Below are 132,866 nucleotides of genomic sequence, written 5' to 3'. Positions count from 1 at the left end.
AGAAAGAATCTCAAGCAGACCCCTAGCTGAGCTGGCTGTGGGGCTGGATCCCCGGACCCTGGGATCATGACCTGAGCCCAGAAGTTGGACGCTTAACCCACTGCACCACCCAGGCACCTCTAGTTTCTTTTTAAACACACTGTGAAATCTCTATACTTGTGGATAGTTATAAATTATTTTAACACAAAGTTTATTTTTTTTTGAAGATTTTATTTATTTGAGAGAGAGTGTACACAGGCGGGAGCAGGGGGCACAGGGAGGAGGAGAAGCAGACTCCCCGGTGAGCGGGGAGCCCTGATGCAGGACTTGATCCCAAAACCCTGAGATCATGACCTGAGCCAAAAGCTGTCAAAGTTTCTTACTTTTGAAAAGAAATGAAATTTCTTATAATCATCATCACTTATTGCTGCTTTTACATTTCCAACTTGTAAAATTGTCTTGCATTTAAACTGGTGCAGCCACTCTGGCAAAGAGTGTGGGGGTTCCTCAAAAAGTTAAAAATAGGGGTGCCTGGGTGGCTTAGTCGGATGAGCGTCTGACTCTTGGTTACAGCTCAGGTCGTGGTCTCAGGTCCTGAGAACGAGCCCTGCATTGGGCTCTGCACTCAGCTTGGGATCTGCTTGAGATTCTCTTTCCCTCTGCCCCTTCCCCAGCTTGCGCTTTCTCTCTCCAAACCAATAAATCTTTAAAAAAAAAAAAAAGTTAAGAATAGAACTACCCTTGGGGCGCCTGGGTGGCTCAGTTGGTTAAGCGACTGCCTTCGGCTCAGGTCATGATCCCAGGGTCCTGGGATCAAGCCCCACATCGGGCTCCCTGCTCCGCGGGAAGCCTGCTTCTCCCTCTCCCACTCCCCCTGCTTGTGTTCCCTCTCTCACTGTCTCTCTCTGTCAGTTAAATATATAAATAAAAAAAAAATCTAAAAAAAAAAAAAAAAAAAAGAATAGAACTACCCTACAATCCAGCAATTGCACTAGGTGTTTACGCAAAGGATAAAAAAAAGATTCGAAGGGGTACACACACCCCAATGTTTATAGCAGCATTATCAACAATAGCCAAGCTATGGGAACAGCCCAAGTGTCCATCACCTGATGGATAAAGAAGATGTGGTATATATACACAATGGAATATTACTCAGCCATCAAAAAGAACGAAATCTTGGATTTGCAACGATGTGGATGGAACTAGAGTACTATGCTAAGTGTAATGTCAGTCAGAGAAAGACAAATACCATATGATTTCATGTATTTGTGGAATTTAAGAAACAAAAGAACATGGTGGGGGAGGGGGGAGAGAAAAGCCAAGAAATAGACTCTTAACTACAGAGAACAAACTGATGGCTGCCAGAGGGGTAGTGGGTGGGGGATGGTCTAGATGGGTGATGGGTATTAAGGAGGGCACTTGTGTTGAGCATTGGGTATTGTATGTTAACTGATGAATCACTAAATTCTATGCCTAAAACCAGTATTACACCACTGTATGTTAACTAGCTGCAATTTATTTTTTTAAAGATTTATTTTAGAGAGAGCAAGCATGTGAGGTGAGTGAGGTGAGTGGTGGGGGGCGGGAGGGGGCAGAGGGAGAGGGAAAGAATCCTCAAGATGACTCCTCACAGAGCACAGAGCCTGATGCAGGGCTAGATCCCAGACACTGAGATCATGACCTGAGCCAAAATCAAGAGCCAGCCACTTAACTGACTGAGCCACCCAGGCGCTCCTAACTAGCTGGAATTTAAGTAAAAAACTTGGGAGGAAAAAAAAACTTCCTGCATTTAGATGCTTCTTAATTATGTTTATATTTTGTCTCTAGGTCAACTCCTCTTTATTTTTCCTTCTCCAACTGGAGAATGGTAAAACTACCAATGTGTCTTTTAGAACTAAATGTTTTGGGGCACCAGGGTAGCTCAGTCAGGTGTGGCCAACTCTTGATTTTGGCTCAGGTCATGATCTGGGGGTCATGGGCTCGAGCCCCATGTCGGGATCCACACTCAGCAAGGTGTCTGCTTGTCTTTCTCCCTCTGCTCTCCCACCTCTCTAAAATAAATAAATAAAATCTTTAAAAAAAAATAAATGTTCTCTGGATATCATGGAATTGCTACAACCTGTAATTTGCTTCATCTTATAAAAGGATTAATAATAGAATGAACCGAATTGTTTAGTACTTCAAATTTTAACTCACTTGAAACTATTTTGAGAGCTCCTTTTAGTTTTCTAAACACAGGCTAAAAGAACAAATACTGAAAAATCCTAAGAGAAATTTTAAAAAGGGATGTAGGGGTGGCGCCTGGGGGGCTCAGTTGTGTCTGCCTTCAGCTCAGGTCATGATCCCAGCGTCCTGGGATCAGTCCCCCCTCGGGCTCCCTGCTTCAGAGGGGAGCCTGCTACTCCCCCTGCTTGTGATCCCTCAGTCAAAAAAATAAAATCTTAAAAAATAAATAAAAATAGCGATATAGTATCAGAGAAAAAGTACCTTTGAATCTTGATGAAATAGGCCTTTCCAGGAGATCCTGAGTTCTTGAATCTTAAAAATCCTCAAGGAGCAGATAATCCTCAGATGAAGTCTGTGAACTCAAGACCCTCAGATCCAAGTGATAATCTTGGAGCAGACAACTTCCACCCAGCACCACAGAACAAGATGAATTTTCTGATATTCAGTTTTTTTGTTTTGTTTTGTTTTGCTTTGCTTTACTGCCAATCACACTTACTACTGTACTTTGGTGCCCTCTAGCAATCGCCTAATGGTTTCACAGAATGCTTTTACATTCTCTCACTGTTGTACTCTCATTATCCCATCTTCCCTGTGACATAAGAAAAGGCAAAACTCCTGTGTTTTTCCTCTGTCCACAGCTACTGTTCTAATGGACTGCCAGATTATTTTCATTCCCCGATCTGAACTCACTGATGAAAAAAATGAACAGCTGTTACTTTTTATATACCGCAGATCCTTTCTGATATTTTAATTTTTCTCGTATTTATTAACCCCAACCTCCAGCCTTTTAAAAACAGGAATCTAATCTCAAGTCAACAAAATACTTTTGCTGAAACTATTATAGTACACACATTATAAGTTCATTAGAAGTGGGAACAAATCCTGGGTCTATCCTTGGGGCAATGGTCAGTGTGTTCTCCTCAGACACTTTCCAGCTTGATTTGGAAGAACTCTTACTTTCATTCAGTGAATCTGCCTGCCTTAGGGGACAAGCAGTTGTCCCTAATGTGATAAATTTTATTTACCTAACATGATAAATTTTATTTACACTCCCAGTATGGTCTACCCTCAATCCTTAAGCCAATCATGTTTCCACCGTTCTTTTCAACCAACATAGCACAATGTTGGATACAGCTAAAGCAGAGCATAGAGGAAAATTTATAGCTTTTATACAAAGTCTTTCAGAAAATAAAGAGGAAGGACCACTTCCGAACTCTTAAAATGAGCCCTTCACTACCCTGATACCAAAACCAAAGATACTGCAAGAAAACTACAGACCAATATCCCTCATGAATATAGATGCAAACAATTCTTTAACTAAACATTAGCAAATCGAATCCAGAAATATACAGAAGTGTGGTTTTAACATTCAGAAATCAATGAAATTCATTTTATCAGTAGATTTAAAAAAGAAAACCCATATGATTTCATTTTTTTTAAAGATTTTATTTATTTATATGAGAGAGAGAGAGAGAGCACATGAGCGGGGGGAGGGGCAGAGGGAGAAGCAGACTCCCCACCGAGCAAGGAGCCTGATGCCGGACTCAATCCTGGGACTCCAGGATCATGACCTGAGCTGAAGGCAGTCGCTTAACCAACTGAGCCACCCACCATATGATCATTTCAATAGATAAAAAGCATTTTACAAAATTCAATATACATTTGTGATAAATCCTCTTGGGAAATAGGAACAGAAGACAACTTCCTCATTATTATAAAGGGTATCTACAAAAACCCCACAGCTAACATAAACTTAAGAGTGAAAGACTGAATACTTTTCCTTTCAAGTTCAAGAACAAGCAAGGTTTTCAGCTTTTAGGGCTTCCACTCAAATCCTACTGGAGACCCCGGCCAATGTAATAAGAGAAAAGCAAAGAAGGGAAGAGGAAGGGAAAGAAGAGCAAACAATAAAAACAAACAAAAACCCCAGGAAGTAAATAAAAGACACACAGGTTACAAAGGAAGAAATAAGTATTTTCTATTTTTGGACAGTAGGATTGTATATACAGAAAACTACAAAGAATCCACAAAAAAGCTACTACAGTGAGTTTAAGATCACAGCATACAAAGTCAATGTACAAAAACAAACTGTTTTTACATAATAGCAGTAAACTGGAAATTAAAACTTTCTAAGAACCGTATCATTTTTAGTTAACACTAAAAAACATGAAATACTTAGGTATAAATCTATCAAATTATATGCAAGATCTGTATGCTGAAAACTATAAATTACTGAAGACATCTTAATAAACTGAACTAAACAGATACTGTGTTCAGTTGTTAGAAGAGTCAATACTATTAAAGACTGTAACAACTGATAATGCAATCCCAATGAAAATAGCAGTCAGAGTTTTTGTGTAATTGACAGGCTGATTCTAAAATTTATATAAAATAGCAAAGGAACTAGAAAAACTAAAATTTTTTTGTCGGGGGTAGAAGTTTGGAGGCCTTGCACTATCCAACCTCAGGACTTACTATTAGCAGTAATCAGCACAGTGTTAGTGAAGGGCAGAAACAGAGAGAATAGACAATCCAGAAACAAACCCACCCATGTATGGATAATGGATTTTTGACAAAGTATAAAGATAATTGGAGAAATAATAGTCTTTATAACCGAGCAGTGCTAGAATAATTGGACATACATAGACAAAAAAAAGAAAAAAGGACCTCAACCCATACTTGGCACATTAAAAATTAACTGGAGATGGAGCATAGACTAAATGTAACACCTAAATTTTCTACATTGGTCAGCAAACTAAGGCTCCTGGGCCAAATCTGACCTGTTACCTGTTATTGTAACTAAAGTTTTACTGGAACACCCATTCATGTATGCATTGTTCATGGCTGCTCTCATGCTACAACACAGACTCTATGGCCTCCAAAGCCTAAAATAATTACTATCTAGCTCTTTACAGGAAAAGTTTGCTCACATCTGTTCTAGAAGAGATAGAAGAAAATCTTTATTACTCTGAGTTAGCCAAGGATTTCTTAAGATTCAACACCAAAAGCATGATCTGTAAAAGAAAAAAAAAATGGACTGCCATCAAAATATAAAATTTCCGCTCTTTGAAAGATGTTTACAAAATAAAAAGATAAGCCACAGACCAGAAGAAAATATTTGCAAATCAAGTTTTTGATAAATGATTTGTATTTAGAATATAAAAAGAATTCTAAAGACTCAATAACTAAAAAAACAAAAAACCCAGTTTAAAAAAAAATGTATATGAGTTTAATCCTTTGCTTTTAAAGAAGATACAGACAACAAATAAGAATGTGAAAAAATAATTCAACATCATTTGTTATTAGGGAAATGGAAATAAAAAACAATGAGATAAACCATACACCCAGTGTAACAAAAATAAACAAAAAAAGCAAAGTAAAACCATCACCACCACCACCACCACCACCACCACCCACCACCACCCACCCCCATCAATACTGAGTTCCAGTGAGGCCGTGAATCCCCTGGAATTCCTGTACACTGTGGTGGGAATGCAAAATGGTACTACTGCTTCAAAAAACTGTTTGGCAAATTTATCATATAGTTATCATACAACCCAGCAATCCCACTTCTAGAAAGGCACCCAAGAGAAATGAAATCTGTTCACACACAAAAACCTTTAGGTGAATGTTAACAGCAGCTTTATTTGTCATCAGTAAAAATTGGAAACAACCCAAATCTCCTTCAACTTGTAAATGATGAACAAAACATGGTACATTCACAATGGATTACTATTCAGCAATTAAAAGGACCAAACTACTGATACATACAACAACATGATGAATCTCAAGTGATTTTTTTTTTATTTTTTTAAAGATTTTATTTCTTTGACAGAGAAAGACATAGCGAGAGCAGGAACACAAGCAGGGGGAGTGGGAGAGGGAGAAGCAGGCTTCCCGCTGAGCAGGGAGACCAATGTAGGGCTCCATCCCAGGACCCAGGGATCATGACCTGAGCCAAAGGCAGATGCTTAACGACTGAGCCACCCAGGCGCCCTCAAGTGATTTAGCTAAGTGAAAGAAGCAGGCTCAAAATCTACATACCATATGCGATTTCATTTACAGGCCATTCTTTAAAACAGAACTACAGGGAAGAAAACAGAGCAGTAGTTGCTGGAGGCTTGAGCTGGGGGAGGTAGGGGAGCATAGGGAACATTCTGTGGGTAATGAACTGATTTCTATCTTGTGTTGATGGGTATGTGAGCACACACATTTATCAAAATTCATACAACAGTACACTAAAAAGGGTGAATTTTACTTTATGTAAATTATCTCAGTAAACTTTAAAAAATGACAATTACAGTAACCAGTCTATGTAATCTCTGATTTCTGTTGATTCTCATTCACATTCAGGTTGTTTGCATAACTTGCAAGAATCTTTGTTTGCTGCATATTAACCTTGAAAAAGCATTAAGGGCTTGGGATGAGCCTTTGTCCAAAGATTGTTGTGCTTCTGTCAAACTGAGATTCTGAGAATCTTGGCCCATCCAACTATGCGTACTTAAGGAGCTAATCTTCAGGAAAGCAAATCTACACAAAACTCCCAGAGAAACTGCCTTTTCTATTTCTTTTCCTCACCTGCTCCAATAACACCAACACAGCCCTCTTTTACAGATCACAACTCTTGTAGCTTTGTCGTTCCAATGTTCCATTTCCCCACTTGGTCACAGACTTCCCTCCAAAAACTGACCTGGGAGTTTCTATTTTTTCATTTATTTTTTTAATCAACATTTTATTAGCCATCACCAGAAATTGAAGTCCAAAAATGCTTTTATTACTTAAGTAACTGATGTATGACAAAAAAATCAAATCTTACAGAAGAGTACAAGAAAAAAGGAAGCCGCTCCACTACCCCATCCACCTGACTCCAGTCCCCGTCAAGCCTACTCCTTAGAAGTCCTAACGAACTCAACGGTCTGATTTGAGTTCTGATGGTCATAACCTCCATCCCTCCAGTGAATATCCTTATATCTCTGCTTCTTGGTTCATAAACTCCAATGTAAAAAGATAATATTCCTTACACTAGTTTGCCTCCTTGTCACACTTCCCCAGTATGTTAGTCTTATTACTCAGCTTACTGAGAGCCAACTATATGCCAGGTAGTGTTTTAGACCCCATGGATGCAACAGTGAACAAAACTAACGGACTAATCTGACTTCGCAGCACTTACATTCTGGAAGGAGAAAGAGTGACAATAAATAAAGTCTGTCAGGTAGTTGTTCTAGAGCAGGGTAAGGAAAATAGGGAACTTGGGGATGAGGGCAGATCAGTGAGCTTTGCCTTTATAATGCTCTACAAACTCCTGCTAGTATACTTTCACATTTCTGGAGCCAGGAATCCTGATATTTGTATTCATAATTTCAAGTTCAGTTACGTACCACTGGTTTGCTCTGGGGCAAATCACTTAGTCTCCTCAAGTTTCCTCATCTGTGAAGATGAGGATGAAAATCCCTTTTTGATAGGGTTGTTGTAAGGATTAAATGAGATAGTTGTGCTGAGCACAATGGCAGGCGCTCAGAGAATGCTCCCAAATACAAGCTATCACTTTCATTAGAATATCCTAACACAAAACCTTGAACAAGATCAAAAGGCTGATGTGACTGACTTAGGTGTGGTCAATCTATGCCCCCAGCATTAGATGACTGCACAGTTTCATTTTATAGTGAATTATATTCCTCTATTAATTTTTAATTTCTAATTTCAGATATTGGTGGATAATTTTCTTTCACACATCTCAACAAAAGTTAACACATCAAAAAATTACCACAATGATATACTTTAAAACACTGTCACCGACTTAAAATATTTATTGAGTGGCTACTATGCACCAGAATCAGTTCTAGGTTCTGGGGATATAGCAATGAACAAAACAGAAAAGATCCCTGCTTTCATGGAACCCACACTCCGGTGGGAGAGTAGTAAGCAAATATGATGAGGTCAGACAGTGCTAAGTGCTATGAAGAAAATTAAACAGGGAAGAAGATACAGAGCAATGAGTGTAGTCTTCATTAGACAGAATAATCAGAGAGTATACTTTAATAAGACAGGGTAGGCAGAGACAGCCTATCTGAGGAAGTGACACTTAGGCAGAGTTGGAATATTGAGAAAGGGCATAAATATTATGTATAAAAACTGTATCTCACCATTAATTCTTATTCCAGCATTGGCACAATGGGCCTTTAAAAGCTTACGTAGGTGATTTTCCAAAAATAAAGCAAAATCTACCTACTAAGACACTTAATTGTGCCAAACAAAAAGTTCTATGATTTTTAAAAGTTGTGTTATAATAGATGGATTATAAATTTAAATGTACTAAAAAATAAAAAGTACCAGGAGAAAATACAAGCAAATATCTATGTAAACTTAAGATGGGTAAAATCCTTTTAAGCATGCCCACAAAAGAAAAAAACATAAAGGCAAAAATTCATACATGTGATTATTTTTACGAAAAGGTAAAAATGTTGAACAGAAAAAAAGCAAAACAAACCAAAGGAAAGGAACACTATCATAAATAAAACTCAAAGTGAAATAAACTGAAAAGCACATTTGTAATGTATATTAAAAAGTAATAGTCTTAACATTTAAAAATATCTTAAACCATTAAGGGGAAAAAAAAACAAAAAGAGGCAATGGTCATAAACAAATAATTTGCAAGGAAATACAAATGGCCAGGACACCAATGAAAAGATGTTCAACTACAGCCAAAATTAAAGAAATGTAATGAAAACTGATTTTGCACTTATCAGAATAGCAAAGATGGAAAAATAGTGAGAAAATTCAGTTTTGCCCAGAGTTCAGGCAAACTGAACTCCTGTGTCCTGTTAAGAGAGTAACATAGAAACAGCTTAAATTTTCAACAATAGCACTGTAAATGAAATTATAAATATTTCAACAGTACTATGATGTTATCAAAATTATAAGATTTGTATTTAATGACACAAATATTTATGACATACTATTGAATGCACAGGCTGAAAGATAATGTTTGGTGTGACACTATGCATGTAAAATTATGTTTATACAGATTGATAAGTATAGTCACCAAATATTAAGGGCGATTATCTATCTACAATGGGACTTGAGGTAATAGTACATTTAGAACTTGACTGTGTAAGTACCTACATATTTATTTTTGGAACTGTCTCAAAGAAGGATTTTTACAAAACTATACACTAACTTGACAGTCAAATACTTAACAGCAACCATCATCATGGTTTCAGTTGTCACCCCGCTATACAAGGGAAGGACAGGAGGGCATTCGTAAAGATACTATAAAGCCAAGATTATGATCAACTCAAATAAGGGAAAAATGCCCAGTTGAGAACTTTCCCGTTATTTGTATTGACACCATCATTTAGTTTATGCAAAAATGTAAAGCTACCCTAATGTTTTACAAACTGGCATTCCCTAATTTTTAGTTCAAGTGACATGAAAAACTTCCATTTCTAAGCCAAAAACACCTCCCCATTCCAAAACATATTACAAATATATAGTTATCAAGATTATAGTTTGGTACTGGCATAAAGATAGACAAAGATCAATGGAAGAAAACTAAGAGTTGTGAAATAAATCCACACATTTATAGTCAGTTGATTTTCAACAAGGGAGGCAAGATACTTCAATGGGGGAAAGAATAGTCTTTTCAACAAATGGTGCTGGAACTGGACATCCACATGGAAAAGAATGAAGTCGGACCCCCACACCTCACATTTTACATAAAAATTAATTCCAAATGGATCAAAGATCTAATGTAAGGGCTAACATTATAAAACTCTTAGAAGAAAACAGGTGTAAATCTTCATAACTTTGGATGAGGCGATGGTTTCTTAGAGACACCTAAAGCACAAGCAGTCAAAGAAAAAAATTTAGATAAATTGGACTTCATCGAGATGAAAACTTTTGTGCTGCAAAGGTCCCTATCAAGAAAAAAAAAAAGTGAAAAGACAGTGCACAGAACGGGAGAAAATATTTTCAAATCATGTATCTGACAAAAGTCTAGAGTTCAGAACATAGTAAAAAAATTCTTAAGGGGCACCTGGGTGGCTCAGTCAGTTGAGCATCTGACTCTTGGTTTCCGCTCAGGTCATGATCTGAGGGTCATGAGATGGAGCCCCGACGTCAGGCTCTGTGATCGGCAGGGAATCTGCCTCTCTCCCTTTCCCTCTGTCCCTCCCCCGGCTCCCATCCATGTGAGCACACTCGTTCTCTCTCTCTGGAATAAAGAAATCTTTAAAAAAATTCTTAAAACTCAATAATAAAAAAATAATTTTAAAGTGGGGAAAGAATTTGAACCAACATTTCTCCGAAGATAAGACAAATGGCCAATAAACACATGAAAAGATGCTGAACATAATTAGTCAGAGAAATGCAAATCAAAGCCACAATGAGATACTACTTCATAGCCACTAGGATAGTTATGTTAAAAAAGATGGACAATACCAAGTGTCAGGTGAGGATGGGGGGAAATTAAAACCTTTACCCACTGGTGGTGGGAATGTAAAATGGTGCAGCCACTTTGGAAAAAGTTTGTCAGCTTCCGTGATGTTAAACACAAAGTCGCCATACATCCCACGCAGCAATTCTAACCCAAGGTAATTGAAGACATTTGTTCACAAGAAGACTTGTGCACAAATAAATGCTCATAGCAATATTATTCAAGATAGCCAAAAAGTGTTAACAACCCAAATGTCCATCAACAAAATCTGATGTATCCATACAGTGGAATAGTATTCAGCCATTTAAAAAAATGAAGTACTGATATGTGGTATAGCATGGATGAACCTTGAGAATATTACACTAAGTGAAAGAAACCAGACACAAAAGGACACGTATCATATGATTCCTTTTTAATGAAATGTCCAGAATAGGCAGATCCAAAGAGAGACAAACTAGATTAGTGATTCCCAAGAGCAAGGGGAGAAGGGGAGAACTGAGCATGACTACTGATGGGTATGGGGTTTCCTTTTGGAGTGATGTAAATGTTCTAAAACTAGACTGATGACTGCAGAGCCTTGTGAACATTCTAAAAACACTGAATTGTACACTTCAAAATGGCAGATTTTATGGCATGTAAATTAAAAAAAAATTTTTTTAAAAGAATGATGGCAAACTTTTTGCCTAGCAATTCTACTTCTAGGTACTTACCCAAGACAACCTATGTCCACACAAAGACTTGAAGTGGATGTTCATAGCAGTATTATTCATAATAGCCAAAAAGTGGAAACAATCCAAATTTCCATCAACTGATGAATGAAAAAATGTGGTATATCCATATAATAGAAAACTATGCAGCCAAAATAAGTAAAGAATTACAAATGCATGCTAAGCATGGGTAAACTCAGAACACTTTAAATGACTGGATTTTATGGTGTGTAAATTATACCCCCACAAAATTTAAACATAATGGGATAAAGATTTCAAGAGACCTTCCACCAAAAGAATGACAGGAATGACAAATGTTAAGATGTTAATATCGGGTGCCTGGGTGGCTCAGTTGGTTAGGCGACTGCCTTCGGCTCAGGTCATGATCCTGGAGTCCTGGGATCGAGTCCCACATCGGGCTTCCGGCTTGGCGGGAAGTCTGCTTCTACCTCTGACCCTCTCCCCTCTCATGCTGTTTCTCTCTCTCTCTCTCAAATAAATAAATAAATAAAATCTTTAAAAAAAAGATGTTAATATCATTAATGGTTAGGTAAATTCAAACTAAATCACGAGATACCACTACCTACCCATGAGAATGGCCAAAATTCAAAATACTGACAACAGCAAGTATTGGCAATAATGTGGGAAAACCCTCACACAGCACTGGGGAGAATGGAAAATGGTACGGTCACTTTGGAAAACAGGCAGTATCTTAGGAAGTGAAACAAATATTTACCAGATGATTCAATTATTCCACTCCATGTCTATTTATTCAAGAGACATGAAATCACCTGTTCACATAAAGATTTATGTATCACTGTTCACAGCCACTTTATTCATAATAGCCCAAACTGGAAAGAGCCCAGTGTCCACCAATAGGGGAGTGGCTAACAAACTGTAGGACAGTCATACAACGGGATACTACTCAGCAATAAAAAAGAACTGATTCAAACAATAACACCGATGCCGCTCACAGATATGCTGAGCAAAACAAGCCTTACACAAATAAAGGACATACTGAATGTTTTCAGCTAATCTACAGTGACACAAGCAGATCAATGGCTGCCTAGGGGTGGATGGTGGATGGGTGGGAACGGGATGTAAAGGGGCTTCGGGTACCTTTTGAGGGGTGACGGAAGTGTTCTCCATCTCGATTGTGGTGATAGCTGCACAGGTGTTATCTATGTAACCAAACTCACCAGACTGTACACTTACATGTTTTTGTTGTGTGTAAATTATAACTTACTGGAGCTGCTTTTAAAAAAAGCTGTTAAGAAGAAAGTCTGATTAGAAATATATCACCATTCTGATTGAGGAACCAGGCCTCTGAAAAATGGAAATGAGCTAACAAATCTGTCTGTCTGCCTCTCCTGCAATCCTAGTGTTTGCAGAACTTTCATCTGTTTTCACCTGTTGGAGCAGCACTGACACATACCAAGGCTGGCACGAGCATGCAACTGTTAACAGACGCACAGTCACATAAAGTGTTTTCCAATGACTTTAGTAATCTTACGCCTTGACAGATCTGACACAAATGCTTATTCAAGAGCTAGGTTTCACACACCATGTTATTTATATATTTGCTATGCCATGCCTCATCACCAGCCTTTGCTAAAAATACTGAAATCATAAGCAACCTAAGGGTAGAAACTTTTTCCACATCAGCGTCCATGTGGTGTCTCACAGTATTGTACTTCTATCCAATGTTCAATAAATATGTGCTAAATGAATGAACCCACACTTCAGTTCACCCTGCATTCCAGTTCAAGTAACTCCCACACATTCTTCTTCAGGCTGAGAAGACTTCAAGATTACCAACAGAGCTCCGAGAATGAAAATCACACAACAGCTACTCACATACTCAGTTACCTCTAGTGGCTTTCTGGTGATTGCTGTAGGTGTAACAGAATGCTATTTCTGAACTAGTAACTGCCGCATTTCTCAGGCCTTTCGTTGCTGGTGCTTATGGCTACTCACTCAGTGACTCACAGGCAGCTGCTACTTCAGGAAGGACAGACAAGAATCAAAAGTAAGACATCATTGCTCAACTTTGATGTCAAAGTTTTTTTTTTTAAAGCCAAAGGAAGAAACATGTACCTGGAAGCTAAAAGGCTTTTGATTTATCAGAGCCAAGTTCTGGAGGCAGAAAGGGCTTTTAGCAATCTACAAACTTTGGTGTGCAAAATGGAGAAAAAAAAAATTCAAGGACCCCAGCCTGGCTGACACAGGCAGTTTATTCTATGAACCACAGAGTTGGAAGAACAGGTAATGAAATAGGAAAGGTTTTCGCAGTCAAAAAGAGCCGTTAAGTTTGAGGAAAGAGACCTGGAGGGGATGTAGCAAGATGTTAGCGGTAAAGGTCTATGACATGCTTGGCGCTCCCCACCCCCCCCGCCCCCAGCCAAGGGCTGACACTCCATTTGGGGTGTGAGAAAACCCCAGATCAAGTTGTAGACTGGCTGTATACACACCACACACACCACAACAATTAACTCAGAATCTCTGGTGTGGGGTAAAGGGCTTAACAGTTTTTAAAAAACTGTCTTCCCTTCCTACCTCCCAAGTTGATCTAATCTTCAGTCAAGTTTTAAGGATTACTGACTTGCAGGGATCCCAAAGTTGGAGAGTGCAATATACCTGTTTTCCCATGGTGTAGCCATCCTTGTGGACAAACATGCTGGCAATTCTACCCCTGACTCCTTTTAACAGGGAACAGGGTGCTTGAGCACAGAACTCCCACACAAACCAGGGAGCAGCTTACTGAAGACAGCTCAGACTTCACCACTGGTGACTCTCAACGCCAGATTTGGAAGAGTCTCGGTTTTGTGAATGAGGGTCTGGTGGACAAGTTTTAGCAGTCTAAGCACGGATGTGGTACAAAGTTAACTACTGCTAGAAGGCCTGAAACTCCCGCAACTGTCCCCACAGGGCTCTACACAGGGGACAACTCAGACAAGAGCTATTCATCAGCACTGCTTACAAGTCCTGTTGGTCACCACAAACAAACCAACTCCTAACTGTAACACTGACTCAGTTATTCAGAGCTTGTGCATCTTTACCAAAACGCTGTAGTCATAACAAAAGCCAGTGACATTTGTGAAAGCAAATAAAGAGGATTCCTTAAATCAACCTTTTCAAGGTATTTCCAGTCTCACTGAAAAAATTAGGGAACTCTGACTCAGTTTAGTAACAAAAGAGGATTAGCTCTGCTCATGCATAGTACCTAATTAACTTTCAGAGACCAAGTTTGAATTATAAGACCTTCAAAAATATTTAGGTGAGGATAGATTAGAGTGGAAAACCAACCTCCCAGAGTCATCTAGACCTATCAGCCCCTGGTCACATTGGCTCTTGAGCACTTAAAATGTGGCTATTTCCAAATACAGATGTGCTATAATATACATCAGATTTCAAAAATTGAAAAAACATCTAAAAATATCTCACTGACAATTTTTATACCAATTACATGCTAAAATGACAATAATTTGGATATTTAAAGACCTAGGAAGGCCTTTAGCCTTTGCAATGTTTGAACTCCAACAGTGGATGAACTGTATGCTGTTTGACTCCCTTGATGGATATCCTCTATTTGGATAACAAATATCCTTAACATTTACAGATTTAATAACACTTTTAATTTATAAATGAGCTACTTTAAAAGGTTCAGGACATCCAGTTATTTGATATTTTTCTGAAATATAAATCTGCATTGCTAACAGTACACAGTTTGTTTTCAGTTACCCAGCTACTAAATTATCAAGCCAATCAGAAAGAATTTAAGTCTTATACTGACTTTGTTGGGGAGTTAGTTTTTGGTCAGGTACTTTTTAACGCTCATAAAATAATGAACACTGAATTCATAAGTTCATGGAAAAGAACCAGACGAGTAAGGCACTATATGGCAGAATTTAACAACGGTCTTATAATTACGGCATCATTAAGGTGTTGCAGAAAAAGCATTTTCACTTTATTTTACATGAGAGGTCAAATCTTAAATCATGCAATTATATTTTTGAATATAAGGTTTTTTGTTTTTTTTTTTCACATTTTAGGACAATTCCCTCTAAGGTGTTAAGTTTCTATTATTCTAACAGGCCTTGCTTTGTAGGAATTCCTGGTCTAGAAAGTTCCAAGTTACCTACTGGTGCATCTTCGAACCAATTCGGAGAAACCTGTCAAAGTTTGGTGTCCCCACAGATATGCCGTATTAGATTAGGGAATCTCTGAGGAGAACGGACTACCTGACCTAATATAATACAAGGATATCCCAGGGTTTCTGCTGCTTCTCCAGGAACTAAATATAAGCTTATCAGTCCTCTTTTTCTGTCCTTCACTAAACAAAGATAATCATGAAGCACTCACTGGCAACGTACAGCCTTCCAGAAACTAATAAACCTCTAATGGTCCCCCTCTTGCTCAGCCTAACTCACCTATCGCAAAGTAGCATCCACCTTTCCTGTATACCAACTTCTACAAATACTCTACTTCCAATAATACCTTCCTTCTGTTGTGAGTGGCCAAGAAGACAAGCATAACTCAAAGGGTCTGGGACAAAAGGACCAGAGAGAAAACCTCATATTCCAGAATGCATCTTAGCATTTCACCACGCAAACCTGAGAAAACATGGCCCTATTCCAACAGGCATCTGAAGTTAAGGGGGGAATGCGAGGGTGGGGTTTTGGGAGAGGTCCAACTCAACAAACCTAGATGTCATTGTACTGGTGCAGTGTACCCCACTTATCAAGCGCTTACTGACTCTAATAGTGTTGGCAACATTTGTGGCTAGACAACTCCTGAACCTTTACAGCACCCCTCCCCCCCCCCCCCCCGCCCCGCCCCGCCGCTACCACGTATATTCTTCTGCCTTCTCACAACCTGCCAACTATTCCTGTCTGGCTTCTTTCTCAAGGCTCTGCCTCCCATTTCAGATCCAGTTTATGTTAGAGTTGGTGTTCTTTATCTCAGGTTCTCCAGGAATATTTGAGATACTCAGCTTTCCCCAAGTGGAGATATTCTGTCCTTAAGACTCACCCCTTCACGATGTGGAGAAAGTACAGATGGAGTTGTCCTGGTCTGGTTTCTCATCCCCCACATGTAAATGATTACCAAGATGAGTCCACTTTCCTCTCTAAATTTTCAAGTTCTTCATCCTTCCTTTCCCTATAGTCATTCCTTTAGTTTTGCCTCTATTTTGCCCGAACTGCTAACCATTTTCTAACAAGGTCTCTCTGCCTCTAGTTTCATTCTTCTCCAATCTGATGAGTAAATCTGTCTTTTTCCTGCTTAAGATCCTCCAATTGTGGGGCGCCTGGGTGGCTCAGTCATTAAGCATCTGCCTTCGGCTCAGGTCATGATCCCAAGGTCCTGGGATTGAGCCCCACATTGGGCTCCCTGCTTTGTGGGAAGCCTGCTTCTCCCTCTCCCACTCCCCCTGCTTGCGTTCCCTCTCTCACTGTGTCTCTCTCTGTCAAATAAATAAAACCTTAAAAAAAAAAAAAAGATCCTCCAATTTTAGTTTGGCACATATATCCCTTCGTGCTCTGATTATCTGCTTGCCTCTCTAGACAGAGCAACTCTCCTAGAATGTCCTGCTTGTATGTGCTATGCTCTCTGCCTTAGGAATACCCTTCCCAAACCTCCCACTGCACATGTCCTTTTATCCATATCCCCTGGAGTTATGTATGACCTATTTGTTCTTAAAAACTTTGTTTCATCATTCCCTTGCCTAATCCAGTGACCTTCCTCACTACCCCTACTATACCTTGTGTACATGTCCATAACAGCAATTATTACTCTTTATTATATGCTTGCTTACTTATTTGCTTCCCCCAGTAAAGATTAAGGTCTTAGAGATTAGCTAGCTTAGATTTCTGTTATTTTTGGTCCCTAACAGTCCACGGAACCAAGTATGCTTAATACAGAATTGCTGGGACAGTAAACCTCTAGATTTTAGCAAGAAGGAAGAACAGAATCCACTATGGCTTCTATTATATACGTAGGTTTCTTAAATGCATCAGCTAAAGTCTAAGACATTACTCTGCTACCTCATGACTGGAGAGAATAACAAAAATTATTCATAGATGGGCACAGATATTTTTATTGTCTATAATTACCCCTAATATTATTGTTTACTGTGTGTCTGGTGCATACATGTACCTTCCCCATTAAGCCTCACAACCTTGAGGTAGGTAGTAGTTTCTTCACCTCTTTTTATAGGTTTATAGGCAGAGGCAAGGCACAGAGAAGTTAAGCATCTCGCCCAATGTCAAAGAGATAGCAAAACCAGGCAGTCTGGCTCCAGAACTGTGTTCTTAACCACTCTGCTACAAAGCTCAATAGCTCTTACATCATGAAAACTGCACTTCAAAAGATTACTCCTCTTTTTAAAACATAAATGTAATATTACCAAATACAATCTAAATTTTAAAAGTTATGATTACACACTGACAGACCATCCTCCCCAAAACTTAATAGCTCTACTACAATCATATTTCAATTAAAAAATTTACAAATAGGTTTCACATTAGAAATTTCAAAGTACATTTTTACTTCTGGTTATGGTAATGAAGACCTCTTTGTTCATTACCACCATAGTTGTTTCTCAAGCTATTTTAGACGTTTAACTTAATGGGTGTACAAAAACAGATAAAGAAACTGTGACATCAGTTAATTCATGGTAACCTTTCAGCAATCAGATAATTCTGTTTTATTGTAATATACTGTCAACTTCTAGACATTACAGCAGATATGACAAATTTCCTCGAAAACATTCTATTTTCTATTTCTAAATAACAGGATAATTTGGCAAGATCATTTGGAAGTTTTATTTATTAAGATAGCAGTAATGAATTGTTCCATTTTAGTTTAGAACATACTAATACAAGTTGTTCCTAATACACTTTCTATATTTCTTGTGATGGATGCTTCTGATCTTATTTAACAGGAAAGTACTTTCTAATAGAGGAAAGTAAGAGGTATTACAGAACAGTCATTGTTGAAACCATGAACAAAGCAATGAATATTATTACTGTGATTTTCTAAGAAACTGATACTCAGTCATTGCAAAGAAATAAAATGTAATGGATTTCTGTAATAAAGATCAATACCATCATCAAATTCCAAAATCTCTCTTAATCTCCCCACAGGGTCTGTTAACTGTATCATATGCACACAGGTGTCAAAAATGCTATTGACTAAAATGTAACCTTTTCAAAACGCTAGCACCAGATTCACTGGAAAGAGGGCAGAGGTGAACTGTAAGTTTATAAACATTAAACCATTGGTACCTATCAATCTCAGCATATCAAATCAAAAAGGCAGGCATGAAAATTTATAATAGGAGAAATCAGTCACATATTCTAAGACGTGGGGTCCTGACAGGTGCCTCACAGTCCAGGGCAGAGCTAAGAAGCACAATGTTGGTTGACAGATACTACAGTATCTGTCTTAAACTTTTTCTGTAACTTAAAATTTTTCCTTTATTTCTGGGATATGAGTTTATGCCATATTGCTCTTTGCTTCTCTATAAACAAGCAACCAACAATTTATCTTATTATTAGCCACTGGTCTAAAATTAATGATGGCTTAAGTATCTGAATACATACCAACTCCCCTAAGTATAGTAATGTTTCAGCTAAAACTTAACATTAACATATCTGGTTTTCTTCAACGCTTTTAGTTCTTTCCAGAGAATCAGCTTAACTTCAAAGACCAGGTATTTCCCATTCAATTCAGGAATTCTGTGATTTAAAAAGAACATTCAGCTTCCTAACTTAAACACAGCACTCACAGAATACGGCACTCAAAGTACTGCCTGGGTAAGTTATTAACAGAAGTTTTACCCATTCAGCTGTTCCCCAGTAAGAATCACTAGTAGGAGTATACCAAGTAGCAACTTCCTCTAAAGAAAACCAAGGAGCAATCTGGTTTCAGAATGAAAAGATCTGGATAGAGAAGAAAAGTAGACAATAAAACAGATAATTTAACTACTGTTATTCACAATATAGCAAAGAAAAAATCAGAAGTTACACACTTCAAAAAAGGGGTTGCAGGGTGATAGGCCAAAGACAAAATACTGGCATGCTGGAATTTTTTTTCTTTTTTAAACTTAGTATCTGTACAGGAACAAGGGACACTTCACATTTAACACATTGTCAATATGTATTGAGTTCACCTCAAGATAGATCCAACTGCAAGAAAATGGCCCCAATGAACCGAACTGTACTCACAATTAATAAGCAACATTTACCTCTGTGCAGTTTACAAAGTTCTCAATAATCTGATTTATATGGAAACTTGCTCTGTGGAAAAAATAAGATGGTTTGGATATTATTGATGCATAATATGGATTATCAATCAGATACGAAATTCAATTATTCTTGAATTTTTAGAAAGAGTTTCATGCTTTGTTCGAACGTAGTAGCTCATTGTCAGGAAATTTCCTTTCTTCAACTCTCCAAGTTAGTATATAAAATTAGGTAATATTTACATTTAATTTATTGTTTTTTTTCATTTAAAGAAATATCTCTTAGTCTTGCTATATAGGAAGTTAATTTAAACGACTGCTCTTAAACTTCATTATACCCAAACTTAGAAAGTAAAATAAGCTTTGAAAAGGAATATGCCATTTTCATGAATACATTTTTAACCTGAAATCTTTTCAAAATACATATTGCAAATATGCTGACAGTGCCAGACCCTCAGACATTTGGGGCTACATTCTAATACAGTGTTTAGTGGGTGAGAACTGAAATAACAGTATAACATTTAAAAGAAGTATAAGACTTGCACTAAGAAACCAAAACCCATATAGCATGCAAGTTAACATGGCCTTTTAAATGTTGTTCCGCTATCACAAAAAAAATCAGTTATAGAAACCATTATTTATATTTCAATCACAAACACTGCTCTTAAAATACAATCTATATCAGATTTATAACCAGATCTGAAAAACAGAGATTAAGATGAGGCTTAGTCTAATTTCTCCGGCAAAAAGTCAAAAAGTAAGATAGAATAATCTTACTATCTCTTATACATTCTGGCAACAACAAAACTCAAAGAGCCAGATCAAAGTAAAACGAGGAGTCAAAATTGGCAATAAACCCATTATGAAGAGTGGCACTAAAGTGAAATTTCAGAACATATTGCTTTCTAAATATGTAAGTGCGATCTTATTGGAAAACATGTTATTTACAAAGATTCTAGAAAGCTACCACCAACTTGGTGTCTAGGTTTTTGATCTTTATTTTGCCTCCATAATATTCATTTGTCAGTAGTTTCAAGCTATGTACTTAAATATACCTAATGTGATTTTATATCCTACTTACACTATTCTGTGTCCACGTACAGATTTACAAATATTGTAAGCCACATTATGTAGAATATTATAATATTTTCCAGAGTAGCAACTTTGACTTTGAATAAAAACCAGAGTATCTGGGCTATAAAAACATTTTCTTTTCAATTTCTAAATTCTTTTAAGGAATCACTGATGGAGACTGAACTTAAAGTAAAAAAGTGCTAACCTCTTTCAATTTTAACAAAAAAGGGATTGCTATGAACAGATTTTAAGTAATTACTGTTCTAGACAAATATAATAATCAAATAGCACTCGACACAAATAAACACTGAACTTTCTTCTACAGCACAGGGCTCCCACTGTAGCAGCTGCCGCACAGGACCCTATGAGAATCAGAGGCTGAGCGAGAGACCGAGAATACGGTACAAACAAGGAAAAGAACATAAGCTTAGGAAATTAAAAAGTCCATGAGTAAATCGTATCTGAAAATCAACTTCCAGGAGAATATTAATAGGTAATTACTATAGCCAGAGTTAATCTCTGCCTTCAAGAACGGAAGACAACAAAACAATTCTCACCATAACAATATACCAGTAGTAGAAAAAAATAAATCATTCACAGAATATTCTATGAGGCTTCTCCTGGGGGGGGGGTATGTGTCTATGTGTTAAAGCTTACAAAATTAAAAATGTGAAACAAAATGGATTCCTATTAAGATTTCATGATAACAGAAAAAAATTTAAGGAAAGAATATTTTCCTTGAGGGAAGAGTATTTCCCATAACTGGTTTAAAAAGCACCTATGAAATCATGCTGTCCGTGGTCACAACTGAGGTTTTGGATGCTTTTGTCAACTGCAGCATAACTAAAGGCATTTCACAGCATAACTTTAGGGAAAATGTTATCTGGTCTAGAATCACACAAAAAGCAATGAAAATTCTTTTAATTGCTTCTAAAACACCAATTTTTCTGGGTAGCAGCAGTTGCTCCTGTACATGCCCTTTCAAAAAATATGAAACAGAAGCAGAAATACGGGAAAAATTTGAGAATAAGAGTAGCAGCATTAAATAGAAAAGCAAATACTTAAATACAGTTTAAAATAAGGAAACAGTACTGTGCAACTTTCAATTATACCAAGTAAAGTGCACTGCTTAAATGTTCACTGATAACATTTTCCCTGTATGATGAAAATATGAAATCTACTTATTGGTATCTTTTTATATTAAAAAAAAAAAAGACATTCACTATTGTAGCCCTGATTGCTCTCTTCCAGTATTTTTTAACCATTCAAATGTATTTTGTGGGAATATTTATTCACATAATTTTGCTTAATACATTTCCTTCTACACAAGACTGAATTTAAAAGTCTCTATAACATTTTCAATTACAGTAATAACACATTAATAAATTATAAATTAACAAAATCTTCATATTTGCTTTAAAAAATCATTTTTCAAACACTAACCTCCAGATTACCTGGAAAATTAAAGATGCAAATTGCTATAAATCTGGCATCCCGATTAAATTGATTTTTAAAAGTATATAAAATGTCCCTCAAATTATTCCAAGTTCCATGCAAGAAAATTTTATTTTACCCTTTTCATAAGTTACTAAGTTTACAACCTGCTAAACATTCTACCCAAATGTGGGAAAACTTTCTGGAGATGCAAAGCACAATAAAATAATTACATGAAAAGAACAAATAAAAATACCCGTTAAAACAAAGTTATTATAGCTGGCAGCACTTAAAATTCGTAATTTGTATTTTTTTTTTAAAAGTTGCATAGCTGCAAGATGATTCATTACTGATTACTGAGCAGTTTTACTTAAGAGGAAATAATACATTTAATAAATCGCAATTCGATTTAGTTCATCAAAATGTAATTATGTAACTTGATTTACTCTTTGGACTGCATTCTGGTACTGTTACACTTTTCATTTCAAATATTAACATACTTTAGCTCTCCTATGTATAAGTCTATTTTCCACTCTTGGGGGAAAAAAATAGAAGAACTTGAGATCATGGTCTACATTCAGACAATGTTTTACTGCTTGATTACATTTCTTGGTTTCACATTTAAGACTTTAATTTATAAGAAGTACATTATGTGGTCTTCAGTTTTAGATGAATGCAGAAACATCGTGTTGGGGAAAATAAAGTGACCCCCAACCAAAAAACAAGTCAAAACACAACTAGTTGCGCGGCTCTACAGAACTTAATAAAATCAACTTCTAAATCAGTTAACTTTGGCGTCTGAATACAAAATGTTTATCAGTGTTACCTATGTAGATGACTATTAAGGGATGTGCAGCATTTTCAAAATCCCTGTGTGTCCTTTATATGCATGTTTGGTACACTGAGTTCTGTGGCAACTGTCCTCTCTTCAGCAGGGTTATTCCCCTGTATGATTGTCCATCTCTGCATTACCAAGGCTCACAGAACTCAGATTTCTGGCTGAATATGCCTGCAGTTTTGTTTTTCTTTTTCCAGAGACAGATCCTCATATCCTCTCAGTTTTTCAAGCATCTTGGAAAGACAAGAAAACCTGTGTAGAAGCAGATGCATAAGGTTTAAGCAGTGGTCCATAATACTAATACAAATCAAAATACAACACCCATTTCCCAGGAACACTGCTTTACATTGCTATGCATTTTCATATACTTACTATTCTAAAAACTCCTAAAATTAGTATTCTGCAAAAGAACACATGAAGGACAGAAGGACCAATTAAAGCTTAAAACAGTCACAAAAATTAGCCACCACGTAAGTCATTCTCCCTCCACAATAAAGACCACACCGAAGTACAGAAAACACACAACACGTAACACCTACACACCTATTAACCTTCCCCTAAATAACTAATAACCTCCAATAAAAATAGTAAACAATTTCCTAACTAATCAAAACCTTAGTTTGTTATGTATATCTATTTTGGGTTGTCCATTAAATTCTTAGGCTGAAGAACATCAGTAATGCTGTATGTCTGCTATATGTTGTTTTTTTGTTTGTTTGTTTTAAAGTTTTAACAGCCGGGACGCCTGGGTGGCTCAGTTGGTTATGCATCTGCCTTAGGCTCAGATCATGATCCCAGGATCCTGGGATCAAGTCCCACCAACGGGCTCAGGGAGCCTGCTTCTCCCTCTGCCTGCCGCTTCCCCTGCTTGTGCGCTCTCTGACAAATAAATAAAATCTTTAAAAATAAATAAATAAATGTTTTAACAATAAATTCTCTTCAAACCCACACGTTTAATCTAAGACAGCAAAAGGGATGGGAGGAATTTATCATTTGACAAATAAGAGCAGTCAGCACAGAAGCAAAAATTTGAGTTAAGATATTCCATGTCTGTACATTTGTAAAAATGACTCTTTAAGACCCATAGAGACAAATTCCATTGATTTTTTTAAGATTTTATTTATTTAAGAGAATGAGAGAGAGCATGAGAGCGGGGAGGGTCAGAGGGAGAAGCAGACTCCCCGCCAAACAGGGAGCCCGATGTGGGACTCAATCCCGAGACTCCAGGATCATGATGTGAGCTGAAGGCAGTCGCTTAACCAACTGAGCCACCCAGGCACCCCAGATTTTAATTTTTTAAAAGATTTTATTTATTTATTTATTTATTTGAGAGAGAGAGAAACAGCATGAGAGGGGAGAGGGTCAGAGGGTGAAGCAGGCTCTCCGCTGAGCTGGGAGCCCGATGTGGGACTCGATCCCAGGATTCTGGGATCATGACCTGAACCGAAAGCAGTCGCTTAACCAACTGAGCCACCCAGGTGCCCCAGGTTCCATTGATTTATAAGATTTGTAAGGGCAGCTGCCACCAAACTAAGGTTCTATATAAAAAAAAAATCAATAAAAAGATAACACTGATACGTAAGTAAGGAAACTAAAACACTGTTTAAGACCAACATGTATATTGACTATGAGATGAAACACATGTTCATTATACCCCATAAGCTCATTGTAACACTAAAGTAAAAATTTAGCTGATTGGATCATGAAATAAAAACAGTTTTATGACCATAAAATCCCATCTCACATAAAAAAGTTTACTGCCTCTAAAAGACACGTTTTATCGATAGGTGAAAACTTTAGACATTATTATCTTGGTATGTAAAATACTAAGATAAAAATTTCATTTTATTAGCACGAGTTTTTAGTACTTCTCTTTAAATGCTTCTATAATTTGAGCCGTATTTTTAGTTTATTGGCCCAGACATACGGTTACAGTGAAGATATTCCAAAGCATCCTCTTCAAAACACCTGTTCACCGTGAAATAAAAACATACCTGCACATATACTCAAAATATCACTCCATCGACACTCTTCTTTTATACAGAAATCTTATCCCAATTCATACTTCCAGTGTGTCAAGGTCTGCTCTGAATCACCTCATGGGAAAAGGTTCAAAAGCTGACAGTCTGGGGCACCTGGGTGGCTCAGTCGTTAAGCGTCTGCCTTCAGCTCAGGTCATGGTCCCAGGGTCCTGGGATCGAGCCCCACATCGAGCTCCCTGCTGCCTTCTTCTCCCTCTCCCTCTCCCCCTGCTTGTGTTTCCTCTCTCGCTGTGTCTCTGTCAAATAACTAAATAAAATCTTAAAAAAAAAAAAAAAAAGCTGACAGTCTTCTCATACCCTCCAGCTTCCCAAGGAGTTCCCATTTCCCACGCAGAACCCTACTGTAATTGTGACAGAGGTCTCACTTCGTGCTGCATTCTTACTTCAGTTGCTATAACGGCTATTCGGTAATCTCAAATCTCCTCTCTCAATACTCTAATCTGCTGCTATTGAATTATCCTCATTAAGGGCAATGATCTGTTTCAGTTTCCTATCTTTAGTCTTAGCCATTCAGAAAAGACTGTTGGCGGTTACCGTCTTAGGTCTCTGAACACAGAGATTCCAACTCCTGAAACAATTCCTGGACTGGCTAAAATGTTCTGCCTGGATGTAAAAATCCAGTGCTTCATGTCATTTCTGCAAGTCTTCTCATAAAAAGCTTTTCATATATATGAAGATATCAATTAAATTAACTACTTTTTCAAAGCTAAATGATGTCACATTTAACTCACTTCATGGAATATGGAAAAAACAATAGTCAAGTGAGTTTATCATTCAATTCACTGAACAATTTCAGATAATGCAGGATAAGCAGCTAAACCAGCAGAGCAAAACAAATTCTGTACTTGGTTTAAAATTCATCTTTTTTTTCACTTTTCCTGCTACTGTATAGACAGGCACTATATAACATGCTGAGAATACTAAGGGGCAAGATTAAACTGAATGAATGAGTACATGATGCAACTTTTTGAAGAAAATGCTCCTACCTAATTATAGCAAAATAGGTAAGAACACAATCTTTGCAGCCAATATGCCTGGGTTCAAGTCCCAGTTCTACCAAGGAACTAGCTTGACTAGTCAAGTTCTGTAACCTCTAACTTTGTTTCCTCATCTGTATAATGGGAAAAGGAATAGCAAGAGTCCTGAGCTCAAAGGGTTGTTACAACAATTAGATGAGTTAGTAATAGATGTTAAAATGCTTAGAACAATGCCTGGCACATAATAATGCAACATGAATGTTAACTAATTGTTATGATTAGAATTATAATATTATGTTGCATTACTTAAGAACATACCTATCAAGTTTGGAATAAGAGTACAGAATTTGATTCTGTTTACTAAATGCATGCCTTGGACTATTGTGCATACTGCTTCTTAAAGTCATGAAATTAATTACTTTGGCCTTCAGATTTCTTAGTGGTAAAACAGGGTAATATCTACTGATACTTACATATGTGCAGTACATGTATGAAGTTTATACAAACCATATACTTCACGGGTTTAAGCACTAAAATTAAATGTGTTTTAAAGTACTAAGAATGGAGAAGTTACTCAATATATGACTTTCTTATGGAATCAATAAAGTTGTTTTCTATGTATCTTCATGTGAGTTTTTTACACAGTAACCTAACACAATGTCTGGGACACGGACACACACACACACACACACGCTTCAATAAGTAAATGAATGAATTAAAATGGTGGCTGAGAATGTATAACTCAAGTAACAAGCTTAAAAGTAATTAAAACAGAAAAAGGGAGAATTACCTATAAAACAGGAAGCTGATGCTTAATCTGAAGGGTGCTCAGGGCAAGATCTATTTACTTCAAACCATTCATCTATGCAGCTAGAAAAGAACAAAACCAGAAAAACTGAAACACTTATTGTTTAATTATTGATATCATGACAGCCATAATAAAAATTCTTACTTCTTGACCTTAATATATATTTATAGGAAAAAGATTTCAATATTTTAAATGAGTATATTTGGCATATGTAAGTAAAAGATAAGGATCTGTTTATTACATTTTGATTTTTTTTTTGTAATTCTACACCCAACGTGGGGCTAACCTCACGACCCTAAGATCAAGTGGCATGCTCTTCTGACTGAGCCAGCCAGACATCCCACATTTTGATTATTCAAAGCAGTTAAGGAAATAAACTTTGCAAAATTATGCTATAAAGTACTTTAAAGTTGAAGTAGAACAACCATTACCAAAAGAGAATCTAAAGAACACTTTACCAATATTCAAAATTAAGTGACAAATCTGGATATTTTTCTCCTCAAAATATTCATTCATGCAAATACAATCTGTTCATGTACCTATCAATGTAATCAAAAACAGCTTTTAAATTCTAATTCTTGACAGTACTGCATCTTTTAAAAGACTATACTTCAATACTCACATATAAATATAGCCTTTTAATTCTATCCTACTCTACAATACATATACATACACAAATAAAAATACTATCATCCAATTGCATTTATATTTTGTGATTTTATTAGAAGTTAAATATTAGGGTGCATATAATTTCCTCATTATAGATCTGCACTGTTCAATGCAGTAGCCACAAGCCATATGTGGCTATTTAAATTCATTATGATTAAATAAAAGAAAAATGCAGTTCCTCAGTCACACTACCACATTTCAAGTGCTCAAAAGCCACATGCATGGCTATTGGCTATTCTACTAGACACACAGATATGAAACATTTTCATCACTGCAGAAAGTTTTAGTTCACTGTGATAAGTGGTAAGGCCTTGATAAGGTTAAGTAACTTGTCCAACAGCTAGAAAGTTACCCAAGCAGAATTCAAACTGCTCAACATTCTCATTGTCGACGAATCTCAAATGTGCATTTGCCACAAAGCTAGAAGGCTTGGCTAATACGCTTACAGGCAAAATTATTATGTATCCTTCTCATATCCTGATAGAATAGTTTGGTGGGTAAAAATAATGGTGAAATCAAAAGGAAAAAAGGTAAAGTATCTCATCCACACAATATTCTTTCAAATATCTAAAATAATTTCTGTTGCTATTAAGACTTTTATTGTCTAAATAATCATGCCCAAATTGGCTTCTCAGCCTGCTCTCTATCCTACTTACTTGGCTCTAGTGGTCCTCTGGTCTACTGAAACATCCCTTAAAATGAAGTACTGAACCGGGGCGCATGGGTGGCTCAGCTGGTTGAGTGTCCAACTCTTGACTTCAGTTCAGGTCATGGTCTCAGGGTTGTGAGACCGAGCCCCACGTGGGGCTCTCTCTTTCCCCTTCTCCCTCTACCCTGCCCCTCCCACCAAAAAAAAGAAGTACTGAACAAAATACTCCAGATATATTAACAATTCACAGTACCTATGTGATTTAAAATGGGTATTTATTTTACAAGCCATGTAATCTTGATTCACACTGAGAGATTATCATTGTAATATTCCATAAATACAAGCATGTTGCAATTTATGTGTCCATCCCTTTACGATGGACACTTTCAGTGATGCTAGAACATTCTCATACATGTCTCTTAGAACGGTGCTACTCGAAGAGTGGCCCACAAACACAGTGCTAATCCATGAGCTGTTTGTTACCAGTTCTCAATGAAATAAGGGGCTTTTGAGCCAGAACACCCATTTATTTTGCTTCTAACCACAGTGTTTTAACTTTTTAAAAAAAATTTTAAATCACTGCAAGTCTTCCTCAATGAAGACAGTATTATATTGATTTACATTCTCGCACAAGCTCCTTTATTTCATCCTGGACCTGCCACAATGAGTAGCAGCACCGTCCTAGAGCACAAGATCAAGAATTCCTCCAGGGCTTATATTTTAGAGTGGAATGACTGCACTGTAGAATATACACAGTACACAGCTATGACAGAGCTATTCACCAAGTATACCAACTTACATTTGTATGTTTACTGGCCATTTGGGTTTTTTTTTTTTTCTGAATTGACTTAACAACTTTTGACAAATTTTCTATTTTGTCTTTTTCTTATAGGTTTATAGGAAGTTATTATCCAAATACTTCAGCTATAATATAGTATACACATTTTTGATGATCATTGCTTTTTACAAAATCATGCACTAAAACTAACAGGGCTTATGGGAAAACCCATGTTAAAGGCAGACCACTCAAACAATACAACCTTGTAACCAGAACAAAGCTGTGTTTGTTCCAGATAAATAAAATACCACTGTAAATACAGGATTTTTTTTAAAAAAGGGTTAAGTTAGCTTGACATAAAGAGGACTAAGGAAGGGGGAGCCTGGCTGGCTCAGTCAGTGGAGCAGGGGACTCTTGATCTCTGGGTGGTGAGTTCAAGCCCCATGTTGGGTATAGAGATAACTTAAAAAAAGAGGACTAAGGAAGGATTAATATTAATATGGGGACAAAAGCCTAATGCACAAAATTTGAGAACTATGAATGAAGCAAGTAAGCACTTCCAAAATAAAGCCTGTGGTCCAACTAAACTGGGTATAAGAATGTTCAGTGGATGGGTATTCTTATAGTACCAGGCACACCTCATATCCTGGGGTTCAGTTCTAGACCACTGCAATAAATATCGCAATAAAATGAGTCAAATTTTTTGGTTTTCCAGTGCATATCAAAGTTATGTTCACACTGTACCAAGTGTGCAAAAGCATTATGTCTTAAATATATATACATACACATAATTAAATATAAGAAACAGGGCAGAGGACCATTGGGAAAGGGAGGGAAAACTGAATGGGAAGTCATCAGAAAGGGAGACAAACCATGAGACTCTTAACTATAGGAAACAAACTGAGGTGAGTGGGGGGATGGGGTAACCAGGTGATGGGCATTAAGGAGGGCACGTGCTGTGATGAGCACTGGGTGTTATACACAACTGATCAATTACTGAACTCTACATCTGAAACTAATGAGGTACTATATGTTGGCTAACTGAATTTAAATTGAAAGAAAAAAAGAAAAAATATATAATTAAATTACCTATATTTGTAATAAATTTATCTAATAATTTAATTAAAAATACTTTATTGCTAAAATAGGCTAACTACCATCTGACTTTTTAGTGAGTCATAATCACTGTTCAGATATCACCGTAACAAATAACTAATGAAGAAATTTGAAATACTGTGAGAGTTACCAAAATGTGATACAGAGACACAAAGTATGCAAACGCTGTTGGGAAAATAGTGCCAATAGACTTGCTCTATGCAGGGTTGTGAGAAACCTTAAATTTGTTTAAAAAGAAAAAAGGGGGGGGCTGTATCTGTGAAACGCAATACAATGAAGCACAATGAAACAAGGTATATCTACACTGTATTCTCCCACGGCCTGTTTCCATATATATATATACTTTCGTCCGTTTTTATTTGATGGAGCAAACACTAATGTGCTGAGAAATATTCTTTATGAACCAGTACGATCATCTCATTACAATGTCACTGTTCTTCCACTTACCAACTGCAATGAGCTAACTGCATTACAGAAAGCTGAAGAAGCTCGTTTCAGATACCATACCAACAAAACTGTTGTTACGTGTACTGAAAAGAACTCAGCCTGAGGTCTAATTTTCTTTCACTTTTTCACAAATTCATGATGCAAAGAAGTTTTAAATTTTAATACAGTTAAATTTATCGACTTTTCTTTCGAAGTTGATGGGGGGGTATGTTAGCCCTAAAAATATCTCTTACCAAGAGGTCAAGAACATTTCTCTACATTCTTTCCAACACTTGTAAAGATTTTGATTTCCAAAGGCACATGATTAGTCAAATGGGAACTGATTATTTCAACTATAAAATTTTTCTACATCAATAACCAACTGATCTCAGTATCATTCACTGAATTGTTCATTCTTTCTTACTACTGCAATACCACCTCTGCCAAATCAATTTTATTTACTTAACAAATATTTACATAGTATCCGTTATGTGCAAGCACTTTCTAAAATTTAACTCATTTAAAACCTCCTAACAACTCTATGAAGTTGGTACTATCGCCTCATTTTATAGACTGAGGGAGGGAAAAACTAACTACAACTTGACCAAGATCACACAATGAATCAGTGGAGGGGCTGGGATTTGAATCTTGGGAGGAAGGCTTAACTTCCAAGAATCTATGCTTTTAACAACCCGGTGCTATGCTGTCTCTCGTAAGCGCACAAGTGTTTATGGACTCTATTCCTATGCCCTTCCCACACTTGTCTTAATAACAATCTTATAATGTATTTGTACAGGGCAAGTCCCCCCAGCAGTTTTCTTCTTCGTGAGTATGACTGTTCTTGCCATATGGGCTCTTTGGTCCATGTGTATTTCAGAATCCACTTATAAAATTACATGAAAAAACTAGTTGAGATTTGAATGGGACAATATTAACTATGTAATTTGGGGTTAAGTGACATCTTTATGACATGGAATCTTTCTATCCCCAAGATGGTATACCTCAAATTTTAGATCTTCTGTATCTTTCAGCGAAGTTTTAAAATCTTGAGCAACTTTTGTAGGATGTATTCTTAACACAACTTACAGTTATTGCAGGTTTTGTGGCTGTTAATGTTATTATTCTATAAAAAAAAAAAGTTGTATTTTCTTTTTTCTTACTGGGATATGAATGCAACTAATTTTCATGTTGAGCTCCTATCTGGCAACCCTGCTAAATTCTTAATCCCTAAGAAAGAGAGCAAAAGAGAGAGCATGCACGTATGTGCGCAGAGGGGGAGGGACAGAGAGAGAGAGAATCTTAAGCAGGATCTCAGGGAGGCCTGATCTCATGACCCTGAGATCATGACCTGAGCTGAAATCCAGAGCTGGATGCTTAACCAACTGAGCCACCCAGGTGCCCCAGTTCTTATTAATTTTTTTCTAAAGATTTTATTTATTTATTTGAGAGAGACAGAGAGAGTGAGCAAGTGAGCATGAGTCAGGGGAGAGGCAGAGGGAGAGCCCTCTGAGTGGGGAGCCCAACAAGGGTCAGGCCCTGAGATCATGACCTCAGCTGAAGTCAGACACTTAGCCAACCAAGTCACCCAGGCACCGCTCTTATTAATTTTAATAATTTATCTAACATCTACTCTTCGCTTTTGTTTTGAAATCAATTCATAAGTATAGAGTTTTACTGTTTTCTCACATTTACTGAGATAATATGGTCTTTCTCCTTTGTTAATGTGGTGTACTACATATATAAATTTTCTAATCTTACAGTGTCTTTACATTCCTAATAGTCATGAGGCATTACTTCAGATATATATTGATGAATTTGGTTTGCTAATATGTGTTTGGAGTTTTTGCATTTATGTTCATGAATAAGAGTGCCTTCTAATTTACTTTCCTATACTTGCCTTGTCTGATTTTATTTATTTATTTTTTAAAGATGTTATTTGTCAGGGAGAAAGAGCCAGCAAGCACAAGCAGGGGGATCGGCAGGCAGAGGGAGAAGCAGGCTCCCCACTGAGCAAGGAGCCCAATGTGCGACTTTACCCCACGACCCCGGGATCATGACCTAGGCCAAAGGCAGATGCTAAACCGACTGAGCCACCCAGGCGTCCTACCTTGTCTGATTTTAATATCAAGTTTATACCATTTTCATAAAATAAGTGGGAGAACCTACAATCTTTTCCTACTATTTGAAGTGTTTACAATTGTTAACATGGTGTTCTTTGGACGTCTGGTAGAACCTGCTGTCAAACCATCTTTGTAGGCCTGTTTTTAGGTTTTTGGGTCTTGTTTTAATTTTTAATATTTGTTGTTTTTCAAGGTTTGTCTTAATAACTACTTGTAACAGTTATCAGTCAACTCAGGTTTTCTATTTCTTCTTGAATCATTTTGGTAATTACTATATATCATAATATATAATTAATAATATATAATAAATATATTTATATATTATAAAATATATAATGAATTGGAAAGATACTATTCTTAAAGAAACTGCCTGTTTTGTTTATATTTTTAAATCAAAGACTGTAAAATTTTTCACAAAATTTTCCAATTATTTTTAATTTCTGTGTCTGAAGTTATGTGTTATTCCTATACTGTTCATTTTTTCCTTCTAGAGACAATCCTGCCAGAGGCCTATTTTATTTGTCTTTAAAGAACCAACTTTTGGCTTTGTTGGTCTCTAGTGTGTAATTTTTTCATTTCATTTTCTTCTCTCATCTTATTATTTTTTTGCTCTATTCTGTTTCTTCATTTTTCTAATTTCTTAAGGAAGAACTTGTTTAATGAGTTCCAGTCTTTCTTTCCACTCTAACACAAGCCTTCCAAGGATCACTCTAGAAAATGTCAAAAGGGTTTTTCATTATTATTCAGTTTTGAGTATTTCTAAGATCCATTATGATTTCTTTTCTTTTTGGGGGGTGGGTGGGGGGTGGGGAGAGAATCCTAAGAAGGCTCCACTCTCAGTGTGGAGCCTAACAGGGGGTTTGATCTCAGGACCCTGAGATTCTGACTGAGCCCAAATCAAGAGTCAGACACTTAGCCAACTGAGCCACCCAGACACCCCTCCATTATATTTCTTCTTTAATCTACAAATTACTTAAAAGTATGTGTGAAGATTATTCATCTTTTATTACTGACCTATAATTGGCCAGAGAACAGCTAGCTTTCTGTATGGCACCAATTTTTTGTAGTTTGCTAAAACTTGCTTTATTGCCCAGTACACCATCAATTTCTGTGTATTTCACATGTGCTTGAAAAGAAAATGTACTAATTGCTAGGTGCAGACACACATACATCCATTAGACAAATCTGTTAACTGTACTGCTTGTTTGTTCTAGGTCTTGACTCATTTTGTGTTTATCTGCTTGACTCAATGAGAATTATGTTGAAATTTCCCATTATCATGACATTTTTGTCCATTTTTTTCTGACAGTTCTATAAATATTTTACCTTGAGACTGTTCTTAGGTTCACCAAAAACTGAATTTTATATAGCTTTATCATATCATACTAGTAATATTTTTGTTAAAATTTATTTTGTCTGTTATTAATGTAGCTTTGTCAGTTGCTCATAGTTAATATTTATCCGGACATAATTTTCTATTCCTTCACTTTCACATTTTTCTATATCCTTATGTTTAAGTGTTTGCTCAGCAACAGCATATCTTTCAGTCTGCTGTCAACTGATGAGTTTTATTTAGATTTATTAAAATTGCTGATATTGTATTTATTTTGCCTCCTTATTTTGTATTATTTATTGTGTTCTCTATGCTTTTCCCCACACCCACCTTTAAATAAAATTCTACCTTATTCCTTTTATTGGTTTAAAATGTTATAGTTTTCTATTTTTTTCTGTTCACCTTAAATTTTTTTTTTTTTTTTACCTAAAAATTGTCCTGTGTTGCTCTGAAACTAAGAATACTTTATGAGAATCTAGATGGATGTTAGAGTCAGACATGGCTAAAATCTCAGCTCTTCCATTTGCTAGCCATGTGACCTTGAAGTGATTTCCTATGGTCCCTCGGCTTATTCCCTCAATTACAGGATGAGATTGTTCCAAGGTTTACGTGAGATAACCTAGCTAAGCTGTTATGGACAATACCTGGGTAACAGGAGATGTTTAACAAATGGTAGATTTTTGGATACAAACAGATGTGGGTTTTAATCTTAGTTCTAGCAGGTAAAAAAGGCTGTTATTTTTTTTAAGAAACAGGGGAAGGGAGTTTCAATTAAGAAGAAAACTTTTCAGCCCTAAGGGCAATGTTTGAAATTTTGAGAAGCATCGCTTACTCTACTATCAACTTGGTTAACATAAAAAGAAACTTACCCTTTATGATATATGCATAGACAAGGCAGTCGTGCTATAGTATCTCCCTGCTGCAGTTCTTCAAGGCATATTGCACATTCCCCAGCATCTTTACTCAGTACATCCTCTGAGGAAAGAGAAAATGAATTCAGGACAATAAAACTGAAAGACAAATTACAGGAACACTAATTTATAAAGAGTGGTGACTGGCATATTTTGTCAGAAATACATAAAACTCAGCACCCATATTTGAAATACTATTCATAAGTCAGTGAATAATATTTACCTTTACTCATAGACAGCATCTTATTTCCATTTACATCTCACTGAGGCATTACAGTAAGCAAGAACAGTGCAGAATCTTCCGACTTGCAAAGGATTTTGCTATAAAACTTCATCAGCAAGTCAGTTATTTGCAATTTGGAATTTATTTTCCTTCTCTTACTAATCAATATTAATTTGATGCCCAGGATAGTTCAAAAAAATTTAGACTGTAATGTGGCTGAAAAGACATGAAAATACTATTATAATTTTTAAAATTCTAAAATAACAAAATTGGGTAAGTTAAAGAAATCACCCTGAATATGGGACTTCTTAAAAAGGTCTGCTTAATTCAAGAAAATCCAAAGGTAGATTAAAGTTTTGTGTAGATTCTGAAAGGGACTTTTGGAAACTTGAGGATTTCAGACAGGCAACAATTCTTCTTAATCCTTTTGCAGAACAATACCCGGCCGACACCAGGCAGCAATTAATTAGACTGGCTTCCAGAGGGCCCTGCACAGTGTTTAAAACACTGCTATGGTAAAACCCTTTACAAAGTGAAAATTCCTTTTGGGGGGGGGGGGGAAGGTTCTTTCAATTTATGTTTTATACTGAGTAAATATTTTATTAATGTTAAAGCTTAATTTTTTAAAAGGATCTTGCCTAAAACAGAGATGTTAGCCAGATAAAATGACGAATAACTAAAACATGCTGTTGCTGTAAAGTTTAGAGAAACTGTCAAATGTATGAGAATGTATACTCAGTAAGTGTTGAGAATGGAAAACTAAAGCAGGACCATGCAATATGAATTTATACCACAAATAACTAAATTACTGTCTGTGGAAATAAAAATCAAATAGGCTAAAGAGAAAAGACTACACCAATTTCTACCTAATGCTGAAAGACAGTGCAAGGTAGGGAAGTTCCTAAAATTATTTGCCTGGTACTCCCACACCTCTTATAAAAACCAACGAATTTAATTGTGCATTTATCTGTAATCGTTCATTGTAGAAAAATTCATTCTCTAAGAAGTAGTTCGCCCTTCAGTTATTCATATTGAGACAGCACATTAAGAGGAAACACAGACTCTACTGGGTCTATACCAGCAGACAGATGATTTACCCGTAAGGCTGGAGGGGGTAACAGGGCAATCTCTGCGGAAAAAGGCCTTGGAATGAAAAGTTCATGTGTTCAGAATTTAGGGAATATGGTTGAGATGACTTTAGCTAACTACTGGGTAGTTCACAAGCTGACATGCCACAATCAGAGACTTGGCCAGGATAAGCAAAGCTGGGTAAATGGATAATGTTCTCATTAACAACCCCCTCTAGTGTCTTGTCCCCACTTTTCCCCTCTTCACCCTGGAGGTCCGTCCACTACCTCCACTCCACCCACCCTGAGCCCAAGTCTTTCCTTCCTTCTCCTGATCTCCATTTTTTTTCTTACTGTTCTGGATAGCTTTCCACAGATGGGAAACCAGTCTAGTGTAAAAAAACCTAATTAGTGGTATATTGGAACCCACAAAAGGAGGCCACTCCAGTGGCCCCACCCATGTCACAAATCTAAACCTCAATCATCCTGCACTTAAGGAGAACATCTCACTATCAAGGCAACGTAACACCAGTCACAATCCTCCAGCTTGGCTTTAGCTAGCTTACGTTACCCTAGAAAACAGGACCTTCTACCCAATCATGCCCTGCTTTGGGCTGCCTCTTCGAACATTATATAAAAGTCGCTCTCAAAAAAATACCTTCGGAAGTGCTCGTGAGGCACTGTACTCCCTCAATCTATGGATTATTTTCCCTTGAATAAAATACAGCAAACTCATTACTGAATTGTTTTAGTTTTGCCATTTGACACTAGGATGACAGCAGTGAGAGGATGTGAAGGAGACACTAAAAGATCTTAGCAAAGGTCTATAACTCCAAATAATAACAGTATATTCTCACAGCATCTATTCGATATCTTTCACCGCAAAGATATACCACATCATTAACAATGAGTCTGAGTTCTACAACAAACTTCAAAAAAATCAACCATCACTTTTTACCAAGCCTAAGACATCAATGATTAGAACATGTACCATTAGTCTGCACATAAGTAAAACAAACCCCCCAAAACCCCACCACTGAAATGACACAAATCAACTTTAAGATGCATCTCATTTTCCAGAGCTGTTAAAGTATGAAGTGTGTCTTAGAACTGGTGAAACATGGTATCACATTTTCTACCTTTTGGAATACATTAATATTGCATCTAGATTTAAGTCAAAAGGAACCATATAATCTTCATTATCTTATATTAAGAAAATGAGATAGGCCAGCTTTTAAAAAATAAGGAAAAAGCATTGCCATTATTTTTTGCCATATACTACTATGTAACAGATTGTCAGCACCAAATGAAAAGAACTAGAATCATTAAGTATAAGCTTCTGAATGCACCGTTCACAGAAAAATAAGTGTCTTTTAACAATACTTTTATGGTGACCTAAGACCAAGTCTCAATTCTTTATTACAAAAGGTTTTTAAAAATCTCTGAGTTGGGAAAATTTTAATATCTTGAAGGTCTTGGTTTTATCCTGTTTTTAAGTAAATTTATTTACGGTACAACAAAGACAAATATACTCTGCATATAATTAACATAATGATATTTATTTTAAGAATATAATGTTATGCTTTGCAAGTACTAAGTTAAAAAATCATTTTAGTTTAATCTAAAATGCCATATTAAAGTCAGCCATTTAATCATAAGCTCCCTAAGCCCTAGTAATGAAAAATAATCAGAACTATATATTCTATGTTAAGAAAGGTGCACCTATATACAACAACATTCCAAGCAAATTTCAATGCAGAAGCAGCCTACATTCACTGTAAATAGCTTCTAGTGAAATGATCTCTGCTCGGAAAATTAAGAGGTAAATGTTAACATGTTATAGACAGCCACTACTCAACTGCATTTTGATAAGCAACTCTGAGTCAAAAGACAGTTCACTCACTGCAAAACCCCAGTTACTGTCTCAAATACCAAATGCATAATTTGAAAATTCACTATGCAACACGGTTCATTTTTGCCTACATGGGGGGGTTTGCTAGAATGTTCCCCTCTGCTACCCCATTATGACAGTGCCCTTCCATTCAAAGGAAAGTTTTGAGCTTGGTAATGGGAAACATTCAGACTTAAATACGGTTGGGAAAAACCACAAAGTCCAGGATACTGAAGCATCTTCAAGACAGCTGGGGGAAAAAATGTTAAAAATCTTTAGCCAATCAATTGAAAACATTCACAAAGATACTACTATAAGCAATATGGAGTCAACATTTTAGGACTGCAATACATCGAGGGCAGACTATTAATAGCCAAAATTGTTATTAAAGAAGCAGAGAAAGGAACACTAAGAGATTTAACTTCCATAGTTAGCTAGTCTGACTGGATTCCTGCTCTCCACAAGCACTTATAAATGGGGAGGCACTAAAGATAGTGAATAGAAACACTTTTATTGTTTTTTCAAGTGTTGCTGATGTCCTACCTAAACATTTGGAACACTAAAAGTTAAATCAGTGTACTGTTTATCAGTCTCATTTTTTTTTGTCTTATTCATATGGTGTATGCATTAATTTAGATGTACTGATACAGGAAAAGAAGAATTAAAGCAGGAAGAGAGCAATGATTTCTAACCAGAGGTGGGCACCAGGATCACTTGGGTAGGCATTCTGTCTCAATACAGAAAATAAATTACATATACGTGGGCCCCATCCCTGGAGATGCTGAAATATACACCTGTCTCAGAAACACAACTGCTATCAATTGAACAGCATGTCGAAGTAGGAAGAGCATAAGATTTAAAGTTGAAAATAGGAATCTCCATCCTTTCAGTTAGCTATGTAATCTCCAAAAAGTTGGTCAACTTTGAGTTTCCTTTTACTCTTCTTTAATATTAGTATAAAGGTACCCAAAATATTATAGAGATGAAATTTTAAAGAGTTATGTGAAAAGCTTTATAAGTTATCAAAACATTATACAAAATATTCGTTTTTATTACCATTGTTATCAGAAAGCACTTTTCAGACTTCTCCAAAAATAAAGTTGGTCATTTTTCTCTTTTTCTCCTCATTCTGGTATTCTAGCTGTTTCAACTTCACACGGTGTCATAAATAATCCCATGGCCACCAGAAACTTACTACAGAATACTCTTGACCTATTTCTAGAGACCTATTATAGTTTCAAGGGTGTGAACAAGTCCAGGCAAACAACACTGCCTAATTTTTAAATGTTTTGGCTTCATTCTATATTTAAAAGTACTATAAATGTCCCATTACATATCTTTACATATATTGTTATTTATTTATTAATCCTATGAGGTAACTAATGCTACCTCTTTTTTACAGATAAGGAAACTGAGGCTCAAAGAAGTTAAGTAACTTATCAGAAATTACTAACCTAAGTTAAGTTCTGGGATCAGGATTCAAATTAAGGCTAAGTCGCTGGCCTGTTTATTACATGAATTTTGCTACAAGAGATGGCTACATATTTAGAGGAAGTATGCTCAAGACTGCTTTATCTTCTGAAGTTACCAAGCTGCTGTCAAAACTGGTATCAGAAATGAGCTTATACTTTACTGCTTACTTCCTTCTATTGGACAGGGAAATAGCCCTGTCCAATTAGAACTTTCTGTGATGACAGAAACAGTCTTTTTATCTGTGCTGCCTGAATTGGTAGCTACTAGCCACATATGGCCTGAAAACAGCACTTGAAATGTGGTCAGTGCAACTGAGAAACTGAATTTTAACTGTCCTTCATTTTAGTAAAATACAAAACCTGAAAATATAGGATAGATAAGGAACATACATTTATAAACTAATTAAAAACTTCTGTAGATTGCTATTTCATTTATAGCCTCAAGCTCTTAATTTGCATTGCCCAAAAAAATTATTTAAAATTCAAGCAGCCCAATATGCAAAATTAAAATATTTAGCAAGTACAAGCACATATCCATATAATTATTGCAGATCAAGACATGAAAAAAAGCAGACAGCTCCCCCCCCCCAAAAAAATCCTTTGAAAAGAAAGAGAACAAATAAGACCAAATTTGTTAGAGGCAGCCAAGAAAACTCCATGCGAAAATTTCATAATCATCACAACTTTATTTTCAGATCAAGCATCCAAACAGATATATGATCTTTTCAGCAAAATACAATGCCAAGCACTACCATGGATCAGGCATGTTACCTGAAGACTTATTTTTTGTTCTTGAACCCTCAATGATAGCAGTAGAAAACAAAAGCAGCTGAAATGTGAAATAATCCCTAGAAAAATCAAGAATTAAAAAAATTCATAACATTAGTAAGAAGCAATTACTCAAAGAATGAAAAATAGGGGCTCACAGGACTTATTAATAAATACTTTCAGAAATAAATTTATCTCTAATGGACTTAAAAGACAAAGTTAACATTATAGATCCGTGAGCTGTTACTGTACTTAAATATCGTAAGGGGAAGTAGAAATGATACTTAACAGAGGGAAACTGCCATTTTCACTATAAGACAACTATATCAATAAAAACAAGGGAGTGACCTTTATTTATTAGAGTGTCTAAAACTCAAAGTTCATGGTCAACCTCTGCTTTTATCCTTTTCAGACCCTCTGGTTCAACTAGGAATGACTGGCTTCCTCTAATGCTTTCTTTAAATATAACTGAGAACTGACTATACATAGAGCTACTTATCATTTGCAACGTTAGAAACCATTAATAGGGGCACCTGGGTGGCTCAGTCGTTAAGCATCTGCCTTCGGCTCATGTCATGATCCCAGGGTCCTGGGATGGAGCCCCGCATTGGGCTCCCTGCTCAGCGGGAGGTCTGCTTCTCCCTCTCCCACTCCCCCTGCTTGTGTTCCCTCTCTCGCTGTGTCTCTGTCAAATAAATAAATAAAATCTTAAAAAAAAAATAAAGAAACCATTTAATATTAAGACTAATTCTTTAAAAGTGGGATAGAACTTGTGACTCTTCTGATGACTTTCAAGGAAAAATGTGTATTCTTGGGAATATTTTTGGAAATACAGACATTTGGCACCTTCTCCAAGAAAATGAAAATGTAAGTGGAATAAAATGGAACTCAAACTAGAAACTCTAAAAGGTAAAATATACAAAAGGAACACAAACTCAATACTTAATAGATTTAGCTTTCTTGGGCCTTTTGTTCCTAACTTACTTTAAAAGGCCAGCTAGGGCTGCGTATTATATAAAATTAGGTATACAACAAGCTGCCGAAAGTCAAAGTCACCTAAGAAATTATTAGATTACCGAATTATTCCCCAATCTTCAAGTCAAGAGAACTATCCTATGCCCCCTCCCTATCACAAATCAACAATAAACCAAAATTCACAACCAATACACTGATTTGCTGAACTCTAAACAAGTCATTTTCTCAGACAAGTTGTCCACACTAAAAAGTATAGGAATATTCAGAAACTGCTGAACATATACAAAAATAGAAAATATAGACTTTTAACTAAATTTAAATTTGGTCCACCTTTGTTTTGAATCAATGCAGAGAGAAAACACGAGTCCTAAAAATACAAAAAAGCTAATTTTCAAGCTTATTATTGTGTACTTTTAAAATTAGATTAATGTGTTAAATTATAATGTAGGCTATTCATGGCACTACAGAGAGTCAAGCAACCTGGTAATAGGATAAAGCAAAAAAAAAAAAAAGTGTTACTTACACACAGCTCTAGATTCAAATTCCAACTCTTCAACTTATTTAGGAATATAATCAGAGTAACAATACCTATGTCATAGGGGAGCGGGAAGGATGAAGGAAGACCTGTGAAATGTCTAGCACTGTGCCTGGCAAGCAGCAGACATGTTCTGAAGATTAGCTATGGCACCACGGGCAAAAAAGGACTCTTCCTCTGAGTTTGTTTTCTCCAATCAAAAGAAATGATGAAACCTGCTCCACCTGTCTCTTAAGATTGTTGTGAAGATCTAATGAGATAGTACAAACGGGAGAAGGCGGTCTCATGGAAAAAAGAACAGGCTTGGACTTTGGACAATGTGCAAACCTCTTTGAGCCTCGTTTTTCTTCAAATAAACTGCAGGTCATCATACCTATATCTCATATGGTCTTCAATATTGACGATTAAAAACAAAAGAGCTAATAAATGTGAAAACACCTAAAAGGTTTGAACTAAGTTATCAGCTGAATATAAACAAAATTTTACTACAGTATTATTGAAGTAAACTGAAAAATGTCAACTCAAATAGTATTACAGCATGCAAAAATACATATTATGTCAGAATTATCAGATTTATGGAACTAGGATTCTATCACTTTGTTAGAATGAATCTGAGGAGTATTACAATTATATGTCTACTGCTCTTGTTGACTGAAGCTGAAGCATGATGTCTTTCCCTTCTGCTTTCTGCTGAGGCTGTAAGATAATTAGTAGGCTAATAAGTATCATACAAAGGTCACAAACTCAAATGCCTGAAGGAGGATAGCCAGAAAACATTCAAGGAGCAACTCACCTTAATCATTTTGTAAGAGAAAAGAACAGCACAGTTGTGACGATGAATGCCAACCGAATTTTGGCCTTGGTTTTAAGGGTGAAGAGGTTAACTGCGAAAAACCGATGCACACAGTCCTATCTAAAGGGGCAGAATGCCATGTAGGAATGAGGGCCCAGTGTGGCCAGATACTATATATTTAAAGCAGCTGCAAATTTAGATTTTTAGGTTAAATTTCTCATTTTTCAAAATACTGACAAAAACCCATTTTGATACTGTGTAAGCCAATTAAGAGAATGTAGTCAGATGTAGTCAATACTCTGCAATCTCTGTAATAAAGACAGTAAATTCCAGGAGGGCAGGGAACCTTGTATGCTCTGCTTCCTCTAGCATGCAGCACAGTGTTTTGCACACAGTAAGTACTTGAATAAAATATTTTTTGAACAATTAATGAAGCAAAAGATCTCAGAAGACCAGAGAAAACACCAAGTGACAAAGAAACAGCCAACGAACAGAGAAAATGCCCCAAGGCCGGGGACTGCTGTTTCAGTGGCCTGGGCACTTTGCAGTCTGATGACTCAGATGAGCTCAGAACTATTTTTTAAGTGTACTGACTTCTTTACCCACGACGTTATCAGCCAATCGACCAGAAAGCACTGGATATATACTGAGTTTGCCAACAAATACTTTTAGGTTGATTAGTATGGATAGGTAAAGTATTAAAAGTATGTACGCACAGGAAAGCTATTTAAAATGTCCAGTCCTGAAATGATAAAGCAAAGTGTGAAGCAGTAGCTCTGACAGTAAGAGCCATGAAACAATGGCAACCGAACCTTCTTTCTTGATCCCCTTTCACTCTGGCTACTAAATTACTAGAATAATGGTGACCAACTGCTGGATCCTGGAGAATCTAAATCAAGATTTAGGTAATGAAAGCATATGAAAATCAAAAAAAAGCAAGTATGAAAAGGGTTTTTAACAAATATTCTAAGGACAGAGAAAATACACTCATTTGTAAGGTTTCTTTCTTTTCAATGGGCCTGCTCAAAGTCTACCAATCCTCACCAGATACCAGTCAGCAGTATCTGAGTGACTCTCCTGGGGACAAGGAACAAGGCTGCTTCGACGCTGAGAAACCAAAAAAAGCACCAAACTGGGCTGACAACAGAACTCTCCCTGCACCCAAGAGGAGGGAAACTTCTTTCCTAACACCTTCAAACAAACAGGGTTTAGTGTGTGGCCAAGTTAATGATCACTAGGCTCTTCTTCTATCAGAGAAAGAAATAACACTATGATCTACATGTATGTCGAGAGATTCTACAACTGCTGACATTACGTAACAGAGAAAGGTCATGAGCTAAGTACACACAGCAAAGTGAACGAAGGTAAAGCAAGATAAAGAATTGAAATCGATGCCTACTGCAGTGTCAGAAAGAATAAATGGCAGAAAGGAAGCCAGGAAGGGATGGAGGGACGAGGAAGGTGCGACAACTTTATAAAGCAGAACTTCCTAGAACCACAACCTATAATTTTTTAATATTTCAGAGAAAGGATAAAAGAAAGGTCATTGCAGAAAACTAAATTAGTAATCTAGAATAATGTCATGTAAGTAACTCCAAAAAAAACTAAAAAACAAAAACCCAAAATCATGAATGAAAACAGACACAGAGGACAAATCCAGTTCTAATATTGAAATTAAAGAAATTACAGAAAGAGAAAAAAGAACACAGAAAGAAATACTAGAAGAAAATAATCCTTGAGCTGACTAAAGACTTTTTAAACTGAAAGGGCTCATGAAGCTTTATGCAGGATTAATTAGAGAGATGGGAGTAGGGTAGAAAAACACTAAAACAGACACATTCTGGGAAAAAAAATTGAATTTCCAACCTTCAAAGCACAAAATCGACCTGTACGCTTTCAAATGTAAAGAACAGGTAACTTATAATGAAAAATAGTGAGACCTAGCCAGACTTCTCATCTATAATACTAGTAGTTAGAGAATAGAACAATTTTATAGACTTAAAAAAAAAACCCTGAAATAACAATATCCTGTATTCCATATGAGGGCAAACCAAAAACATTTGTGCATGCAACAGCTCATTAAGTATATAATCTATGAAAGGTTGTCTAAGGAAATAATTCATGGAAATGCTTCTAAGAAAAGAAAATTAGAAGAACAAAAATCTCAATATACACAAAAATAAAGAGTATAAAAAACCGCAGTGAGCAATTAAACATGTGTAAGTGAAATGTAAATAGATAATACTGTGACTGAAACTGTATTATAACCATAGGTTTTTGAAATGAAAACAGTATTTCACCAATGCAAACTTAATGATGTAGAATGCAAACTGTTTCGTAACATCCAGGAATTGCAGATAGTAGGGGAGGAGGTGAGGGAAAGAACACACAAAAAAAAAACCCTTAATTTTGATAGAATATGACAGAAAAATATGTTTAAAGATACACATTAAAGTAAGGTAATCAACCAGGAATATCAAGATGCATAGTAAAGTTGTGGATTAATTTAGAGGGAAGGGAAAGCAACTTGATCAATCCAGAGAAGCTGGACAAGAACAAATAAAATAAAAAATAAGTGACAGAATAATTCCAAATTTGTCAGCTTTAAAATATTAAATCGAATAGTGTAATCTACTATTCAGTCTCAACAAATCAACTTATTTGCCATGAATTCAAACAAACAAACAACTCAGGGCAACACAGGGAAGCAACTATCCTAGAGCACATGCAAAGATGTAACAGCTCAGGAGTGAAGATGAAAAAGAGAAGGAAAAAGGACTTACAAAATGAAGGTGAATCTAGATGCATAAGAAAGAGCAGACATTCCTGAAATCACAGGGACAAAAGAAGTCAGAAACAAGAAAAATAAATTGGAAATGAAGAAAATGTTAAAAACAGAGAAAAAAATGGTATCTATTGAAAACGAGAGATCCAACGGCTTATCTATAGTCAAAAATAAAATTCAAGGGGTGCCTGGTTGGCTCAGTTGGAAGAGCATTTGACTCTTGATCTCGAGGTCATGAGTTTGAGCCCCACGTTGGTTGCTGAGATTACTTAAAATAAAATTCCAGAAAACATTACAGAAATGAAAATATAACTAAAGCTGCATATTTGAAGGGGACACTGAGTCCTAGAAAAAAAACCTAGCCATGAAAACCCAAATCTATTTCCAAAATATCCTACTGGTGTCAGACTCCTTCACAGTAGCATTTTAACACTACAAGATTGGAAGAATGTTTATAATACCCTCCAGAAAAGTAAGTGTAACCCAAAGATTTCACACCTAAACAAGAAGTCTAGAAAATTATTTCCCATGAACCCTTCTCAAAAGATTTACATGAGGATGAACTTCAGCTAATCAAGAGATGCCTAGAAAACCAAAGCAAAAGGACCGGCAGTGAGAATTAAATCTACTTAACTCTAAGATCAAAATAAACATGGGAATTATGATTAGGGATTGTATAAACTGAAAACCTAAATTAAGGGCAAAAGAGCTAATTATTATCTTTAATAATTTAAGTATCATTTAAAGCTGACAAAGCAAATAACAGAAGTGTAAATATATTTAATACTCTTAAAAAGTAAACAAGAGATAATGCAATAACCAAAATCAGGATATAGAAGAAGGAAAGGAATTGGGGCGCCTGAGTGGCTCAGTTGTTTAGGCATTTGACTTTGGCTCAGGTCTTGATCTCAGGGTCCTGGAATCAAGCCCCACATGGGGCTCCCCACTCAGTGGGGAGTCTATTTCTTCCTCTCCCTATGTTCCACCCCCTGCTCATTCTCTCTAATAAAATCTTAAAAAAAAAAAAAGGAAAAATTTTTATCATTTCATTCATCATTTCGTATTTCATCACTGCTCATAAAAATTAACAGCGTGTAAAAATATGAGCATCAAGATTATATAGTTATAGTCACACTTATGAAATTAATCTCTAAAAAAAGAAATACAGTTCTTCCTAACTAAAAGAAGAAATATGGAGCAAAGAAAAACTGGCTACTTGGTGAAATGTTTTTAAAAAGCTATAAAAACAGGAAGTATAATATAAAATGACAGAATTAAAACTAGCTGTATTACTAAATGTAAATGGGCTAATACAACACAGTAAAAAAAAAAAAAGACTAGATTGGATTCCAAATAAAATTAACCCTGTATTGTACACAAGAAGTATATCTGAAACAAAAAGATGAAAGATGGAAATACAAAGAAAACACTTATCAGGAAAATACAAACAAAAAAAAAAAGAGAGAGAAAGAATTACACTCTTAATATCAGACAAGGTCACAGTGCAAAAAGCATTAAAGGAGACACAGAACCCTTTAAATACTAAAAGATGCAATTTGCACCTAAGTTATAATGATTATGAATAACAAAATCATAGCAACATTCTATAAAGCAAAAAAGTACAAGCAATACAAATAAAAATAGAAACGTCAGCAGTAGGAAACTTTAATTCACCTCAGTCCATGACAGATCAAATAAAACAAGATGGATATAGAAGACCTTAAATTGAACATGAATATGGAACGTTTGCCAAAAATGACATGTTAAACCACAAAGAAAAAACTTAGTAAATTAAAAATACAAAAATAGTACAGATAGCATCCTCCGATCATAATACGGTAAAACTAGAAAACAAATAGCAAAACTGGAGAAAAAAGGCACCTAACACCTGGGAATTTAAAGACTCTCCCTTAACTTTTGAGCTAAAGAAGAGATCCCCTAAATATAAAATATCTAAACAACAAAAAGAAAGTAATAGTGATAAAATACTATATATCAGAATCTATGGAGCAGAGCTAAAATATAAGAGAAAAACTCATAGCCTTGCATATTTATGCTGAAAAAGGAAGGAAGGAAAAGAAGAAAGGATGAAAGAAAACGAATTAATACTCCCAAGACAACAGACAAGGAAAAGCACATCTAAGGAATCAGAAGAAATAAAAAATATTTTTAAAAGCCTAAGAAATTAATTCTAAAACAGGAAAAAAATGATAGACCCAAAGGTATTTAAGGCCAACAATAAAAAGGGTGAAAGAAAGTAAACACTGATACATAAGTTAAGAAAAAATTGGGAAAACAATCACATTTAGGCAGAAAATAAAAAACCGTAAGAGACTAATTTGCTAACAATATGCAGCAATGAAATAGGTAACTTTCTACTTTACTTTTAAGAAGCAAAGCAGACTGAAGGCAGAAATCCAAACAGATTATTTCTATAGAAATCGGAGAGAGCTCTTAGAGTTATCCTCAAAAAGCATGAGGCCCAGACACTTCCGCAGGGAGTTACACCAAACCTTTGAAGTTCAGAGAATCTGAATGCTATTTATACAGCTGCAGAGCATACAAAAAGGAAATCTAAATGATTTCTTCTGAAGCAAGCATAACAATGATTCTAAGACTCAAAAAAAGATTACGCCCAAACCAGTCCAATCTTAGTTTTGCAAAAATCCTAACTGAAATACTAGCAAATACACTCCAGCACCACACTAAAGGTAAAACTCCAAGTATTATCAGAAATAACAAATTCGCATACATCGCAGACCAAGCAAGGCTTTCGGGACTGTGTCCCACAAACCTACTCATACAGATACAAAACACCAGGCACAATTTAAAATCCATCAACAAGGGACTGGTTAATCACCTGTGGCTCGCCCACCTATAAAATATAAGGTAATTGTAAAGAACAATGGAACTCATTTGGAGTAATTTCCAGGATATATTATGAAAAAAACTTAAGGTTCAGAACCATCTACAGCATGATATCACCATGTAAAAAGTGTGGGGGGCAGATTATGTGTATACCTTTACATATGCAGTAAGTATCTCTGGAAGGATCACAAGAACTGGTAGTATTGCCTGCCTCTGGAAAGGGTGACTGAGGGACTGAGGTGAGAGGGAGACTTCACTGGATATCCTTCGTGTCTCTTTGCATTGGAACCACTGCAAACATGTTACCTCTTCAAACACAAAATTAAAATCAATTACAAGAAAGGGGTGAGCAAAAAGACAGCAGGTGAATGTAAACAAAAAGAAATCATTGGGAGACAATTCTCCCTAGGTCTCTCATGTTTCAGCATGTCTTAGACTCTTTTCAATGATTTTTGTAAAGCAAACAGCCCTGGAAGACAGAGGCAGTGTCTTCTCCAGAGCCAAGGGCAGACCTGCTTACTTCCCACCATAAAACATTCAGGTTCCCTAACTAAGCTCAGGGTTCCTTTTCTGCAGTGCAACTCAATGAGTGTGCAGATACCACCTGGCTCCTCTCACATCACCCTGTGGGAATTGAGGCTGGAGGAAGGGGCACAAGAAAATGCTGATATTGTTATGATTAATAACATTAAAAAGTCCTTTGATTCTGGTTTCTGCCAGAATCCATGGAACTGTGGCAGGCTAACTTGTCAGCTTGCAGGAAGGGTAAAATCTCAGGCCCCTCAGTTTTTGCATTAGTCAAAATAATATCAGATAAAACAAACTATTAGGTAAAGCAGAAGAGAGAAGCGTATAATATAAAAACATTCAATGCAAAAGGAAAATAAAGCACAAATATTTGGGCAAATAACATAGCTATGAAATATATAAAGCCAGGAAAAAATGTGCTGCAAGGCAAATATCACCAAAAGAAATTTAAAAGACTTTAGGGGCGCCTGGGTGGCTCAGTCGTTAAGCGTCTGCCTTTGCCTCAGGTCATGGTCCCAGGGTCCTGGGATTGAGCCCTGCATCTGGCTCCTTGCTGAGCGGGAAGCCTGCTTCTCCCTCTCCCACTCCCCCTCCCCCGCTTGTGTTCCCTCCCTCCGTCAAATAAATAATAAAAAATCTTAAAAATAAAATAAATAAACTTAAAAAAAATTGGTAAAATTATAACCAGAGGGGATACCGTAACAAACTCCTTCCTAAATCTGTCAGTCATAAGCAAGGATACAGACTATTTCAATAATGTAACCAAACTCAACTTTTTAGAAATATATATATATTTTTTTTAAAAAGTAAATCTAGTATCTACATCAAAATGACTTCTCATTACACACATCCCTCCCCCCAAAATGTATCTTTTGAAATGCAGCCTTTTTTTTCTAGCTAACTCCTGAATCAAGCAGATTAAAAACTGAAATGAGTAGTTATCTAGTAAATAACAAGAACATTTTCTTATAAAACTTTCTTTATATATACTAAATCTCAGACTGAGATAAATGCTAAGGAGTACAGTTTAAAGAGATTAAGGTAAAAGGACACCCAAGTAACAATAATCTAGGAGGTGCTGAGAGGTCAAGAAGCCTGGAGATCCCAAATCAGTCTAGCAGAAAATGGAAGAAACCAAGCAAATCATAAATCTTATAAATATTTAGATGGCAAAGGAATAGGACTATCTAGAATATATCCGTTATGGCTTTTATTGTTATATTACCTTAATACACTTAAAAGTGTTAAGAGTTAAATACAATCCCCCCACAATGCAGAGCCACTCTAATATTGCCTTCCCTGAAACCAAACCACTCAGTGGCTGGGGAGATACTACTCAAGGCCATCTCAGAGGCAAATCCAGGGAAGTATTCTGAATTATCAGGGCTACTGTGACTTAAAGAGGGGGAGAAAAAGCATTTAAAAAAAAAAAAAGTTATGCAAGTAATAAATGGTCACTGAAAAACTATTCACAAGCATTTCTTTAATAGTCCTCCCTAAAATCTTTCTTGAACTCAACAAAATATTCAGTGACTCTCTGCAAAATCCTTACTCCTCCCTTGGCGGGGGGGGAAATCACATTTCATAATTTTCACATTTTGCAAAAATTCAACATCCCTGGCATTTTGTTTAGAGGAACCAGGTACTCTCTTAACTATCTCTTCACCCCAAACTGAGTCACTCTACCTCTAACCCTCGAGTCACCTGAGACTCCTTGTTGGAGAAGCTTATTATAACTGCAGGCTGACTCACTAGCTGGACCCTGGCAATCTGGAGGCTCCTCACCCCGTCCTCTGTCCTTAAAATGTGCTTTCTGCTTCCTTTCCCCACTCCCAGAAGCTGCCTCAAGGGTACAGCCTTGAGACAGTTATGTGGTATTGAGAACATCTGGACAATATATGCGACTAAACCTAGTTAGGGCTCTATATAGTCTTAAGATTTGGCAGGCAGGGATCTACTAGTATTGCTGCTGCCCAAGATAAGCCTCGTATGTAAATTCCCTTGCTTATAAAAACTGTCACCAACCAGAGCTGGCTTGGTTGGCTGGCTCAGTCGAAGGAGCTTGCGACTTTTGATCTCATGGTTGTGATTTCGAGCCCCACTTTGGATGGAGAGATTACTTAAGTAAATATTAAAAAAACAAAAACTGGGGCACTTGGGTGGCTCAGTTGGTTAAGCGACTGCCTTCGGCTCAGGTCATGATCCTGGAGTCCTGGGATCGAGTCCCGCATCGGGTTCCTTGCTTGGCGGGGAGTCTGCTTCTCCCTCTGACCCTTCCCTCTCGTGCTCTCTCTCTCTCTCTCTCTCTCAAATAAATAAATAAAATCTTTAAAAAAAAACAAAAAAAACAAAAACAAAAAGCTGTCACCTACCAATTTGGACTGGTCTGTCTCTTCCTTTGGTCTCTGGCCTCTCCCTGGTCTCTTCCCGCCCTATGCATAGCAGAGCAGTTTCATATCACAGCTGGGAAACTCTGGGGAGCTTTGGAACCAACACTCCTCCCCCTCCCCTTTCTAGACTCACTAAGCCCAACTCATCTTCTCTTTGAAATGCCTCTGACATGGCTTTCTCCTCCCAGTGCTTCACCTAACCACTTCCACATCAAGTACCACACCATTCTCTAAACTGGTCTTTAAAGAAATTATTTTTACAAACATTTTTGCATATGAAAGATCCAAGTTCGAAACAATTCATTTTAAAAACTTCTTTATAAGGCCTCATCTTCGATTCTCTTACTGTTTTCCCTTGCCCCAAACCGGCCTACTTGTTATTCCTCAACAGGCCCTCCTTTTCTCTCCAAACCTTATTAATCCTTTCAAGGTCTATCTAAATAGATCATCTTTTACTATGCACTTTTCTATACATATAAATTATTTTGTAAAAGGGCAAAACTGTTGACAGACATTGGCTGAACCCTAGCTTTGCTCTTATAGAGGGAAAACACACAAAAAATGAGAACTTTGGAAATGCACTGTATTTGTATTCGTATTAGATAGACTTCCTTGAAAATAAGACTTTGTCAATATCACACATCTTAACCAAAACAAGAACAGTACCAGGGAACAAAACCTTTTTCCCTTTGAGGACAAAACACTGTCGGTTCACTTAGTCTTTTTAGGGTCTCTGTTGTGTTTCTTCGATTTCTTAATATCAGGAAAGCTTACTTTGAATGTTAGAATGATTTTTTTAAAAAAATGAACATTATGAAAGCGATGCAAGGATAAGGAGAGCACAAAAGAGCCAAGACTGATGAATGATATGAAAGATCTACGAAATGAGACAAATCAGGAATTGGTAAATAAAGAAATGTCCTCATCCTGAAATTTTATTAATGAAATCAGAAATGGAATCTGAAACCTACCTCATGCTTTAGAATCTGTCAGAACTTCCTTCTCACTCAACTATGTATTTTACTTCAACTTCTATTCTACGGAACTATGTATGTTACTTCAACTTCTATTCTACCTATCTCCTTTGAAAGGATGCTATAAAGAAAGAATGTATCTCCAGATAAAGTTATCCACGTGTAGTCACTGTACTTTCCACAGTACTTCTATTAATAGGGAGGATGAAAGGATCTAGGATTCCACAAGATTAAGCAATCTGCCTGTCAAATTCAGATTTCAGATTTTAGCCGTGTAGGCCACCAAGTTGCTCGTAAAAAGCAGGAAGTATTTTTTTAATTAAATTGCAGCTTTAAATTGTCACATCATGTGAGAGCAGATAGTCGAATCCCCGCCCCCTGCTTCTCCATATCTTACACAACTATTACTGCTGTGCAAGACCTTCAGACATCTAATTTGGAATTAAATAACTACGGGCTTTTAAAATATCAAAGGAATTGCAGATTTGTTAGCATATTAGGCACCTACTCCAAGTCAAAGGTAGTATCTCTTAGTAAGAACAAGTCTTGTTTACTTAGCACTCATTACTACAAAGACTATGCATGATTTCTCACTTGATTCTTAAAATAAATCTATTAGAGGCACTACTTCTAGCCCTAAATTTCTGGGAGAGAAAACCAAGACCAAGATGGCATAGCTATTAAGTGGTAAAATAAGGATCTGAACTCAGCAAGCTGAACTCAAAGTTAGTACTTTGTTCAAAGTACTGCTGTTCTTTTTAATATTTTAAATGCAAACTGGTGCTGTTTTTGAGCAGTTACGTATTAAAAGTAGGGCAGTAAAACTGAATTTAGTGTCTTATAGGCATACAATTTTCATGATGGCATATAATGGGTAAGACTGTAAGTGTTTAAGTTTCTTGTATGACCATGCCTGATCCATTGCCTTTATAATGTTAACACATACTAAATTTTAAATTACTACACAAAACAAAAAGCATTTTAGAAATACTAACACGGGCACCCGGGTGGCTCAGTTGGTTAAGCGACTGCCTTTGGCTCAGGTCATGATCCTGGAGTCCCGGGATCGAGTCCCAGGCTCCCTGCTAGTCTGCCTCTCCCTCTGACCCTCTTCCCTCTCGTGCTATCTCTCATTCTCTCTCTCTCAAATAAATAAATAAAATCTTAAAAAAAAAAAAAAGAAAGAAAAGAAATACTAACGCAAGTGGAACAAGGTAAAATATTTTTCAGGTTACTTTAACATTTTTCTCTTTTCATTTGGCACTTGGTTTATGGTGTCTCTAGGTATGATTTTATTTTTATTTATACTACTTGGCATTATAATGCTCCTGAAAATTGGAGAATTCCTGTCTTTCAACAATTCTAGAAGGTTCTCTGCCATTTCCCTTCAAACATTGCCTCTTGCCAATTCCATCTCCCATCATACATACGTTGTACCTTTAGTCCCACAGTCTTTTAGTGAGCCTATGCCTTTGGACTGTAAACTTGATAAATATTTCTCAGGTTTTTTCATCCCTCACTAGGTGGACCAGGATGGCTAGACTGGGCTGGAGTTGAGTATTTCCCTTCTCCCAGGTCAGTCAGGCTCTGGTTAACTAGTTTCTCTGAAGCAGGCCCTGTTAAGAACAGAATCCTCTGGTATATTTCAAAATGGTCCCTCTCTCCCTCCCCTTACCAGAAGCAGGAGGGGATTCTTTTCCCATATTTATAATGGGAACCTGGTCAAACTCCTGGAGGACAATCTTATAAAACTGTGGGGGCCCCAGTGTGACTAGGTGTCCCTGGAGTTTTAAACCCTCAGACTTGTCTGCACTGAGCCCCCAGCAACTCATCAATTACAGTTCAGGTTTATCTACCCTGGCACTGGTTTCCTGCAGTGGTTCCCACTCTTAAGTCTCTGCTAAACCTGAGACTCTGGTCTCTACAATCACTAAGGGAGAGGGGGCAGTTTGTCCTGTGTCCTCCCATCTCTTATGAATTCAAGAAAAGTTATTGGTTTCTCAGTCTGTTCAGCTTTTTACTTGTTGTTAGGACAGAGTGGCTACTTCCAAATTTCTTACATGTGGAGCTAGAAACCAGAAGTCAACTCCATCTCTTTTTCTGAGATTATTTTATATATGGTAGATGCTCTTGCCCCAGGCTCCATACCATGTACCTCTCTCATATTCTCCACCGTTGTTACACTCTGCTTAATTTCCTCAGACCCATCTTATACCTAATTCTCCTTATGGCTCTAATTTGCTGTTAATAGTTGTGATTTTAATTTCAATGACAGAAGTCTAAAGGGTTCAATTTCTGTCTTATTCACCATGTCTTTTTTTTTGTTTGTTTTTTAACTTATTTCCTCTTCATCCTTTTACCACTGTAATGATTTAAAAATAAATCTATAGTTCTAAAGTTCTTGGGGGTGGTAATTCTAATCACATCTGCTCTCACTCCTTGTATATTTTTAATTTTTCATCTCAGATTCACCTTTAATCAATGGTGACTGTATTTTCTATAGGAATCCCATGTGGGTTTTAGAACAGTTGTGCTTTTGTTTTGCCAGCCTCTTCTAGGATATCATCTATTTTGAAATTTCTTAATTCAATATACAGTATAAGGGATCTGATACTTTCTACTGCCTTCAATTTCACTGCATTGCCTGACAATTTATGGGGCGAAATAATGACTTTACTTCAATGCTGTCCTATAATAATGTAATCTTTACGAAGTCATTTAAAACTATTAGGAATCCGCATTTAAGTTAAAACTCAACCACAGTAACCATCAAGGCAAATAAATGAACAGAGATGTCAAATCACATATAACAGAAACTCCACAAAAGGCAAAGTTTACACAAACTCAGACAATGAAAACTACCTCCTTATTTAAAATCCTGCTTCATGGCTGGCAAATTTTTTTTAACCTCAATTAATAAGAGATATGCCATGTTCAGAAAGCATCCTGTATCCAGGAAGATTAAAACATGTGGAGGGGGTCTTAAAACCAAGAAAATGCAGTACATAGGCAAAGAGCAAGTTTATAACTTAAAATGAGAACCACAACCATCTGGAAAGTCACAGTATCTATACAAGGAAAAAGTACATTTTTTCTTACATGGAAAGCCAGGCCAGTAGAAGGCTGCTTGTACACATGGGAATCCAAGTCTGACTGCCTGGTGCAATGTTATCTTCAACATTTCAGTGAGTCTGTACATTACATTCTCTGGCAGACTGCACAGAAGGAGGGAGCCTTTTTCCTCACTTCCATTACAAAATGAGTTCCCTTCTAAGTGACTCAATCTTTCTTCAAATTTGTTTACTTTGACAGAGTAATAGTCACATCTTACTCTGTCCACAGAGTCAGGTTTTTTCCTGATGATTCTGAAAAGCTCTGCTTTGATTCACTGATAAGTATAATAAACAACTCTTAAGTCACATGTCCTCCAGGTACACATGCACACACATAGTACCAATTGCCGATGAAGCAAAGATTTCTTTAAATACGAACCTTACTGCCCTCAATTGCACTCCTGCAAACTAAAATAAAAACTGAAATTTACAGGACACAAAACAAGCTATCATCTAGTGAACTTTAAAGTCCAATAAAATGAAGAGTAAGAATTTGCTAACAATATTTATTTCATCTTTTGGTTTTGGATCTGAAACACTTCAGAAAATGAGGAACAAAGAAATGAAGAAAGACTCTATGCCCATAAAATTTATATTAAGTTCACAGACTACACAAAAATTAGGTCCATAAACTAAACAATGAAGCACACAGAAAAGGGTAAAGTATATGAAATAGGCAGTGATGACAGACAGAAGCAGAAAAATGTTCACCTTTAGCCCAGAAGGCTGGTCTACAGCCTGCATAGTTCCGATAAGGATCAAATATGGACTGGTTGCTACATTCTTAAAGGGTCTCATGACTGCTTGTATATGTCACACAGAGCTAATATCAAGCTGAATGATAAGTACCAGAGAAATCTTGTGAAAGTAGTTTTATGAGCAGAAATTTTAAGAGAACATTTATGATCTAATACTCCCTGCAAGCCCCCTCCCCCTTGAGCACTAAGCATCTGCCCACCAGCTTCACACTGCAGAGTGCAGCTCTTTCTGCCCGCGGGTCCTGTCCCCGTGCTAAATAAACTTACTCTGAGTTGCACAGTAAAATGTCTCATGTGTTTTTTCTTAACCCTCACGGCACACTCAGTGATCATGCAACAGGCAGTCCCTGACTTAAGGGCAATCATATAGATGAACACTCACTGTGGCACTATGAATTTTTTTCTATCCTGCCAAAACACCACCTGCAGTAGATAACCACTCACATCATTCTGAATCATTCCCTGCCAGACTGCCTTGGGCCTCCTACCTGAACCTCTGCCGAGCCAGCTGCCTCAACCCTGAGCGCTTCCACCTAGCCAATTTTCTTCTTCAGTTACCAAGACTTGCGTATTTGCATATAGTATTACATGTTTTAAAAGGAAAAAAAACAACAACAACACGAAAATCATTGTGAGCTAGTCTGGAAACCAAACCAACATCTCTGTTGAGTATAAATCTGAAACTCCGAATCACCAGTTTATATTTAAATTTCTGAAATTCATCCTATTCTAGAGTTTGACTATACGCAAACAATGAATCATGGAACACTACATCAAAAATTAATGATGTAATGTAAGGTGATTAACATAACATAATAAAATAAAATAAAATTGTTTGACTATAAATATATCCAGCCTGAAAAACAAGCCCAACTAATCTCCTTGCTGTGAATATTTACAGTTAAATTAATATACATTTAACAAACAAACTTCAAAATTTCAGTTCTAGCTAGTCTAGGAAAGGTTGTAAAAGGTAAAATAAGCACCATGCTGAATAAAATTCTCATCTGACTATCAACACAATTTAGAGGCCCCATCTCTCTGATGCATCTCTCTCTCTATAGAATCGATTTTTAGGAATTCAAATATGAAGTTATATAAGAAGCCCAGGTGACTGAAGATTCTCTGACTCAACTTGCTCTAAACTTTATAGTAATGATTGATGAAATTTGGGAGACTGAAGCGCAAGAGAATATACTACCACAAAATAAGCCTCTTTGGTATAAGGATTATTTTAAAGAGAATGAAAAACAACAGACCCAGGAGAAGCTCTGAAAACAGAGTAAACGTTATCCTTTTGTAAGGGAAATTTACATTCATGAAGGAAATCTCCTTTGTAAGAGTGTCTCCCTTTCAACACCAGGAAAAGGCTGACTCTAAATCATAAGAGAATATTACAAGAGAATCTTATCAGTGGAGAAGGCACCCAGACTTAAATATGCATAACAAACCCCTTGTTTACCATGATTTTCCTGGTAACCTCCCATAACTAGCTGCTCCCAACCCCACCCTCACATTCTTTGTCTTTAGCACTAGAAGGTATTTAAATCCACATTCTAAACCATCTCAGAGATTTGCTCCCTTCTCCCAGGGTATCACCCATGTATACAAGACTTAAGCATGTTGAACTTTTGTTTGTTTTTCTCTTATTAAATATCTGTCTTTTATTAGAGGTCTCGGCCAAGAACTCAGAAGGGTAGAACGATTATTTTTTCCCCTCGCTACAGGGTTCTGCCCTCAAAACAGCCTGGTGTAAGAATTCCCAGACTGTAATGGGGAGGCATACTGCCCATCAGCCACCACTCTCTAACCTAAATCAGCCCACCGAAACAACTCCTTTTACCACAGCTGGCCACTGTCCCATTTTTAAAACTTCAAGAGCCACATATAATTTTTATGAAGAAGCTGTTTTGGCTGCTTGTTTTGAATGTTTATAGTTAATATATATTTAACAAATTAAAACATTTCAGATCTACCTACCATAAAGTAGGTAGCCATTCTTAAAAATATTTGCAACTTTATTTGCTTTTCTCATTAAGTTTACTACTGAATTGGAAGACTATTAAATATTTAAGACCTAAATTCTTGGTTTACAGTGTTCAATAACAAAAATTCAACTGAGTAAATTTTAAAGATCTAATTGGCTTTATTAATCAATTCATGCAGCATCCTGTCTAGCAAGTAGAGGGGAGCTCCAAAGGGCTACAAGGAAAGGTTTTTAAAGGTAGAGAGGGGGTGGAAAAAAGAAAATTATTAGCAAAGAATCCATTGTTTTAGGCAAGGTCACCCTTCTAAGGGGAACTGAAGAGATCTATCAGATTTCCTAGCGCTGACCAGGAAATTCTCATGTTGACTGGTTTAAGGTTACATTTTGGGGTGGGGGTGGGGGGCTGAAACTGCAGTTAGGTTAGGTATAAGTCTTGGTTTACTGACTTGGTGCCTTGACCTAAGTGACACCATTTTGGGCCTGTGGGTTCCTTTTTAAGAACACTATCCCCAAGCAGAAGGTTACATATTGGTTCCTGAAGGTATCTTCACGACACCAAATATGTGAGCTAGTAAAAAAACTTTGACTTGAGCCCAGTTAAATCAGGAAATTAAAAACTGCTAAATATCAACATTCATAAAGACTGCAGCATATATATATATATCACACAATAAGTAAATGTACAGAATACTAAGGTTATGTGCAAATATAGAGTCAAGGAATTAACATCTGTGCTTTCAAAGTTCAAGGCTAGACTTTAACATTCAAGGGTTTTTATTTTTAAGACACCTGCAATAAACATAATAATTATGGAGAGTAATAAGATAATGGAGTACAAATGAGAAACAAGCCCCATCACTTTTACCTCAAATTTTGAGACTGACTGAGAGTATTTTTTTATTTTTTAAGTAACTGAATTTCAATTATATTATGCAAAGTACTCAATTCAATTTCACAATGCAAAAAGGTTTGGATTTAATCAACAGGTACATTTACTATTCAAAGGAATTGCTACAATCTCCTTTTACTTATTCATTGGGAAATAAATGGGAAAAAAAGTTCTATTGTCACTACTATGACAGTGTGGCTAAAGCACTACTCTATTACAGAGAGATTCCTAAATCAGTTTGCAAAAACGCTAGTCAGGGTAAAATGTTTATGTCGATAATATCGATAAATATTTATTGATAAATACCAATAAATATCGATAAACCGCACAATATCGATAATATCGACATAAGCTACTCCCCACCCCAGCATTTTTGTAATCCGGGGAGATATCTCAAATTCTTAACTGAGTGCTACTACATTGATTAATCTCTGGCTGATGCTCGGCTGTAGGATCCATCTGTTTTATTCACTGCTGTATCCCAAGTTCCTAACACTACACCTCATACTCCACAGGTTCTCAAAAGACATTTATTGAGGGGGTGCCTGGGTGGCTCCGTGGGTTAAGTGACCAAACTCTTGGTTTTGCGGGAGTCATGATCTCCCAGCATGGGCCTCCACGCTCAGCACAGAGTCTGCCTGTCCCTCTCCCCATCCTCTGCCCCTTCCCCAAATCATGCACTCTCAAATAAATAAAATCTTTAAAGAAAAAAAAGACATTTGTTGAATGAAGTCAACCTTGCAATTGGCTTCACTGTTTACTGGTGCTCTTCCTACTCCTATTCCTACTTCCTATTTCAAACCAAATATTAAATTTGAAAAATCCCTTAAATTTCTTGTAGACTTTTGAAATTTGTCTATTTATGAAATTTTGAAAAAAGCCAGGAATGAACTATATGATTTTTTTTCAAGTCTATTTCAAAATGTACCAAGGCTACCCTGAAAAATCTGCCCTTTGCCTTTTAAATTTTACCTGAAACATAAAATTCATAAAATCTAAGGTAATTCTAATTTAAAATCGCATTTTAAAGCACTGGACTTACCATTATAGGTTATTCTTGGCTTTGTTAAACACATCACAAGATGCAAATCCATTTCATCTGAAGGTACAAATTTTGAGCATACGGGGCACTTAAATCCTAAAAAGTAAAAGAAACCCATTTTACTCAATTATTCTGATTATCCAATTCTATTTTTTAAAAAAGCAGCAAAGACAAAAAGCATTTCAAATTTCAGTATTATTCTTACAGTAATACACTACTTAATTGCAAGTTAGGTTGGGGAAGGAGTTTTGTAACTATGATAACTGACTTCAATCAATTTATAAAGACCATCCCATTTCAAATGAAACAAGTACAAATGAGAAGAATTAGGCTCACTATGAAACTCCCTTATCTTTTTCTAACGTATGGGTCCAATCATTCTTGTTTCTAATTTTTTACCTTAACCTGAACTTCTGAATTTGTGGAAATTACCCTTCCAGCTTAGTAGGGCACAATTTGAGTCACAAGGTTTTACAGCTAGACAGTACTTTAGAAACTATTCTACTCCATGGACCTTTTAAAAATTATTCTGAAATTGGCAAAATCAGGTCTAAAAGCTAAGACTCCTGTCTTCCAGTAGTGATCTTTCTCTTACACTATGCTACTAAAGTCACAATGCCAACCAAAAATGGCATCATATAGGGCAGATTTCCCAGTCAACTCTGACACTTAAATATTAGTTTCCTACAATATTCCATCTGCACCATTTGCCTCATGCAGTCTATTAAAAATAAAGTGGTATACTGAACGAGAGAATCGGCTATACATTCAGCTCAACCCTACTCCCTCACTTACAGGGGACCCGTCCTATCTATGGTTCCTTACAGTTGCCCTGCTGCCCTACTTCTCCCTCTCTGACATCCCGAAGCAGATGGAGTAGCATTGGACACCTGATTCAAGATAGCCAATTTATAGTTTGGCTAGGAACAACAAACCAGAAGCGGCACAAAAAGATGGTCTGGGCCAATCTGTTTTTCTTGGAAATATGACAAGAAACAGCAAGAGAGTACACTTGCTAGCTGTAAAGAGCTGAGGCAGAAAGGGCACATGTAGGTTAGAGAGAGACCAGCGGCTCTGTAAGCTGAACTTAGAAGAGAACAGAAACCAAGGGCCAGCAGAGGAAAACGGTTTGCATGGAGACTGAGGAGCAGATGTGCAGAGAGGAACAGAAGTGCCGTGAGAAACAAAAGCTAGTAAGAAGGTTAGTGAAAGAAACCAGTCCCTAACGCTGCCTCCGAGTCTGACAGCTCTATACTTCCAGCACATGTGTGTTCTTAGAGGTGCTCTCCTCCATTCATTGGGACTTAAAACTCACTGTGACCAAATGTGTCAGACTAGAATCACACTTCATGCAGAACTTTATACAAATCAGGAAAAGGTTCTGGCATAGGTACTTAATCCAGGTACGATTTTGAACACTGTTTTGACATTGTAGTAAATGCATTTTAAAAGAAAGGAAAAAAGGTATGTTTACTTCCCCTTCTTGAAAACCACCAAAATGAAAACGAAGAAAGAGGAAATTCATTTAAAATGAAACTATAAACTAGCTATAATCCCCAAATACCAGTATAAGGAAATTTAAGTCAAATGGGGAGAAGACAGAGACTCTCAAGTGTCATTCATATTTCAAGGACCAACAATCTTTTGCTTGGAACTGTAAAAAAAAATTCTTCCCTTGAAGTTAAAAAGGGCATAAAAGAGGAAAAGAGGCAACCAATTTTCTAACTATTGATCAGAATCATCTGATAATAAATCTGATCATAAACTCTAAATTATCAAAGTACAATACTGTGAACTACTGACAGCTATCCAACCGCTCACAAAGTAGAGCCAAAGGAGAGAAAACTTTGTGCAAAGAACCACCTGGATTTCTAGTTAAATACAATAAATTAACATATTTCTTTCTCCTCCCATCTAAAACCCACTGAAATGAGAACAAAATAAAAATAAGATAAAGAAGAACTTGAAAGGAGATAGCAGATGAGAAAACAGACATCCCAAGTGCCTGTGGAAGTCAGTCAATTCTCACTACCTAATTCTCAAAGGACTCCAAAATCTATACCTCCAAATGACTTCCCAAGACAATGGTGAGGCATGACGTTAAAATCTAGTTTGATTCGGGCTGGGAAAAAAACAAACAAAAAAAACCCCCTAGATCCTCAATCCATGACATATAGCAACTACAAGAAACTACAGTGCCCCAACTATAGCAGGAGAATGAAGCCTAACTATAAAATAAAAGACCCAAAACAGAGTGACCTGAGGACCCCAGGCACAGCAATGGGAAGGGAAGAAAACACAGGAATAAAAGATCTATGTACAGGGGCGCCTGGCTGGCTCAGTCATTAAGCATCTGCCTTCGGCTCGGGTCATGGTCCCAGGGTCCTGGGATTGACTCCCACATCAGGGAGCCTGCTTCTCCCTCTCCCACTCCCTCTGCTTGTGTTCCCTCTCTTGCTGTCTCTGTCAAATAAATAAATCTTAAAAAAAAAAAAATCTATGTACAGAAAAGGGCCCATCTGCCAATTTCCTTTTTTCTCTTTACCAAGAAACTGGTAGATTCTTCTCTTAAATCAAAAGGTCCCACAGAATAAAACATCAAGACCCTTGTCTATGGATAAGCCCCAGCCTTAAACAAAAAGCTTCCAATCAGCTTCTCAGGGCCTCGCTCATAAACATAATGCAATAAAAGAAAAAAATTTGCATGGTTAAAACACAACACAGCAGAAGCAAATCCAAAAGACATAAATATTTACAACATGTATTACAAAAGGACAATATCCTTAATACATAAAGCCAATCTAAAAAGACTACACACTATATGATTCCAACTATATGACATTCTGGGGGAAAAAAAAACTATGAAGAAAAAGATCAGTGGTTGTCAGGGGTTGGAGGAAAGGGAAGGATAAATAAGTGAAGTATAGAGTATTTTTATAGCAGTGAAACTATTATGTATTGTAGATATATACCATTATACATTTTCCCAAACCAATAGAATGTACTACAGCAAGATGAACCCTAACATAAACTATGGGCCTTGGGTATTAATGATGGGTCAATCTAGGCTCATTAATTGTAGCAAATGTATCACTCTGGTGCAGGATGTTGATAGTTGGGGAGGTTGCATGTGTGTAGGGATAAGGGTTATATGCGAACTCCTGTACTTTCCTTTTAAATTTTGTTGTGAACTAAAAGCGCTCTAAAAATAAAGTTTATCAGTAAAAAGTTAAAAAAAAAAGAATTCTTAAAAAATTGTGGAAAATCAAATACCAGTTAGAAAAATGGGCAAAAGTTTTAAACCAGTATTTCATCAAAAGGATATTCAACTGACCTTTAAACAAATGAAAAACTGCACAGTGTCAGAACTGAAGAAGCACCTTCCTCTTAAGTTCTTTTTCTTTATTCCCATTTTAGTGGGTTTTAGGAGGGAAGAGAAAACACGTATTTAATTCACTTTATTTAACTAGAAAGCCAGGTCAGTTCTTTGTACATACCATTTTCTCTCCTTAGGTTTTAATTTTATCTCTACATTAAGATATCACTACTTACCCCAGATTGGCAAAAACTCAAAAGCTTGACAACATACTGTTGGTGAAGCTGTGAGGAAACAGGTACTTTCATACACTGCTAGTAAGAATGCAAAATTTTACAAGCTCCACGGAGGGCAATTCGGCAATATCTAACTCGATTACATATGTCTTTATCTTCTGATCCAGCAATCCCATTTCTAGCTTCTCACCTTGAAGGTGTGTCCCCAAAACACAAAAAGCCCATGCACAGGTAGATGATTCTGAGGAGACAGTGGAGCAGGAAGCACTGGTAGAATTGTCCTCCCCACTGAAATAATGGCACTGGTGGCATCTGAGGGAACTCTTTTGGAACTCTGGAGGTTAGTGAAGGCTTGCAACTTCCAGGCAGAAGACCTGGACAGTACACCGTGGTTAATTTCAGCTCTGAGCACAGTGACAGCCACCCTTCCCACCACACTCCACCCCCAGCCACATGACAGGCAGCAGTTACTTCTTCGAGCAGCTTAAACATAGCTTGCAGGAACCAGGCTGGGCTAGAGGACTCTATCCTCCAAATGCTGGGACTTTGCACTCTGATTGCTGCTTCCGATCCAAGAGGTACAGACACAGAGAAGGGTAATCATTGCTGTCAGACCTTCTCCATTGTTAGCCCTCCCACTCTAGCTGAAGAAACCTCAAGGGGATTTAAAGGGCCTATGCCCTTCGCCCACCTTTATTTCTCACTTTTCCCCCTTTTGGGAGCCCAACATTAAAAGACTAGGAGATTAAAAAACAACTATACATACAGCGGAAATTAGAAAGACTGTGTATACCCAGGTAGGTCTCAGAGAAGACCATACATTTTTACTTCAGGCTGATGATCCTCATCAGGACAACCTATAATACCCCCCAAAAAAACAATAATAAAAAATAGCAGACACTGGGGAAGGGGGAAAATCTGATTTCTAATATTACAGTATTAGATTCGAATAACCAGTTTTCAGCAAAAAACAAAACAAACCCTAAGCATACCAAAACATACAGGAAAAAAAAACAAAACTCTAAGCATACAGAGAAGTATGGCCTTTAAAGGAAAAATAAAAAAATAAAACAGAAACTGTTCCTGAAAAAGCTCTGATGGCAGATATGCTAGCCAAAGATTTAAATGCCTAGCTTAAAGATGCTCAAAAAAATAAAGGAAGATGTAGAGAAGGTCAAGAAAATATGATCAAATATGAACAAAATGGAAATATCAATAAATAGAAAACCTAAATAGAAACCTAAACAGAAACCATAATAAAACCAAACAGAAACCGTAAAAAAATTCTGAACCTGAAAGGTATAATAACTGAAATGAAAAATTCACTAGAGCATTCAAAGGCAGATGTGAGCAGGAAGAAATAATCCAGGAACTTGAAGATAGGACAATAGAAATTATCGTGTCTGAGGAAAAGAAAAAAAAAGACTGAAGAAAAGTGACCATAGCTTAAGGGACCCATGGGACACCAACATGCAGAGCAACATATGCACTGTGGGAGTCCCAGAAGGAGAGACAAAGGGGGAGAGAATATCTGAAGAAATAATGGCTGAAAACTTCCCATATTTGATGAAAGACATGAATATAAACACCTAAGAAGCTCAACAACCTCCATGTAAGATGAATTCAAGGGTACCCACACCAGGATACATTATAATCAAACTTTCAAAAGAACAGCAAAACAAAGGTGATCATCAAGAGATCCTAACATTCTAAGCAGATTTCTCATGAGAAACTTTGGAGTCCAGAAGGCAGTGGGCTGATGTATTTAAAGTGCTCAAAGGAAAAAAACCCTGTTAATTAAGAATCCTATATCCAGCAAAACTCCTTCAAAAGTAAGGGAGAAATTGTAAAATTCTCAGATGAACAAAAGCTGAGGAAGTTCATCACTAGACCTGTGCTAGAGGAAATGGAGGAAATAAAAAAACACTAGACCGTAAGCTCAAAGCCGTAAGGAGAAATAAAGGTCTCAATAAAGGTCTTCAGGTCAAGGGGAATTGTTTTCGAGGAATTGTATTAAAGGAACTGCACCTGAGAAGCTTTATCCATTTATATCTGGACCTGATTCCAATAACAAGATCCTGGACTTCAAACTGATGCCTTAATGGGATGAGACTGTGTGACTGCTAGAAAGAAAGTGCATACATCTTACATATGGAAAGGATGTGAACTGTGATTGCTAGAAGACAGACTACATATACAGTCTCCAAATACAGTTGCTTTCAATTTCATGCACCCTGTTCCTCACATTAAGAGAAGACGGCTAATTCTCCTCTCCTTAAATCTGGGCCAGCCTAAATGCTTTGATTGATGAAGAGTGCAGAAGTGATGTTCTGGAATTTCTGAGACAAATCTTAAAAGCCTTGCAGCTCCCACTTGACCTCTTGGAATGCTCACTTTTGGGATACTCCCTTTCAGAACCCAGCTGACATGCTCTAGGAAGTTCTGGCCACATGGAGAGGTCACAGATAGGCATTTCAGCTGGAATGTCAGCTACAGCCTGCGGTGAGCCCTGAGCTGACAATATGCATCAATTGCCAGGTATACTGGGTGAGCTACCTTGGATGTTGAGTTACTTTGAACTTTCAGATGACTCTAGCCCTAACTTCCATCTGCAACTGCTTGAGAGACTCACCAAGTGAGAGCTCCAACAACTGATTCCATTCTACTCGTAGAACCTCAAGAGATAATAAATTTATGTTTTAATTAAAACACACACATACCCAGTAAGTTATGATGGCATTCTTTGGAATCGCACAATACTATAAACATGTAAGAGACATAGTGAAGAAACCATTAGGCATCTACACAATGGAATACATGCAGTTATAAAAAGGAAATGAGGAAGGTTCTCTTTGAACTGATGGGAGAGATATCAAGGCTATCTTAAGTAAAAAAAAAAGGCAATGTGAAAAAAGAATGCAATGTTATGCAAACTACTGTGCAACAAAGAAGAGTAACTAATACATGTACATGTATGTATCTGCAAAGAGAGAAACAAGGAAGGAAAACTTAAAACTAAGGTTTATATACATGTTGCCTGTAGGTAGTTAAAATGTGGTTAAAAAAAAGGGAAAAGGATACTCGCATGTACCTTTTAATAAAGGTTTTGACTTTCGAACAATGTTACTGAATACATATCCAAAAATAAACAAGAATTAGGGGGAAATCCCTACTAAAATTAAATATAAATGGAAACAAATGTTAACTGTATATCAGATACAAAGAAAACACACACATGCCTGTGCATGTGCATGTACACATGTATGTATGTACACACACACACATACACAGTTCAGTCCACTAAAAGGACCTAGAAGCAATGACACCTCTATAGCAAAAAGCAGACTCAGATTTTGGGTTTCTTAATATCATTCCTCCATGAAGAGAAACAAGAGCTCCTTGGAGAAAAATCTGAGTTATAGGTCTGGGGCAGGGAAAGTACAAGGTAAACCTAGACTATTTTGTCATGCCAGACTAAGGAAGTGCTCAAAAACTGACATGAACACATAAAAAGGCAAAGGAGCCAGCTTGAAAGGGCTTCTCCTGGTTAGATTTGGATCTGAGAATCAAAACGGGTAATGACATAATAGATCATATTATCTTACATTTAAAAAGAATGCAGACGTATACATAATTACATTCTGAAAGTATCAACCCAAGATCACTTAATTAACACAGATAAAAAGGTACTCTTAAAATGGAGAAACTACCTGACCTCACGTTAAATGTTCAAACTTAGTATCACCGACAAAAGGACAAGCTGACATCTCTGCTTCCTGATGTGACTCACTGAGGACACAATACTTAGGTATACTTCTACCAAATATAACTAGAACCTCATTACGAGGAAATTTAGAAAAAGCCTCCAACATACAAGATGTACACCAAAACGAATTCATAGAAAAGCAGAAGTATGATAAAACTACCAACACAGGAAACAAAGAAAACCTTAGCACTGCCAGACCCTCAGAATCTTATAAGATTTCGATTTATTTTTGTTTCTATGTATTTATATGATTTTGTTTCTACTTGTTTTGGGGTCCATCTTATACGTTGGAGGTTTTTCTCAAATTTCCTCAACTGTCCCAATAATTCAAGATGATATTACATCCACAAAATGAGGGACTATAAGAACAGAGATGCAAACAAAAGCTCCTGAAATAAACTTTTGATGAAATTAAGAATTCTTAACTAAAAATTCAAATAGACAGCTGAATATTAACCTGAGGTAATAATGATGCCAAATGATAATAACAATGAACATTTACTATGTACCAGGAAATTATCTAAGCGCTTTGGGTGAATTAACTCATTTATTCCCACATCCTTGAGTGAGGTACTAATACAAACCCTATTTTATACATGAAAAACAGAAAGAGTAAGTAACTTCACACAGCTAGAAACTGGCAATGCCAGAAATCAAACCGGGCTTCTGGCTTCAGAGCCTAAGTCCTCAACCATCACTCTGCACATCTTTTTAAATCTCTCAGGAAGTAGAACCAAAAGTCAAACAGGAGATACAATAAATAATAATAGTCAGAAGATCAATCCAGGTGATCTAACATCCAACTAGAAACACACTTGAGAAAAAAGGAAGAAACTACCAAATACATAATTTCCCAAACTGAAGTTCATGACTATGCAGACTAAAAGAATGTACCCATATAACAAATGAAAATAAATAGCCATACCAAGGTAGGGTACCGTGAAATAACAGAGCGGTAGGGATAAAGTCTAAATGCTTTCAAAAAGAAAAATGATGAAAAATATCTAGAACAGTTTCCCAGACTTTTAAATTTTTTTGCCTTTCACGATATTAGTATTTTTGGAGAGTCTAGTTAACTGCCTTTCAGAATCAGAATGGCATTAGTCTTCTCAATGGCAACACCTAAAAGGAGATAAATGAAGCAATAACTTTAAAATTCTGATAATTATTTCACTTAGACTATATTCCCAAACTACTACATAGTCACACACGTTTTCTCAAAGCATAGGCAAAGTATCAAAAACTGTCCTTCCTACCTACCAAAAACTGCACCTCCCAGAAATTTCTAGAACACACGGTCCACTGAAACAAAGGAGCAAATAGAAAAGAAAAAACAAAAACAAAAAGACACCACGATAAAGGAAATAAGCTCTTTCTTAGGAGAGAAGTGAAGGGAAATCCTTGGATAATGCATTAACAGATCTAGAAGATATCTGGTCCAGATTGGAAGAGGGGAGTAGAGGATCCCAGGAGGAGAGGAAGAGGGTGGAAAGTGGTAGGGAGTGAACAGATAAAGTTTCTTGATGTGTTTTATCAGGAGGAAAACAGTACTGTGTTCAGACAGTTTTGGAATTCTTTACAAGTTTGGGAAGAACTGATAGGAACTTAGAAAATCAAGTAAGCAAATAGATGGAGGCAATTTTTAACTCCGAGACAAATACACAACAGGAAATGTAATCCACAGTCATAAACAATGAGTATCAAGCAGATCATCATTTAAAAAGACATTCAAAAGGTAGGAGGATAAAAATGTAGACAGGTGATATATATAAATCCTCATCTTTCATAATAAGCAGTTAACAGTCAACATCTAAAAAAATTAAAAAGGATATAAGCATATTATTTATAAATATGGAAGTAAATGTAATAAGTGACAGCTACAAGTATTGAAAATGGTTGTCTCAAAATAAAAACTGAGAGTTGGGGAGAGTTGAGGCAAGAGAATGATGATTTTTATTATAAGTACTTTTTTTCAAAATATATACATATTACCTTGATTTAATTTTACTTAATTTTTTAATTTTACTTAAATTGTAATTAAAAAACTATTTTAAAGGAAGATGTGTCTTCAGAGCACAGGACACATGAGCCTAGTGAAAAAGTATTCCGTGAGAACATATCCCAACTGAAGCTGCTGCCTCCCCTAGATCACTTTCTCTGCCCTTTCCCCACAATGTTCTTCCCTTGACAACAGTCTCAACTAGAAGTGACTCCATTCTTTGATGAATAACAATAAAAAAGGATTCAGTATGGGACCTATGCACTGTGTGAATCCACCATATAAGGAAGACAAAAGCACTAAAAAGGCAGATGACTGAGACAATTTAGAGAACTCTGGAAACAGCTGTTATAGTTCAGCAAATAAATGACAATAAACCTGTAACGGAAATAAAAACCACAGAAGAACTGAAGAGAAATAGAAATAGCTAGTGACAACATCACTGACATAGAAAGCAAAGAGTAATGGAAAACAACACAGAAATGACAGTGATCAGAAAAAAGACAAATTCATGGAAAACAAAGGCTAACTGCTTTTCCCATACAAGAGAATAGAATCAAAAAAACAGATCAAAATTATCAAAGATAGTAAAAAAAAAAAAAAAAAGAATCCTAGTGACTAAACAGAAAATATAAAAATAAAAATATAAGATGTCTACAATAATTGAGGAACAAGGGTGGCAGAAATCTTACTGGTCTCAGAATTACACACAAAATACCCAGATATTACTTTGGACACTTTTTTGTGCATGCCTGGGGGGCAGGGTGTCTTCAGAACACTTAGAAGGGGAAAAGAGTGGGACTCAAGAAATGTATATCCTCAAATATTCAGACTCAAGACCCAACCAAGAGATTAATAAAAAATTCAGGAATGGACAAGCTGTGGTGTTTTACACACACACACACACACACACACACACACACACACGTAGTATGTACACTACATACAATATTATTTAATTGAAGAAATAAGTGAAAACAACTGTAGAAATTATTGCTATGGTATGGTATATAAATATTAGAAATGTCAACAATGTGAAAATTATATAACCACCCAAACCTGGGATGAGAATGTCATGATCATGTTTGTGTATAAAAAGGACAAAGGGACGGGCGCCTGGGTGGCTCAGCTGGTTAAGCATCTGCCTTTGACTCAGGTCATGATCCCAGGGTCCTAGGATCAAGCCCCGCATCCAGCTCCCTGCTCAGCAGGGAGTCTGCTTCTCCCTCTGCTCCTCCCCCCCCACTTATGCTCACATGTGTGCACGCTCTAATAAATAAAATCTTAAAAAAAATAAAAAAGGACAAGGGAGACTGATGGAAGAGAATGGACAGTAGAAATGAGCCAGATAACCCTGGTCTTTTAAAGCGAAGTATAGAGGTACTGAAACACGATTGTTGTTATTCCCTGCCTTTTACCCTACACAACTTTTAGATTGGTATCAAAGCCCTATTCAGGTATCATCCTTCTCCAGGAATCTTTTCTCTAAATGCTCCATCTCAAAGCTGATTTAATCATTCCTCTCTCTGTATTTCTTCTACGCTTTGATGATACTTCCAATACTACAATGTAGCACATGGCATTGTAATTACTTATTTGTGTTTATCTTCCTTATTAGCTTAAACAGTCCAGTGAAAATGCAAACCCAGTTCTACCACATACAAACTATGTGACCCCGGGGATGGCACTTAAGGCCCTCCCCCAGATGCTATCAACCTACTATTAACCCCACTGATTACCAATGTTCTCTACTCAAAGCTGGTACTCCCAAGTTTTTCCAAAATTAAAACTATTCCTCTACATTTTCCCTTAAACAAAGCTCTATTCCATCTGATCTCAATTAGGTAATTTAATTGACTAATATAATTTAGAAGGAAATGACCAATAAGCTTAAAACTTAGGTATACATGTACCAAATAGGACAATGGAATGAAACAGTAACAGAGGAATGTGTTTAGGAGATATTTACAGCAGGTGACCTCCATCTTCTACACCAAACTCCCCAGGTAATACAAAATAGTGGTTGCCACTTCCTATCTTCAATAATGGAATTAAAGAATATTAAAGCAAAAGGAGTCCACAGACTCTCTTGGTTGAAACTGCTCACTTACACAGAACAGCAACCTAAGTGCAAAAAAATCAAAAGTGACAGAACTCCCCTCTTCCAATTCCTAAGCTATCAAGGTTTTTTCCCACAGCTCCTGTCTCTTGATCATCTTTTATATTACTGCGTGCGCGTGTGTACGCACACACACACACACACGCACACACACTGTTTTCTCCTACACTGGCCTTTTCACATAATAGCTATTACGCTAATACAAATTTGGTGTCGCCAATGCAATCTTTCCTCCAACAGAAGATACCCACTCGCACCTTTATGCCCTTGCTCTTAAGCCAATATGCCTTGCTTTTTCTCGTATTTTATTAACAATCTGCTCCTAACTTTTTAAGCCCAGATCAAGTCTCAGCACTGCCATGAAAACTTTTAAGAGAACTCAAAACCACAATGTCCCTCTCTGTTCTACTACATTCCGTTCATTGGTAACAGTCATTTGATATATATCATCTACATTTCTTCCATGTAGATTTTATCTCCCAAATTGCAGTAACATCTGTGGGGCAGAAATTGTATATTCTTCTAAGTATTTTATTCAACCAACCTCCCCCAGCATCCAGCTAGACCGAGAGCTGACTCAATAAATACCTAAATGCATGCATGGATGGACTGTATAGTTGGTCTTAGTTCTACAGAGGCAAGAGTTGTGCAATTAAAAGCAGATTAGGGAATTCTAACTGCAGTTTATAATAGAGTCCTAACCATCACTTGCAGGAATGAACAGCATTAAAAAAAAAAAAAAATTTCAGTTTAAAGGTAAAATTGTTCTCAACATGTCAATAAAAATAGGTAAAAACATGCCAATAAAAAGAAAGGTAAATAAATCAACATCCATAAGCAACATCCATAAGCAAAGTTTTATAGTATATATACTATATGCCATACAACAAAAGGTCTGGAGTGTAAACTGAGGAGAAAGATATTTCATTTGCCAGCAGGACCTGCTCAGAGTTTGGCAACTATAGGATTATCTGTTATGAAAAATTTCCTCAGAAAATTTAAGCCAAGTAACTTAAATCACCACCAGCAAGGTAAGTTGCAGGCTGCTTATTTTCTATCATGTTTGTCTAATAAGTAAAATTTCTGCTTTATGAAAAAAGGTGCTCAAGAAGCCAAAAGGAAACACTTAAGTAAAGCCTACATTGTTCAATAATCACAACTACTTAATAAAGAACAAAAACATCTCCAACAAAATAAAAACAGCAGGACAGCAAATGTTCCCACAACACAATATAGAGTAAGTTTCAACCCTGCTTAACAAACAGATTTACTAGATTAAATATTTAAATATTGAATTCTATAAATATCAGCACACTGAAATGATTCATAAAATGTACTACAAGAGTTCTTTAAATATGCCCTAAAGGTTTCTTTGTAGTTTAAAACCGGGAGGTGGGGGGGTGGGAGGGGTGTAACTTCTTTTCCCTCTTTTGATAAGATACTTACAGGACATTTTTATATGCTTTATACTAGGTGCACCAAACAACGACCTCAGTGTTGTTTTTTAAAAAGAGGTACTTCTCCATGTTTACTGGAATTATTCCCACACCATTTAGGACCCTAAGGGAACATCTACTCTCATCTTTTACTGATAAGAAAACCCAGCGAAGTGAAATTGTGTGCCGAACGCCCTTAAACAAATTAGCAGTATGCCCAGAACTAGGTCTCTCATTACACTCTGCAGACCACTCATCTACCAGACCTCTCTCATAAGCATTTATAACCAATTAAACTAACAATTTACAATTCTTTATACATAAAAATGTTATAACCATGAAACCATCAGAGGGGATCTATTTTGACCTTGTTTGTTTTCAAAGAGCAGTAATATTCCTTGTGAACAGTGGCAAAATTCTACAAAATAAATGGCTAGGATTAAGAACATACACTAGGAACCACAAGCAAATCAAAATCCATACTGGGACCAATCCTGGATATCTTAAACAAATGTACTTCACATATTTGGGAAACTATTCAGAAACCGAGAGAGATAAAGATTCAATAACTTTCCTACACCCTGAGTGGAAAAATTTTGCAGCCATTGTTAAAGTCTTAAAATGCAAGCACAACAGGCATAAATGTTCATGTCTTTGACACATTCATAATCTTAAAGAAAAATACTGCAAAGATGCCCACTTTTGGCTTTTGTTTCCTACTTATTATTTTACTCTTTTACATTATTTTATTATTCCTTTTATTGTTCTATAGCCTATCAAACAACTTTCTATCAACTTTTTATTCATCTCTCCAACTCCACTCCCAAAAATACCCCAATAGCTTGATTTTTCATTCTATATTTTGGCTTTTTTATTGTTCAGATTATTTTAAATACACACATCCCACATTATCTGATCAATTAACTATAAAAGATCTTAATGGTGGGCTACAACTGACAAAGAACACTTCTCTGTCCCTATAATTTGTGTAAACCCTTTATTATATATGGAAAATAATTCTGATACCGTAACTCACAGCTTTATTAGAAAATAAAGATCTTCAGCACCATGGGTTATTTCCCTGTGAAAACAAATATTTTGTTTAAATCTGTTTAAATGAATTAAGAAGTTAACCCATCTTGGGGCACCTGGGTGGCTCAGTCATTAAGCATCTGCCTTCAGCTCAGGTCATGATCCCAGGGTCCTGGGATCGAGCCCCGCATCAGCCTCCCTGCTCGGCGGGAAGCCTGCTTCTCCCTCTCCCACTCCCCCTGCTGTGTTCCCTCTCTCACTATGTCTCTGTCTGTCAAATAAATAAAATCTTAAAAAAAAAAGTTAACCCATCTTACTTAAGAATGCTAAATAGGATATGATGTGATTGCTCATATTAAACAGCTAGAAAGGGGGAACAGAAGAAGCAAACAGCTATTCAGAATGGTGAAAAAGTTTTAAACTATGGTAGTATAGGGCAGGTCAGCTCCCAAGCAAAACTAAATCAATTTCATGTGGCAATATAAACAAGCTATCTTTACAATTTATGAGTATGCCAATAATAGTATAAGGACCTAGGGATCAGTGGTTTAACTAGTACAATGAGTCTTGTAAAATTCAACATACTGAATATCTTTTGTCATCAATGAACCTCAAAATGGCCACACATCCCCACTGGGGTTGTAAGGTAGTGAAGCAGAGTACAGAATGACCAAAACACAGACGAAGGGAGGTAAGCAGTTTTCAGCACTATCAGGAAAGGAGGAGGCCGCCTCAGTGCCAAGGGTAATGTCTCCACATTCTTGGGAGCAATTTTAGAGACTTGCCTATATATGTGTTTCAGTCTAAATACCAGACACTAGGTAGCTTATAAACAACAGAAATATATTTCTCACAGTTCTGGACCTGAGGGTGCCACAACCACTGGGTGAGGTCTTCCTGGTCACAGCATTCTCACTGTAACTTCACAGGGTAAAATGGGCTGGGAGCTCTCTGGAGCCTCTTGTATAATGGCACCAATCCCATCCTTGAGGGTCCTACCCTCATGACCTAACCGCCTCCCAAAAGCCCCATCTCCTAATACCATCGCCTTGGGCATCAGGTTTTCAACACAAATTGGGGAGGAACACGAACATTCAGACCACAACAGTATGCAAGGCACTTCTGGAACAGAGCCTGAACTTCAACAGTAGTCAGAGTCTATTTGTTTATTTTCATATATAGGACAATAGCCTCTGCTCTGGAATTTTCTCTCTGTTGGAGATGGGGATGGGAGGCAGAGGATGGAGTAATAGTAATTGCTCTAGGAATTCACACACTAGATGGAGAAATGCACCTCTGAGCCACAGCTTTTTATCCAAGACATAGTTCAACTGTATAATGCCCACTAACCTATGGGGTCATATGTAACATATGAGCTATATGTTTTGCAATGACCCTAGATAAACACACAAGTCAAATGAAGAGAAAAAAAATTTAAGCTACAGATTTCAGAATAATTATTACAATGAACTCTAACCAGTACAGTTAACAACTGTTTATACTTGTTGGCTTACAACAAAACATTAAGATAAATCTACATAGGCCACAGCTAAAATTCTCAATAACCTTAATGTCCTAAAATAGCCGGCTTCTAAATATACATGTTTCCAAGTCCCCTGACTTGGAGAATATGACCAAAGTTTGATAATGAGCTCTAGAAACAGTATCAACGTGGGTACATGCCCCATGACTTATAACTGTTTATCAGTTTCCTTTCAGGTTCTGTAAGATCTACATATTGTTCCTATCAAATTTATCATTGTCTCACCATGTTTTAGCTATTCCAGAAATTGTTTATCAAAGGTTCAGCTGAATTTTACTGAGGTCCTTAAGTCTCTTTAAAATGTAAATGAAAACAAAATTACTGCTCTTATTGTGCAGTAACCAGACTTCATTAGACTTAAAATGTATTCAAGAACCAGAGACTAGTTATAGTCTTAATGAAACCACTGTCACATGACTTTAGAACTTTCAAATAAAAGTATGAAATATTCAAAATATTGCACTGAACTTGAAAACCTAGGGAATGATTTTAAAACAGATCTCCAAAAGAAAAAAAATTAAACATATCTTCATGTTTCACATCAAGATATCCATTTACTTCACAGAACCATGCCAAAGTAGAGCAGATACTCGATACTTAATGAATAACTATATCCTCCTAATATATCCTTCCTCTTGCCCAAATTTGGGGATAAAGTGTAGTTTTTTCCCTTTCCACAATTCTCTTACTGCTCAAACTAACAATGGCAGCTCTGAGCAGGTAAATAAATGTTATTTTTGAAGCAAGGCTCACTATGTTTCCCCACCTCTTCCCCCTCCCCTTCACATATGTACCTGTAACACATGCGTGCAGGCGCGCACACACACCCACCCACCACGGAGGTTTTATTATGCTGTCAGCTATCAGAATTAAACTTAAAGATCAAGGAGCAAGATGGCGAAGGAGTAGGAGACCTGGATTTCGTCTGGTCTCAGGAATTCAGCTGAATAGGGATCAAACCATTCTCAACACCTACGAACTCAACAGGAGATCGAAGAAGAGAGTAGCAACAACTCTCTGAACAGAGAAGCGACCACTTACTGGAAGTTTGGACGTGCGAGAAGTGAATCCGAGGCGATATTCGGGAGGATAGATGGCGGGGGAGGGGGCCTCCGTTGGCCACTTCTGGCAGGTGATAGAGCCGCGGAGCACAAAATCAGAACTTTTAGAAGCTGGCTCCACTGAGGGACGTCGCTCCAGTGGCTAAGCTGGGGGTGGAACCCTCCCGGGACAGTGTGGTCTCAGGACCCTCGGGGTCAGAGAAAGACCAAGGGTGCCTGAGTACGGCAGAGCTCCCAGGTATCAGAGCACGGAAGCCTGCTGCAGAGACGGAGCCGAGGCACGGGCTCTCAGCTCGGGGTGGCCATAAACTGTGATCCGCGGCACAGTCGGGCCACTGCTCCTCTAGCAGGGACCCAACAAGTGGCAAAGCCAGGGAGACTCCTCTCCCTCCCCCAGGAGGAGCGGCGCGGACGCGCACCGCAGGGTTTGGAGACTCCACACGGGGTCGGGTGCCAGAGATAGAAACGCTCAGTCACAGGCCGGGTAAGCACGCAGTGCGGCCGGAGACCAGGGAGACGGGAGTGACTGCTTTTCTCTGGGGGGCGCACTGAGGAGCGGGGCCCCGAGTTCTCAGCTCCTCCGAGTGGAGACTAGGAGGCCACCATTTTCACCCTGGTCCTCCAAAGCTGTACCAGAGCTTGCAGGGAACAAAAGCTCCTGAGAACAAACCCGAGCAGCTTGCTTAGCCCAGACCAATAAGGGTGGGGCAATTCTGCCTCCGGCAAAGACATTTGGGAACCACGGCAACAGGCCCCTCCCCCAGAAGATCAGCACGAACTGCCAGCAAGCCAAGACCAAGTTTACCGATCAAGAAGAACGGGAGAACTCCAGCGCTAGGGGAATACTGCACATAGAATTCATGGCTTTTTTTTTTACCATGATTCATTAGTTTTTCAAAGTTAATTTTTTTAACTTTCTAATTTTTTTTCCCTTTTTCAACCAACATCTTATCAATCCTTTTTAAAAAAACATTTTTTATTTTTCATTTTTAGAGTCATATTTTATCCCTTCATTGTAGCTACCCTTATTTTTGGCATATAAGTTGTTCTCTCTTTAGAATTCTGAGATACAGTTTCTTCTAACAGATCAAAATATACCCTAAATCACTAGTGTATTTAGGGTATATCCTGCCTGATCACATTCTTTTTTTTTCTTTTTTTTAATCTTCTTTCTTTTTTCAAACAACTTATCAATTCCTTTTATAAAATCTTTTATAATTTTCATCTTTACAGTCATCTTCCATCCCTTCATTGTATCAACCCTTATTTTGTACATATATCAGTCTTTCTTCCTTTAAAAATTTAGGAGGCACTTTTTTCTAACAGACCAAAATACGCCCAAAATCTAGTGTGTGGCACTGATCTATGCACTAGCCTGATCATATTTGATCATATTCTGGTTTTTTTTGTATTGTTCTGTTTTTGTGTTTATATTTTTCTTTTTGTGCTTTAGTTTTTTTTCTTTTCTCTTTCTTTTTTCTTTCTTTCCCTTTCTTTTCCCCTGGTTTCAAGTCTTTTCTGATTTGTATAGAGTATATTTGCTGGGGACGTTGTTAACCTGTTAGCATTTTGATCTCTCATTCATCTGTTCTCCTCTGGACAAAATGACAAGACGAAAAAAATCACCTCAGCAAAAAGAACAAGAGATAGTACCGTCAGCCAGGGACCTACTCAATACGGACATTAGTATGGTGTCCGACCTAGAGTTCAAAATCATGACTTTAAAGATACTAGCTGGGCTTGAAAAAAGCGTGGAAGTTATTAGAGAAACCCTTTCTGGAGAAATAAAAGAACTAAAATCTAACCAAGTTGAAATCAAAAAGGCTATTGATGAGGTGCAATCAAAAATGGGGACACTAACTGCCAAGATAAATGAGGCAGAAGAGAGAATCAGTGATATAGAAGACCAAATGATGGAAAATAAAGAGGCTGAGAAAAAGAGAGAGAAACAACTACAGGATCACGAGGGCAGAATTCGAGAGAGAAGCGATACGGAAAGACGAAACAACATTAGAATAATTGGGATCCCAGAAGAAGAAGAAGAAAGAGAGAGAGGGGCAGAAGGTATATTGGAGCAAATAATAGCAGAGAACTTCCCTAATGTGAGGAAGGAAACAGGAATCAAAATCCAGGAAGCACAGAGAACCCCTCTCAAAATCAATAAAAATAGGTCAACACCCCGACATCTAATAGTAAAACTTATGAGTCTCAGAGACAAAGAGAAAATCCTGAAAGCAGCTCGGGAGAAGAGATATGTAACCTACAATGGTAGAAACATTAGATTGGCAACAGACCTATCCACAGAGACCTGGCAGGCCAGAAAGGACTGACATGATATCTTCAGAGCACTAAACGAGAAAAATATGCAGCCAAGAATACTATATGCAGCTAGGCTCTCACTGAAAACTGAAGGAGAGATAAAAAGCTTCCAGGACAAACAAAAACTAAAGGAATTTGCAAACACGAAACCAGCCCTCCAAGAAATATTGAAAGGGGTCCTCTAAGCAAAGAGAGAGCCTAAAAGCAGCATAGATCAGAAAGGAACACAGACAATATACAGTAACAGTCACCTTACAGGCAATACAATGGCACTAAATTCATACCTTTCAATAGTTACCCTGAATGTAAATGGGCTAAATGCCCCAATCAAAAGACACAGGCTATCAGATTGGATTAAAAAACAAGACCCATCAATATGCTGTCTGCAAGAGACTCATTTTAGACCCAAAGACACCCCCAGATTGAAAGTAAGGGGGTGGAAAACCATTTACCATGCTAATGGACACCAAAAGAAAGCTGGGGTGGCAATCCTTATATCAGACAAATTAGATTTTAAAACAAAGACTGTAATAAGAGATGAGGAAGGACACTATATCCTACTTAAAGGGTCTATCCAACAAGAAGATCTAACAATTGTAAATATCTATGCCCCTAACATGGGAGCAGCCAATTATATAAGGCAATTAATAACAAAAGCGAAGAAACACATTGACAACAATACAATAATAGTGGGGGACTTTAACACCCCCCCTCACTGAAATGGAGAGATCATCTAAGCAAAAGATCAACAAGGAAATAAAGACTTTAAATGACACACTGGACCAAATGGACTTCACAGACATATTCAGAACATTCCATCCCAAAGCAATGGAATACACTTCTCTAGTGCCCATGGAACATTCCCCAGAATTGATCACATCCTAGGTCACAAATCAGGTCTCAACCGGTACCAAAAGATTGGGATTATTCCCTGCATATTTTCAGACCACAATGCTTTGAAACTAGAACTCAATCACAAGAGGAAAGTCGGAAAGAACTCAAATACATGGAGGCTAAAGAGCATCCTACTAAAGAATGAATGGGTCCAACCAGGAGATTAAAGAAGAATTAAAAAAATTCATGGAAACCAATGAAAATGGAAACACAACTGTTCAAAATCTTTGGGATACAGCAAAGGCAGTCCTGAGAGGAAAGTACATAGCAATACAAGCCTTTCTCAAGAAACAAGAAAGGTCTCAAATACACAACCTAACCCTACACCTAAAGGAGCTGGAGAAAGAACAGCAAATAAAGCCTAAACCCAGCAGGAGAAGAGAAATAATAATTAAGATCAGAGCAGAAATCAATGAACTAGAAACCAAAAGAACAGTAGAACAGATCAACGAAACTAGGAGCTGGTTCTTTGAAAGAATTAACAAGATTGATAAACCCCTGGCCAGACTTATCAAAAACAAAAGAGAAATGACCCCAATCAACAAAATCATGAATGAAAGAGGAGAGATCACAACCAACACCAAAGAAATACAAACAATTATAAGAACATATTATGAGCAACTCTATGCCAGCAAATTAGATAACCTGGAAGAAATGGGTGCATTCCTAGAGATGTATCAACTACCAAAATTGAACCAGGAAGAAATAGAAAACCTGAACAGACCTATAACCACTAAGGAAATTGAAGCAGTCATCAAAAATCTCCCAACAAACAAAAGCCCAGGGCCAGATGGCTTCCCAGGGGAATTCTATCAAACATTTAAAGAAGAATTAATACCTATTCTCCTGAAAATGTTCCAAAAAATAGAAATGGAAGGAAAACTTCCAAACTCATTTTATGAGGCCAGCATTACCTTGATCCCAAAACCAGAGAAAGACCCCATCAAAAAGGAGAATTACAGACCAATATCCTTGATGAACATGGATGGAAAAATTCTCACCAAAATACTAGCCAATAGGATCCAACAGTACATTAAAAGGATTATTCACCATGACCAGGTGAGATTTATCCCTGGGCTGCAAGGCTCGTTCAACACTCGCAAATCAATCAACGTGATACAATACATTAACAAAAGAAAGAACAAGAATCATATGATCCTCTCAACAGATGCAGAAAAAGCATTTGACAAAGTACAGCATCCTTTCTTGATCAAAACTCTTCAGAGGATAGGGATAGAGGGTACATACCTCAATATCATAAAAGCCATCTAGGAAAACCCTACAGCGACTATCATTCTCAATGGGGACAGCTTTTCCCCTAAGGTCAGGAACGCGGCAGGGATGTCCACTATCACCACTGCTATTCAACATAGTATTAGAAGTCCTAGCCACAGCAATCAGACAACAAAAAGAAATCAAAGGCATCCAAATCGGGAAAGAGGAAGTCAAACTCTCATTCTTTGCAGATGATATGATAGTGTATGTGGAAAACCCAAAAGACTCCACCCCAAAACTGCTAGAACTCATACAGGAATTCAGTAAAGTAGCAGGATATAAAATCAGTGCACAGAAATCGGTTGCATTCCTATACAGCAATAACAAGACAGAAGAGAGACAAATCAAGGAGTCGATCCCATTTACAATTGCACCCAAAACCATAAGATACCTAGGAATAAATTTAACCAAAGAGACAAAGGATCTGTACTCAGAAAACTATAAAATACTTATGAAAGAAATTGAAGAAGACACAAAGAAATGGAAAGATGTTCCATGCTCATGGACTGGAAGAACCAACATTGTGAAGATGTCAATGCTACCTAGAGCAATCTACACATTCAATGCAATCCCCATCAAAATACCATCCACCTTTTTCAAAGAAATGGAACAAATAATCCTAAAATTTGTATGGAACCAGAAGGAACCTGAATTGCCAGGGGAATATTGAAAAAAAGCAAAGCTGGCGGCATCACAATTCCGGACTTCCAGCTCTATTACAAAGCTGTCATCATCAAGACAGTATGGTACTGGCACAAAAACAGACACATAGATCAATGGAACAGAATCGAGAGCCCAGAAATGGACCCTCAACTCTATGGTCAACTCATCTTTGACAAAGCAGGAAAGAAAGTCCAGTGGCAAAAAGACAGTCTCTTCAACAAATGGTGTTGGGAAAATTGGACAGCCACAGGCAGAAGAATGAAACTGGACCATTTCCTTACACCACACACAAAAACAGACTCCAAATGGTTGAAAGACCTAAACGTGAGACAGGAGTCCCTTAAAATCCTAAAGGAGAACACAGGTAGCAAGCTCTTCGACCTCAGCCGCAACAACTTCTTCCTAGAAACATCGCCAAAGGCAAGAGAAGCAAGGGCAAAAATGAACTATTGGGATTTCATCAAGATCAAAAGCTTCTGCACAGCAAAAGAAAAAGTCCACAAAACCAAAAGACAACCGACAGAATGGGAGAAAATATTTGCAAATGACATATCAGATAAAGGGCTAGTATCCAAAATCTATAAAGAACTTATCAAACTCAACACCCAAAGAACAAATAATCCAATCAGGAAATGGGCAGAAGACATGAACAGACATTTTTCCAAAGAAGACATCCAAATGGCCAACAGACACATGAAAAAGTACTCAACATCGCTCGGCATCAGGGAAATCCAAATCAAAACCTCAATTAGATACCACCTCACACCAGTCAGAATGGCTAAAATTAACAAGTCGGGAAACGACAGATGTTGGCGGGGATGTGGAGAAAGGGGAACCCTCCTACACTGTTGGTGGGAATGCAAGCTGGTGCAACCCCTCTGGAAAACAGTATGGAGGTTTCTCAAACAGTTGAAAATAGAGCTACCATACGATCCAGCAATTGCACTACTGGGTATTTACCACAAAGATACAAATGTAGGGATCCGAAGGGGTACATGCACCCCAGGGTTATAGCAGCAATGTCCACAATAGCCAAACTGGGGAAAGAGCCAAGATGTCCATCAACAGATGAATGGATAAAGATGTGGTATATATACACAATGGATTATGCAGCCATCAAAAGGAATGAGATCTTGCCATTTGCAACGACGTGGATGGAACTGGAGGGTGTTATGCTGAGCGAAATAAGTCAATCAGAGAAAGACATGTATCATATGACCTCACTGATATGAGGAATTCTTAATCTCAGGAAACAAACTGAGGGTTGCTGGAGTGGTGGGGGGTGGGAGGGAGGGGGTGGCTGGGTGACAGACATTGGAGAGGGTATGTGCTATGGGGAGCGCTGTGAATTGTGCAAGACTGTTGAATCACAGATCTGTACTTCTGAAACAAATAATGCAACATATGTTAAGAAAAAAGAAAAAGAAGAAGATAGCAGGAGGGGAAGAATGAAGGGGAGTAAGTCGGAGGGGAGACGAACCATGAGAGAGGATGGACTCTGAAAAACAAACTGAGGGTTCTAGAGGGGAGGGGGGTGGGGGGATGGGTTAGTCTGGTGATGGGTATTAAAGAGGGCACGTTCTGCGTGGAGTACTGGGTGTTATGCACAAACAATGAATCATGGAACACTACATCAAGAATTAATGATGTAGTGTATGGTGATTAACATAACAATAAAAAATTTTAAAAATAAAATAAAAAAGAATTAAATTTAAAGACAACAAATATATAAAACTTAATTCTCTAAAAAGTAGAAAATGAGGTGGGGACCACAAAGTTGAGAAAACAAATTCCAAGATTGTCATGTTTTTAAGATTTATTTATTTTTAGAGAGAGCTCTCGAGTGAGCAAGACAGCAGGCGGGAGGGGCAGGAGAGAGAGAATCCCAGGCCGACTCTCCACTGAGCACAAAGCGGGGTGGGGGATGGGGGGGCTCGATCCCAAGACCATGAGTTCATGACCTGAGCTGATATCGAGTCAGACATTCAACCAACTGAGCCACCCAGGTGCCCCCCAAGATTTGTTAGTTTTTAATATAAATCTAGACTATTTATTTGGTGGACAATAGTGGTGCCTTTCTGCTGCTGTTTCAGGTAAAACATATTTAAAGGGTTTAATGTTTCATTCATAGCCTCAGGAAAATCAGAGAGAAGCCAACATAATGAGGCACATACTCTCCTGATAAATAATGCACTCAATGGGGAATCTGCTTGAGGATTCTCGCTCCATCTCCCTCTGCTCCTCCCCCCAACTTGCGTGGGCGCAACTCTCTAAAATAAATAAATCTTTTTAAAAAATGCTAAAATTCTTAGTGTGTACTTTGTTTCTAAAGGAGGTATCTTTTATCACTCATCCTGATCAACTAAATCTTAAAATCTTACTGATACCATTCATTTGCATGGAATTAGAGACTTAAAGAAAGGATTACTCAAGAATAGCTACTTAGAACAAAGAAGCGAAAGAAAAGTTAAGACCCAACTAGGAAGGCTTAAAGAGCAAGAGAACATACAGAGCCTTGATGTACTGGCTGAAACAGAGCTGTTAGAATATAGGTGGGAAAACAGGAAGACAGAGCAAAGAACGAAAAGATATATCCTCTTTCCTACAGTTGCAACTTCCTGCTCAGTGTGCTCTATGCTCTCCAAAAAAGAAAACATTATTTTAAATGGAAACGCAAAGCAATATTGAAAGAAAAAGCACTGGGTCACAGATAATATTCGAGGACAAGTATGCAAAACATCTACATTTCTTAACTTTTAAAAATTAGGTTTATAGCATATTCATGCCATCCTAGTTGTATCTTACACTTATGTGAATAAAACTACTTCCCCCCCCACATACTAACATACTATAATTTGAAATGAGACAAAAATAATTAAAACAAAAAACTGTAATTTAAATAGGCAGATATAACTTTTTAAAAAATTAACTATTCTATTGTTTTCCACTATAAGTAATGTCTTTCATGTTATAGATTTCTTACCAACAATTAATGTTAATACAGCAATTCTCAAGTGTGTGCATTTAACATAAATCTACTTATCACAAATACTACATTCTTTACCAAATAACTGTTTTTAGGTATCTAATCAAATCCAAAATGCACCTAACAAAATTTGATTGGATTTTTAGAAATGCTCTTTGGACAACTGGAGCTTTAAAATATTAAATATACTGGCTAAAAATATTTTGTTATTGTCAATAATTAATTTTTTTATGGCCACCATGAGAAATGAGGAGATAAATGAAGGCAAACACCCATTAACGTTTTAGTATCACAATAAAAATCAAATGTTAACTGAAACAGTTGGGCACATGACTGTAATCAGTATTGCTTTTACGTAGATAAAACTTTGCCCACTCTGTTTGCACTCAAATAAGCAGGCTCAATGTTGCCAGTATCTCCAGTACGCCGTGCATACATAATTTAATCCTTATGACTCATCCTATCAAATCTGATTTAGAATTAAGGGGCTGGTTCTATAAGGGTTTTCAAGTTTAAAAGATGTGAAATCACTAGTGTATGATATTCCAAGAAGAGCAAAGAAATGCCAACTCCCAAGTACACATCAAGATCTCTTCACTGTATTGGGGCGCCTAGGTGGCTCAGTCGTTGAGTGTCTGTCTGCTTTCAGCACAGGTCATGATCCCAGGGTCCAGAGATCAGCCCCGTGTCCGGCTCCCTGCTCAGTGGGAGGCCTGCTTCTCCCTCTCCTATTCCCCCTGCTTGTGTTCCCCCTCTCTCGCTCTGTCAAATAAATAAATTAAATCTCAAAAAAAAAAAAAAAGATCTCTACACTATAACCCAACTCCACTTTCTTAACACCTTTGTATGTATTTAGTCTAACAAAAGTTATTGACTTTCTTTCCCATAGGGGCTGACCTCTGGAAACTACTCATTGCTACCGTGTTAATTACCTTCTTAAAGTTACAGTTCTTCAGAGAATTCATTCTGCATTAAACATTTCCCTAGCTATACTGAGTTTTCTGGTAGTTCCTTGTTTTTATGTGTATTCCTGTCTCTTGGGGCTCCCCAAACTCATAAAAGGAAGGATCAAATGACAGCATTACAGACTTAAAAGACTTTATAACTCCTTAGGAATGAAAGGAATTAACATTGGAACGGCCTATTTGCTATTTATCTTAAAAGTTTCTTGCAAAGAAACTGCACTTGGAGTAATTCTGGCAAATGACTGGGCCCATGGGCTAAATGCAGCCTAATCACCTGCTTTTGTATAGCCCTTGAGTCAAGAATGATTTTTTAAATGGCTGGGTAAAAAAAGAAAATACTTTATGACACATGAATATTCTGTGTAATTCAAATTTCAGTTCCACTAATAAAATTTTATTGGAACACCGCTACATGCATGCACTTCTATGTTTTATGTATTTTTCTATGGCTGGCTTCACACTATAAAAATGGTGACAGAAATCAAATGGTCTGCAAAGCCTAAAATAGCTGCTATCTAGCCCTTTACTGGAAGTTTGCTAACCTCTGAAGTCATTAAAAATTGTTCAAAATATCTAAATACTTGTTTCAAAACGGGGGGGAAGTATGAAAACCCCTTTGAAAAATTTTGGTCATGATAAAAACTCTGTAAGCTGCCAGTGAACTTGATTAAAAAGTTTTACCTACAAGAGTTGAAGAATGATGATGTTGTTCCCCAGTCCAGTATTGTTGCTGCTTCCCCGGAGCTGCCCTACCTGTTTATTCTCAACCCACCACCAACCTGGTCGATTTTACCTCCTCAAGGACCTGTCAAATCCCCTACTTCTTCAGACATCCATCACCACCTTATATCTAACTTCCATCTTTTTTTCCTGGACTACTGCAGTAACTTCTATACACATCTGCTCTAGTCCTTCTATTCCTCAAACTATTTTTATAGGTCATCTTCAAGATACAAATTCGATCTTGTTACTCTGTTTAAAACACACACCCAGACACACACACACACACACACACCTTTTTATTCATTATACAAACCCTTGCATTATGTCTCCGCTCCCAACTCCAGCTTCATTTCTCTTCCAACCACTTTTTAAAAAAATAATGTATATTACATACCATGTAGCTCTAGTTTCCCATCAACATGATTTAGTATTTAACTGAATCACAAAGGCAAAAAATCAACCAGAGTATCGTATATCTTTTGTACTGCATAATTATATGCAGTGTTATTTAACTTTTGCCTTCCTAACTACTCTGAAAGTTACCTCTACTTTCACTTTTATCCAACAATGAAACACAGGAGTCCCACTCAAAAACTACTCACTGCTTGATTCATTATAAAACCATGAATATACTCTTAATTCTACTGGAAGGTGAGACTAGGATGTGCTGATTCAAGGCAATGAACTCAGCACAACTCACAGCAAGCCAGTGGCAGATATGGAAGACTGTATGTCTGTGAGGGTTGCTTCTAAGAATAGTCAGAATAAAGTCTCTTTTAATAGTCTACTCAAATCATCAACTAGGACGGTCATAACACATGTTTAATTTTATTAGAGAAATAATAAATTTCTAAGCACTCAAAACATTTCCTTATCCCTAAGAGCAAAACCTTGGATAATCCATCATTTTAAGAAACCTGAATTTTTGACTCTGCTCATGAAATAGAAAGCATTCAGTATGATTACTTAACTGAATACATTAGAGGAGTGCAGAGAATGTTTAAAGACTTTAAGTTCATTCAAAATCTCTCATGATATCCCAAATGATAACAGTTTATAAACTGTGCTTTGTCATTATTTCAGAGTTTTTACGTGTTTTTAATGATGTTGCTCTTTTTAAAATAAAAAAGGCCCTCATTAAGAAAGACATCATCAAGTAAAGAAACGGCATATATTTCAAATATGCACAACTAAATATACGAGATAAAGTGATATGGTATCTGGGATCTGGCTTAAAATATTTCAGAGAAAAGGGATAGATGAAGGAAATATGGCAAAATATAGTTAACTGGTAAGTGTGGATGATGTCTATATGAAGTTTATGAGTCCACTGTACTATTTCTAAGCTCAGTCATATATGAAAACTTTTCTAATATTTTTTAAAAAGTCTCTGGTAAATCTAAGTCCATTTTTGCAATAAATCTGAAAAGGCAAAATTCAACTGTAGTTAAAAGTGAACTCAGAAAATACTAAAATTCTACTGAAAAAAAAATTAAACTTTGACAATACTAATTGTCACAGAGGATGCAGAGCAACAATGGACTCTCAAACACCACCAGCCTAAGTAAAAATTGATACAACTATATTGGAAAACAGTTGAAATAAAGCTGAAGGTATGCATAACCTATGATTCAGCAATTCCACTTCAAGGTATATATCCCAGAGCAGTGATTCTCAAACTTTAACGTGCATAAGATTAATCCAGAGAGCTTGTTTTCTGGACCCCTGAAACTGATTCAGTATGTGAGGGTGGAACCCATGAATTTGCATTTCTAACAAGTTCACGGTTGACAACACCAGTGCTGCTGGTCAGAGGATCACACTATTGAGTTAATACTGTCCTAAAGAAATCTATGCACATGTTTACCAGAATACGTGTTTAACAAAATATTCAGAGCAGCAGTGTTCAGAAGAGTAAAATGGAAACAAATATCCAATAATGGAATGGCTAAATAAACTATGGCGTATTCATAGAACGGAATGATGGATGTGGATGACCACAGCTACTGAAGGGTAGAATACGCCACTCCAAAAGAGGCCTCTTTGGTATACTGATTATTTTGAGCAGAAAGCACTTTAAAAAAACAAATACAAGGAGAGGCTTACTCTGAACTCCCTTATCTATCTAAAGAGATTATCTCCCATTTCCATAAATCCCCTCCCTAGGAGTTTCGTCCACCAGGAACCGTTGACTCTTAACACAGGAGAGGAGACTAGAAGTTGACACCACATCCCCACCAACTGTGTCATGTATGATCATCTATTCTAGTCTCATCTATTCTAAAGGCCCATTCAGCTTTACTAAAACAGCATTTACTCTCTCCTGAGGGGCTACATCTCTTCTCCCATCTCCCTATTAAGATGATACTTAGGCCTGAATTCTCAGTCATCTAAGCCATGAGGGCTACTCTTCTTGCCCTGGCTATCTCCCATGCATTAATGAAGCGTACATATTAATAAACTTGTTTGTCCTTCTCTTTTTTTCTTTAAGTAGGCTCCACCCCCACTGTGGAGCCCAAAACGGCTCAAACTCTCAACTCTGAGATCAAGACCTGAGTAGAGATCCGCAGTAAGATGCTCAACTGACTGAGTCACCCAGGTGCCCCTGTTTTTGTTTTGTTCATCTGTCTTTTATTACAGGAGTCTCAGCTAAGAACTCAAAAGTGTAGAGGGAAAATTCTTCCTCCTCCCCTATCCTACACACATATAAATAAATCTTACAATACTGGGGAAAAGAACACCCAAAACAAGAGTATGATCCAACTTATATCGAGGTGACATAATAAAACAAAGCAAGAAAATGATTATTATAAAAATTATGGTTATTCTAAAAGAAAGAAAACATTTTATAATCGGGAAGACATACGGGATGGTTTCTGAGGTACTATCTACTTCTAGACATAGGTGACAGTTGCATTGTAAAACTGTACTCTTCTGTTTTACTCATTTTTCCTATGTATAAACAAGAAAAATATTTTAAGAGATCTTTGATGACAGAATGTTATGAAAGTGACTTTCTAAGTTTACTATTTGAATCTTATAGTGCTCTAAACTTAGCCTCGGGGCACCTGGGTGGCTCAGCCGGTTAAGTGTCTGCCTTCGGCTCAGGTCATGGTCCCAGAGTCCTGGGATGGAGCCCCACATCAGGCTCGCTGCTCAGCGGGGAGTCTGCTTCTCCCTCTCCCACTCCCCCTGCTCATGCTCTCTCTCTCTCTCGAATAAACAAATAAAATCTTTAAAAATAAAAAAATAAAAATAAAAAAACTTAGCCTCATCCTTTTCATCAATTAAATTGTATTTCATAAGCTGAGTTAAAAAAATTAAACATTAGGCTTGGTGGTAAATGCAAATTTCATTAAATTAAAATACAAAGTTTTGAGGCAACAGCATGATGAATAGATATTGCTATGATAAATCCTAAAAGTCACATCTCTACCTTTTAAAAATACTTGAAAGGCTCAAACATCTTGAAATTTTAAACTAGAAGTAAAGCAACACAGAGTCTGATAGAAAATTTAGCAGTTAAGAGTCAATGGATGACAACAATATCATTTAATAGACTTGGACTCAATCTATAATTCTGCCCAAAGATAACAGTAATTATGCTTTTAATGTATACAGAACAGACATCTTACATATATCTGACTGGCAAAATTTGGAAAGATTCCAAATACTGCAGGAAAAATAAAAGTGCAGATGTGAGAAAGATTTTTCTCACCCCAAACCCACCCACAAAAAAAAAAAAAAAAAAAAAAAAAAAAAACAGCAGTAAGAAGGGAAATAAGAATGCAAGCTCCAGGAAAAACATCACTATGAAACACACAAACAATGGATGCCATTTGACACAGCATGCAAGGACAGGAGTACCTCAAAACTAAAGTTTTGTCAGTCTACACACAAACAAGGCAACAATGAAAACCTGGGAAACCACAGAGACCATCTGGAGTCTACAAAGTTTTCACCAAGACAGGTGAGGGCAAAAAATTCCTCACTAGGTCAAAAACTTTGTAAAGCTTATTTAAATACTTACCATTAAACTACTGGTTCCAGAAGGAATAGAGGTAGCAGAGTAGAAAAAAGAGGGAAAACCCAATCAATACTAAGAATAAAAAGTGGCAAAACAATATCAACTCTAGGTAACTAGAATAAAATAGCAAATAAATACAAAATATGAGGTTAGACAGCTAGCTTCCTAGTAGTATTGAGAGGTGGGTTATCAATACCCCCTTCTGCCCCTTATTCCATTCCTGTTTTACTTATTACTTGGACACAGGGCTACTTAACAGCTAGCTATTCTGAAAAGCAGACTTGGGAAGGCAAAGAAGGTAAAGTCTGTAACTTTTATTATGGCCAACAAGTCAATATGCAACTTAAATTGCTAAGGGAACCCAGAATCCTATTCTGACTTAAATTCCGTTCTTTAGCAATTGGGCTATCCAGTATTTTAGGAAAATCATCTACATTTATCCAAAAATATATTTATAGAACTAAAGTAGTTGTTTAGCATTTCAGTGAAAATACATGGTGTTATTATTTGCTGGTATGGCTATCAAACCATTATCTTGAACAAATAAATGAAAGGTGACATTTAATCACCATACCCATATGCATCTAATATGCCATAAAAGATTGAATTTTACTCTTCATGAGTTTGTTTCAATAGCTTTTATTATTTTAAGTATTTCATGTAATCTTTTACTTACTACTGGCTTTCATATCCACCTTTTAGGGCAACTTATAGAAAGAATTTATCATTTTGATAAGGATGTTAGCTCACATTTGCAGAGCACTTTACCATGAAAATGTACCATTTACCAACCTGCTAAATGCTACATTATCTCATCTAATCTTCAAAACCACTATATGAGGTAGGTGTGTTATCACCACTTTAATACTGAGGAAATAGAGGCTGAGAGACTTTAAATGATTTGGCCAAAGTCACAAAAGGTCCAACTATAGATCCAAGAATTTAAACCACTATACTATATAGATGGTAATAAATAAGCAACTTAGAATAATACGTTCACAACGTTTCAGTCTTTTCTTATTCTTATCTTTAAGTGCTGAAATTATGTATGACAGATAAATATAAAGTGAATCACAAGTCTCACGGAAAATTTCCCAATTCATTGATTTTCTAATGTACCAGAACATAAAGACACCAAATATACAAGTAGAAAATAATTAAAAAAACAAAAAAAGCAATGTAATCTTACCAAAAAAATCAAATTCCAGTCATAAGTAGAAATACTAGAAAAGTAATGTTTCCTAACGTTAACTGATCAACCTCACCTATAACACTGAATAAGAAACCACACACACAAACACATGCAAACACGTCCATGTTAAAAGGAACAAAAAAAGTATATTCCTTCTTGCTACAACAAACTCAAGAAATGAGACTAATGGCTTTGAAGACAGATAAATTCTGTATTGTTGTTATAAAGAAAGATTTTTCAAGGATACCTTTAAATAACATTGTTTTAAAAAGACTCTAAGAACAAATTTGCATAAATACAGTCTACATTATTTAGTAAAAGCTAAATAAAAAGCATATCTTCCTTTAAGCTTAAGATATTTTTTTAAAAACACTTGAGTAGAACTAGTAGAAATAGTTCCCACTTTCCCTAAGAACAATTAACACTGCATACAGGAGAGAGGAAGGCCCAAAACTTCAGAAAACAAGTATATGTACAGAGATGCAAAGCAATCGGAATCTCGAACAGCAAAATGTTATTTATACCCAGTGGTATTCTGGGAGATGTTTAACAATTACTCTGCAGAAGAAAAAAAATCCTAGCTTTTATTATTTATTGATTTCCATGGTATAAACTATGACTGATTTCAAGTTTTCAAAGCATCATCACTGAACACAGCAAGGGGAAGTAACCTCAAGAACACAACAGTAAAACGTAATAAAATAACGAAGTGATGAGTTGAGAATTTACTATGTTTTAAATATAGTTTATTTGTAAATTTATATAATTTCATTTTAACAATGATTGCCAAAATCCTGGATTTAACCATCAACACCAGGAAGAGCTCATTCCAGCATACCACTGACATACAGTTCCCTTTTTAATTTGCCCAGTCCTTTGTTTCTTTCTCATTTTTCTGTTACACCTTTTTTTGGTGGATTAACAAGGAAGAAAGCTGCAATATTTTAATCAATCAAGCTCTCGCAATCATTTCTTCTAGGCCTATGTGAATGTCCCCTAAGTCCACTTATTCCTGCGGTTCAGTTAAGCAAGCCCCACCCCTCGCCCCCAAACATGAGAGGCTGGTAACATTCACTCATACTTTTCTCCAGTCTTCACCGCAGAAAAATGAAAGCAATGGCAAGTTGCATTTGCTGCCAACATACTTCCCCAAAGCTGCTCCTTTGACATGACAATTTTTGCCTGCATATAAGCTGTTTTTAAGTTTCCTGAAAGACCAGCACAATTTACATTTCTACCAGTATCATTTACAACCCATGTCACCTGCAGTGCTATGTTATTACTTTCCTCTCTGCCGATCTAACTGGCATAAAAGTGCTATCGTATTATTAGTTCAGTTTGCATTTCCCTAGAAAGCAGTCTGTCAAAATCTATTGAATTTAGTAATAGAGAATGCTGTTCCAGGAATAGAGAATAGTACTTAGATCAACCCTCCTAATAGAAACAACTCCAAATCCAGGATTTAAAAAAAAAAAAAAAATCTTAAAAACATAAATGAGCTGGCAAGGAAAGCTACAAATACTTAGGCCAGAAAATGAGAGAAAGCTGGAAACCCAAAGCAGTAAAGCCAACAGTGGTAGGTTTTTGCCTTGAACTAGGATGCCCTCAATGGGCTACGACTTCACTATTAGAAGTAACTCTCCTCGCCACCATCCCCAGGCAACTTCAAGGAAAATCCACTGAACCCTGACATTGGGTGAGGAAGGGGTGGAAAAATCACCACTGAACATTTGGAAACACAAACAGCTCCTGCTGCTTTTGCTGTCTCAATTTGTAATTCCAAGGTGGTCTCAAACCCCTCAACTGGCATTCCCACACTCCACCTGTGTCAGAATCCCTGGAGGGCCTATTTAAACGTGGAATGCCGCTGCTCCACCCCCTTCCAAGGTCACAGTAAGCGGGTGGGCCCAATAATCTGTACAACCCGTTCCCAGGCAACGGCAATGCCACACTGTTGGCCTGGGGCCACCGATGTGCCGTCAGGCTCCCAGAAAGAAGCAAACATTTTATGACAAGGGTGGCAACGCAGAAGGCAGGATTCATAGACAGTGCTGGGACAAATGGGTGTCCATATGGGTATCCAAAAACTGGACCCTGACCTTATATACAAAAATCAATTCCTGGAGGATTGAAGTCCTAATACAAAAGGCAAAGCTATTATATTTTTTAAAACCTGGGAGAAGGGGAGAGTTTAGAAAATAGGAAAAAAATGATAAATGTAACATTAAATAAGTGACTTCTGTTTACCAAGTCTTCGTTAGAAACGGCATGTCTGGAATTTGCTTTAAAATATTTCAGGGGAAAAAAGGGGGGGAAGAGAGATAGATGGTAAAGTATGACAACAATGTTGATAAATGTTAAATCTGAGAAATGATGGTTTATTATACTATTTTTCTCAACCTTTCTGTATAGTTTTCCTTTTACCCTCACAAAGCATTAAGCTGGGAGAAGAAATTTAGAACTTACTCAATTGACACAAAAGTAGAATACAGAATATATGAAGAGCTCCTACATATCACTAAGAAGACAAATGACAACAGAAAAATAAGCAAAAGACACAGGCACTTGAAAACGTTTATCAACAGTAAGTCAGCAACACGGAAAAGAAAATTATGATCTCACTGAAATATCATTTCTTACCCACCAAAATGGCAAAAATTAGGAAGTCAGGGAGGATACAGAATAACTGAACTATAAATTCACTGCTAGTGGGTACTGACATTGGTTTAATCACTTCAGGAAACAGTATGGTATTCTTTTCCACTAAGGCAAAGATTCCTCTCCTACCTGAGGGCGGTGGTCTTAAAATAGAGGGTACCCCAAGACTTTCCAAAGCATCAATTTTCACATAGTCAACTTCAGAATGTGCCTTTTCTTATACTTACCTGAAAGTGGTATAGGTTCTCCTTCCCTCTATCTCCCATTTCACGTGCCCTTCTTCCACTTTATTTTTATGCTATGACATTTTTACGTCTGTTATTTTTGACCAATTGTTGGAAACTGCAATATTTAACATCTAGAGCTTGATGGCAACGTAAAATTTTTAATAAAATTAAAATATATTTAAAATGTATGAAACCGTAAATACGACGTTTTATACATATATACACACGCATACATGAAGAAGAGTATGACAAAGGGATCAATGAAGACTTTTAAATACAAAAATGTGCTCCTCTGGGATAAAATTCTTTTTTTTTTTTAAGATTTTATTTATTTATTTGAGAGAAAGAATGAGAGAGAGAGAGAGCACATGAGAGGGGGGAGGGTCAGAGGGAGAAGCAGACTCCCTGCCGAGCAGGGAGCCCGATGCAGGACTTGATCCGGGACTCCAGGATCATGACCTGAGCCGAGGACAGTCACTTAACCAACTGAGCCACCCAGGCGCCCCCTCTGGGATAAAATTCTATGGGGGAACCTGAATAGAAATAGGATTTCAAGATGGAAAACGAACAATGCAAAATTTCTAACGTTTATAGACTAGCCTGTTCATGGATGTTTTAAAAGATACCAGGAAATCTCAAAACACTGGAGTATTTTATATTTATATTCTACTGGATACATTTAAAAGAGCAATATACCCCATGTTTATAGCAGCATTATCTATTAATAGCCAAACTATGGAAATAGCTCAAGCACCTATTGACTGCTGAACGGATAAAGAAGTCACACACACACACACACACACACACACACACACACACACACAGGAATATTATTCAGCCATCAAAAGGAAATTTTGCCATTTGCAATGACGTGGATGGAGCTAGAGAGCACGATGCTAAGAAAAATAAGTCAGAGAAAGACAAATGCCATAAGATTTCACTCATGTGGAATTTAAGAAACAAAACAAGCAAAGGGGGTTAAAAAAAAAAAAAAAAGAGGGAGAGGCAAACCAAGAACAGTTTTACTATAGAGAACAAGCTGACGGTTACCAGAGCGGAGGGAGGCGGGGGTGACTTAAATAGGTGATGGGGATTAAGGAGTATACTTGTGATGAGCAGACAGTATAGTACAATATAGTAATTCAACACTTTCGTATACTGTACACCTAAAACTAATATAACACTGTATGTTAACTAGTTGGAATAAGAATAAAAAAAAAAAAACTAGTGCGATATCACCTCACATCTGTCAAAATGGCTAAAATCAAACATACAAATAAGTGTTGACAAGGATGTGGAGAAAAAGGAACCCTTGTGCACTGTTGGTGAGAAAGTTAATTGGTGCAGCCAATGTGAAAAACAGTATGAGGTTCCTCAAAAACTTAAAAATGATCCAGTAATTCTACTACTGGGTATTTGCCGAAAGAATATAAAAACACTAATTTGAAAAGATATTTGCACCCCTATGTTTACTGCAGCATTATTTACAATAGCCAAATTATGGAAGCAGCCCCCAGGTATCCATTGATAGATTAATGGATAAAGAAATCATGGTATGTATATATACAATGGAATATATTACTCAGCCATAAAAAAGAATGAGATCTTGCCATTTGCAACAACATGGATGGATCTAGAGGGTATAATGCTAAGTGAAATAAGCCAGTCAAGAGAAAGAGAAATACTATATGATTTCACTCATATATGGAATTTTAAGAAACAAAAGGGGGACACCTGGGTGGCGCAGTCAATTAAGCAGCAGACTCTTGGTTTTGGCTCAAGTCACGATCTCACAGCAGTCATGGGATGGAGCCCCACGTCAGGTTCCGTGCTCACTGCAGAGTCAGCTTCAGATTCTTTCTCCCTCCCTTTTACCCTTCCCCGCTTGCACTTGTCCTCTCTCTCTCAAAAGAAATAAATCTTAAAAAAAGAAAAGAAACAAGAGAACAAGGGGAAAAAAAGACAAACCAAAAAATGGACTCAACTATAGAGAACAAACTGATGGTTACCAGAGGGAGGTGTGGGGCAGCGGGGATGAGTGCAACAGGTGAAGGGATTAAGAGTACACTTACTGTGACAAGCACTGAGTATAGAATTGTTGTATCACTCTATTGCACACCTGAAACTAATATAACACTGTATGTTAATATTGGAATTAAAATTATGTAACAAAAAATAGAGGCATATAAATACTTTAAAACATCAATATTTTTAATGTTTCTGAGATTACATACTTGAAACTATTTAAACATGATAAAAAAATGTCAACTTAAAAATGTACAAGGAGGTAGACAGCTTAACAAAATTATTTTGGGGATAAAAAAGCAAAAAAGATTGAAGCCCACTGACCCCAGAATACTTGTGTACACATACACCAGGAGTCATGAATAAAAATGTTCACGGCAGCATTATTTTTGGGGTTTTTTTTTAAAGATTTTATTTATTTATTTGACAGAGAGAGAGAGAGCACAAGGAGGGGGAGAGGCAGGAAGAGGGAGAAGCAGGCTCCCTGCTGAGCAAGGAGCCCGATGTGGGGCTCGATCCCAGGACTCTGAGATCATGACCGGAGCTGAAGGCAGATGCTTGACTGACTGAGCCACCCAGGCGCCCCTCATGGCAACACTGTTTACAATAATAAAGAACTGTTAACACCACCAATTCTATCAACAATAAAAATGGATAAATTGTGGTATTCATTCAATGGAATGAATAAAAATAAGGAGGAATACGCTATAGCTACAGACAATAACATAAGTGAAATATACAAATAATGTAACATATTTGGAATGACTCCATTAATATAATGTTGAAAACCAAGCCTACTGCCTGAGCATATTAACTGTTTAGGGATGCATAACTGAGTGTGGTAAAGCTATAGAAGTAGGGAAAATATTAAGTAAGGAGAATACAATAGAAGGGCACAGAGGGAGATTTTAAGAAACCATGGATGTTCTATTTTAGCATCGATGGTGGTACAGGAAGATTCACTTTATTAGTCTTTAAGATGTATATGTGTTTTATATACTATTCTGTATATAAAATATATTTCATAACAAAAACAATTTTTAAGAATTACCCTTTGATCCAGCAATCTTCACTTGGTAATTTATCCTAGCAATAATGCTATCAGTATACAAAGAATAGACAAAGATTTTTACTTCTGTTTGTAGTAGCAAAAACTGACCATCAATAAAAACAGCTGAATTTGTCCAATATCCCTATCATGGCCTATCAAGCCATTATTAAAAAGAATTTGTACACTTCTTGAGGAATTTTTACAGTATTTCAAGAAAAGAGCAGACAAGAACTCATAATATAATCCCATTTTTGTAAAACAATGACCACAAAATCCCTCTATGTGTGAAAACATTATATCCCTGCATAGCACAAAGGTTCAGAAGATAAATACTGGGTTAGTTTATTGGGCAGGTAAAGGTGTGGGTGGGGGGATAAAAAGGAAAAGAAAGTCCCCTCAAAATTAGGTGTGAACATATACACATGTATAAAGACATGCACTGACTAGTGTACCAAAGTGCCAGGATTTATCTATCACAGGGAGTAGATTTTCAGGTAGTTTTTTTATTTTGTTATACTTTTATGTGTTATTTCAAGATTTAATAATAGTATACATTATTTTATAGTCAGGAAGCACCAAGGTAGATATTGTCATTTTAGGCAAAGTATTTCTGGGCTCTGGAATAACAATATTCCAATTGGTAACATCTATACAGAAAGAGCCCTGGGTGGTCAGTTTACAAAGCAGAGACTAAGTCACATACTCCATCAGGAAAGCTTTTCCCAAGGTATATGCTACAATCAGTGCTTCTCACGTAGCAATGTGCATACAAATCACCCGGACATTTTTAAAATGCAGAATCTGTTTCCATAAATCTGGGGTGGGGCCTGAAATCGTTCTAAGAAGCTCCTAAGTGAAGTTAATACCATTGGTTCAGAGAATGAACTTCAATTAGCAAGGTGGTAAGCACTTGGAATGCATCAGGCCCGGTACTAGGCACTTCTGGAACCATTATATCATTTAATTGTTAGTACAACCTTCTGAAGCAGGTTTAATCATTTCCATCTACAATAGGTTTTGCTCCTTTGGGCCAAAGGGCTAATGGCATATACCCAGAGTCAGACAGACTTGAGTGTGAATCTGAGCTCTGGAATTATGAGTAATGGTAGCACAAGAATTCTAATAGTAGCCGTGATAATGAAACCACTACCAATTCTTTTCTGTTTATAGAAGTTACCTGTGTATGACTGCAAATACAATACTTGAGAAAACAGAAAGCAGTATTCCTACTTGCCAGAGATAACCAACTTTTAGTATATGGATGAATACCTCCTGGTCTTTTTTCTCATTACACATATATACACTCAATTTGGTAACAAAATACCAAAACAAATCCCCTATCACTTTTATAATCATTTGTTTCCAAGCTATCTCTCCACTAGGCTATGTGCTTTTTGGGAACAAAATTGTTTTTCACCTTTACATTCCCAGTACCAGAAAGCCTACCTAGCCTACTGCAGCAGGCATTAAATATTTAATGACCAAGTAAAACAACAAAGAAAAATCAGAGAGACTATATATGATGGTAAGAGAACAAGTTTCCGCCATGCTCACTTTTAAAGGCGGTTAAAACACAAAAGAATATTTAGGCTTTGTTGTGCTGCCTTCGCTTGTAAAGTCCACTATCACATTTTCATATATAGTATAAGGAATATTCTTCTCTAGTCCCTGCTATATATAACACCACCTTTTAAAATGTCTTAAGACATTAAGTATGTGCATACAAAGCAAAAGCAAGAATAATGTCAGTGGGATGGTAGACAATTTGATACCCAACAGATCTCAAATTTTTGTGGAGTAAGCTTGTCAAATTTCCCAAATTCCTCTATAGCTCCTGACTCTCAGAGGAAAATTGTTTTCAGAACACCAAAGAAATGATGCTGAGAGCACAAGTTTACACCACCCCTAAAAAAAGTGAAACCACCTCCTTCTTTGAACAAGCAACAGCAGGTTATCTTTCTATAAGTACCATTATGACTCCCTTTAGTGCACCAGCCTACAAAAGGACACTCTCTTTAGGCTGCTGACCTAATCATTTGTTCTTATACAGTAAATTTAATTACCTTTTTGGAATCTGTAATAATGGAATTTGCCTATACTAGTATATTCAAATAAAAAACATGGACATGTTTTTTCTTTTACTTAAAAGCCTTATTATTCTATAGTTTATCTTGGAAACTGAAGTCCAAGAAAATGAAAGATGAAGGTCATAAAGCTAGTTTTATTGACTTCTAAGTAGAACTTGGTCTCACCATTACCAGTGAGTCTTCCAAAAATATTTAATATAATCAAAAGTAAATGCAGCGAACTGTGCCCCAGACTGCTTTTAGTAATTTTTACTAGCTTTTTAAAAACAGTCTTCCCCAAAGTGGTGCATACACATACATATGTATGTGTGTGCACGCATGTACATACACACATACACACAAATGGAATATTACTCAGCCATAAAAAAGAATAAGATCTTGCCATTTGCAACATGGATGCACTTGGGTATTACGCTAAGTGAAATAAGTCAGACAGAAAAAGACAAATACCATATGATTTCATTTACATGTGGAATCTAAAAGACAAAACAAATGAACAAAAAACAAAAAAAACAGATTTTCAAATGCAGAGTTGGTGGCTGCCAAAGGGAAGGTGGATAGGGGGATGGGTGAAATAGATAAAGGGTATTAAGAGGTACCAACTTCCAGTTATAAAATAAAGTTGTGGTGAGGCACCTGGTTTGGCTCGGTCGGTAGAGCATGTGACTCGTGATCTCGGGGTCACGAATTTGAGTCCCACGTCAGGGGTAGAGTTTACTTAAAAATAAAAAAAAATAGTCATGGGATGAAAAGTACAACACAGGATATATAGCCAACAATATTGTAATAGTGTTGTACGGTAACAGATGGTTGACTATGTTTTCCGTGGTGAGCACTGAATAACGTACAGAACTACTGAATCCTTATGCTGTACACCTGAAACTAATATAACACTGGATGTTAATTATACTTAAATAAAAAAAACAAATGAGCCAAACTCATAGAAACAGAAAGAATGGTGGTTGCCAGGACTGGATAGTGAAAGAAATGAGAAGATGTTGGCCAAAGGTGCAAACTTCCAGTTATAAGATGAGTATGTTTCAGGGAATTTAATGTACAGCTTGGTGGCTACAGCTAATAGTCCTGTATTATAGACTTGAAATTTCCTAAAACAGTATATCCAAAATGTTTTTTCCACCAAAAAAAATGGTAATTATACGATGTGATGAAAGTGTCTTTATTCTGATAATCAATTTGCAATATATATGCATATCAAATTATCACACTGTACACCTTAAATTTACAGAATGTTGTATTTTTAAAATATATAAAAACACTCCTCATAATTACTAAAGGACTCCCCAGCTGAGGTTCTGCTATCCTTGCCACCTTTCTCAATCCATACAGCTCAATACAGAAGGCTAGAACAGATGAGCAGATCCTTCTCCTCACTTGTCTCAGCTTTGGTGAATCTTGATTTCAGAGACTTGGTATAGTCTGTCTCGCTGTCATAACAGCCATGAGATTCTGATTCCTCTTGCATAAAGGCTAGAATTTCTTTCAGGCCCAGCTGTTATTTTGGAGTACAGGTAAGTTGTACACAGAACTTAATATGATTGCTGACTCACTTATACTTCTTAGACTTGTATGAAAACAAAAACATGTTATAAGCAAAAAGAAAATTATGCCTGGCCATTGTCTATTTAATTTTTAAAAAGATTTAGACTAAAGCAAAAGTTCCAACTCTTGAATTTTTGTTCAACCACTTATCTATATTCCATGGACAAGTAAAAATTTCCCTCATACTTGGCAATACTGATCCTGAAAAATAAAGTTCTCGGAACTTTGTCCTTCTCCCGACAACTGACAATTTGCAAATAAATCAACCACTATATCCCACTTTGTTATAGTGAATACCGTCTAAAACATTTAATATCATCTAAAAACTTTCCCAGATAATTTAAAAATTAAAGAATAAAGTAGGAACAAATTTAAGCATTAATTTTTAAATAAAAGTTTATCTTGTATCTGAGATATCCACACAATCACACCTTGTATGTATCCATCATTAAACACTTTGTATATTCTTAGTTTCAGTGTGCACACATTAATAGTATTGTATGGTAATCCAGAGGGAGTAGCATGAAGGGACAGAGAAATGGGAGCAGCAAGAAAAAATTTCATTAATCTTTCCAATGTCTCCCATTTCTAACTTACTTTACAATTACCCCAAACATGAAAGAGTACATGTTGTCTGACTCCATTTATATAAAGTTCAAGAACAGGCAAAACTAATGATAATAGAAACAGGTACTACTAAGCAGCCTCTTGAAAGTAGGGTGTGAATAACTGTAAAGAAGCATAAGAAAACTTTTGGGGGTGAAGAAAATGTTCTCTATTTTGATAGTATATTACACAGTGTATTGTCAAATGCATTTGCCAAAACTCTTCAAACTGTACGCTTAGGATCTGTGCATTCCAATGTATGGAAATTAATCCTCAACTTCTAAAAAAAGGAAAAAAGTAGTTACTTCCTTTCCACAAAGCGGTCAGTTCTCAATGATAATTAAGACAAGGCTCAGGGAAAAAAAATTAAAATGGTTTAAAAAAAAAAAGATTAGAAAAGAATGTGACAATTACCCTGCTTGATGAAAACAGGGTCCATATCTGTTACATTCACTACTTATCAGCACCTAGCATGTGGCAGAAGCTTAATACTTTGTTTTACATGTTAAATCTAAAGTATAAAAGAACTATACAAAAACATCAGAGAACTGTAGCAAAAAAAGTAATTTAACTGGAGATGAAAAAAATTGTAGACCAATGGTTAATTTAAGGTGACAAGACTTCTTTGAGAATCTGATGAAAACCATAAATTACTCCTCTAAAAAAATTAACATTAACCACAAAATTTTGTATATAATTTCAGAAGCTTTATGAACTACCTGAAGTTTATCCCATGAACTCAATGACCAAAAGACTCTAAGTGAAGAACCTTTTTCTATAACTAGACTTGACTTTAGTATTTAATATGAATAAAAATGACAACTCTGCTTTGAATTATTTAAGAAACTATATCAGATTATTACTGCATTTTTTCTTTTGTTTACTGTGTTTTTTTTTTTTTTCCAATTCTACCAGTTCATTTTTATTGCTTCATAGATTTGGGAAATATTTATTTAACCATCTTTTAGAAAAAGAATTTTTTCTTCTTTTTTTTTTTTTTTCAAGTAAACTCTACCCCCATGTGGGGTTTGAACTCATGGCTCTGACATCAAGAGTTGCATGCTCTACCGACTGAGCCAGCCAGGCACCCCGAAAAAGAATTTCTAACTTTCTTTTAGAAACAATAGCCAATACATAACACTTACTCTAAATATTTTTTTCCAGTTTGATATCATTTTTCTCCTCTTATAATGATAACTCATTATGAAAGCAAAAACCACCTCATTTTCCTTAAATAATGGGATACTGAAGAGATATCATGGTGTGGTAGGCAGAATAATGGCCCTCCAAACATGTCTATAGCCTATTTCCTGGAACCACGCTAGGTTACATGGCAAAGTGGAATTAAGGTTGCTAGTCACTGATCTTAAAATAGAGAGATTATCCTAGATTACCTGGGTAGGCCCAACTCAATCACAAGGGTCCTTAAAATGTGGAAGTGGGGCAGAAGAATTAAAACCAGAGAGAGGTCAGTGTGAGAGAACTTGGCACAATGTTGTTCCCCCTTTGAAGACAGAGGAAGGGGTGCAGGTGGTCTCTGGAAAAATGCTGGAAAAAGACAAGGAAACAAGTACTCCCTTAGAACCTCCAGAGGCAGCTTATAAACATCTTGATTTCAGCCCAGTGAGACCCATTTTTGTACTGCTGACCTCCATAACTAGACTACATATGCCCTGCTTTAAGTCACTAGATTGGGGGGTGCCTGGGTGGCTCAGTCGTTAAGCATCTGCCTTCAGCTCAGGTCACGATTCCAAGGTCCTGGGATCAAGCCCCACGTCGGCCTCCCGCAGGAAGCCTGCTTCTCCCTCTCCCACTCCCCCTGCTTGTGTTCCCTCTCTTGCTGTGTTTCTCTCTGTCAAATAAAATCTTTAAAAAAAAAAAAAAGTCACTAGATTGGTAGTACTTTGTCACAACATCCATAGGAAACTAATATACATGGTGAAATGAAAACAAAACAAAACACTGATGTGATTCAGAGTCATAATGATTTATACAGCTTAAAAGTCAAATTTCTTAACATTTCAGAGGCTCAGTTTTCTCATTTATAAAATGAAAATTATGTTCTCGGTGTATTGCAGTGTTACCTGAAAATAGAGTATGTAAATATGCTTTTATAAACTGTAAAATATCTACAGATGTGAACTAGTAATATTATCACACAAGATAACATTCATGCTGGAATATTAAGATATATTTAATACATACATATATATATATAACTAAGAGTTCTATAAACAAGGCTTCATTGATATTTATTGAAACTATGTATTTCTGAAAGTTTGAGGCCAAAAAAATTAATATTTCTAAGAAATCACTTCAATGGTTAAAAAAAATTTTAAGTAAGCTCTACACTCAATGTGGGGCTTGAACTCACAACCCCAAGATCAAGAGCTGCACTCTACCCACTGAACTAGCCAAGAGACCCTTCAATGGTAAAAAATTTTAAATACAAGAACTAAATCTTCTACTACAAACTTCTATAATCCATGAAGAACACATCATATACCAATTTATAAAGATACTAAACATATAATAAGTTATTAGAATAGAGAATTTAATATTTATAGAATTTTGTCACTTGGAGTTATGGTCAATTTTAAATCACCTTTAATAAAACAGAAGAGGAATGATCTGGATAAATCCATTCGCAGAATTTTTTTTTTAATTAGTTATTACTTTTGGACTTCTCCCACCATACTGCCACAATAAATATTCTCTTCTTCCCGTTCTTCATTACTCTGAAAGAGTTCAAATGTTCCCCAAAAATGGGACACAATTGGGAGCTTATATAATTTAAATCCCTCTGAAACTAGATCCAATATATCTGAGACAGCTAAAAATCACCTTAAAAAATCTTGCCATTAATAAAGGCCCTTTCTTTTTCTTTCTTTTTTTAAAGATTTTATTTATTCATTTGACAGAGAGCATAAGCAAGGGGAGCAGCAGGCAGAGGGAGAGGGAGAAGCAGGCTTCCCCACTGAGCGGGGAGTCCGATGATGTGGGGCTCGATCCCAGGACCCCGGGATCGTGAACTGAGCCGAAGGCAGACGCTTAACCGACTGAGCCACCCAGGTTCCCAAAAGGCCATTTCTTCTTCATAGGAAGCAACAGACTTTTAAATAGCATTTTAATAATTTAAATTCATAATCCTGCACCATTAGAATTGACACAATAAATCTAATTCATAAAAATTTAATCTTGTAAGTCAATAACCTGGAAGGAAATATTTAAAATATATAAACAACCAAAGACTAATCTGTAGAATATATAATGAACTACAAATCAATATAAAATAGATAACCAAAAAAAATGGACAGGGCGCCTGGGTGGCTCAGTCAGTTAAGTGACTGCCTTCGGCTCAGGTCATGATCCTGGAGTCCCGGGATCGAGTCCCACATCGGGCTCCCTGCTCAGCGGGGAGTCTGCTTCTCCCTCTGACCCTCTTCCCTCTCGTGCTCTCTGTCTCTCATTCTCTCTCTCTCTCAAATAAATAAATAAAATCTTTAAAAAAATGGACAAAGTCAAAGGGTAAGCAATTCAAAAAAGAAATATACACAGCTAATAATAAACACATGAAAAGATGCTTATTTTCACTAGCAATCATGAAATGCAAATCAAAATTTTTCATCAAGTGAAATAAATGGAGGAACAAATAACATCTAAGAGCAAAGTTATGGAAAATTTAGTACTGTCATAAAATGGTGCAAAATAGATTAGCAGTGCCTCTGAGGTGGATATCTACTGAAATCAGTTATCTGTTCAGTATCTATTAAAGGTTAAAGTGTTGATACCATCCAACCAGAAAATCCTACTTCCAGCTACCTGCTGTACAATAAGGAATTTGTCTGGTCTTTGTTCCTGGGCTCCTGGCACAGAGCTTCTAAAACCCTTGGAATTTCCTGAGTGGTAAGAATGTCTTCACTATTCATGAGGCCCCTGGGATCACACGTGACTTTATGCTACTAAGACAATTCAGAATAGGGGCTAGTCACCAGAAAGACCGGTCCTAAGAGTAAAAGCTTGAGGGGTGATGAGACAGGCCAACCTCTAGAGAGGAGAGGGAGTCAGAGACTGAGTCCAATCATATGGCCAATTTTTAACCAACCATATCTATGTAATAAAACCCAAATAAAAAGTCTGGACACCTAGGCTTTGGAAGCTTTCTAGTTCAGGAACACACAGTAGGGCCAGGAGGTGACACAGCCTGATTCCATAAGGAGAAGGCAGGAAAGCCCTGTGTTCAGGATCCTCTCAGACCTCACACCGCGTCTCTTCATTTGGCTGGTCCTACTTTATACCCTTTATAATAAAACTATAATCCCGAATATACCATTTTCTTGAGTCCTATGAGTTATTCTAGTGAATTATCAAACCTGAGAAGTCATGGGACCTTCCCTCACACCCCCACTACTCCAAATTTGTAGTCATTTGATCAGAAATTCAGGCAGCCCGGGAACCCCAAAATGTAGCTAAAGCTGAAATGAGGACGGTCTTCTCAGGGCAGTGCCCTTAAACCTGTGGAGTCTGACACTAATTCCAGATGGTTGGTGTCATAGTAGTGCCTATCTGAGAAAAATCTGCACGTATGCATATATTGATAAAGATGTTTTTTACAACACCGAAAAGTGTAAACATCCTAAATGCTTACCATAAATAAACTACAGTACATGCATATTATGGAAAAGTAAGCAGTTAAAAAGAAGAGTTATACTTATATATGTCCTTCCACATTAAAAACTCCTAAACCCATTAAAAAGAAAAAAGCAGGTTTTAGAAGAATATAGTACAACCATGTTCTTGTCAACAATAAGTATCGCAAAATCTCATAAAAATCAAACTGCTTTTCTCTGTAAGTATGTAAATCAATTTATCAAAAAGTTACGAAGTACACATACATAAAAATGGTAACAGTGACATCTGGGAGTGAATGGGATCATCAGAGAAGGAATGAAAATGACTTTCATTTATCTGAATTGTTGAAATTTCATAGAAATGGATTACTTCTTAGGCAATTAGGGGGAAAAAAAGAGGACTCCCAGTTAAAGACAACTGCTTCAATACATTTATCAGACTCCCCTCAGTTCAAACATCTTACTAAAAGCATGAAAAATGTATTTTTTTTTTTAAAGGAATTAAGCCTATAAAAGTATAGAGGGGGAAAAAGGGATATCGTTAGACTACGGAAAGAAAATGAGTGGTAACTTTCACTGCAGAATTAGGAAAGCAGAAAAGCAAGCTGCTTTACACGAGGCACAAGAGAGAAAGAGTCACTGCAAGTCTCTTTCCAGTTATCCTCCCTGATTCCCAGCAACTAGGCAGCTGTTCCTCCCCCACGCTGGCATTAGACTGGAGGTTTGTTATTTGGAGAAAGCAAGTTTCTGGACTTGGGGATAACAGGAATAAAGACAGAGGTACCTACTGATAATGAATATGGGAATTAAATGAAAGTACCACACTGAGTGTTAACACTCCCGACTTTCTTCTCACTCTGCTCCTAGAACAGATGTATAAAATAGTACATCCTCCAGGCAAAAAGAAAAAAAAAAGAGAGAGAGAGAGAGAGAAAGAAAAGCCATTCTGGAAAATATGCCAATCCAAAAAAAAAAAAAAAGACAGTAATTCTTAGGAATTTCCCAATTCCTAAGAAAAGGGGCCCAAACAGATAACCCTGCATGCACACACAGCTTCCAATGAGAATGAATGGTGACCAGGCAACAATCACCAAACATTTGAAGAGAGAAGACTGAAGCCAAACAAAGAGAAAAAGCAACTGGGAAGAAATTGAGTAATTGGGAGGGGGAAATAAAGCATATGCATACACAAAAACACGTATCATTAATACTCTTAGAAAAAGACTGTACCCACAAAAGAACAAAACGTATGAAAAAATTCACAATTAAAAAAAAAAAGCTCTTGGAAATTAAAAAGATTATAGAAATAAACAAAAGTAAAGAGTTAGAAGACAGAAGTTGGGGAAAAAACTCCCATAAAAAGAACCAAAAACAAAGATAGAAAAAAGATACAGCAAAGGATCACTCTAAGTATCCAACACTGAAATGAGAAAACGGCAGAAAAAATAATCACAGAAATAATTCCAAACAACTACCCAAAATGAAAGATAAGAGTTAGCAAGCTGAAAGCGCCTATCAAAAATGCAGTGCAGAGTGGATGAACACAGATCTATCCCAAGATCTATAATACTGTTTTTCCATTGAATTTCTATCATTTGCAACTGAAAAAGTCTTAAGACTCTATGACCACAATGCAATACTTCTAATTTACACTAGAAATAACAAGAGGGTAGCAAAACAACGGTAAATTTACCAAAGATGTTAAAGTCATTTTAATATAACTCCTAGGTTTAAAAAAAAAAAAAAATCTTAGTTAACAAAATTATTCCTCAAGAGTGTTCATTTACTTAATGACAATAAAAATACTAAGTATCGAAAGCTATAGGAAATGACTACATGTACCGAGGAGTAATCATCGCCTTAATGCTTTTATTATTAAAAAAGAACAAAAGAAAAATAAAATGGACTAAGAAGCTAAAAGAGGGGCCCCTCTCGCTAGCTCAGTCAATACAGCATGCAACTCTTGATCTCAAGGCCGTGAATTCAAGCCCATTAGGTGTAGAGCTTACTTAAAAAAAAAAAAAAAGGAAAAAAAAGCTAGAAGGGCACAATTAACTTTACAAAATGAGAAAGAAAATAAGAGATAAGAGCAGTACTGATGAAATTAAAAAAAAAATAAAGTGGTAAAATTTATCATTCAAACCAAAAGCTGGCTCTTTGAAATCAATTACATGTAATAACTCATTATGTATATGTTTTCTTTGTTCTATTTCTCTCAGCTCACATGTATACAAATAAATTTATATATTATCAAACTAATCACAATTTCAACAAAAATTAGGATATATAAGATGGTCAGAATTTATTAAATTCAAATGATGGAATATATTCTTTTTTGATACACTAAATTTACTATTAAAAAAAAGAGCACTAAATCATGACTGATAGATATTACTCAAAATGCATCTACCAACCTGCCCTGTTAAGTATTAAAAACCTCACTAGAGTTTTCATGGGGAGAAAAAATTTAAATACTCCTGAAATTATACTTTGAAGAAGCTGCCCTTTCTAAAGGGCAATTCAGCAATAAAGATCAAATGCCTTGAACAAATGCCTATCTTTGGTTCTAACAATCCCACACTTCTGATAAATTTTTAAGAACTGGAGAAACATAAACATTTGCATGCCAGGATTGTGACAGCACTAGTACATAATAGCACCCAACTGCAAATAAACCGTATAAACCCCGCCTCTGCTTTCACTCTCACTCCTCCAACAGCTCATCCAGTTGGCTCCATCTTCCAAGAACAGAACATCCAGAGTCTGGCCACTCCTCACCACCTTCAGTGCCACCACCCTGGTCCAAGCCACTGTTATCTTTTGCCCTGAATTTTAACTCCTTGCTTGACTCTTGCCCTCTAGTGTCCACTCTCACACTGTGGCCAGAGTAATCCTTTAAAGGCCCAAGGCCGGTTATGTCAATCTTCTGCTCAAAAAACTCTCAAATGCTGGGATGCCTGGGTGGCTCAGTCAGTTAAACGTCTGCCTTTGGCTCAGGTCATGATCCCAGGGTCCTGGGATTGAGTCCTGCCATTGGGCTCCTTGCTCAGTGGGGAGCATGCTTCTCCCTCTGCCTGCCCTTCCCCCTGTTTGCGCAAGCACGCTCTCTCTCTCTGACAAATAAATAAAATCTTTTAAAAACAAAACGAAACTCTCAAATGCCTCTCCATCTCTAAAAGTCAAAAAACCAGCTCAGTGGTTTTATGATTCTGCCCCATCCCACTCCTCCTCTCTGCCCTCATCTACAACCCTCTGCATTCCAACTACACTGGTTTCACAGCTTTTCTCACCAAAACACATCAGGTACATTCATTCCTCGGGGCCTTTCTAGTTAACCGTTCCTTCTGCCTGGGTATGTTTTTCCTTTAGAGATCCCTCATGGCTTGCTCCCTTCCCTCTGCTTATATGTCAACCTTGTCAGTGAAGTTATCTCCAGAACACTACTTAACATAGGGACAAGTCTCCACCCCCCAATCTCTACCCACCTTTCCACTCCATTTTTCCCTGTCACATTCAACACCCACTGACACATTATTTTTACTTGTTTACTTTCTTCCTCAAGTAGGACAGAAGGTCCATGAAAGCAGGGGTATGTGTTTTATTTCTTCAGTTCTGTATCCTCAGTACAGTACATGGCAAAGTAGGTCCTCATTAAATACTTAGTGAATTTGGGAACACCGAGCAGTCATTAAAAACCATGTTATAAAAAAATTCAATGTCATGGAAGAAACTAAGTGGAAAGAGCATGTCATCAAAGAATATCTGACCCATGGATAAAAGAAGAGCTCACAAGAGAAATTAGACAATATTTTTAATTGCATGTTAACAAAACCACTTCAAAATCTGTGGGATTCAGCTAAAGCAGTTCTCAGAGAGAAATCTGTAGCTTTAAAATTTTACATTACAACATCACAAAAGTTTAAAATGAAAAGAATATATAGGATGAATGTTCCAAATTTTATTTCTGGCAGTAAGATTACGAGTTATTTGCTATTTTTTTTGTATGTGTTTTTCAGTATTTTCTGCATTTTAGTTTTCTCTAATGAACATGTATTATTTTTATGATTTAAAAAAAAAATTTCCATCAACTTCTTCTCCTTGGGTTCAATTGCACTGGTTGGAAGCAAGTCACAGGTCCTGCTAGACTCAAGGGGAGGGAATGACAGGTGCAATTGTTCTCCTACTCTGCTTGTCTCTTAAAATTCTTGCTCCCCAGGATTTCATGCTTGCTCCTCCTCAATTTATATTCATCCCTTAGTAATCCTATTTTTTGGCTTCACTTAAAATCTGCTAATTGACTATTTCTCAATTTTTGGTAATGTCCTAAATTACTGACGTATATTTCCAACTGCTTAAAGGATGTTTCTAGATGGAAACCCCATAGCCACTCAAAATTTAACAGGCCTGAAGGAACTCATTTCCTAAAATTTTTTTCCTTTATTTTTCATATTGGTTAATGACATCACTATGCACCCTGGTTCTCAATCCTATCAGTTTTACCTTAGAAACCTCACTCAAATCCAACTTTTCCTCTCCTCCACCAAAGCTATAATTTCAATTTAGGCACCTTCCACCAATTATAGTCTAAAAGAATCCTAGCTTATCTTCCTGCTATCTCTCCCCTCCTAACAAGCAATTTAATCATGAGTAGCAGTGCTCTAACAGTGTCACAGGCTGAGCACTGCACTCCTCAGGAAGGCTGCCATCCATTATCAACTATGACCATAGGGGTGCCTACTTTAAAACTTGGCTAAGTAAAACAAAGGTACAGTACTATAAAATCCTCAACAAATGGTCCAAACCGACTTTTCTAGTTTCATGTTCTCATCAGTTATCCTTACGGCCTACAACCCAGACACATTTAACTTTTCAATATGCCCTAACAAAATCCAAGGCTTTTGTGGATTCTTCCTTAGTCTGTTAGTGTCCTCCCCGCCCCGCCCCCAACGACTGCTAAATCCTTAAAGTTCAAATGTTACCTGTCTCTGTGAAGTATTCCTTACTTGAAACAAGGATACCTTACAAAACATTTTGTTAATAGTCCTATTACAGCACTTGTTACAATGTATATTCAACTGAGACCTGAGCAAGCACAGGAGAAGCCTTGTTTGCACCCCTGAAAACTACAATGCCAGCCCCTTAAAAAAATAAATTCATGTTTACTAAAGCAACATTTACCATATACATTAGAACTTTTCTAAAGTAAATGAAAAGTGAGTTTAAAAATAAAGTTAGAACAGTAGCATGTTTAACTGGTCAACCTAAGTCTACAATCAATGTGGTAAACTGCAGGATGGCCACACATGATCCCTGTCTTCTGAAATTTACACCTGTCATTCCCTCCCCTTGAGTATAGGGGGACCTGTGACTTGCTTCCAACCAGTGCAAGCAGCAAAGCAATGAACTGTATGTGATTACAGTACATATTTACGTAAGAGTGTATGTAGCACCAGCTCACCTCGCTAGACTGTCTCCTTTGCTGGCTCTGAAGCAGCAAGATGTCATGTGCTTAGCAACTATGAGGAAATGAATTCTGACAACAACTTGAGGCAGCTTGAAGAGACCCTTCCCCAGTTGAGTCTCTAAATAACAACCCAGTCCTGGCATACTTTTATTGCAATCTCGCAGAGGACCCAAGCTAAAATGAACCCAGACTCCTTACCCATAAAAACTGAGATAATAGATATGTTTTGTTTTGGACAGCAAAATGTATAGTAATTTGGTAATAACGAGAAGAGAAAACTTACAAAATCAGAACCTAAGGTATTTCTGAACCCTACTGTTTACACAAAAGATATGTCTTCCCCAATTTCCAAACACTTAAACAAGGGTAGAACAAACTCATTAGTTAATACCAAATACATGCACAATTGAAACATTTAAGAAGTACTTTGCTACATAAAACTGTTCCTATACTTTTTTTAACCCATTTGCTAATATACTCAATCATAGATATACCCAGCATATTCAGTAAGTATAACATTAAGGGAATTCTCCTTATAAACACAGAATAATCAATATTTTAAAAGCTCGTACCTAATTAACAGTATTGGTAACCAAAAAACAAATAACCCACTTACTGGTTACGAGGCTAAGCAATCAAATTGGAGGGGGCTGGGGACTTGCTGGAGGCACTATCCTTAGTTCAAGGACTGGCTTTGCAACTAGCAAAGCATCAGAAGGACTCAGGTCAGGCACCTTTCATATCAGATGATGCCCAGTGCAACACAAACCACTCCTTCCTCCAGCCCACCTTCTACCCTGCAGACAAGAGAACTTTCGGGGAAAAAAAACAATAAAATAAAGCTGGAGGTGGAAGAAGAGGGGTGAAAGAGGATTTTCAAAATATTCCCAAAGCAGAAACTTCCAGGACAGAGCCCACACTTTAGCATAACAAAGCATACAACACCAGGTATCTCCTATAGTGTTTAAAGATATGTGGGATTACAAGTGAGAAACATTAACCGCCAGAGTTGTTCTTTTGGGCAGTGACAAGGTTGGTAGTTAGAAGTGTAATTTTTCTTATGAAGAAGCAGGTATTTCTCTTCTGCCACACTGCATAAAGGTTTTCAAATGAATTAAAGAAAATTCAGAAACAGGAAGTAGATTAATCACAATAACCCAAATTCAAATATTTTGGCACTAGATACTGGTAAGAAGGGATGACTGAGAATGATTCAGTAACAATGGAGATAATTCACTACCTTAAAAACCTGCATCTTTTTTTTTTTTTTAAGATTTTATTTATTTATTTGACAGAGAGAATTAGTGAGAGCAGGAACACAAGCAGGGAGAGTGGGAGAGGGAGAAGCAGGTTTCCCGCCGAGCAGGGAGCCCGATGTGGGGCTCGATCCCAGGACCCTGGGATCATGACCTGAGCCGAAGGCAGACGCTTAACGGCTGAGCCACCCAGGTGCCCCAAAACCTGCATCTTTCTTGAAGATTAGGAGAAATAAATCTGTCTAGAAATACAGATTTCATTTAACATACTCCATTTTAAGAGATAACCCACACTCCTTCAACATAAGGAATCATGTTTCCTACGTAACAGAAGGCGCCTGAATTAGTCAGACTACTGAAACACTGAAGGACACAACAGACCCAAACAAACTCAAGCCAATTAGGAGAAGGCCGAAAGCAACTGAGTAGCACCAGTTAACAGTCTAGATTAATGCATTTTACATTTTCACTTCTAGACTCACGGATAGGTTATAAGAGAAGCCCACATATTTCCAGAAATAATCTCCATTCACTGGTATATTTTATAGTCCTTTTTCAAATACCTTCCCTATCCTTGCTGGATCATTAAAAGACTATTCTACCACCCATAATAACTGATTTTATGAACATTAGCAACTTGATAGTGGAAAAAATGTAGACATAAAGCCAAAAAAAATCCTAAAATACCAAGGCTTTAAAATATTAGCTTATATATATATACATCACTAAAGGCCTGTTTTAAAACAAAGGTGATAGACAAGAGAAGGCTTTTGTTCACTTTAATAGTATTAGACTCAGCAGTCCAAAAGAAGTAACAAAAATAAGAAAAACCGTTCAGTTCTAGGAAATTTCTGTAAACTAAAATATTCTGTATTAAGCACCTCTCTTCTGGTTCTCTCCAGAGAGAACTAAAAATGTATTCACCTAAAATACATACTCAAAACATAAAACTGACACAGAAAACCTCATTCAATTTGGTAATTCATTATGATGAAACTACTAACAATTCAATTTGCTAGACTACTATTTAAATAAAGAAAGAAGTGGTATATTGTTTAGGTTTTCTATAAATTACATGACAGCCCAAAAGAGAAGGACAATTTTCCATCTTATTAGTACCGTATTTTCCTATTACAAAATAACACAAATATCAATTAAAATAAGTTTTACAAAATTACAGCAAAACTTCCCACTAATTAAAAAATAATTCCTTTTCTCAATTTTCAGAGGGAATCACTTCATATATGCCCATTTATACAATTTGTAACTGAAGACATTGATACTATTATACACACTAAGAAATTAAATCAATGTGAAGTATAATCAAGTGTAATTTTTTACAGTAAGATTCATCATCTGAAAATAAATATAAAGATTCATCATCTCGCTTCCTAAATCTCAGGATGAGGAGAAATATGCTTCTATTAAGTTTCCCTGATAAACCTACCCATTGAAACAGAAGTAAAAATCTCAATAAAGCAAATGCCAGTAGAAAGATGTGTTTTTACGTTAAGTGTACTCCATCTCCCTGTGTCAACCAGGATTTAAGGTCCTGGCATATTGATTTGTTCCTATCATATGATGGGAACAAGTAATTTCTCTGATCCCCTTCCACACTCTCTCCAGTTTTTTATCTGAACTACCAAACAGACTATTTGTTTTCTCAAATTTCAGAAAAATGATACATAACTAGAATCACTCTAAGAGCACAGGAGAAAAAAATTAGTTGGCCTACAATAGCTGCCTTAGGACATTAGGGCACTATTCTCTGCAGACACCTGGTTAAGAAAGGCTGCCCCAAGTTCCACAGTATCACTGTGCTATTAGGCCCCAATCATCCTAACCCTGAAAGTACAAAAAGAACTAAGCGCAGAGAACTAGGAACTTAAATAAGAAAAAAGGTAAATTTGCTTTACTTCTACTTTTATGAACCAGGTCTTTGTTATTTGCTAATTTACTGTGAATTAAAAACCTAAGTGTCAACTATTTGCCCCCCTGCTCTGAATGGAAGGTATTTATTTTCAGAAAATAAACCCATACAGATATACTCTTTGTTAAAGAAAATTATTAGCCCTTTAATCAGTGTATTTGAAATAAGATATTAATTTGACAAGCTTCTTCTTACTCTTTTAACAAACTTTTAAATACATCTTTTGATAACTGCTGAATGCAAATTTTCACTTTAAAACGATATTTTTAAAAACCAGCTTAGCCTTTATTCTTGCACTAATCTCCCATTCTCAAGAAACTGTCTTTCATGGGGGTGCCTGGGTGGCTCAGTCGTTAAGCGTCCGCCTTCGGCTCAGGTCATGATCCCAGGATCCTGGGATCGAGCCCCGCACGGGACTCCCTGCTCAGCGGGAAGCCTGTTTCTCCCTCTCCCACTCCCCCTGCTTGTGTTCCCTCACTCGCTGTGTCTCTCTGTCAAATAAATACATAAAATCTTAAAAAAAAAAAAATAAACATGACATTCCCATTCTCAATATGCTAACATGAATACTGATAGTACAGAATATTAGAACAGATAAATTACATTATTGAACATTCCACTTCACCAACTCAAATTTCTCGCATATATAAGCATATAAAAAAGGGGCCACAAAAATGGAGGGAATGGTTTCCTCAGTTTCAGCTGTGCTCACTTGTGAATTTATGTAATATAATGCAGTGACACGGGGATGTTTATCTTCTATAGTCGGCCTTTCTAACCAGATTAAACTTCCAATTTCTTCTCAAGAACTAGGAAGGAAAAGGTGTCTTGATTCGTTTACGATATTAACCGTTTTGAGGTAAAGTAAATCACTACTGAACATAACTGAGCAGGCCAAATTAAGTTTCCTCAGATCAAGTGCACCCTTCCTGTTTCTACATAAAAGCACATTTTGCTATTTAAAATTTCCACTTATCACAAGTGACTTTTCCTGAACTCGCAGTCAACACTGCTTTTCCAAAAGCACCTATGCTTTTACGGCATCTTTTAGGCAGGATTCCCATAAGAAACTGCTTTCAATTTTTTAAAATGCCCTGTCCAAATTAAGAGGAACTCACATTAACCATTTTCTAAAGTAGCAATTCACTGGGGTCAAAAATACATTTTTCCATCACACATTCAACCAATTAAACTGTATGCAGTAGGTGGGGCTGTTTACATAGACTTAAGGATTCCAGTTTTATATTAACAGTCCAACGGAGATAACTCCCTCCTTTATCAAATACTCGTATGTTCCTTTGAGACCCTCTGACTGTTGGCCTTTAAAAAAAATGCTCACCACTTGAGTCCCCAGTTAGAACTACGTTTGGCAACTGGTCTTCTGACTTCCTGATACTAGAAGCTACAAGCACGAGGGCTGTTGCATCGGTTTGTTTCAGAAACAATCTTTGCTCCATTCACCCCAAGGGGAAAACAAGGGCTTCCTCTACTGGGCACCCACTGTGAGGCGGGGGGTAACCCCCGGTGTCTAAAAACCAAAGCCCAGGGAGTAGCGGGAGCGGCGCGGCCGGGGTTAAGTGGCGGTTCTCCTGCCCAGAGGGGCGAGCCGGCCGGGCCGCGCGGCAAAGCCGCGACGCTCAGGCTGAAGGAGAAAAGAAGAAGGGTAAACCCCAGCGCGGCCGTGGCGCACGTGCGGCCCGCGAGAGGCAGAGAACCGGGGAGCCGAGGAGGGGAGGGAGCCGTACCTCCAAACATGTGCGGCGAGAGGTGAGCTGGTAAGGAGCCGATCACCAGGCGCGGGCCGCCGGAGCCCCCGCCCGCCGGCCGGTCTCTGCTGCCGCCGCCGTCCTCGGGGCTGCTGTGCACCGAGTCCTGCGAGCCGTACGGGCCGCTGCTGCTGTTGGGGATGCTGAAGGAGGACTGCGCCGCGCGGGCCGCCGACGCCACGCTCCCCACGGCCCCGCCGAGGGAGCGACTGCGCGGAGCCGCCGAGGCCGACGCGGCGCCGCCGGAGGCGGTGGGCTGGTGCGCGCCGGGCACCTGAGCCGGAAACCTCCCCGCGGCCGCGGCCCGCGCCCCCGTGCCGCTGCCGCCGCCCGCGGTCCCATTGGTCCCTCCGCTGCTGCTGGAAGGTAGATCCGAGCCCGAGTAGGCACGGGTGCGGCCGTTAGCAGCGGCCGGGCCGCTCTGCTTGGCGCCCATGGCCGCCCTGCCCCGGGCCGGGCCCGCGCGCGGCGCCCCGAGCGCCGGGAGGGCGGGAGCGAGCGCAGGAGCGAGCAGGCAGGGCCGAAGCGCCGCGGCCGGCGCAAGGAGAAGCCCGCACGTCCAGGGCCGCCGCCCGGCGCCCCGAAGGGCGGTCAGCGCCCGGCGCGCTCTTGTGTTAGGGGGCGGCGGGCGAGACCGGCGGCCTGCGGGAAGTCGCGGGAAACGAGGAGAGGAGAGGAAGGAGGTCGGGCTGCGGCGGACGCCACTCGCTAGCTCCGGCGGGAGGGGCGGCTCAGGTGGCTGTGCGGCTGCCGCTGGTTTCGATTCTGGTGCGCCGCGACGGGTCGCTACCGCTCTCTGCCGTCGTCGCCGCTCTCTGCGCCCCGGGCCTCGGTACCGCCTCCTCCCGGGCGGCCGCAGCTACCGCCGCCATCCTCCCGCTCACACGGCGGCTCGCGGGTGAGTGGGAGGCGCCCGCCCAGACTCCGCCGGGGCCACCTTCCCTCCTCCCACAGCCACCCAGCTGTTATTAACGGAGAAAGAGGAAAAACGGGTGGCGCGTGAGGAGAGGATGGAGGAGGGGAGGGAGGGGCGGCGCGCGCTTCCCGGCAACCGTCGCCCCACTCCCCCCTGCGAAGGAGGGGCGAGGGGGGAGGTTCTGGGCCACGAAGGTGGGGGCGCCCAGTAGGGGAGGACGTTCCCCGGCCCTCGCACCGGAAGGCCGATGAGCAGCGCGGCTCCAAAGTGCACCCGGACTAGGGTGTTTGGGTCGCAGGCGGTGGCCCCACCCCCGCCCCCTCGCGCCGCCCGGCGGATTGGCTTCCGCCGGCCCGGCCCCGCCTCCCCCGGCCGCGACCTTCCCGCCCCGGCCCCGCCTCGCCAAGGTACAGCGGTGTGGTAGGTGCCGCCACCCGCGGACTCGGTGATGGACAGGTCGTTGGCCCCGCCCCCTCCTCCTGGCCGCGCCCCTTCCTCCACGGCGGGGCCTAAACGGATTGGAGGGACGGAGCCCCTCGGGGCGCCAACCAGAAGGCGGCCCCTCCTCTCGCACGTGGCCCTGGGACCGTGGATTAGACCGCGTCTCCAAACTTCACGTTTTCCCAGCGGGGCTGGGAATGGCTGTGTCCTAGGTCCTGAGCCTCCAGTTTGGGTGGGTGTTAACCTCCTCGTTGGTGTTACTAAGAGTGTGTCTTTTAAATAAAACAGAAGCTCAGCAATGTTGATGATAAAAGACTAAGAACCGCAAAAACATAAGAAATAACCAAGAAGGCAGAAGTCAACTCGATCTTAACTAGATTTACCCCATAAAACTGACCGTGGAGGAAGCGCAGTTGGAAGAACTAAAGATAATCCGGCCTGACCTTCAGTTGTAAGGCAAAAACCGTGGTGCAGAGAAAGCTGCATCTGATTTAGGAGATCTGGGGTCTAGGTCTGGGATCAGAACTAAACTACGTGTAGTAGGCAAACTTTACCTTTTTGGACTTTAGTTTCCTGATCTGGCATGTTTGTATTAAATCCCTAGGGCACTGACAGCTTTAAAATCCTGTAATTTCTCTAGGGGCACCTAGCTGGCTCAGTCACTAGAGCCTGAGACTCGATCTCTTGGTTGGTGAGTTCAAGCCCCACTTAAATAAATAAACTTTAAAAATAATAATAAAAGCCTGTAATTTCTCTAAAATGGAATTTAGCAAAATTCTCCTCAGTTCATTTCTAACTGTGATGTAGTATCTTGGTGGCAGAGCATGGTCTGGATATCCTTTTTGAAAATTCCTGAAGTGTCCACTATGTGAAAATAATAGCAACTGGTATTTTTGTACGAACTGCAAAAATAAATACCTTCTTTTTTCCACATTTGTAATGTCATTTATGTAAAGATTTTCATCATTCAAATATGAAAATTAAGTTTTCAAACAAAAGTGAAGAATATATGTATAGATAGATACATTTTGTATATATAAGACATCTGAAGATGTGAATGTATGCATATATTTATCAATATATATGTGTCAATGTGTGCATATATATGTAGGGAAATGAAAAAATAAAGCTACTCAATGGAAATCTAAAATTATTTCATCTTGTGTACGAGCTTACTGAAACCATTGGTTACTTGGTAAGCAGAGAAAAATTTGAAAGGCTAAAGTGGTAACCAGAATGACAAGTTCTAATTCAAGAAGGTATTTAGTGATTTGATCTGATTTAACTTTTATTGAATGAGGCCTTTGGTGTAAAACTCTGGTTCAGCAGGAATATAGAAAAGTAACACTATGATTTAAAAAAAGGAGTAAAGGACTTCAGCAAGTCTCTGAGGAGCTAACAACTGGTAAGTTAAAGGATTTCACATTCATCATTATATATGCATTTTAAAAGTTTAGGTAACTATAATATAGAGCAAATGCCATTCAGTAGTTAAAACTATTAAATGAAAAGATTTAATGATAAAACTGTATGACTCTTAGTCGTATTCAGATTTAATTATATTTTGCTTCATCACATCCAAACTTAGATTTTTAAATCATTTTTACTCAGATGGCAATTACACCTGAAAGCACTCAACATTTATTCCTAACTAGGAAAAAAAAAATCTGATAGCACCAGGTTTCTAACATTCACATCATCCACAAGAGCTGGAATTTTACATGTCTGAACAATTGTTTGATTTATGTCCCTTCCTCACAAGACTAAATTCCCTGAGAGCATGGAAGGCATGTGGGTTTTTTGCTCACCATCGGCAGTGCTTGGCGTACAGTAGCCTCTGGGTAAGTATTTGTTGAATAAATGAGTGGCCAGAGGGTGCCTGGGTGGCCCAGATGGTTGAGCATCTGCCTTCAGCTCAGGTCATGATCCCAGGGTCCTGGGATCGAGTCCTGCGTCGGGCTCCCTGCTCCTTGGGAGCCTGCTTCTCGCTCTGCCTCTCTCTCTCTCTCTCTCTCTCTGTCTTTCATGAATAAATAAATAAAATCTTTAAAAAAAAAAAATGAGTGGCCAGAAAGTCATTTACAGGCTGAATGTTGGACATAAGAGAATAGAAATTGAAGTGGATCATGAAACTCATAAATAGGTGTTTTGTGTTAGTCATGCCAGGCAGAACATTAGTCAGGACAGGCTAAGCTACACAGCAGAATCAAACCACTAAACTTGAGGGTCATAATGCCTGGAAAGCACATTGTGAGCTCACCTGGTCTTCCCTCTCATCTCTTCAGATGGTTCCCCACCTGAGTGGCAATCTTGGGTTTCTCTTCAAGTGGTGGCTCAGGGACCCAGGCTCTTACGCAGTGGCTAAGCAGACCCCCAGACTCCTCACAGAGCCCTTCTCTAAATCCTGTGTACCTGGCTGGCCAAAGAAAAAGGGCAGATATTGAAAGAAGTTTCAGCCAAGCCCGGAAGGGTTTGTGTCCCTCCTACCCACTATCCATGCTGGTAGAAATCAGTCACATGTTCTAACCCAACTGCAAAGGGGTCAGGAAATGCAATCTTAGGTGTGTGCCCAGGAAAAAAAATAATTTTGGCAAGCACATAGCAGGCATATCTTTGCCGCACACACAAGAACAGTTGCCTGACTGTCAAATATCTAAGCTAAATATTAAATCTTAGTAAAACTTTATACAATAAAAGTTAAGTTAAATGAAAAATTTCTCGTGACAGTTACTATTAAGACATCAAAATGTAGTAAAGAAAAACTAAATTTTTGTGTGCATGCAGATCAACTAAATCCTATCTACTTTAAATTGTGTTTCTAGAAATACCGTCTAACAGAACTCTTAATTTAGCCATGTAGATCAGTGATCCTCGAAGAACAGTCTCCAGATTAACAGTACCTGTGTTGCCTGGGAACTTGTCAGAAAGGCAGATTATCAGACCCCCCCACCCCAGACCTACTGAATCAAAAAGTGCTTGAATAAGCACTCTAAAGGGTTCTGATGCACATTAATGTTTGAGAACACTGATCTAGAGAATTACTGGTTAGTTTAAAAAAAGAATACCATGTTAAGATGTGATCATCATTTTGATTAAATGCCCTCTCCCTATGGATGTCCCCTGTGACCCCACTGCAACCACATCATCACAGACTGACTCCAGTATTCCCACTAAGTACTATATTAATGCTTCCCTTCACAGCACTGATCATGCTGTTGATCTTGCTTGCTTGTCACTAAACAGTGCGGTCTCACATCTATTCTATACCTCCCATACCTAAGAGGCCTCACATCTATTCTATACCTCCCATACCTAACACAGTGCCTAGCACCTCTGATGGACAATAAATGATCTGTGAATGAATATTCTTACTTACATGATTGTTTCTTGAAGGTCACACATGACCTTATCTTATACTTATCCTCCTTGACATCTCCTCTATGGTATATGCCCTCCCCCCCCCCCCCTGCTCCTTTTCTCTCTGGGTAGGCCTTTTTGATTCTTTGATTCTTTCCCCACGAGGATTCAGGAGTTAGAAAACCTTCTCTTGCTGTGTTCTTTCCTTGGCCCTCTTCCTTCCCTCCTCACTCTTTCTCAAAACGGGAATCCACATTAAGCTGTCAGTGTGTTTTATCGTCAAACAGTTCTGGCTTCATATAAAATTTGTCTCTGATTATACCCTACCAGTTCTTCAAAAATTAAAAGTGCTGCTTCATTTAGATCAGTACACTTGGGTGTACATACATATCTAGAACTGAAACAAGTTTTATGAGCTCATACCCATGCAACATGGGATGCACTCCATTTTCTATTGTATTCCATTTCACTTTTGTAAAATGCTGGTCACCGCCTACAAAATTGATTTTACAACCCACTAATGGGTTGTAATCTGCAGTTTGACTACCGATGGTCTCAATCCTTGCTTTGCAAGCTTTAGCGCATTGAAGAATCATCTGGAGACCTTATTAAAGCAGACAGCCAGGCCCCACCCTCCATGATTCTCATTCTCTAGATCAGGGTTGGGCCTTGAACATTTGCATTCTCACAAGCAGCCCAGCAACACTGGTGCCACAAGACCTCAGACTATGTGTCTGGAGAAGCATGGGTCTAAATGATGCTTTCCTCTACATAATCAGAACTATTCTTTTTCATGTCCTCATGACTCTTAAGTACAGAGCCCCAGCTCTTTAAAATTCCTAATCTTTTAAGCTTTTTCATATGCTCTATTTTTCCTCTTTCTCCCATGATTAAATGGTGATAGTTTGACCCATGACTTTTGAGGTTTGAAATTAGTTTGAATTGTTAAAGCACTGTACGTGGACAACATGGGTGGCCAGAAACCCACACTGGAGCAGATGAGCTGGTTGTAGGCTTGTCAGGAAAAATACCTGACTGATGGGGCACCTAGTAGAGCACGTGGTATGGTTGGTAGAGCATGTGGTATAGAGATTACTTAGAAAAATAAAAATCTTAAAAAAAAAAGACAAAAAAAACTTGACCGATGGGTTTGCTGTTACCCAGTTTGGATTTCAGATGAAGTGAGTCTCTTCTCTTTGGCACTTACTCTTTTGTGTGCTTCTTTTCCCTCTCTAGCCCACTCTTTTATTTTAATTAATTAATTTTAATTAATTAAAACTTCTTTAAAATTTTAATTCCCATATAGTTAACAGTGTTGTGTTAGTTTCAGGTGTACAACATAGTGATTCAACAATTCCGTACATTCCTCAGTGCTCATCAGGACAAGTGCCCTCCTTAATTCCCATCACCTATTTCACCCATCCCCCGCCCACCTCCCCTCTGGTGACCATCAGCTTGTTCTCTAGAGTTAAGAGTCTGTTTCTTGGCTTGTCTCTCTCTCTGTCTCTCTGTCTCTCTGTCTCTCTGTCTGTCTTTTTTTTTCCTTTGCTCATTTGTTTTGCTGCTTAAATTCCCACATATGAATGAAATCATATGGTATTTGTCTTTCTCTGACTGACTTATTTCACTTAGCGTTATACTCTCTAGCTCCATCCAGGTTGCTGCAAATGTCTTGTCCACTCTTTTATTTTTTTAGTAAGTAAATTATACACCCAAGGTGGGGCTTGAAACTCACAACCCCAAAATCAAGAGTTGCATGCTCTACCAGCTGAGCCAGCCAGATGCCCCTGTCTTGCCCACTCTTTTAAAGGTGGCAGGGCAGAAGACCTGCCCCTCATTCGTCCCCTCAGTAGGGCCGACAGCTTCCCAATAGGGCTCTCCTGCAGCCAGCACCAGACCTACACTTTTTGTTAAAGTCTCTGCCATCCCATGTTTCCTTTCATTATAGTATGTAAAAGATGGCCGTGGTTTTGCCCCCCACATTTTTTTAGCGTTATACACTACCCAGTCTCTTTACCAAACTATAGGACTATCTTTATAATCACCTATCTTTAAATAGGCCTTTTTCCTATTAGTATATATCATTTCTTTAAAGAAATAAATGGACCATCTAAAATTTACCTTTTTTAAAAAAGATTTTATTTCTTTATTTGAGAGACAAATAGAGAGAGCACAAGCAGGAGGAGGGGAAGAGGGAGAGAGAGAAGCAGACTCCCCACTGAGTGGGGAGCACGAGGTGGGGCTTGATCCCAGGACCCTGAGATCATGACCTGAATTCAGATGCTTAACCAACTAAGCAAGGTACCCCCAAAATTTATCTTAATATATCCTACAGAAAACACTGTTTAGGATTTTAGTGGTGATTAGAAACTTGTATCTTACATTCTAAAACTAAAGTTAGTTTAGAGAAATATTTAGGGATCACATTGTTGGGTAATTTTTCAGAGAACGTCCATAATTTATATAATGCCTTTAGCACACTTTTACTTTTTTATCATGAGTAAGCCAAATTCTTTCTTCCCTTTACTCTTATTGATCTTTTAATTGATGATGCCTATCTTCCAAAGGATGGAGCCAATTGTTACCAGATTATAAGCACATGCCATGAAGTGGGTGAGCTCAGGCCAGGGTTAGGCCCTGGCTCTGTCTAGCACTGGCTGTGGGATTTAGAGCAAACTACTTAACCTGGCTAAACCTGTTTCCTCTGTAAAATGCAGAGGATCATAAGACCAGTCTCACAGAGGAGTTGTGAGTCTCAAATGACTCAGTCTATCTGAAAATACTTTGGAATGTGTTAATAGATACACGAATTTTTATCTCACTGTCATTATCTCTAGTAGGTTGTACTAATTTGCATATGATCTCTAGCAGGTTGAGATATTATTGTAATGTATGCTAATACTCACCGGAATGGATTTTACTACTTCCCATAATTTTAATGCATTATTGACACTTAAGGCTTAATGTAATAACTGTTTAGTAGTAATTTACTAATAAGTATGTACATCACTAATCTTGACACTATGACATGTCATGATGACAGACCTACATTTTTCTACCATGGGACGGATGGTTGTACATGCATATATATCTCTATGAAATTTGAAAAGGAATTGTCATTGAGAGACCAGGGATTAGCTATTTGAAATCTCTAATATTTAAAGCTTCTTCTTCTTTAAAAAAAACATCTTTTGATTCTAGAGGGCAGTTAAATTACCCTTTCACTAAGGAGACTTTGGGGTTCTGATTAGATCCAAATGTGTTGTAAAAGCATTTCATGTTAATCAATCGGTGACCAGATTCCTAAGCTATGTTTAACATAGATTCTGAATCGTTTTCCTTTCTAAATACAGCTTGAGACACAATGTCAGCACCTATTTTTATTATCTAAAAATAACTTAATTCTTCCTTATCAAAATGGCATAGAGTAGTAATCAGAGCTTAAATATTTATATTATGCTCTACTCTCAATCTACTTTGGCTTGCAAATGATATTTTTAAAAAAATCTTTAAAAGCCCTTATTTTAAAACCCTTAATACAAAATAACCACAACCCATGCTGCTTTTCCTCCATTATGAAGAAATCGCTCAGATTCCATACATAGTGTTTTAAAAGGAATCCCTGATCTTTATTAGGGACCTACTGTTGAAACGATATAACACTGAGTGGCAACGATATAACAGTGTGACATGGGGTCAGTACCAAGGGAATTTTCCCGGCCTACTGAAGTGAAGAATAGCTTGGAGAAAAAAATAGCTCTCTGCTACATAATGCATGTGGCTCCGCCTCCAATGCATATGCACTGTCATCCCTGCTTCCTACCACTACTTTAAATCACTATCGTTATACATGAATGATTAAGAAGTCTTATAAGACATTTTCCCTTACCACCTCCTCCCACCAAAGGTAGCCAAAGCCCCAATAAAGGCAAGTTCCTTATTTTGGGCCCAGATTGCATAAGGCTCCCAAGTATGGAAACTCTGTTTCTGTTTTATTTTTAATCCTCTACAGTGCCTGCTTGTAGAGCTCCCAGACAATCTGCACATGGAAGACCTTCAGTAACTGCTGGGGATTGCCAGGGACAGCAGCGATAGTGCATGTCCTGAATTACTACCCACTTAACAGGCTGTCGTTACCACAGTCATTACCAAGTTTGTGTGTATCACATGTGCTGTCTTCTACACTCTTTGGCCGGGGCAGTCATGCCCTGGGTGGCCAATTCCCTTGGAGTTGCTACCAATTGACATACGCTACCAGGTTAGGCCAGGTTGGAAATGGAAGCTCATAACTGCAGGTCTAACTTTCCTGGGGCAACAAGCGAAAAACCATAGCAACAAGAGCTACTGTTCAGCCTGCCCCACCCTCTATTTCCCAGAAGCCAGACGGGCTCTCTGGCTGTCCTCTAGGGATACAGGTCTAAACTGGGTAGGCATTAGAACGTAGCCCTGAACTGGGTCATCCCTAGTGCCTGGAGACATCAGGATACCTTGGGACCCATACTGGAGATGTCTTCATTCCTTAAACCAAAAGTGACTGGACATCAGTAATGTGCTGGTTCTTGTGTTTAGCACTAGGGATGCAAAGTTAAACCAAACAGGGTCCCTGCCTCCACAAACCTTACAGCTTATAGTCAGGGGACACAGATATAAATAATGAGATGATTCGAGTGCAGTGTGATAAATGCATGCTGGAGCTGAGTGCTGGGATGGGGGCTGGGTGAAGGACAAGGATGCATTCCCAGAAGTGGTACTGAGCTGAGTCTTGAGAGAGAGACAGTTGGCTTACGCAGCCACAGGCATTCTAGGCTGAAGGAGCATGAAGCAAGGGAGAGCTTCGAGCATCAGAAGCACTGCAAGCAGTTCATTAGAGCTGCAAGGAAGAGTAGGAGGCCATGAGGTGAGCTAATAACCTGGAAAAGTAGGTTGAGGCAGACTCTGTTAGAGTCTAACAGGCTTGGTATGCTGGGCTAAGAGGTTGGAATGATTCCAGAAGGCAAAAGGGAACCACCTCACAAACAGGGAAGTAGCACGATTGTATTTACAGTTTAGAAAGATAACTCAGGAAGTATTTTGGAGGGTTTATTGGTAGGAGGGAGGAAAACAGTACAGTAGAAGACTGATTAAGAGGCTGATGTAGGGCAGATTCAAAAGCTATTAAGAGACTAGCCTCCACCAGTCTTGCAGACCAATTGGATGTTGTGCATGACTGAGAAGGAACAGTCAGGGATGACGGTGAAGCTTTCTGGTCCCTGGTAGCACTAGGTGGGAAATATGGGGGAAAGATCAAGCTTGAGAAGTAAGGAGCACAAGTCAGCTTTGCAAGGCAGAACGAAACCAGCCTTGAGGTTGTGGCAAGGCATGGGGTTAAGCTCTGTTGGCTTTAGACACCCAATCCTATGTGGAATTTGCCTGGGGGTATAAATGGGTTATTTTAGTCAGGTTTCTCAGAATCCTGGATTTCATCTTGCACAATGCTTGTCAGTGCTGGAGCCCTGTCTCCTGCCCTCCCTGCTAACTAGGTGCCATTTTCAGGAGAGACAGCGTGAAAGTGGGGGGTCACCCACTTTCTGGTGCTTTGCAGTCAGATTGGAGGGTGACCAAATATTAATGCCGGGTGTGGCAAATTTATTTTTCTTCATTGTTAACATTTCATGAGCAAAGGAAATTTAGGGCTTGTTATTTTCCAACACAGTCTACTGTACACACAGTGGTTTCCTATTACACTAAGTAAGGCTATTAAAAAGTTCATCACCTCAAACATTGCATCGTATATTATTTTTAAAAAGATGACTATGTTAGGCAGAAAAATGCCGACCTAAAGATGTCCATGCCCTCCTCCCTGGAGCCTGTGGGTACGTTACCTTACATGGCAAGAGGGACTTTGCAGGTATAAATAAATGAAGGAGCCTGAGATAAGGAGAATGTCCTGGATTATCTGGGCAGGCCCCAAGAAATCACTTATAAGTGAAAGAGGAAGGAGGAGAGGCAGAGGCTGAAGAGGTGGAGTACAGTAGGAGGAGAACCTGATTGGCCATTGTTGTCTTTGAAGACAGAAAGGGGCTGCAAGCCAAGGAATGCCAGTGGCTTCTAGAACCGGGAAAAGACAAGGAAATGGATCCTCTCCAAGAGCTCCCAAGAGGAGAGCAGGCCTGCTGACACCTTGATCTAAACCCGGTCAGACCCACTGTGGATTTCTGACCTCTATCTAGAACTGTAAGAGAAAAGATTTGCATTGTTTCAGGCAGCCAAGCTTGTGGCAATTTGCCACGGCTGCACAAGGAACCTGATACAAAGACTGTTCTTTAAGATTTCAGAAGCCCCCTGACTACAGGATGCCTCAAAACCAGAAAAAAAAAAAAAAATCGAATAAACGTGACCCTGAAATCCTTAAATCCTTAGGTGGCTAATCATACAGATTTTTCCCTTGGCTCCCTGCCCGCTCTTAGCCATGGTAGCATAGGCTGTTGTGGTCTCCTGGGGCCGGGCAGGCACCACAGGTACCTGTGGTAGCATGCTGCTTTTATTTATTTTATTGTTTTTTTTTTAAGATTTTATTTTTATTTATTGGGGGGGCGGGGGGGCAGGAGGAGAAGCGGAAGGAGAGGGACAAGCACACTCCAGGCTGACCTGGGAGCCTGACGCCGGGCTCGATCTCACGACCCTGAGATCATGACCTGAGCCACAACCAAGAGTCGGCCGCTTAACCGACTAGAGCCACCCAGGCGCCCGCAGCATGCTGGTTTTCAATGACCCTAAGTGGAACACAGCCCTGACTTCCCTTTGCCCGCCTCAAAACAGCCTCGCATACCGCCGCCTAAATGCAAGCATTGAGGTTAGAAGGTCACGGTATTAAAAAGAGCAGCCTTGGATTCGGGGTTTTTGTGTTTTAAAAGATGCGAGTAGCCGATATCTTTGGTGAAATCAGGGTTCTGAAGAGGCCCTTGTTTGCCAGGATTTGCGGAAGGCCCCTGGGTGAGGTCTGGTGCGTCTCCCGCAGAGGAAAGAAGGTGGCAGCCGGGAAAGTCCACACTGACATCTAGTGATACAAAACTGCACTGCCAAAGGCTTGAAACCTGAAGCAGTTTGCATCAATGGGCTCCTCATTTCTGAGGTGCGTCACCCCCCGCCCCCCCTTCCCAGGGCTCAAGACCCAGTGTGGATCAGGGGATTCCAGCTGCCTGGGGTGGGGGTGGGGTTGCTAAGGCAGGTCGGGCTTCCTTACACTTACGTGCACAGGTGCAACGTTTAGCAACCTGACAATTTTAGCTCTTTATTTTTTGAAATGATTATTTCCCCACATTGTAAAGCTAAGGATTTTACCTCAAAATGGCTATCTGTGCTTCTGGTGGCTAGACATTTTAATGCCAAATGAGTTTCTAAGAGCATTTACATTTTCTAGGTTCACTGAACAATTCCTTTGGCTGTGATGTCCTGAGCAAGAAACAACCTGCATCAGGGACGGTACAAGTAGAGCAGGTATGCTCTTCTTTGCCCTGAGAACTTTGTCTAAAGCATTCGTTTTTCATCAACCATGAAGCCGAAAGCACAGAAGAAACGGCAAAGAATGCTCCTTTCATTTTCCCCTTTTTCTCCAATGCACATGGTGAAAATAAGTCAACAGAGATAAGATTTCTATTTCTTTCCTTAATGGGGGCAAAATTAGAAGCAAGGCTGGATTTTGAAGGCTGGTGCAGTAATAACCCAGGTGAAAAGTGATGAGGGATTTGCACAACAAATGTGAATGTGCTTAATGAGCTTTACACGTAAAAATGCTCAAAATGATAAATTTTATGTTATGTACATTTTACCAGAACAACAACAAAATAATGAGAGGCTTCCCTGCATCAGTAACAGTGGGAATGGAAGAAGATTCAACAGGTCTAATCAAATGATTAGATGCAGATACACTTTCATATCATTCTCATGGGCAAGATGTACACATTAAGGGCAGATGAACAAATGTTAACCTCAGCACACTAGTGTCCGAAACACTCTTACAACTTTCTCATTGAAACAAACAGAGCTAAACATTATGAAATAATCAGATTTTACAACAACATGTGTTTTTTCATACATGATATTTTCTTTTATGACATATCAATATCAAGCTTCAAGCAAATTATGCAGATTGGAAAATAAAATGTGCTGCACTAAAACACACAGGTTTAGCAGAGAAAAGGCAAAAAAAAAAAAAAAGTCCAGAGGCATCTTCTGATTCAGTTTTGACTGTCAAAAATATGATAGGTAAAAGCATTACCAGAATTCAGTTGCTTCCATGAGGCAAGGAACAAAGGAAAAAATAAGTAGGAAGGAACTTCAGATACGACTTGTGCAAACAAAAGATTCATAGGTTCATAGGTTTGGAAAAGACGACTTGTTACTTTTTAGAATTTGCGATACACTGAAATTGTGATTCACTGAAATTCTAGGGAGGAATTAGAAAAGGTCTTGAATTCCTTCAGTAAAACATAACATTTCCATTAAATGTTCAGATGTACATCTATCTGGTTTCTCCAGTATATCTTTTTAACCGATGGCATACTACTAATAAATGTTGTTATTTCTTCATCCCCATCCCCCACCAATGATTGGGTTAAGAACTGAAAAATACTGCCAAGACCAGTATTAATGAGGAGAATGACAGCCATGATTAGGATTTCATTTTAATACAGTAGGATTTTTTTCTACTGAATTAAAATTATTTGATAATAACTCATGAGTTTCAGTAGGAAAAGAGTTTCCTCTGTAGATCACAAAGAACTTAAAATGTACCACTCCTAAAAAAAATTTTTAAAGCCCCACCATACAGAAAATTTACTTAGTTTGATACACACGACTTTAGAAAAATAAGAGTTTTGGAAAGCCGGGCCATCTCCTCTAAGATTTTGTAAACTCATTATCAGGCAGGGGAAGAGCAAGTGTCTGTTACCTTCAATGACCAGTATTAGAATGAATTGTGACTTACAGTCAAATTTGAAATGGTGATGGCTTGATAAATTGAATAATAGAAACTGTCTTGTTTTTCACATTTAGTGCAATTAGGTTAATGGCTTTTGTATAATTTTCCAAACTACTTAATGGATATTTTTTTAAAAGATTTTATTTATTTATTTATTTGAGAGAAAGAGCATGAGCAGTGGGAGGGGCAGAAGGAGATGGAGAGGGACAAGCAGACTCCCCACCCAGTGAAGCTTGATCCCAAGACCCCAAGGTCATGACTGAGCCGAAGTCAGACATCAACCAACGGAGCCACCCAGGCGCCACCTTAATGGATATTTTATGATTTAAAATAATTGTCTTTCTAGTTAGACAAAATATAAAGAATCCAGAGTATCAATTTGTACCTGTTAGAGCAGGAAGAAATTTGTATGTGTTGGAACAGTAATTCTAGGCATTGATCTACAGACCAATGCCTGTCTGTGATGAAATATACATAGTGGTATAAGAAAAATTAGGACAGTGCGGTAGTTGCTTTTCCAAAAATCTATATAAAGCTAAATGTCTTCAAACAATATAGTGATCCCTAAAAAAATTAAATATACAATTACTATATGACCCAGCAATCCCCACTTCCGGGTATATACCCAAAAGAATTGAAAGCAGGGATTCAAACAGATACTGTATATCCATGTTCATAGCACCATTATTCACGATAGTCAAAAGGTGAAAGCAACCTGTGTCCATCCATGGATGATATATTAACTTTGTATAGACATACACTGGAATATTATTCAGACTTCAAAAAGAAAGAAATTCTGATACATGCTACCACAGGAATGAAATTTGAGAACATTATACTAAGTAAAATAAGCCAGTCCACAAAAAGACAAATACAGTATGATTCCACTTGTATGAGGTTAACTAAAGTAGCCAAATTCATAGAGACAGAAAGTAGAATGATGGTTGCCAGGGGCTGTGGGGAGGGGAGATGGTGAGTTGCTAATGGATAGAGTTTCAGTTTTGCAAGATGAAGAGTTCTAGAGATGCACAACTGAATGCAGTTAAGGCTATATAGTATATATTAAAAATGGCTAAGTGATACATTTTATGTTATGTACATTTACCATAATTAAAAATTTCTTTAAAGTTTCTTAAAGCTAAATGGATTCAATTTCCAAGACTTTCCTTTAAAGATTATGTCCTTTCTAGCCTTAAGATAGTTGTAGATGTCAGTAGTTTGGGGGTATTTGTTTTTCTTGTTTATTTGGGTGGGTTTTTTTTACTTCCTTACTTGATACAATAAACATTTACACCCCGATATTGATTCTTAAACTCAGGTTGAATTTTTTTTTTTAAAGATTTTATTTATTTATTTGACAGAGAGAGACACAGCGAGAGAGGGAACACAAGCAGGGGAGTAGGAGAGGGAGAACAGGCTTCCTGCTGAGCAGGGAGCCCGAGGTGGGGCTCGATCCCAGGACCCTGGGACCATGACCTCGAAGGCAGACGCTTAATGACTGAGCCACGCAGGCGCCTGTCAGTTTGAATTTTTATTGGCCAATGAAACCTAAAAGATGGGGAACCATTGCTCAAGAGATCCATGGTTCTTACCTTTGTTTTTTCCTGCCTGCCCCCATGCACTGGAGTGAATCATATACCTCTATCAACCAGAGCCTCCATAGGGCTTATTGTCAGGGGGAATTTTGGCCCCAAATGGGCAGTGGGCATATCAGAATGGCTGGGAGTCATGTATATTAGACAAAGGCCCCCGGTGGTTCTAATAGGGGCTCTCTCCCCCCTTTCAGGTTGCATTGACTCCTCCCCAAACCTAGCTAAACTGAGAATTCTTGCTCAGTAATATTCATACATCCAGAATATTTTAGTGGGGGCTAGAAAGTACTTAGACTCTTTATTTGCCTTCTCTACAGGGCTGCTTTAACCTCCCAGAAAATGGGTAGGACTTCCAGGGAAGGCAAGTCCTTCTGAAATCTCCAACAACCAATACCATATAGAAGGCTTTCTTTATTTCTAACACTAGTCCTTCACACTGGAATTTGAATACATTTTTTCTTTACTCTTCCAGGCTAAGTTGTCTAGATATTGTGGCTCATTGTTTGCTCAAGGAAAAATTGAAGCGATTAAGTCAGGTCTTTCAAACTGTAGGTTATAACCCATTAGTGGGGCAGGAGACCAATTCAGTTAGTCATATATATATATGTATATATGCACATATATACATATATATATTTTGTCTAATGAGAGACAAATGTATTGAAAGACTAGAAAATATCAAAGTGCATCACACTTAGTGAAGGTAAATACTGTTTCATGAAACTTTATATATATATTTTGGGCTGAGACATAAAGCGTTTCTCCTAAATTGAGCCATAGTCAGAAAAGTGAGAAAACCGGGTGCCTGGGTGGCTCAGTTGGTTAAGCGACTGCCTTCGGCTCAGGTCATGATCCTGGAGTCCCGGGATCGAGTCCCACATCAGGCACCCTGCTCAGCAGGGAGTCTGCTTCTCCCTCGGACCTTCTTCCCTCTCGTGCTCTCTAGCTCTCATTCTCTCTCTCT

At 37.8% G+C, this 132,866-nt stretch overlaps 1 protein-coding gene across 2 annotated transcripts; it reads right to left on the bottom strand.

Annotated features, from left to right (window-relative positions):
- Positions 1–18,016: 18,016 nt before the first annotated feature.
- Positions 18,017–117,821, bottom strand: ZNRF2 (zinc and ring finger 2). 2 transcript variants are annotated; one of them, XM_028119263.2, is made up of 5 exons: positions 116,617–117,819; positions 59,825–59,920; positions 34,725–34,830; positions 26,747–26,826; positions 23,104–23,189 (listed from the first exon to the last, which is right to left on the bottom strand). In XM_028119263.2, exons 1-4 carry the CDS (start codon positions 117,071–117,073, stop codon positions 26,769–26,771), a joined length of 717 nt encoding a protein of 238 aa, XP_027975064.1. In that variant the 5' UTR covers positions 117,074–117,819; the 3' UTR covers positions 23,104–23,189; positions 26,747–26,768. The 2 variants fall into 2 exon arrangements, with proteins under 2 accessions (XP_087874672.1, XP_027975064.1); XM_088018546.1 differs by lacking the exon at positions 26,747–26,826 and having other exon boundaries at positions 18,017–23,189; positions 116,617–117,821.
- Between the last annotated feature and the right edge of the window lie 15,045 nt (positions 117,822–132,866).

The sequence above is a fragment of the Eumetopias jubatus genome, unplaced genomic scaffold (assembly GCF_037043125.1).
Source record: "Eumetopias jubatus isolate StellerSeaLion01/CBP00866 unplaced genomic scaffold, mEumJub1_p1.0 scaffold_14, whole genome shotgun sequence".
Taxonomy (NCBI): Eukaryota; Metazoa; Chordata; class Mammalia; order Carnivora; family Otariidae; genus Eumetopias; species Eumetopias jubatus.
This window is presented reverse-complemented; position numbering and strand designations above follow the sequence as displayed.

Coding starts and splice junctions, on each gene's coding strand:
- ZNRF2 (XM_088018546.1), bottom strand. CDS start 117,073: ATGGGCGCCAAGCAGAGCGGCCCGGCCGCTGCTAACGGCCGCACCCGT. Junction 59,921..116,616: donor CTCGCCGCACATGTTTGGAG/GTACGGCTCCCT, acceptor TTTACTTTTTAG/GATTTAAGTGCCCCGTATGC. Junction 34,831..59,824: donor GCCAAGAATAACCTATAATG/GTAAGTCCAGTG, acceptor CTCTTTCCTCAG/AGGATGTACTGAGTAAAGAT.